Genomic DNA, 141,489 nt, shown 5'->3' on the forward strand with positions numbered 1-141,489 from the left:
GCGCTGTTTCCTTGCACCGGGGGTGGCTGGCGAGGCTCCCACCTCGCCACGCTCCCGCCTGTGTCTTCCCGGCCCCCCGCCGTGCCGATCCAGCTGAACACAGCTGGGCTGCAAAGTGCACTGCTGGTCTGCTCTGACTTAAAAGCCGTGTTCTGGAAAAGCCTGCTGGGCTTCTTACAGCCACAGCATGCCAGGGATCACATATGGCTCAGCACACAAATGCTGCAGGCTCAGGGCTGGACTCGGTGGATGTGGAGCTGATGCACATCCACCTTTGCCTGGAGGTTCTCAAGAGGGTGCCTTCTACCCCGTGTTTGGGTCAGGGATATTTTCTGTATAATTAGCCTCCTCCAGCCCCACCACTGCCAAACTCAAGGTATTTTCATGTATGGACCCAGGCTCCACAGCTTGCGGGATCTCCCCATGCTCTGCAAGCACACAAGCACCATGGCTCCAGCACAGAGACAGCAGCCTCAGGCAGCAGCACAAGTGGGATCTTATTAAATAAATAACTCATCTCTCACTGCCAACACCTCCCACCTCACAGGGAAAGGATGACAGCTGAGAGACGCTCCTTCTCCTCTCTGGAGCGCAGCAGTGACTGCGCATTTATTTCTGGTTCTCTGAGGGATGCAGGCTCAGCTGTATGTCCCTCTGCCTGGAGCCGCTATATCATGTCAAAGACACTGGCTGTCATGCTGAAGCGGGACTGCCGCGCCATGGCCAGCAGACCGCAAATTCGTGGTCCAGTGAACCTTAGAGCATCTCTAAGAGAAGGGCATAAGGCAGCTCCCAGTCTCCGGCTGGTGACTGCAGTGGCAGATATAGGTCCAAGCCCTGCAAACAACTCGGAGATGCTCCCACTGCCTGTTCCCTGCTGCAGCACCTGCCAGCACGCAGCCCTCGCTGCCAGGGGAGGACCAGGCTGGAGCTGGCACTCTGGAAGGGCACAAGGGGGAAACCTGGGGCTGCACCATCTCATGCCCATTGGCACATACTGCTGCTCCAGCCCAACCAGCAATCTCTGAAGTAACGCCGTGGGTATCAGGGCAGGAAGGGAATTCCCATCCATATGGGTGGCATTTCACAGCTGCCAGAATGCCCTCCCCGCCAGCAACCCCACAGCATTTCCTTGGTTCAGCAGGATAGGAGCCTGCCAAAAGGAATCAGCTTAGCAAGAGATCCAGGTATCCTGGCTTTTGTCCCAGAGCCCTCTTCAGTGCAGAGCTGTGCTACAGCCTGTGCTGGGATAGGGAGATGAAAACGGTTTTTCAATGCCTGTCTTTAGTGACGCCGGAGTTTCTCAGAGTGGAGCTTTTCTACTCCAGCAAAGCTTTGGCCGCTTCATCCCACAGCTTCCCACGCCATTCCTGGGATGGCTGCCTGATAGTGTGGGCACCAGAAGGAAGGTTACCAGTTCCTGGAGCCCACAGATGCCCTCCCGGTGCAGGGAGTGTCATCACAGAACGGCCAGAGCTCCCCCGCACCCGGGCTGACTCACACAGTAAGGACTAAAAATGAGCAAACGCTTCAGCCTCTCTTCTGCAGCGGCAGCTCAAAGAGCCCAGCTCCGGCACAGCACATCCTTGCCAGGGGAGCAGCTACCACGCGAGCCCCCCGAGGCTCATCTGCCAGTGCTGGCATCCTGGGTCCCAGCAGGCCCTTGGGAAATGGGTCCCCAGTGGAAAGGAGAGCACAGGATCTGCCATAAAACAGGGCTGCCATCCTACACAGCAAGCTGCTCCTGACATCAGGAGGGCTGGGCAGTGACACTGCTGCACGAAAGCTGCCCTTTTTACCACGAGGACCGTGTGTGTAGGCAAGCAAGGTCCATGAAAGCTTTCCTTCATCTAGGGAGCTTTGTCAGGACCTCAGTTTGAAAGTGACCTTGTCCCAAAGATCTGCCAAATGTTTATGGAGAGGAAACAAACCCTGAAACCTGCGCCCAAAGTTTCTGAGATCACAGTTCCCAGGGGAGCTGGCTGGGTACGGATTGCACAACAGCTTCTGGGATGGGAATCACGAGTGGAGGCATGTGTGCGGGGCTGCTCAGAGGAGACATCTGTGCCAGGGACATGTCCCTGAGACGCAGTACTTGTTTTCCAGCCTTCAGGGTGGTGACGGCTTTGAGCTGCAGCCAGGCTAGGTTTACAGTCCGTGACCCAGAGAGGAAAAGCTTCATGTGCCGTTCCTGGGCTCTACTTGTACCCCAGCTCCTACAAGCAACTTGGTTTATATTTTCTGTATTCAGGATCCTGCAGGCTTTGGAAATAAATGATTTTGGATCATTGGAAGAACATTTTTCTCATCTTGGCTGCTTGCTAAAGGACCCAAGAGCAAGCACAGCCAGCCCTGCCACCTCCTTGCCTCCCGCATACCACACCAGTGGCAGCATCCTATTTTATTCCACCTTCCCACCCCTGGGTCTGTGCCTAGAACTGGTCTAAATTTTCTTGCCAACACATTTTTCCTCCAAGATGTTCTGCCAGTCAGTAATGTCCTAACGCACTGTCCAAAGGTTCTTCCCAAATCTGTTTTGGCCAATTCCCAATTTGTAAGCCAAGATGACCGCCCAAGCAAAGATAAAACCATTGCCAGAGGACTGTGGAATAAGTGGCATGCCAGTCTGTAGGGCAGCCCCTTAATTTGGGGCTTCAATCCCTTGACTGAACCCTCTGAAACCTTGACACCTCTTCCACAAGAAAAGGTAGGGCTGGAGAAGCCCAGAGGATCTGTTCCAGACCCCTCAGCGTTACAACCCTCTTCAGCACCTCCTTCCAGCCTCAGCTTCTCAGAGACATCCTTCCATGCAAATCCTCCCCTTCCTCTCCTGATCCCCAGGGAATTTGCACATATGTGTGCTTCCTCTTGAGGACCACAACCTTCACATGTGTAAGAAGGAGATGTGGAGCAGGGACGCAAGTATCACTGCCTCCCCCATACCCCAGGCAGCACTCAAGCCTGTGGATCCAAGAAGCCTACACAGAAGCGGGTGCTTTTGGAGGCCCAGTGCCCCACAGCTGGGCTCCTCGCACACCCCAAAAGTGAAACCCTCCCCACGGGCTCTGCAGCAGGCAGGGCCTGGGCTGTGGCAGGGTGGGAGAGCAGGCAAGGGCAGCTGCTGCCCGGCACTGCCCGAGTCCCGGATATTGCTAGTGCTGGCAAACCCCAGATTGCAGCCTGTTCTCGCTGCCTGCCCTGAGCTCACCCCCCAGAGGCACTGACTTGTTGCCAGCAATTAGTTAGCAGCTCCCCGGTGACCATAAACTGCAGCCTGTTCTCCCTCCCGAGCGGGAGGGCTGGGCTGCAGAGCTCCGCGCTTCCTGAGCCCTTTGCGAAGCCCTGCAGGAGGGAAAACACCAACTCAGTAATAGAGATTACCTTCTTTCTTATTTTTCTTTCTTTTCACCCCCAAATACATAAATAGCAGGATTAGGAAAAAAAAAATCAGAAGCTCTGGAGAGCTTCTTAGGCTCTCCCGAAATGTGTTGCAGTTTTCATGCTAATATGTTGTCTCTGATAAAGGTGGCTGCAAAAAAGGCATTTTGGTAGTGCCTTCCCAGCGCAGGCTCGATCTTCTCCTCACTCGAATTTGTCCGGCTGTCTAGCTAATTGAAGCTTACGTCAAATATTGCTCATCTGAAGTTAGATCTCTCATGCTGAAGGCTGCTCTTTGTTTTTAAATCAAAGGGGTTGTGGCTCCATCAGGGAGCAGAAAGCAAGCCTGCGTTTGTACTCTGCTGCCGTTTCAAACACGACACTCTCCCTGTTACTTGTTTTCCTTCCTCGGGCTCCGCGGGCTCAGCAGGCACGGCTCCGCGGGGATGGGGGCTTTGCGCCGGTGAGATCCGCAAACATGTCCCTCCTTTCTTGAACTTTGCTTTTCTCACGGTCTCTGAAAAGGCGAGATCGGGTGATACGTGTGGGATCGGCCCCGTACAGGTGCAGATCAGGTACGGGACTGGAGGAGGTGGAAAAACATCGCTGTGTGTACTCAAAGGAGGAAAAAAAAAGAGAGAGAAAAGAAAAGAGAGACGGAAAGAGCGAGGGAGCACATTTCTGAATAGGCCAGGTCTAGCTCTTGGCAGGATGACTCAGGCTTAGCTGGCAGGCTCTGGGAACAGGAGTGTGAGAAAGCCAGTCAGGCGGAGGGGGAAAGAGATTCGAGTCCCCAGGCAAAACACTTTTTCTTTCTTTCGTTTTTCCCGTTCTCCGCTCGCAGGTCACCACGACCTGTCCGGGCCGCCCGCCACGGACCCGCGGTTTCGCCTCTGCCCGCTGCCCTGAACGCACCCGAGCCACAACGCGTGCGAGCGCCGGGACGCATCGCCCGCAGCGGCTGCCCTGGCAGCCCCGCCCGCCCCGCAGGCCGTGCCCGGCCTGGGTGGCACCTGCGTGCGGGCAGGGGCAGGCGGCGGCCGCGGCAAGCCCCGCACACGGCAGCCGGGCCCGTCCCCGCAGGCAGCCCGCGGCCCCCCACGGCGCAGGCAGCGCGGGCAGCGGGAGGGGCGGCCCCCGCCCCGGGCGCCAATTAACCCCGCGATTAGCGCGCCGCCCCCCCCCCCCTACCCCCGCCCCGCCCCCCCCTACCCCCGCCCCGCCCCCCCCTACCCCCGCCCCGCCCCCCCCTACCCCCGCCCCGCCCCGCCCCGCCCTGCCCGCGGGCGGCGCCCGAGGGGTTAACCGCGGCCTCCCGCCCGCCCCGCGCCATTGGCCGGCGGCCGCCGTGCGGCTCCCGGCCAATGGGCGGGCGCCGTCCACGAGCGGGGCCGCGTGCGGGCGGCGCCCATTGGCTGGGCGCGAGTGTGGGAACGGCGGCGGGGGACGTTTCACACGAGCCGCGCGCGTGCGGCGCGCGCTATAAGTAGGGGCGGCCAAGGGCGCGCGGCACCCGCGCCCCGCCGGCCCGCAGGCAGCGCGCGCACGGCCGCTCCCGGGGCTCCCCGGTCAGACGCACGGCCCCCACCCCCCACCCCCCCCTCCCCCCCGCCCCGGTGCGGCGGCGGGCGCGCAGGATGCCGGCCGACCTGATGGAGAAGAGCAGCGCCTCGCCGGTGGCCGCCACCCCCGCCAGCGTCAACGCGACGCCCGACAAGCCGAAGACGGCGGCGGAGCACAGGAAGGTAAGGGCGGCCCGACCGCGTTGCGCCGGGGCAGGGCCAGGGCAGCGCCGCGCCGCACGGAGCAGCGCCGGGCGCTCACCGGCGCCTCTCTTGCAGTCCTCTAAGCCCATCATGGAGAAGCGGCGGCGGGCGCGCATCAATGAGAGCCTGGGGCAGCTGAAGACGCTCATCCTGGATGCGCTGAAGAAGGATGTAAGCGCGGGGGGGGGGGGCGCCGGGACCGGGGCGGGGGCCGCGGGGAGGGCCGGTGCCGCCGGACCGGTCTGAGCCCTGCCTGTACCTGCAGAGCTCGCGGCACTCCAAGCTGGAGAAGGCCGACATTCTGGAGATGACTGTCAAGCACCTGAGGAGCCTCCAGCGAGCCCAGATGACCGGTGAGTCCCAGATGACCAGAGGGAAGAGGGCTGGGGGTTTCCGCCTGCATCCCGGGGGCTGGGGCATCGTGCTCCCTGCCTGCATGCTCAGTACGGAGAGTACCTGGCTCAACACCCGCATCCCTGGTGATGAGGGTGCTGTGCTGTGCCTGTATCTCTGGTACAGAGGGAGTCCCCACCTGCATCCCCAGTACGGGGAGGTGATATGGGGCACTCTGCTGTGTACTTGTATCCCCAATACAAGGTGGTTGGTGGGGGGGCATTGTGCTCTGTGTCTGCATGTGTACTGGGGGACACTGCAAGAGGCTGCAGTCCTCGCTTGGGCCCTCTCTACCAACAGAGCTGTGTTCCCCACCTGGGTCTGTTTTGGTGGGGTGGGAGGCATAAGACCCAGAGGGGAGCTGTACACCCAACCTGGATTCTCAGTACCTGGGGACATAGGAGACTCTTTGGGATAGTCTGTACCCCACGTGGGACCCTGATGCTGGCGGACTTGGTAGCAGAGGGGCCGTGCTCTCCATCTGGATCCTTGGCACCCAGGAACACAAGACACCCTACCAGAAGGGCTGGACTCCCTTCTTGGATTCCTGGCTCAGAGGGGCTCCAGGATACACCACCAGTGGGCTGCGCACCCCCATTCCCTGAGGACCCTGCTGACTGCTGTGCTCCTCTCTTCCTTCTGCAGCTGCTCTGAGCACAGACCCCACAGTGCTGGGCAAGTATCGTGCTGGCTTCAGCGAGTGCATGAATGAGGTGACACGGTTCCTCTCCACCTGTGAGGGTGTCAACACTGAGGTGCGCACCCGGCTCCTGGGCCACCTGGCCAGCTGCATGACCCAGATCAACGCCATGAACTACCCTGCGCCCCCACCACCGCCACCGCTGCCACCAGCTGCAGCCTTTGGGCCACCCCTGGTGCCACCGGGCAGTGCTGCAGGGCCGCTCCCGGGCATGCCTTGCAAGCCAGGTGCTGATGCAGCCAAGGTGTACAGTGGCTTCCAGATGCTGCCAGCCTCCGATGGGCAATTCGCCTTCCTCATCCCCAGCGCTGCCTTTGCTCCCGGCGGAGCTGTGCTGCCCCTGTATGGTGGCCCACCCTCAGCTGCCACTGCTGCCTCGCCACCTGGCCCGCCACCCGGCACAGCCGACTCGGTCTGGAGACCCTGGTGAGGGTGGTGGGCACTGGACTGGACTGAGCACTGCACCCTGTGCTGCTGGCACGGCTGTACATAGGTTATATGTTCATATTGGATTGTGCCTTTGTACCATAGCACTCCTTTGACAGTGTTTCGTGTTTTACACGAGATCTTTTTTCTCCCTTCCCTCCCCTTCCTCCTGTGACACCAAAGATTGGGGGTTTGTTTTTTGCTTGATTTTTTTTTTTGTTGTTGTTGTTTGTTTTTTCTGTGGGTTTTTTGTTTTGTTTTTTTTTGGGTGGGTTTTTTGGGGGTTGTTTTTTTTTTTTTTTGAATGCTTTTAAAATAAAAGTGTCTCTTCCATTTCGGAAGGCCTTTGGAGATAAATTGGAGTGCTGGCATGTGTGCATAGGAGGGAGCCCTGCTCCTGGCTGCCTGTGGATCATGCTGTTCCAGGTCTGCCTTGTGCGGCTCTCCAGGCTGGAGCTGTCAGTCAGACCCTCTGTCCCCTCTATGTTCTTGTGAAATTACCTGGCCCCTCTCCCTGCCCCGGGGCAGATGTAATTACTGCTTCCTTGGGAGCAGTGCAACTCATCGGACTTGTTAAAAAGAGCTTATGTTTGCAGAGCTGGTGAACGCGCTGAGGGAGGCACCTCTGCTCTGTTCCTGGCTACTTGGGCTGGCGGAGTGGAGTAGCCCAGGCAAAGAGAGGCAGATTCTGGCTCCCAGCCCAAGCTGCCCGGGTGAGCCTCCTGCCCCGGACCCGGAGGGGCCCGCTCCCGGGCCGTGGTGTAAGTTGCGAATGACTGCGGTCAGTTGATGTGGAGAGCAGCTCCTGCCAGCTTCTCGAGTTACAAACCCAGTGGCTCTCTGCAGGACCTGACACCAGCGCTCCTGTCTCCGGGCTGACAGGCTGCAGCAGGCGCTGGGCACCACCTCCACCTGGACTTAAAAGCACAGAGCTGTTCCCGGCCCTGAGCACCAGCCAGGCTCTGCGTGGTGATTAATGCTCTGCATATGTTTCTGATAGAGTTGGGCATTTCCTCTGCTGTTATATGGAAAACACGTGTCTTGGGGGAGTGATGTGGGGCTGTGTGGACTATATAACTGTGAGTGGCAACTGACCCCTTTGACTTGGGGATGCCCCATTTCCAGGCAAGATGCAAGCCCTAGATAAAGTGAGCAGCAGTCTCGGGTTACAGCTCGCGTTGCCCTTCTTAACAAGTCCTAACTCAGAGCGGACAGCTTTAAAACGTGCCAGGATACACTGGGGATTCCTTCCAAATCCTGTTGCAAAAGCCTGTTGGATTTTTGTCTGGATCAGCCAGGTGCTTGACTGTATCCAGGTGCTGGGAAATGAAAGTTGGGGAGAGTGCGAGACCGGACAGATTAAACCTGCTGCGGTATGAATCCCTCCTGTTCTCCCTGTATACAGACATCCTCCTGATCTGAAAAATACTTCTTGGGATGGATTTGTGGGGGCAAGTTGTGGTGGGTATCTTTATGAGGGGTGCACTGATGAGCTTGGAGCTCCCTTTCAAAAAGGGTTTGCAGGGGCTGATCTCCACAGGTGATGCAAAAGAGCTTCCCCTCTGTCTCAAACAGCTTGCTGACCTGCCTGCATTGCCACCCTCATGGTGACATCTTGTAGCTGGGTTTTGTGTGCCAGGCTTGGGAATATTGGCTTTGCTGTCCCTAGGCAGGTGTGTGGCCAAGCAGGCTGAGCCTGCTTTTCCCTTCCACCAGCCATAGCGTCACCCTTCTGTGCTGGAGATACCGAGGGCAGGACTGAGCCCAAGTTGTGTTCAGAGGAGTGCACACAGGACCTGTCTGGGAATCGCATCAGACCAACTCCTGCTGGTTTGTAGCCTGTGTGGAGCTGATGCAGAGCAGTAACACATCACCTGTAAGAGCTGAGGCTGTTCCAGTTTAGCAGAGTCTTCCTTTTCTGCTGAAGCAGTTGGTTTGGGAAGTGCGTTAGAGAGAAGAAAAAATAAAAATGCTTTGCTGTAGGCTAAGGGGGAAGTAGATGCAGGAGGAAAAGACAAGATGAACCTATTTGCTAATGCAGTTTAAATAGCCTAGTATAAAGCAGACATACCATGCTTGGACCACTTTTCTCTAAAGCTTTCTGTGTTTACTATATCCCACAGCCTGTTGACATGAGAGATCTGCTTGAGTTTGTGAGCTTTGAAGGGATCAGAGCAATTCCCAGGAGCTGTGCTCTTGATGTCAATTCACTGAGCCCGTGACAAATTGGGATGACAAATGCAGGCTGTGGTCTGTGGACCATGATGTGCAGGAGTTGCCCTTCAGGTACAGCAAGTGCCTTCAAACTGGTGCCGTGGGATGAGCAGCCAAGGGTAAGGGAGGGGTGGGGAGGGACACGGAAGGGACAAGGCTGAGCTGCTGGATGGCGCCTCTCGTTTGGCCATGACCCCTGTGCAGCGTTGTGCAAGACAGGTATGAAGAGGGACTGGACTCAGTGCTGCTGGATGGGATGCAGCTCCTGTTGGTGTCCCTGGACACCGTGGTGAGCCCTGTCCCTCAGCAGAGACATTACCCGGAGGAGGGCTGCAGCCGGGTCTGCTACCCCTCTTGGGTCTGTAAGCAGTTTGCCGCAGTTCGGTGCGTGCATTTGCAGCTCAGAGAGCGCTGAGCTGGAGGGAGCAGCGCTCCATCCCTTCCTGCCGCACACCTGCACGGGGGTCCAGCGGCAGGAGGCTTTGCCTGCCTCCCCCAGCACCCTGCCATGTCCCCCACCCACCGCGGGCCTGACACCCCCGGCTGCTCTTCGCATCCCTGCAGCTCCTGCCATCGGCCGCTGCTGCCGGCCCTGGAAACCTGTCATTAAAGACAATTAACTTTTCCCACACTCCTCGGGAGCGGTGCAAAAACCCCTCCTCGCTTCCTCCTTGGCTCTTAAGTGCTACCATATGGCACAGGCCCCCGCGCCCCCCCACACCCGCCCTGCCTTTGATTCCAGCCAGACAGCCGGAGCTTTATGATTTAAGCCGGGAGAGCCCTCGTACCAAGCCCTGGGCCGCTCTGCGGCCAAGGTGGTTTTTTTAGCAGGCAGGGCTGTTTTCTGGCAGGAAATGAATAGCTCCCAGATGAGCTCAGGAACCTGAGAGGTCGTGAGAAAGGAGCGAACCCCCGGCGCGGTGGCTGGCTGCCAGGCGGCGCGGGGAGGGAGGGAAGGAGGCAGGAGGGAGGCAGGAGGGAGGGGAGCGCGCTGCCGCCGGCACACGAGCCGGCCCCGGCCCCCGCTGGCAGGCGGCGAGGCCGACCGCCGGCAGCCCGCCGCCGCACGCCGCCCGCACGCCCCGGACCAGACCCGGCGGCACGGCCCCCCGGCCGGCTGTCCCAAACCACCGGCCTGGCTCGTGCCACGGGCCCGCGGCCGCCCGCCGACCTCGGGCTGGGATCCAGGCATCCGGCCTGCGGGGAGCGCGGGGACGGTGCGAAAGAGCCCGGCAGCCGGGCTGCGATCTGGGGGCAGCGAGGCAGGTCCCCTGGGGGTGCCAGGACCCCCCCCCCCCCCCCCCAAGACCAGCAGCGCGCACCTCCCTGGGGACTGCATGCCGCGGGTGTGCGGGCAGCTGGGGGCGAGCTGTCTGCTGCGGGAACCGGGATGCGGCAACCCCACGGCTCCTTGCCCCACGGTGGGGCCAGATCCCGGCCAGACCCAGGCACCCCGTGTCTCAGGCGTGCATCAACGCCCTGAGGCCAGCGCTCGCCTTTGCTCTGCTGCTCCCCCCAGGGCAGGGAAGGGGACCTGTGATTTACAGGGGTGACATGTGTTTTGCTTAAAAGAAGTCAAACAAAAGGCCGGTTTGTTTTGTGGAGCACCGACTTCCTGGGGGGGGGGGGTCAGCCCAGACAAATGACTCCACTCCCGTTCATTAAACATTCGCGGCCATCCCATCAGCTGACGCTGGAGACAGCTTTCCGGGCTCAGCTGGGACAAACTTCTTCCTTTCCTAGCCTCTGCAGGAGGAGAGATTTCCAATGTCCCCTGCGCCTGCAGAGCCGTGCCCCAGGGGTACCAGCTCCAGTTACTGTGACTTGCAAGTGTCCGAGGACAGTGATTTGACGGACGCAGGCTGTGGTCCGCTGCTCTTGCGTGCAGCAGTGGCACAGCCCTGCGCCGGCGCCAGCGGTTAGCACTGGGAAGAGGGCTGAACATGTCCTTCGTGCCAGCGCCACAGCGAGGGTGGCACAGGGGCTGTGCAGCGCTGGAGGGGGGCTGCCCCCAAGGTTTTTGCCAGTGTGGACAGCAGGCAGTGCAGGGCAGGGCAGGGCAAAGGTGCTGAAGGACATCCGTGGAGGTAGGGCTACCTGCAATCTGTAGTGATTAGGAAGCTTTTTCCAGCCAGGGTTTGTTACCAATAAAGGCTAGCTCAGCACAACTGCTGGGGCATTAACTCTTATCTGCCTGGGGCGATAAGAGCCACGGGTTTCGCCTTGGGGCCCGAGGAGAGCAAACACCTGCGGCAGGGCATGGCACAGCCTGCACCGTGCCCTGTCTCCCTGGGGACACAGCCGGTGTCCTGCATGGGTGGGACACGGTCCGGAACGTGCTCCCAAAGCCCCTGGTCCCAGCTCCTTTTGCCGGCTGCCCACCACGCGGGCGGAAGCATCGGGAGCCCGGCCACAGGGGTGAAGGCTCCGTACCCGAACTCCTGAGGGGTTCAGCTGTACAAAGCAGTACAAACCCGCTTAATTAAAAGCAGACCCGCCGTAACGAGCCTGCCAGCACACCAGCGTGACTCGGGCGGCTCTGCTAGAGCAGAGGACAGGACTCAGCTTCACTGCAGGGCTGGGACAAGGGGTGGCCCAGGGGCTGGGAGCCAGGGCTGTGACTCCCCTGCAAAGCCACATCTCCCTTTTGTCCTCCCAGCCCACCAAGGAAACACAGCCTGCCTCCAAGCCAGCCTGCTGCTGCTTAAGACCTCACCAAAAGTCACTGTCATCCCTAAAACTGCCCCTGGAGCAGGGTCTCCACTGAATCCTTCCCTCCAAGCGGACTCCCACACCATCTCCAGGCTGTCAGCTCCCATCACACCGCCCAGCCAGCTGCCACTGGGACTGCCAGTGAACATTCCTCTCCTGCAAGGGAGACATCTATGGAGGCAGCACTGGGAGGAGGCTGCTCTCCGCTTTGGGTCCTCGGGAACAGCATATACCACCCTGCATGTGGGCACACCGGGGTGCCTTGCAAGAGCCTTTCCAAAGGTGCCTTGCATTTTGTTGGGTTTTTTTCTGGCTGCTGAGGATGCCAGGGCTGTCAGCAATGACTGGAGGCTGCCACGGATCTTCCTGCTGCAGAAGATGGGCTACAGTTCTGTTTTCTGGAAAACATTATGAGTTCTTGAAGCTGTAAAACAATCTGGCTGGTGTTTCTCCCTCTGACGTTGGAAATCTGGACAGTGTTTGTACCAAGAGAGGGAGCAGGATGTAGAGACACATGCTGAACCTCACAGTTACGTATCTTGCCTGGCTCTCACTTCCAGAGCCCTGCTGCAGGCCAGGCACAGATAAACCCCCATCTCTTCTGGCAGCACCAACACGCGTAGGACATCTGCCAAACAGGGGAAAGAGTTCTGGGCCTGAGCCCACCACAACATCCTCACTGAGAGTAACAACTGGTACAAAGCAGGACAAACACAGGCTCGTCCTGCCGGCCTCAGGAAACGTTTGGCTTTGTTTGCAGCTCCAGTACCAGGCTGAGCCCCATCCCTGCCTCATTCAGCAGCAGGCTCCCCTCCGGACCTGCTGCCCTCAGGGGCTCAACTGCAACATGCAAATGCAGAGAAATACCAGAACTCTCCTGGGTACGGAGGAGAAAGCAGGACACCCTTCAGGGCTGTGTAGTGGTAGGTGCTGGAGGAGATGAAGGGTCTGGAAGGGGATAGGGGAGCTTTGGGATGACGATGCACTGGGACAAATCCTTCCACTAGGCCGTGTTCCCAGCTGAACCAGTCCCACATATGGTGAGTGGACAGGTAAACTGGAGCTCTCATTCCCAGCTCTGCATCTGCGAGGGCTCCATCTGGTCAGCAGCAGCACAAGGTTCTCATGTTGAGGACCTTGGTGGGCCCAACGGATGCTTTCTTTCTCCCTGCAGCCAAGCCTCCCTCCTCGCTGTGGTGTCAGCACTGACTAGTCCCACAGCTCAGAGCTCCGCACTTCGCTTCCCACGGGGTGGCTTGCTTTCAGCCATCCTTTGGCTTTCTTTGTGCTCTGAAACAGAGGGGCTGGCAGCTGGACAGCCTGGGCTGGTGTTTCTGAGAGGGCTCCAAGCAGCTGTTTGTGCTCGCAGACAGTGCTGGCGTTTGCTGCCTTCCCTGCTGGGCTCAGCTGCGTGCGGGCAGGCTGCAGGCAGAGGCTGTGGGCAGCCCCTGCCCCTGGTGCTGCCTGTTTGGGCCAGCTCTCCACGGACGATTGAGAGCAGGTTTGGTGCTGGGCACTGGATAATGGGGTCAGGTCTCCCCAAGGGGAGCTGGAGCTCCGTGGACACCCACTGCTGCACAGACGAGGGTAGTGGGAAAGAGGCAAAGAGGCAAAGAGCCAAGAGGCATGGCCATGAGCTGCATTGTGCTTGCTCAGCCAGTGTTACGGTGAGCGTGAGGGTCATAAGGCGCCTCTTGGGAACTCCTGCTGCACCGGGGCAGCCCAGGGCACAGCCAATGCTCCCCACTCCTACCCTCAGCCCCGTGGCAGACCTCGCACGGGGTGAGGGCTCTCTTATCGCCCAGTGTTTTTCTGAGCACGCTGCAGACAGGGCGGGTTAACCATCACCCATAGGAAATGGAACAGGAAAAGGTCTGATGGGACTCGCTGTCCACGGGCCCCATCCTCCATGGGGGGAGGCTCAGACCTCAGCTGCCCCTGCGCTCTTGCTGGTGGCTGCGTGCTGCTCCAGGGATGGCTCCAGTGTCAGCCACATTTCACAGTTCAGAGCTGTCCCTCCTGCATTAAAGCCCTCTAGGGTCCCCCTCCCAAAGTAAACAGGAGCCAGTTTATTGCTTACTGGCGTTGTTTCCCAGGAGGTCAGAAGGGCTCTCCTTGAGGCTTGTGACAGCCTGCTAAGCTCGGCTGAGCCAAGGTGTTATGAGAGCACCATGTGCTAGGAAGAGCAGCATTTAGCCGTGGGGATGCCTGCAGCCTGCTCTAAACCTTGGGACAAAGTCCTGTTTATCTTCCCTTGCTCTTCAGGGTGCTCTGCTCTGGGCTCCCCCCCTGCTTGCTTGTTTATGGCACTGATGCAGAAAATTGCAATGGCTGTAATTGCCAGCGGTTTGCTGCACATCCAGTTTGTCAGCCCGGAGACAAAAGTCCTAAATCCCTTTTCCAAGGTTTGAAACCATGTCATCCGGACAGACAAGAAGGGGAAAGGATTTACTTATGCATTTGCTTAGAGTGCCTGGACGTAAAGTTAGAATGGTGCACCTCAGGGCAGGAGCAATGGCAGCATCCCTGGGGACTGCCCTGTAACACCGGCTCACTGCACCCGCGTCCCTCCCTGCGCCAGAGAGGCAGCTGGGCACCCCTGCACCCCCTCTGGGCTTCATGTGCAGGAAGCCAACCCCCCTGCAGGTTCTTCTTCTGGCACCGATCACAGAACCATCGAACGGTTAGGGTAGGAAAGGACCTTAACATCACCCAGTTCCGGTCCCTTTCCAGCTCGGGCAAATTGGCAGAAAGCTTTCCCTGGGGGCCGAGCCAGCCCAGCATCCCGGGGGAGCGCTCCTGGCAGGGTTCCTGCCTCCAGCCGGATGCTGCCGGGAGGGTCTGCAGGCTCCTGAGGGGAGGGGAGCCGCACCCTGCTTGCGAGACCCCAGCGGGAGCTGGGAGCAGCTGCAGCGGGGCTGCGCAGAGCGATGCAAGCTGTGCGCGGACCGACAGCGACCGGCAGGAGCGGAGCTGCCCGCCTCGGGGCTCTGCGGGGCGGGAGGGACCACACAGGCGCTGCGCCGTCCGGCCCTTCCTGGCCGCGGGCTGGGTGGAACGAGCAGCACAAAGTTTCCATCCTCCCCGGGCTGGGTGCCCCCTCCAGGGCTGCTCCATGGCCCCCCACAAGCGGCAGGGTGGCTGAGGATGGTGTAGGGGGCTGTGCTTGTGCTGCTGGGTGCTGGCGCAGGCCAGACATCGGTGCGGGACTGAGGGGAGTCACTGTGGCGGAGGGAGCTTCGCATGGGACCCTGGGGGGGACGGAATGAGGATTTTCGCTGAACAGAGCCCCCGAGGGCAGCCTGGGGAGAAGGGCAGCACAGGGACAGGCACAGGGACACCCCAAGTGCATCACGCAGCTGCAGCCTTGCACTGTGCAAGCTGGGGAGCAGCAGCAGCTTGCCTGCAGCTCTGCCAAACCCGTAGGGAAGAACGCTGTGCGCAGCCACACTGGAGCGCGTTTGCACAGAAAGGGTAAAACTTCAGACACTGGGTGTTGTTTCAACCCCGGAGCCTCCTCAATGGAGAGCTGGCCTCCGGAGACCTTCCGTCCGGCCGCAGAATGGAAGTAGCAGCCTCAGCACTTTGGCAGGAGCAGCAAGCTTTCTGCCTCCCAGCCCTGCTGAATAGCAGCAGAATGCATTATAGCCCCATTTCACTTCTCCCTCCAATTATCCCCCCGGACAAAGGGCTGGGGCTGCGGCGTAAGGTCCCTTTCAGGAGGTGCTGGTGGCAGGACATGCTGCTGGGGATCAGCCGAGAGCCCCTTTGCTGGAGGGCAGTGACCTGAGTCCTGCTAATGCCCCTTTTTTGGCCCGGGGCAGTGAGAATGCACAGGGCAGCAAGGCTGGCCTAGCACTAAGGACCAGGGGATGCAGGGTGGGAAGCACTTGTTAACAAGAGTTAGTCCCAGTCAGCGAAACACCTGCGATGTGGGCGTATTTGAGTCAAAATGATGATTAATTAAGTACTGGAGTGTCATTTTATCTTTACAAACGCAACGTTGTTTTAGCCCATGTTGCACTTCTCTCTGCACACTGACTTTGGAGCAAGCAGACCACTGTGGCTCTGATTGAAGGGACTGGGCTTCTTCTGCAGGTGACATCTTGTGTCCAGGGACCCAAACGTCTTCGCTGCTGAGCTGTGGCCACCCAGATCACCACTGTCCAGCCAGCCATGTCTACTCCAGCCCCCTTATCATCTTTGTGGCCTCTTCTGGACTTGCTTGAACAGTTCCATGTCCTTTTTATATTGAGGACACCAGAACTGCACACAATACTCCAAGTGAGGTCTCATGAGAGCAGAGGGGCAGGATCACCTCCTTCGACCTGCTGGTCACGCTCCTTTTGATGCAGCCCAGGACAGGGGTGGTTTCTGGGCTGCGAGCGCACACTGAAGCTGGCTCATGTTCAGTTTCTCATCGACCAACACCCCCAGGTCCTTCTCCACAGGGCTGCTCTGAATCTCTTCTCTGCCCAATCTGTAGCTGTGCCTGGGATTGCTCCAACCCAGGTGTAGGACCTTGCACTTGGCATGGTTCAGCTCTGTAAGGTTGGCATCAGCCCACCTCACAAGCATGTCAAGGTCCCTCTGGATGGCATCCCTTCCCTCCAGCATATCAGCCGGACCACACAGCTTGGTGTCATCGGCAAACTTGCTGAGGGCGCACTCAATCCCACTGTCCATGTCACCAACAAAGACGTTGAACAAGACTGGTCCCAACACTGACCCCTGAGAGGCACTGCTGGTTACCAGTCTCCACTTGGACATTGCGCTGTTGACCACAGCTCTCTGGGTGCAGCCATCCAGCCAATTCTTTATCCACCAAGTGGTCTATCCATCACATTTATGTCTCTCCAGTTTAGAGACAAGGATGTGTGAGAGACAGTAGCATCCTGCAGGCAGTGAGAGCCTGGAGGTTTGTGCAGCCACCCTGTCCCTTCCACCACTGGCTTTGCAAGAAGTAGGGGCTGTTTTGGAGGAACTTTACCCTAGCAGGTCCAACCCTGTCACGCTCAAGGCCATGCACATTGCCTAAGCAGGCTGTGCCCCAAGCTGGGGAGCCTGCTGAGAAAGCCTGGGAGAGCAGGACAAGGGCTGAGGACATTTCTGATGGAGGCAGACAAGACACTCAGCCTACTTAGTTTATCAGGAAGAAGATCAAGAGGCGGCTTGATTACAGTCACAAGGACCTTGGTGTAAGTACCTTGGCAGAAATAACAAGCCAGGTACTTATAAGCTCTTTAATCTAGCAGGGAAAAGCAAAACAAGGGCCAATTGCTCCACATTTCTAACAGTCCTGGGTGATTAACTCCATAAGGAGAGGCAGGACCCCAGGCTGCCTTCTCTGGGGCTGCTGCAGGGCAGTCTGGGGGCTCCCATCCCAGTATCACCCAGTGTGGCAGTGTGTTTTACCTTAACGCAAGGTACAAGAAACGGAGAGGCTGCGGGGCTGGGGCAGCGTGAGGTGACCCATTAAATGCTTTGGCTGCAGAGGGCACACCTTCTCAGCAGGCAAGGTGGCCACTGCTGGTCTATGGAATAACGGCGGGTAGAGGCAGCATGGCCTGGGAGCAGTGAGTAGCATGGCATGAAGTGAGTGGCTCTGGCCAGGGAATCTGCAAAATGGCATTTATGTTGAGATTGCTACCAAAACCTCTTTGTGTCAGAGGGATCCCCAGCTGCTGAGGTTTGAGCTCCTGAGCAGACGGACAACTGATCCCCTCTTTGCAAGCTCACAGACCTGACCAAAAGCTCCCAAGGCCACAGAGAACCTGGATCCCCAGCAGCCAGCAGTACCCGGGGCTGATCCCGGTAATGTGCCTCTTGGATCTTCTGCTGGACACAGTTAACATGTACCAGTCAGCTGTGTCTCCGTCGTGCCAAAAGCATGATGAGCACTTCTCATGGTTTCTATTTAAATCCCATTTCCCCCTTCATTTTTACAGTTTTCTGGCTAAAAACCAACAGCGGGGCCAGGGCCCTGTTGCAGAGCATCGACAAGAGCCCTGGCCTGGGGGTGCTGGCGCAGGGCCCCCCCCATGCAGCCTTGATGCCCAGCGTGCTGCCGGTGGGGCTAACAAAAGGCCAGCAGCAGGGCCAGCCTGTGCTGGGAGCACCATGGTGCCGCTGCTGAATAGCTCTTCCTGCACAGAGGAAGGCATGAAGAGGCGTAATCAAATAAGGGTATCAGCATGGTGCTCCTTGAACGGCGCTCCCAGCGTGAGCCGGCGGCGGGGCCGGGTGGAGGTGACAGGTATCTTTATCCCGCCACGCAGGAGAGCTCCAACGTCCTGCTGGCAGGAATTTGTCTGCAAATTTTCCCCATTGAAAGGAGCAAGGGGGCCAGCGAGACGCAGGCTGAGATGATCGCTTGATTAAGGCTGGGGCAGGCGAGGTGGAGAGAAGGGGCAGCTCCCAGGGAGCCGTGCTCCCAGCCCTTAACCTCTCCTCGGGAGACCGCAAATTATATCTGTTATTATATCAGCCCCCTGGTATCCTACAAATAAGTCGTCTGGCTAAGTGCGTGTCAGACGTTCACAGGAGGAGTTGTTACCTTTTCATCACTTAATCATTTTCATCATCATTTAATTTATCTTGCAGTAAACTTTAACCCGCTGAGTCCCGGGGAAGGCAGGTAGAGAGGCTTACCAGCCCAGCTGGACTGTAAACATGAGCAGGAAGCGCTGGCTGCAAAAGGGGTTTGAAGAGCAGAGGGAAACGGTTTTCCCACTTCCCTCATGGAAATGGGAAACCCTCTGCCATGGAGACGGGAGTATTCCCAGCCCCGCTTCCCATCCCAATCCCCTGCCAGCCGGGGACGGGGGTGTGTGCAGCGCTGGGGTTCCCCTCCTCCGGGGAGCGGGAGCAGCCGGAGGGAGCATGCTCCCGCAGTGCAATGGGGCTGGCGAGGGGAGCACGTCCCGCACTTCCCCTGGGTGCCAGCAGTGATTTACACAGTGCACCCGAGAGCAGAGTCAATTAAGGTCACATTTCTGTGTTGCTAAACAACAGGCGGCCCCGGGTTCAGGCCCGCTGAAAAGAAAACAAAAGCCACCCCTTGAAACGGGGGCTTTGACAGGGTTCAAAGGAGCACGAAACAAAAGGCAGGCTTTGTGGGCTGCCCTCGCCCGCGCCTTCCCGGGCCCTTCCGCCACCAGAGACACCGTTAATGTGGCAAGGGGGAGTTTTTAATTGTCCGGCACAAACAATGCTGGCATATTTAGGCCGGCCTCATTACAGAGCCATCCGAAATGCTTGAGAAGCATTCCCACCGCTTAGCATAAATAGCAGAAACGTTCTTTCACGAGCAGAGCAGGTCCCATCTGCTCCCAGCCCGTCCTCACCTTGACTTGCAATGGCGAGCCTGCGGGGCCGGCCCCTCCATCCCGCTGCTCCCAAACCCCAGCACGGGAACTTGCCTCCCAGCCCTCAGCTCGCCCTGCCATAAAGTGCTCCATGAATCCCATGGGAGCAGAGGGCAGGACCCCTGAGGGTTTGCAGCCAGGGGTGCTGGATGGGATTGGCCAGTGGGGCAGCCCTGGTTGGGGTTTGCCTGCCTGGTTCCAGCGGCTTGGCCATGGTTGCCGGGGGTCTTGAGGGGCATCATTCATGGCTCCTGAAAGGTCAAGGCAGTTTGCACATTGGCCTGCTGGGTGCTGGCTGACGTACCTCATGGGGAATGAGATTGAGAAGGTCCTGGGGACCTTCACCAGCTGGGCTGTATCTGAACTGGGAATAACACCGACATAGAATCATAGAATCATAGACTAGTTAGGGTTGTAAAGGACCTCAAGATCATCTAGTTCCAACCCCCCTGCCATGGACAGGGACACCTCACACTAAACCATCCCACGCAAGGCTTCATCCAACCTGGCCTTGAACAGGGCCAGGGATGGAGCACTCACAACCTCCCTGGGCAACCCATTCCAGTGTCTCACCACCCTAACAGGAAAGAATTTCCTCCTTATATCCAATCTAAACTTCCCCTGTTTAAGTTTTAACCCGTTACCCCTTGTCCTGTCACTACAGTCCCTGACGAAGAGTCCCTCCCCAGCATCCCTATAGGCCCCCTTCAGATACTGGAAGGCTGCTATGAGGTCTCCACGCAGCCTTCTCTTCTCCAGGCTGAACAGCCCCAACTTCCTCATCCTATCTTCATACAGGAGGTGCTCCAGTCCCCTGATCATCCTTGGTGGCCCTCCTCTGGACTTGTTCCAGCAGTTCCATGTCCTTTTTATGTTGAGGACACCAGAACTGCACACAATACATTTCCTAGTGAGACCCAAACCCAACTGGGAATTGGGGTCTGGGCTCTTCATGGCTGCGGCTGTTTCATGTTTACACCTCACTGCACTTACCAGAACCCCCTACCAGCTTCCCAGCTGGTGCATGGGTGCCCCAGCCCCCGGCAGAGAGTCCCACCAGCCCCTCGCAGCGAGCCACGCTGGCAGGCCATCCCCCGGGCCGGGCAGAGGGACACTGGGAGGGGGCAGCCCTGGCAGGGACATGGTCCTCCGGGCTGGGGAATGGCATGGCTGCGGACACCGCTGGGTCAGCCATGTGCCCGGCATTTCCCAGGCAAGCAGTACTGACAGGTTGCAGCCCTGCAGCCAAGGTGAGAGCAGAGCTGTGCTGAGCGGGGTGGCACTGCAGGGCTAGAGAGCCAGCACCATGGCACAGAGACAGAGCAGCCCCAATTCTCCGGGAAGTGGGTCCCTGCAGGGACCGAGCTCTCCTCCTGCACCAAGGTGCCTGGGACTGGTAAAGGCACTGCGGGCATCCAACCTGTGTCCTCCACATGTTCAGGAGAGCAGGGATCACTTTGCAGCTTGATCAGCTTCTGTGCACCCTGCCCTGCCTGGCTGCCCAGTGCAGGGCAGCCAGGGCAGTGAGCCTGTTTACACCCCATGGGTCCTGGCAAAGAGCCTGGTCAGCGCACAGGGATCAAAGCAAGCAGCGTTTCCCAACCGATACCTGATCCCGGAGCTGGAAGGAATCCGTGAGGCTGCTGAGCGCCTCCCGCACCGCTCCCACTACCATGCAGCGCCGAGCGTGCCGAGGGCCCCGTGCTGCCGGGCTGTGTTTTATGGCACTGCAGCTCCTGCCAGCTCCCTCTTCCCCCGCTTCACCTCCCCCTTCTCGGAGGCAACCAGCTCCGCGTACCCCACAGTTTATTAAAAATCCCGGGTACCTTGGAAGAGACAACACAATAGTGGACTTGTTACAGCTGCCTTGTATTAATGGACTGCCCCTTTTGATTTTAGAGTGGAACTTTTGGCAGAAAACCAGCATCCGAAAGGGAAAATGGCTGTAAAACTTGGCAAAAAGGGAAAAAACATAAAACCGCCCCCAGCTTTGATCAGAAAGGTCTGAAGATGAATCGCAGTGATGCCCAGGCAGATTTGCTAGCAGTGATGTTCAGGGCAGGAGTGGAGAGGCTGGCTGTGGCAGCAATGGGGCTGGGTGGAAAGCAGCCACAGCAGCCAGAGGTTCAAAGGCCTCTGCAGCGAGGAGCAGAATTGGAGGATTATTCACTTTCTGTATTTTCACTCCTGCAGCACACATGGGAATCTAATTGGCCAGGATGAGAAATACGCCAGACAGCTTACAAGTGGGCTCGAGAAGACAGAAAAATATTTGCAGCTGCAAGCCATTAAAGGCAAACCCAGCCTCGCTCTTACACTTTAATTACCCTCCTGTACGTTCTCCTCCGCGTACCAGAGCTCATGTCAGTTCAAAACCCTTCCTGATCTTAAAAGGCCAAGCGCAGTGTCTGGCTGCACCGGCATGGCAGCGCTCCGGCGCAGTGAGGGCTGCTGCACGCCTTGCAGGGCCTCCAAGCATCAGCTCTTCCCCCATTGCCCCACCACAGACCCAAACACCACTCCTGCGTGTCTGACAGCAGCTCTGAGCCCCCTCAAGGGGTTAGCTTGGCTATTCATGTGGTCAGTGTTTTCCCATGCAGCCCATGCTCTACAGGGTCCAGCCAAGCTGATCCCAGCATCTCCCTGCAGTGACAGTGTGTGGCAAAGGCCTTTGTGGGGCGATGCATCCAGATGCATCCTCTCACAGGCTCCCAGATGTACATTGCTGCTCCTGCATTGCAGCTGAGCCACTTATTCCTCAGGATCCAAAACGCTTGCTGAGTGGATTTCTTTCTTCTCGGTGCCTCCATCCACCCTCATCCACCCTAAAGGCTGGAGGCAAAGGGTGACAGAGGGACTCCATCTCCCCATCTCCACCTCGGCAGCCACACATCGCAGGTCACTCTTACCAGTGCTGCGGGCACTGCAGGCTGCTCGGGGCACCGCACTGCCCATGGCTGCAGTGCAGCTACCCTGGGGTGCTGGAGGGAGGCTCTGGATTCACAGAAGGATGGCGGGGCAGCAATCACAGCCCAACCCGCCCAGCCACCACCATGCTGCTCCCGGCTCCTTGACTCCTCATTTCCTTTTCCGCTCCTGCTGTGACACCAAAAATGTTATTGCAGGTGCCGGCCCCAGCCACGCTCGCTCCCCCACATGGTTCACCCACTTCTCCTGAAACCTGAGGAGAACCGAACTCATTTTATGCCATTCTATTTCAATGCTCTGAGGGTTAACCTTGTGGCAGGCATTTTTAATCCGGCCATAAACACGGGAGATGAGAGGAGCTGCAACTTTCCTTAATGGGGGAATTTTTTATTATTCCAAAGCTTTGATGGAATCTCCTTCCAAATGCATGAGCTAGGGGTGGAGGAAGATGGTGTTTGAGTCTAGATTAATTTAAATTGAGCTTAAAGTTGCTTGGGAGCACCAAAGGGACATTGCAGGAGGTAGGCAAGGACCCCAAAGGATGGGAAAGACCCTTAAGTGGAAGATCTAAAATGAGCATAAGGTGTTTGCCCTAGTTTGAGATGTTAAACCCAGGTGCTTGCATGGGACAAGGGGAAGACCTGACTGGAAATGTTAGTGCTTGCACTGTGCACCACTATGTAGGCAGGCAGGTTTTGAGGTCTTGTGGTCCTGAGCCCTTGCAGTGCTGGTCCTGGGGTGCTGAGAGAGCTGCCCTGTTTCTGAGGGAGATGCTTCTCAGAGAGAAGTGAAGACCAGCAAGGAACTGCAGGGATAAACAGGCCTGGGGCTCCAGCACTGCCTGGAGACTTCTCTGCTGGAGCCAGCCTGCTAGGGGAGCGAGGGTGCAACAGTGGCATCAGTGGCACTGCCTGGGAGCTGATGGGTAGAGCACAGCAAAGCCTCGCAGGCAGGATGGCACAGGGGCAGCGATGTCGCACTGCCAGCAGCCCTGGCAGGCCTCTGCATACAGAGCGCAGTAAACAGGGCCTTTCTCCCTCCTGCCCCAAGCACTGCCAACCTGGCAGGAGTTGGCAGGGAGGGCACAGGGAGTACCACGTCCCAGGAGCCCACCTGTGTCCAAGGACGGGAAGGAGGAGGCCATGGCCCTGGCCAACAGCTGGGGAGTGTGAAATGAAGGCTAAATAAGGATGCCGGTTGCTCCTGGCTGCCATCCCAGGGCTGCCCCCACAAATCACCCAGTGGCAGATGAAAATCAAACCCCGATGGGAAGACGATGCCCGGGGCTGGGCTAAGCGCCAAGGGAGTGATGTTAGCTCCTCCAAAGGTCACGCGCCAGCAAGGATCATTGCAGGCATCATGTCCCCAGCAGGAATTTACCATGAGACAGTCTCATCCCTTAGGGGATACTCCCTGGGGTGAAGGTTCCCTGTGCTCCCGGGAGAGGACAGGCGGGAGGACACATCTTAGGGTCGGGAACCCAGGCAGCTGCCGTGTGCCCCGGCCACTGTCCGGGCTGCTCCCGGCTCTGCCCCACTCGGCTGCTCCCGGCCCCTGCTGAGCCCCGGGGGGCAGCGCGGGGGGAACGGGGGCTCCAGATTGGAACCACATGGAAACACATTTGCAACGAATTAGGCCGGGAGCCAGCAGCTCTTGCTTGGCCGGGTGTGCAGCCAATCTTTGGGGATTGTCAGCTCCTCCCAGGTTTCCACAGCGGATGTTCCCCGGCCAGAGCACAGCTGGGCTCTGTGCGAAGCCGCGGCCAAGGCAGCGCAGAAGGAGCTGAGCACACGCGCGGTCAGGGACCCCCACCCGCACGCACAGCTCTGCCGGGTTGAGCGGGCCCCACGCACTCCCTGCCTCTGCCAGGGATGCTTTTGAGGGGTGAGGATGCCCCAGTGCTCCGGGGAGAGGAGGCAGTGCACGGGAGAGGTTATTCCAGTGCTTCCCAGCCTGGCAGCCCTGGGGCAAGGTGGGCAGCTACAGCGGGCATCGTGTGTCCCTGCCTGCCCCGGGACCAACCCCTCGAGCTGCACTCAAAGTTCAGCAGCTGGGGAGCCCTGGCTCAGGCGCCGGTGTGAAATCACATCTCCCCATGCTACCTGAGAAAAGGGCTAACCCAGGAGGTGAGGAAGAAAAGCTCTTCCTGGCGGTGCTCACGGGAGGTGAGAGGGTTAAGTCAGTGGTACAAAAAGGCTTTGAGTGTTCATGTCAAAGAATGACACTAACAACTCATGTGACGACCTGCCAGGAAAACTTTTCAGATCATAATTCGCATAGCATTTGTATCATGTTCCCTTCCTGTTTAAAAAGGCAATATGGAAACTGTGCGAGGGGTTATTTGCTGGTCAGGCTGGTTTTCTGGTTACGCTCCCTGTCACGCGCATCCCTTTAGGAAGTGATGCCACCACGACAGACATCATTACTAAAAATAATGCCATCCTATACGTTAGTCTCCAGTGCCATTTTTTAAAATGATTTATACCCAGTTAAAGAATAATGGCTAATGATTAGTGGTGGGTACATACAAATGCCCTGGCAGAGCAAGAAATGACGCTGCCTCCCCACAAACCACACAACCATCTTCCCCAGTGGCATGTTGTACGGACAGCAGAGGACAGAGAGGGGATGCTGCTTTCCTCCGCCCAGACGTTTCAGCCCTCAGAAACCTGTCAGCAGTATTTCACCAATCCTGCCCCATTCCTAAGGGGCAAATCCCAGAGTCACCCAGCGCTCCCATGCAGGCGCAGAACCACAGCGCGGGTGCTCAGCTGGATGCATGGGGGACTCAGCAGCCCTGCTGCTCTCTGATAAGGCCACGCCTGCTGCAAAGCAGCCTCTTGCTCTGTGAGTAAGGATATTTATGAAATGACAGGCTGCAGTGCTAATCTATGGCTGGCGAGCGAGCATGGCAGCAGCACGGCAGCCGGGCACAGCCTACGAAAGCCTTTTGCCACAGCCCTGGACAGGGAAGCGCTTGGGGAGGTGCTGGAAGCCAGCCCAGCTGCTGGTGTGTTTCACCTCCATCACTTTACATGGCCCCTGCTCCCCGACACCCACGCTGCTGGTGCCCAGCTCCCGGCACGGAGGGGCTGGGGCACATGCCATGTGCGGGAGCTGACCTGTGAGCCCCCTGCACGCTCCTGCTGGCAGCCCTGCAGCAGCAGCGGCCCAAACATGACTCCCCCTCGGGTTTTTATCACCCACATCGTGCTGGTGAAGGAAGAGAGGCCACCACCAGGGAACATCTGGGCTCCATTGCTCATTGTCTGGCAATTAATGTCAGAGCTGAAGACAGAAGGGACGTCAGATATTAAATAAACACAACCGCACTCTGCAGACCAGAACAGTCCCCGCGGGGAAGGCACACATGCACCCTCACCCGCACTCCTCCCCCCGGCATGGCCCCGGCCGGGGTGCAGGACACGGCGGCTTGCCGCACACATGTGTGAGCACAGCCACACATGCTCGCAGGCTCCCACGCAGCTTGGGTTTCACGTCAGCCAAGGCAGGGCAGGGAAGAAAACAGAGCTCCTTTTCCTTTTTCGTTTTCCAGCTGGCAGACTGCATCTGCAAGTGCAGGAACCGCGGAAAACCCTACCCCACGGAACAGGGCGGTGCAGGGAAGGTGGCCAGAGCCCCTGGGGTCTGGGCTGGCCGATACCCCACAGCCAAAGCTGCTGCCCAGGGTCTCAGCACTGGCTGGACACATGCTTCCAGCCACGTGTGGGTCCTGGTGTGTGTGCGCACTTCACACACTGTGCTCTGCCTTTACCGGCCCTCCCAGCCCCTCCTGCGGCCCCCACAGGCCCAGCACCGCCTGCCGTGTTGGGGGGCTGATGGCAGATTAGCACAGGGCCCTGCCCTATGGGTTTCTGTGCATCCCACTGGCCAAACAGCAGGGATGGACAGTGCCATCCTCTCGCCAGCCTGGTTTAAAGACTGCTTCCCCCCACCGTGACCTTGGTGAGCACCAAAAGCCTTTTTTTCCCTGCCCTTTCCCTGCCTGTGCTCATAGGCAGAGCAAGCATAAGAGTAGCTGGATCCCCAGAGAGCGGGGAGGCTGCCCAGCTCCTGCACAATGGCAGACACACGCCTCAGTGCCGCACACCCCGCGCTGAGAGAGCTGGGGCACTGTTTAGTTCACAGGCTGGGGCAGTTGTTCCCCATGGGCTGCCTCGTGCTAGGCAGAGCATGCGGAGTAGGGCCTCTGGCACAGCCCCAGCTCGCAGGGCAGGATGGCCGGGTCACAGGACCACAGCGGGGCTCAGCATTACCCTTGTGCAGGCGGTGGTGCCAAGCTCAGATTGGGTTCGCACTGCTGCATGGATCGCTGCTCTGATGTGTAAGAGCCACACCGCAGCACAGGCGCATGGCATGGACTGGAGCTTGCCATGCAGGTGTGCGGGGTGTTCCTGACCTCTGCTCACTGCTGCTGCTGGAACAGATTCCTGCATCCTAGCATCTTCCATCAAACAGGAGTTGCTTCAGCAAGGCACATTCACCCTGTTCAAGTGAAACAAAGCACAGCAGGCTGGTAGATGCCCAGGCTCAGCCTGGGTGGTCCCCCATCCCTTCTGGCCTTAAACTTGTGGGTCCTGTAAAGGGCAGCAAGGAAAGGGCCAGGCAGTGAAACGTGCCCTGTTGACACAGGAGAGGATGCTGCACCAGCCAAGGGCAGCGCACAGGGTTTTCTGCTCCTGTGTGCAGCAGGGACTCATTAGCTCAGGGCTGGCTGTGCCTACTTTATTCTCTGGAAGCTTTTGTTCCCTTACAGAAATTTAGTCTCTCTCTCCCTCGCTCTTAGCCCCTTTTAATATTAAGGTCAATAGGTTGATGATTAAGCAGGAAAAGGGCATGAAGAATCAACCAAATTAAATCTTGTGTGCAAACAGGTGGGTGTGAAATTTCAATCAATGGCTGGTGTTAGCAGGGACCTCCGGGATCCCGATTTCCCAGGGGAAGACTGGGCAGCCCCAGGGGGATTTGGGTACAAAAACTCCAGACATGGGAGAATAGAAAAAAAGTCTTCTCAAAAACCAATATTGACAAGGTCCCTGTGTTTGCACCCCGGCTTTCCCCGGCAGCACAAAGGGAGATGATTATCCCGGGTCCGGTGGGGAGGGGATGACGGGAGCTCAAAGGTGAGCCGGCCCCCCCTCGGCTCCCCTGGCCCCAGCCCCTCTGCTTAATCCCCTTCTCGCCCAAGCTTTGAAGTCGCCAGAGGTTGAATATGGGATGTAAATCACGTTAGCCGCAGTGTGTGATCACAACGCCCCTGCGAGACAATGCCGTGCTTCCCCAGCACCTGGGCATCCCGCCGAGCCCCGGCCAGCACCGTGCTATAAACAGCCCCAAGCTGTGGAGGAAAGCAGGGGCCGAGGGTGGGCTGCAGCGGGGGGCACCCATTGCGGGCGGGAGAGAGCCTTGTGCTCTGCCACAGAGCCGGGAGCCGCGGTGGGCACTGCTCACCCCAGCGGCCGCGGCGCTGCCGAGAGCAGGAGGCTCATCCCTGGGATTCATTAGCAAAGGCTGCGGGTGCAGAGCAATGTAAAACACGAGCTGGGGCGTTGGCTACCAGGGCTGTCCCGCAGCGTTGCACATCTTGTAAGCATTAGCATCACGTAAGAGGAGCCTGCACAGAAGGACGTGGGGTTTATTGGGTTGTAAACTGCGTTGTTCCCATTACAGTAACGACATTGCTGGTGAAGAAATGTGCCCTTCGCACACGAGGCTTGGGAACCAGGTGTGCTGGAAGGAAACACAGCAGGGCTGTTTGGAGGCCCTGCTGTCACCATTGGGATAACAGAGAGAGAGAAACAAAGCAGGCGTGGGAGAAACCAGGGGGAGGCACCAAGAAGATACTAGCACTATCCCCAGGGCTGCTGTACCTTTCAGCCCTTTGCATTTATCTTCCCCAGACCGAGCTCGCTGGTGCTCAGCTCCCCTGCACCCAACACGGGACTGCACACTGTGCCTGCTGCCTTAGGAGTTCAGTGCTGGGGTGTCAGGGGTGTCAGGGAGACAGCAAGTATCTGCCAGCTCCTCGGCAATGTTTTGATGGCCTCTGCTCTGCCTTGCTCCAGCACTTGCACTGCCTTTCGTGGCACCTGGGAAGATGTGACACATGGGGTTTGCTGCCAAGCATAGAACAAGGGCACTGCTGCCCAAGAGAGCATCCCTGAGCACCAAGGAAAAATCTCCTGTGCTTAATTTTCCTTTAGCCAAGGAAGCAGCCTCCAAAAAACCATGATGCTTGACCCAAATGATCAACCAGTTTCCCTTTTTCCCACTACCAGAAATGCATTGCTTCTCTGCAGTCAGCAAGTTGGCTGGTTTGATTAGTTTGATTCTTTTTTTTATCATGTCACACACAAACCTTGACTGATTGTCCAAGACCAGCACCAGAGCTTATCAGCCACAGTCATCCTGCTGCACAGATCTGGATGAACTGTGTTACACGTGTGTCTCCACCAGCTTGGCTCTAAATGCTGCCGGGTTCACCCCGGCGCTGCCACCTGCCTTGGTGGCCCCAGCAGACCTTCCCAATCAGTGCCTGGTAGGAAATGCAGGACCTGTCATCCCCGCCCTGTGACGAATGGCGGAGAGGAGCTCGGTGATGCCATGGATCTGAACCACATGTCATCGATGTGACCCCATCTACCCACTAACAGGAGCCAGGTGCGGGTACCAGCCCAGCTCACCCTCAGGCTCCCTTTTGTTCCTCTGCAGCTGGAGGGGCTGCTCCATCGCTGCCCACTGCTGCAGTGCCTGATCACAGGGCACTGGTGGTCAGAAAATAGCCGCTTTCAAAGCTTTTTCTCTTGATTCTTAATTGGGAGACCAGATGATTTTTTTACTTCCCCCCTCCCCCCCAACAAAATATGTTGTTATTGTGGAAAATATCTGCTCTCCCCAGAAAATGCCTTGCGTTCACTGTACACATTGTGGGCCATACCAGAAAACATCTGATGTGCTTCCAAAACCACCGGGGCATTTCTTTTCCTATTAGAGTGCAATTTTTCTTCAGGAAACAAGTTTTACCTAGTTTGCACTGACATTTGCTGCAGCAGAAAGCAAGCAGCCCTGTCGCCATATCACCCCCACATCTTTGGGAGGTGGCATCATAGGGGCACCCTGGCATGACCAAGCACCCAAACCTGCAGCACAAAGCCTGGCTTCAGCCCAAGCTTTGACCCAAGCCCCATGGGCCACAAAGCACCAACAGCCAGCATCCACCCATGCTGCCCCAGGAGTAAACCATGGCTTCTCAGGCGAGATGATACCTGTTTGAGAAACACAAATACACCATTTTAGCCCTGTCAACAGCTCCCCAGTGCCATGCATGAGCCCACCAGCCTCGCAGGGTCATGCTGGCTCAAGGACAGTTATGGAGATGCCCTTTGCTGCCCCACCTCATGAGCTGCCCAATACTGCAGCACTGCTCTTTGTCCCAGGTTGGAAGAAAGGTGTGAAATTTAGCGTGGAATAGCAATGTCTGACTGTTAAATCTGGAAAAGTGACCTGATATTATCACCTCATCTTCTGCCGCTATTGCTGGTATTTCACAGTGCTGGTATTTCAACACTACCCAAGACAAACATCTAATACATTGAACATTAGCCAGTACAGCTGTACAGCATCAACACTAAACTGGAAGTTTAAAAAGCTAAGTCAAAACCAAACACTGCATTTAGCAGTGTTAGCAATTTAGCATCTTCTATGATTACTATATTAAAGACAATTAAAAAACAAACACAAAAAACCAAACCAACCAAACCACAAACCGAAAACCCTGCAAAATTTCACTTGTATCTTTAAAATTCATTTGTGATTAGCATACATGTCAGGATGGTGATTGCAGCAACTGCACCCATCGGTTTTCCTGTTGTGACCATGGGACAAGGTAGGAAGCACCTGAGATGACTTGTCACGGTCCCTCCACAACAGCTCTGGCTGGGCCTGTTCTTTAACGCTGGGGACTGTTCCTTAACGCTGTTCCTGCAGCAAAGCCTCTGGGGACAGTAAATACAATCATGTGCGTGCCTCCCCTCCTGAAGCACGCCTTGTTTACTAACTCATCAGGTGTCCATAGGTTCAAACCCAAGGTGGCTCGCCTCTCACACTGTAGAGCACAGAGGCTCATTGGGCGAGGGCTGGCTTCATGGGCAGCAGCGGCGGTGGAGATGCTGCGGTGCGGGGCGGCTCGGCTGGCCGGGAACAGCCATATTCTCTATTTCTTCCTCTTTTTTTTTCCAAGCAGACTTCTGAGAAAACATCTGCTGTGCCCCAAGCCCGCACCGGAGCTGAGGATCAAAATAAAGGACTTTTGTCTTTTTATTAAGCATTTTAGCAAACGTGACTATTACATTCATATTATATTTCCCTGTTTTGTACAAACATGTTTAAGTCAGCACTAAGAGGATTACCTTTATGGCACACCAATCTCTGCTCAAATGGGCTGACTAAAGAAACTCTTGTTAAACAGTATTTTCTCTAATGCCTGTTGCTTTTCTTCCTTGCTTTAGTGCTCAGACATCTATCCAGGCTCCCTAAATCCACCCTCCTCATAAGCTTTCAGATCAAGACTCTTCCCCCCTCAACCCCCCTCCGCACCCTTTAATACAGCTGAAGATGAACATTAGTGCTTGGTTCAACTGCACTGGAAAGGGAAAGGGCAGATTCATCAAAATCTTTATACCTCCATAGAAAAATGTAGCCTTTTGCCTTTCCTCGAGTGAATGCCTTTTCTAGAGGGTATTCATTAGGGGTTTGGTCTGTTTTTGCAGACAGCTCCACAGATGTTGACATTTTTTTTCTTCGCTGGGTTAAGACGCCTTCTATAGGCTTTCAGTCTTCATTTGTTACTTCTTTATTATCCAAGAGGGGTTTTTCTTTCTCCCTTTTTTTTTTTTCTTCTTTTTTTTTTTTTTTTTTTCTCTTTTTTCCCTTTCTTCCCAAGGAGTTGACTCGGTTCTCTGAAGAGAGCAGTGGTAGTCAGCCTCATTATTATCTTGGGCTCTTTTTCATCGCCCCGGCAGGCCGGCCGGGGCCGCGGGGCCATTGTGGCGGAGCAGCAGGTAGCTGTGGCACGGCGGGGTCAGCGCTCCGGCCGGCACAGCGCCTTTGTGCGCCTGCCTCGTGCTGCCGGCTCCGTTTGTCCGGCGGTGGGAAAGGTCAGGAGCATGCTGATGCTCCGTACCTGAGGTTTTGTCTCCGGCCGCTGCTGAGAGCTTATGGAAATAAGCTGTTGGAAAGCAATCGCTGCACCCAGAGTGGAAGCAGAGCGAAGGGGTGGAGGTGTGCCGGCGTTAGTGGAGCTGCCTAGTCCATCATACGTGCTGTGTTTTTTCCAGAGCTGCTGCATGCTGCTTGGGAAGCCACAGGCTTGCCGTGGTCCTAAAGCCTCTCTACCATCACCTTTACAGATTGATATAGCTGATTTCCCACAGCAAACTTTGCAAAGAGAGCAATTTGGCTCGGCATGAAGGACGAAAGCACAATACAGGCAGCACCCCATGCTGATGTTCCCATCTCTGACACCAAACGCACCACACTTTGCCCAGGACCCATCACTCATGCCTGCAGACATACGCCAACCAAATAGTCAATCCTAGTGTCCAATATTCCATCCAGCTGTCCAAATACCTCTACCTCAGCTCCTACAGAAAGTTTACTGTGGATCTTGAGATTTTTCCCCAAAAAATGTTGCTGGGACAGACATGGACACTGGCAGAGGCATCGTGACTCAAGTGGTGCTTCAGGACCTGCCACAACAGGTATGGGTTCCAGCCTATTCACAGCTGGGCTCATTGTGTCACCACGAATTATCCTGGGCAAAAGGAAAGCCCTCCTTCTCCTCCCAGGAGCCCTCCTGGCCTGTTCCCACACCGCCCGGTGTCACCAGCCTAACAGCCAGCATGGGGCTCCCCAGCCACAGTGTGAGCAGACAGGTATCTTTATCCCATCAACCAGGAGAGTTCCAGCATCCCGCTGGCAGGAATTTGTCTGCAAATTTTTCCCCATTGAAAGCAGCTGAGGTGGTCATTTGATTATGGCTGGGGCACTGAGGTGGAGAGACAGAGCTCCTAGAGAGCTGTGCTCCCAGCCCTTAACCTCTCCTCCCCAGCCTGATGATTTAATGCCTTAGTGGGGCACGTCGGCTCCAGCTATACGGCAGTGGGTGGGCATTAAGGGTGATGTGATCGTGACCCCCATTATCACTTGCAATCTAAACAGGGCTGGCTGTGGTTGGGAAGGAAGGAACCTGGCCAGCAGGCACAGGTCCCTCACAGATGCCACTGTCCAGCTGAAGGTGGACCAGGAGGAGAGCAGCTCACCCCTGTCAGCTGTAGCCCTGTGTCCCAGCCTGGGACACTGAGCTCACTGGCTGGAGTCTAGATGGGAATATTGATGGGGACACTGAAAGCCATCACATTCAGCCCCCATCAGAATGCTAAAAGCTCCTGCCATTTTCCCTTTTATATCACAGCTTTAGCAGGAGAGCTCACATTAGCTTTACACATCGTCCTTGGGGAAGTAGCACTGATGGATGTGTGAGATCAGGCATGTGGATTTTCTTTTCATCACTTATGCTGGAGAGGCCTTCCACTCCTAAAAGCATGAGAATGAGCCAGCTCTCGCAGCCTGCTAGTGGGTCAGAGCTGGATTTCACACACCTTGCCTGGGGCAGGGCAGGATGTGGCCCAGAACAGCACTGACTCAGCAGCACTTTCCTCGGGGTTGTACTCCCCATTCCCCCCTGCACAGGGATGGGTCCTCTCCCAGCACATTCCCAGCACAACCACAGGCCGAAAGCCGCTTTCCCATAGAAGTTAAGAGACTCGCTGTGCCTGTCCTTTATTACTCCGGTCTGTTTGTGTCGGCCATTGTGGCCCCTGAGCGTTCCGCACACTGGGTTGTGCAGTCTGGCTGGCACTCACATCAGCATCAGGGATGTGAAGGAGCTCCAGGCGCGGGATCCGCAGCAGCCTTCACATAGACACTTGTGAGCGCTGAGGTTTATAACCCAGAAAACGCGGGCTCTGAAGGGCTCTATCTGGCGGGGCAGGAGGCGTGCCGCCCTGCCCAGAGCCACTTTTATGCCATTGTGCCTTTTCAGCACTGCATTAAGGCAGCCAAAGAAGGGGGATTTTTAATGGTTCCAGGGGAACAAAGCGGGAACATTAGGCCCAACTTCATTACAGAATCATCTGAAACGCTTGAGGAACGTTTCCCACTAATTATCATAAATAGCCGAAAAAAATCTTTCCCTCCCAAAGCAGGTCCCAGCTGCCCCTCTGTGTTTTTTCACCTCCACTTCCAATAGCCTGACCCTGCCCCCACACAAAGGGGAGACCCCATCTCTGCCCCCCCCCCCCCCCAAGGGCTCTAAAGAAATACAAACAGGCAGCAGATTAATAGCACTTGTTTGCACCTTAAACAAACAGGCAACTTCCGCCCCTCTGGGCTCTCCCCGTGCCCAAGGAAGGATGCACCAGCTGGTTTTTCTTGCCCTTGCTCTCATGCCCTGCCCATATCCTGGATAAAAGTATGGGCAGCACCAGGCATGAGGCAGGCAGACCAAGGATGAGAATGCTGGGAGTACCAGCCCTGCACCCCTTTGAGCTCTATCCCCTCTGCCCGCTGCCCTCTTGTTGCCCCAGCTGCCCTGCAGGAGGTCAGGCCCCTGCCCCAGTGGGACATGGCTGCAGCCCTTTTGCAGGAGGGTTGGGAGATGCCAAGGCCAAAGTAGATGAATGAATGTTTCAGTTCAGCTCCTTCCCTGTGAGGCTCGCAGGGTTTCACAGCAAGGAGCAGCCTCACACAGCTGTGAGGATACCATGAGTGGGCATGGGAGGGATGATGTGGGTGAAGGATGGAGAGGGAGAGAGACCACCCAGAGGACACACAGAGGAGTGGTGCTGGTGTTCAAAATCATCACCAGCATTGAGAGGGCACAGCAGCAACACTGAGCAAAGGCTGCCAGGCCATGGTCATCTCTGTCAAGCACAATATGAGATGGATGAATGGACGTACGCTGGACATACCATAGCTACTTGGCTGGTCCTTAGGCTGATACGGATCCTAGCAGATACAGCTGCTTCTGCCAGGGACTGACCCAGCTTGGGTCCTCACCCTGCAGGTCCTGCGTGGCACATCCCACCTCTCCAGGCAGCACTGCTCCTATGGCAGCTGGTGCCAAATCAGTCCTACCTGACCCTCCCCACAGCACACAGAGCAGCCAGCCCCCAGCCCCAAACCCCGCTGGGGCACGCAGTCACAGGAGACATGGGGGCTCAAAACACACCAGCAGCCGGTGAGATGCTGCTCCTGGCACAGGCATGGCATGGCACGTGTTTGGGGTCGGCACAGGAGGCAGGCACCCGGGAGGAAGTTGTGGCAGCATGGCTGTGGGCTGGGGCAGGTTCCCAGCAGCAAGCCGGCAGTGGGACCTGCCCATCAGAGGCCCAGGTTTGCTCTCTGCATGGGTTATTGTGCAGATCCCCACATGCAGGTGTTCATTGCCCCCCTTCCCATCAGCCACAAGAAAGTGCTGTAGCTCACGAGCCCCCTTCCTGCCCATGGGGCTCTCAGGGGCAGGAAGTGGAACCAGAGGCAGGTGGCAGGGACAGGGGCTCCCAGCAGGGCCGATGGCCTGTGGGGTTACCCATCAGTACTGCAGCATGAGTGACAGGGCTGTGGGAACCACATCTCCTCTGCACAGAGCAGGAAGAGAGCCAGCGGCAGCCATGCAGTGCTGGAAACCCCGAGTCCTGGCACCACCACACAAGGACAACACACACATGGTGTCTTGTCCCTGCTTCTAGCTGGCTGTCACCTGAAGCTAACTATGAGGACCACAGGCAGTCACTGCAACTGGGAAGAGGTTTAGCGTCCCAAGCAGCCTGGAGACACTACACAGGATGCTCATCTTTTGTTTTCCAATGCAAGAACCAGTAGCATCCTGTTCAAGGAGCAGCAAGCAGAGGGAGAGCAAAGTGATGTGCTGCCTTATTCAGTGCATGGGCTATCCTGGGTACTCCTCACCACAGGGTGCTGCGGATGTTAAAATCTTACCTGAGTTCAGAGAAACCAGATAAATTCCCAGATTTAAAGCCATCGAGCGCTGCTGAGTGCAATAGCTGGCCTGCAGGGCTGCCCAGGCTGCCTGCAGCATAGCAGGGACAGTGTGCTGGGCTGTGCACTCCTGGACACCTCTCCTGGCCGTGTACCTCTCCGCTGTGAGGAAGGCCTCCTCCCCTTGGTATTGCAGAAGCTGCAGCTCCGAAGCAGCAAACCTGTGCCCCGGACTCCCCGATACAGATCCCCCATGCTCTGCCCCATCCCTGCGTGCTCTCTGGCTGCTCTTGCTCAGCGATGAGGAAACCCAAGCATGTTTCTCCTGAGGCTGCCCAGGGACATCACCCCCAGGACACCCGGCATCCCGCCTGCTTCTCAGCCTTTCCCTCCCACGGCGAGCTAATGGGAAGAGCTGCTAATTCCTTCCAGCACAGCCGTGGCCCTCCAGGGATCAGCCCCACAGCAATGAAAGGAGATGACTCCTGCCTGTGAGCCCAGCCTGGCTCTGGGAACATGGGCGGCCGTATTTTCATTGCAAATTAGGAATCAATCATAGCAGGAAATTCCCGTGCTGAGAACACTCTGGCTATTATTATTTTACAGCACTCGGCAGTGTTCTGGGCACTTAGAAAGGCATGGCGCTAGGGGGGTATTATGGGGCAAATTAGGTTTAAAAGTGGCTGTAGGAATTTTGGCCATTTGGCTTCTGGAGCGGGGTGGGCACAGGTGAAGGCTGCAGGGGCTTTGTGCTGCTGCTTTCAGACACAGCACCACTCTGCAAAGAGGGAACCAGCACGCTCAGGAGGGAACACCTCTAGCCTGACCCCAGCTTTATTAATAACAAGTAATTAATATGAGAGCGGACGTGCTTTGTGTCTCTGAAGACCTTTTAAGATGTGATTATGTTGTGCTAATCTCACCCCGAAGTACTTCCCTGTTTAGACTGCGCTGGGCCATTAAATATCTGAAAAGCCAGCAGAGACCCCCCCTCACTGCCCCGGGAAGTGCTCGGGATCTGTTCCCCAGCAGCCAGGCCCCACTTTCAAACCTTCTAAATCAAGTATAAAGCCGAGCCCATCTGGACTACCAGGAAAACACTGCCTCCCCCCATCTGCCTCTCATTACCCGCCGTGCCAGCCCGGCCCCGCTCCATCCCGCCCAGATGTGCTGCCCCGCGCTCGCCTCCCGTATTTCACAGCCGTCAGCAGGACTTCAAGGAGCAGCCGAAGGGCCTGTAACACTGCACAGGCTCTTAGCAAAGACATATATCCAGCCCCTTAACGCGTAGCTGCAGGCGCATACCCTAACGAAAAGCACCTTTCCCCTTCCCTTGGTCTTGCACCAGGCAGAGAGCTGGGGCACTTGGAACTTACACGCCAGGGGGTTTCTGAGCCATTTCCTCTTTGCCTAGCACATGTCCAGGCTATTGATTTTCAGAGGTTCTCCTCCCTGAGACCCTCTAAAGCCAGGTAGCCTCTATGTTCCGCACCAAAGTCAAGGGCAGGAAGGAGCAGGCGCCAGCAGCAAAGGCGAGGAGCTGGAGATAGACAGACACCTGCACCCCTGTAGTGACCAGGGTGATTAAATTTGGGAGCAGCTTGCCTGGCACAGGGAAAAGTCGACACTGAGCCTAGAGCAAAATAACATATGCAGAGACCCAAACTAAGGAACAACCCCTGTGTTCATTGGCTCAAAAGATCTCCTGCGCTAAAGCTTTCCTGTGACAGTTTCAGCACTTTCTGTGATGGCAGAAAACCCAAAGAAACAGAAAACCCAAAGAAACAGACACTTTTGTTGAAGTTTGGCACCTTCCTAGCTCTGGCGGCAGCCCAGGACTGTGGAGGTGAAGGCACACATCTGCCCTTCAGTTATGAAGGGCATTAGCCCCTTCATCCCAAGATTCCTGTGCCAGTTGGTGCCACGCCTGCAGCTGGGGCTCAGCATCAGGTGAAGTTATGGTATAAGAACCCCGTAGTCAGCCACGCGCAAACATTACTCTCCCAGAGAGGCCAGGGCAGGCAGCATTACAAACAGATTTCAGGGGTATGAGATTTGAGAGGTGAAAGAACAGCAAGTCTATTGTATCATTATGCCACTGCCTGCAGCAGGGCACGCAAACCTGGTCCTACACAAGTCCCTGATGGCCAACACTGACTGGGGACCCCACACTCCATCAAGCAACAGGAATCTTCCATTGCAGGTCACGGCAAGAAAAGCCCCAAGATGAAAATACTCTCCTTGGTAGCCCTTCAGTGCACAGCAGAGGTGCAGGGGAGGCTTTTAATATCAGTGAGAAGGAAAGAGAGAAGACAAAGGAAGAGGTCAGAGTGTTGTGATGGACATACAGGCACTGACACATCCGTGATGTGGGGAAGAAGGCAAGGCGTAGGGCGGGAAGCCTTGGGATGTCCTTCCCCAGGGACCACTTGCACCCTGCAGACACCTGTCAGGGATGGAGAGGAGATGCAGGCAGGAGCCCCAAGGCTTCTACGAGGAGGTCTAGCGATGTCTCCAGATGGCAGGGTCCGGGGTCTCCAGCATTTTGGTGTGGTACCTCCAGGGCCACAGGTCACCCTGCCCGCTGTGCTGCCGGTGGCCCTGGGCAGGCGGTGGCAGCCACTGCTTGTGTCGTGATGCCATCTAGTGTCGCTTGGCAGAAGGACCCGTGAGACAGACACGGCGCGCAGCATCTGCAGGGACTCACCCCAAAACAGCCTGGGTGCTGGGACACTCACCCTGGTGACGGTCCGCACTCTATGTCATGCACACGCAGTGGCTCCAGACCGCAAAGGAGCACGATGGGCATTGCCCAGGTTATGCAGGGGCAGCGAAGCTCAAAGCGGTGCCCAGGCTTGCTCGGGGGATCCTGGGGCGGCCAGGGCTTGGAGTCTCAGCAGCCTCACCGGTGGCGCTGAGCGGCCCCGGCGGGTGGTGGCCTGTTGGAGGAGAAAGGCGAGCATCCCCCAGAGCAGCGTGCAGCCTGCCTGCAGCACCAGTGCCGCCAGGCCCAGCGCCAGGGACACCCGGCACTGCTGTGGCCTGGACAGCACAGACAAGCCCCAGGAGTGATGGCTGCTGGGGACCCGGGAGGGTGGCCAGGGGCTCGTATGGTCTGGCACCGGGGGGACGGAAGGCACTGGGCACGGGATGGTGCCTGCGGTGGTGGGAGCGTTTTGAGGGGCAGAGGACAAGCCCTTCATGGTGGCATGGTCTTGCTCCCTGTCTGGTACAGGAGCATGGTGGGTCAGGGTGTATGACGCTGTTGGGACCGTGCCTGATGCAGCAGCCCTGGGCGATGGCGAGAGTGCTGTAGGGAGCACTGAGATGAGGGAGATGTTGGGTGTCCCCCATGGGATGGTGGCTGGCCTCTCTGTGGACACCAGAACAGGAGGCATGTGTCTGGTGGTGGCTGTCAGTGGGCTGGTTGGTGCTGGTGTGGTAGCATAAGCTAGAGTGGACAATGCAGGCTCTGAGCTGGTGGTCCCAGGAGGCTGTAGGCTTACGATGGCTGGAGTTGGACACAGGCTGAAGGCCTCCTCTGGCACAGCTGGTGACGGCATGGTGACAGAAGTCTTGTGCGGCATGGTTGATGACAGGGTGGCGATGGAGACCTTTGACAACACAGCTGGTGATGATGTGGTGATGGAGGTCTCAGGCAGCACAGTTGATGGTGTGGTGATGGAGGTCTTGGGCACATTTGTTGATGATGGTGTGGTGAAGGAGGCCTTGGGCAGCACAGCTGGTGATGATGTGGTGATGAAGGCCTTGGATGGCATAGCTGGAGATGGAGTGGTGAAGTGTTGCTGTCCATCTGTTGGCATGGATGGCAACATGGCAGGGGTGGTGACAGGTGACAGCATGGTTGGCAGTGTCATGACAGGAGATGCTGCCAATGAAAGCGTGGTTGGTGCTGCAGTGGGCAGCAAGGTTGACATCTCTTGCGATGACATGGAGGTGGATGGCAAAGATGGGGTAAAAGAAGATGAAAGAGGCTGAGTAGCTGGGCAAATTAAATGTTCACCCCTCAGTGATGCCACTGCTTGCCCTGCCAGCTGGGGTGGACTCTTGCATGACACTTGGGTGGACAATTTGACCTTCTCACTGTTGTTTAGGATCCAGCTGTGCAGGTAGCAGAGGTTGCAATCACATCTCCATGGGTTCCCACTTAGATACACTGAGCTGAGCTTCTTCAAGGGGCCCAGAAGCCCTGGAGGAACACTCTCCAGCTGGTTCTTCCGAAGGTTGAGGGTTTTCAGATTTGGGAGAGAAGCAAAGACCTCATCATCCAGAGCAGAGAGATGATTTGTGTCCAGCTGGAGGTCTGAGAGCTTGCTGAGCCCAGTGAAAGCTCCTCCTGGCAGGGCTGCTAGCTGGTTGTGGGACAAGATGAGTTTGCCAAGAGATGTGAGGTTGACGAAGATGCTGTCTGGAAGCGTGGCCAAACTGTTCCTGCCCAGGTCCAGCTCCCGCAGGTCTGCCATGACATCAAAAAGGCAGCAGGGGAGCTCCGTAATGCAGTTCGAACCCAGAGTCAGAAGCTTCAGCTTGTTTAAGCCAAAGAAGCCCTGAGGTGGGAGAACCCGGATGAGGTTGTTGTCCAAGAGGAGTTTCTCCAGGTGAGGCAGACTCCTCAGAAGCATGGGTGGCAGCGCCCTGAGCCTGTTGCTCTGCAGGTTGAGCTCCAGCAGCCCTGTCTGCCTGTCCAGCAGCCCCTCCGGGAGGTCCTGCAACTCATTCTCATAGAGCCGGAGGACTTGCAGCTGTGCAAGTTTGCTGAAGGCATCCCCAGGAAGAGTCGTGATCCTGTTTCTGGCCAGGTCCAAAAATGTTAGATTGACAAGAGGATCAAAAATGCCTTCTGGAAGAGAAGGGATGGCATTGATGTGCAGGGAGAGCTCCCCCAAACTTCCCAGCCCATCGAACAGTCCTTTGGGGATGTATCTGAGGTGGCTGTCTCTCAGCTCCAGCCTCTGCAAGCTTGGGAGGTTTTGGAAAGTTCCCACAGCTAGTTCTTCTAGCAAGGCACCAGAGATGTCCAGGTCCCTCAGGTTGTCCAAATTATCAAAAGCTCCAGGTTCAATTGTCTTGATCTTGTTGCCAATAAACAAAATCTTGACCAGGTTGGGCATGTACCTGAAGGCACCTTTCCGTATAGCAGTGATGCTGGTTTGCACAAAGATCATCTCAGAAACAAAGGGCTTTGCAATCTTTGGGATCTCTTTGACATCATTTTTTGCCCCTCTGTAGATCTCCTGGTAGTCTTTGGGCATTTCATATGGATCTTCACCCAGGGTTTGATCTTGGCATTTATGGAGATGGAAGCAAAGGAAGAAAAGGAAAAGGAAACGCTGGCACATTGTCCTGAAAGAGGGGTTGCAAAAACCAGTTATGAAGAAGAAAAAAATCTCTTTCTACAGCTCATGAACTGTGGCACTGCACAGCTGCTCAGCTCCCGGGACCCTTCACACATCGTAACTCCTGAGAAAAAGAGACACCATACAAGCCAATATACACTGCATTTACAGAAGTTTGTATCCAGGTTGGTATCCAGGGACAGAGAGGAAGGGAGAGCAAGCCAGCTCGTGGCTTGGCCCTGGAGGCACTCCAGGAGGAACAAGGGCTGGACTGTCTGTTCCCTGTCCTTCCTTCTCCCACGTCTGGGCTGTAGCTCAGCATCTGTTCGTGTGAAGAAGGCACAGTGCTGCTGCCCATTAGCACTGCCCCAGTGGGCCTGGTTACTCAAGCAGGGCAACAGCCCATTCATGCAACGACAGAATCAGACAGCCCCGTGCTTGTTAATGAGGGATCAGCAAGCGTCCCGGGAGCCAGCCAACACCAGATGACCTTGTTTACTTGGAATTCCCACACTGTGCTGGATGCACTTGCTATTTCATTGCTACTTTTCTCAGTCCAGGGGTCATTTAAAATACAGCTTCTAAGCATCTCCTTTTCACGATTCGTGCTAATTGCATTCTATTTTAGCCTTGGTTATGCAGCTCTGTCAGATAAAAAATGGTTAACTTGTGAGCAGCAACCAAGTTTTAGAGCAAGGCTCATTAAAACATTAATGTGAGTCCACAGATGAAGTCTTTAATACCCAAGATTTAGGGCTCTGACCTGCAGTTAGGAAGTGAAGTCACAGATGCACACCCACCAGTCATGTAAAGCCCATCACTTCCATCCAGTCATTTGGAAACACTCAGCTAACACATTAGCTGGAGTTTAATTGCCATGAACATCATACTGGGACTGTAGTTTCCAGCTTCAGAGCCCTGGGTGGGAGCAAGGGAAGGGCTGTGGGTTGCTTCTTGGGTGTCCATCAAAGCTGACCATGAAAAAAAACTTGTGCTGGGAGGGTAGATTTGCTATGAAAAGCTTTTTTTCTTTTTTCTAAAAATGCTGAGAGGTCAGCAAATACAGGAGGCTGAAAGCCACCGGGTTCAAAGAGAAACCCATGGGAAGTGATGTATGTGCCAGCTGCCCCATGGGGTTCCCCAGGCAGAAGACGCTGCTGATCCCTGCCCATCCTCTTCCCACAGAGACTCGGGTGCAGGAGCCGGGTCTGCGGGTGCCTAAGTGCCTGCCTCACTTCAGCTGCAGGAGCAGTGCCATAGGCTAAATGCGTAGGTGGGGATGGCTGGGCTGAGTGCATGGGCATGAAAATAAGCAGTTTGGAAGTGCAAAGCTCTCAAAGCCCTCTCGCACCCCGCCTGGCCGCAGTGGGCCTCAGTGTGGTCCTGTACTTGTGCCACCCTGGGGACACTGAGGGACAGCCCCAGCTCACAGTGCTCAAGCCTCTCCTGCTCCATGCTTCAAGGAAGCCATCAACAGCCCCCCCAAAGCAGCCCCTTCCAGCACAATTTAAACAGCAAAACACAGTGGTTTGCATCACTTACTTGGCTGAGCGCTTGCAAACGAGTCCAGCTGCCGGAGCGACGAGTGAGGCCACCAGACAGGGGTCCATCACCTGGCCAGCTCTTTATCCACAGCCCAGGCGCAGGGCTTGGTTTCATGTGAGGTCAGGGCTGAGGTCTGGGTGGGGAGATAAGGGATGGCTGTGGAGCAGGCAGTGGAGCTGTGCCCCCTGTGCAGGAGGCTGCTGCTGAAACCCCTCAGACAGGATGCAGGCACGTACTCACTAGGTGTTATCTGCTGACGCCACTTGACTCATCACAGCCAGGGAAACCTGAAGATCTCCAGGCCAGTCTGTTTTGTAGCCAATGGCCTCTGCAGCCCAGTATATCCACCGGGATAACCCACCAGCTTCACCAGCACCACCCCCACTAACACAACAGAAAGGAGATTTCCTATTTGAAGCTCTTATTAAAAATATTCTGCTGCTTCCTCCCTCAGGAATTAGCTTACATAGCTAAAGGTGCTTCTCTGAAGCCATTTGTTTAAGCTTGGAGCAGGGATGACTTTTGTGGCAGGACAGGTACACTGACACCCAGATCCTCGGCTCAGCGCTGCACCTTCACACCTCACTGGCCTCAGGTCTGGAGCTATGTTGTGCTTTCCTCCACCCTAGCACAACCCAAAGACACCCAAGCCACACTGACACCCAAGGCCCCTGGCTGGTGCAGGGCATCTTATGGAAAGAAGCCTTGTTTGTTGCAAAGACTTAAAATGACATTGCTTCTCAATGGATAATTGCACTAATTGCATTCAAACATTTCTTCATTGGTTTCCACCTGCTCTTATTAAGGCTCAGCTGGTGCTTGCTGGGCTTCGCTATACCTTTCCTGGCAGATTCAAAACCTCTCAAACTCCTGCACATTTTCAGCAGCCTTACCCCTTTCCAGCATCAAAGCCATGTGTGTCCAGGTCCCCACTCACTTGGTGGCAGGTTACTCCAGAGGCTGCAGAGTGGTGAGAGCCAAGGGTGGATGAGAAAGCCCATAGTAGGAGTTTCATCAGCCTCCCCATACCTCAGCGTGGCAGCTGTGCCAGAATCTGTGAAACTGCAGCCAGCCACAACATCCCTGGTCCAGCCTGAGGTGGCCATTCAGTATCAGCTGGGAGATGGCAGCGGAACAGTGGCAGTCCCCTGTGCGGACAGGCAGCAGGGTGGCCGTGCAGGACCGTGTCTGGGGGTGCAGCATCGCCCACCTTCCTCCCAGGAGCAAGGGGCCAGCAGTCCAGAGCACAGTCGGGATCGCAGCCCGCTGCCGGAGCAGGTCGGGCTGGCAGGACACGGACTCTCCGGGAAAAGGGCTGGCAGGGACGCACAGCTCCAGGCAAGGACCCCGGCTGCCCTGTCGGGGCAGGGCCGGCAGTGCTGGCTCACAGGAGGGTGCGTGGCCGGGGCTGGTCGGGCTCTCCCGGCGCTGCGTGGTCCCGGGGCGAGCCGTGTCCCAGCGGCCGCAAGATGGTGCAGCAGCCTCGGGCGTGCGCCTCGCACACACGCACACGTCAATGCACCCACAACACGCTCCTGCTCCCCTAGGGGAGCACCCCCCTTACCTGCCACCCCTGCTCGGGCAGCGCCGCAGGGACTCTGCCCCATCTCCATGGTCCCCGAGCCTCCCTGGGGCAGCGTCCAGGGCTGCGGGCCCAGCCCTGCCGGGAGCGGATGTGACACCTGGTGGTGCGCAGACCTGGGCTGGAGCCCCCCTGCAGCCAGGCAGCCCGTGCCCCTCTCTGGGCAGCACCTGGACTCTCCCTTGGACACCCCAAACCCCTGCATGCCAGGGGGTTAGTGCCAGGCTGCAGCTGGGTCTCTGATGGAAAGGCGGGCAGGAGATGGGCCTGGAGAGCTGCAGTAGGCAGGGATGGGCATGCCAGAAAGTGGCACCTGCACCCTGCCACACCACGCACAGCCCCAGGCAAGTCCCTATTACACCACGGCAACCTTCACCATGTCCTTCAGATACGTAGACAGAGGTAGAAGAACAAAATGTTTCCTCTCTCTGCCATGGTAACTGGTTACACAGAAATAATATATATATTTTAATTATATTTGAAATATACAGGAAGCACACAGCTGGAAGAATAAATACCACTGGCCCAGCTTTTGTGGAGAGATCGGTGACAGCTGATGACCATGGTAGGGGTAGCAGAGCAAGACCAGGTGCTGTTTCCCAGACTGGTTCAGAGGTTTCCAGTGCAAGAGCAGAACAGAATCAGGTGCCTGCCCGAGCTCTAGGGCTCAGTGGGAAGACCTGGAGATGTGGCCTCATCCCCACTCTGTGCGGTGACCAGCACATTGACCTGCAGTGTGCCACAGCGGGAGTGCAGCACCCAGGCACCCTGGTACACCGGGCCCAGCCCCGCTGCCTGCCTGGGAGGAGGGAGGAGAAGGCTGAGCTGCTTGCAGCTCGTGGCATCACAGGCCATGCTTACGGTGCCCTCGGGGTTCCGGTAGGTGCACTGCCCCGGACCATGCTCCCCGTCCCAGCCCTCCTCCGGGGGGACACCCGGTGCTCCCGGGCACTGCAGCTGCCTGTGGGGGACCTCCAGCAGGGACCGTCCCTGGAGAGCGGCTGGGCTGGCACAGGAGGCCTGCGCATGGGTGAGGGGCTCGGCAAAGCTCTGGAGCCAGCTCAGGAGATAGGCAAGGTGGCAGTCACAGGCCCAGGGATTGCTGCCCAGCCCCACTCGCACCAGCTCCTCGTTGGCATCAAAGAGCCCTGGAGGCAGGCGGGACAGGCGGTTGTGGTCCAGCACCAGGGCAGTGAGGAGGGGCAGCCCGCTGAGCAGCCCAGCCGGCAGGCTGGAGAGGTTGTTGTGGCTCAGATGCAGCGTTGCCAGCTCCGCCAGACCCTGGAAAACGCCGGCGGGAAGGTGGTCCATGGAGTTGTATGACAACGTCAGGGTCTGCAGCACAGACAGGTTGGCAAAGAGTCCCTGGGGCAGCATCTCCAGCTCATTGCGAGCCAGGGAAAGGTGGAGGAGGCGAGGGGTGCCGGCGAAGAGGGTGGCAGGCAGGGTGGCCAGGCGGTTGCCCTCCAAGCTGAGGACGGTGAGGTTGGGGAGATGAGCGAAGATGTCAGGGGGCAGGGTGCCCAGAGCGTTGTGCTGCAGCTGCAGCCGCCGCAGCGCGCCCAGCCCCTCAAAGGCGCTGGCTGGCAGCTCCTCCAGCCGGTTCCCATCCAGGTGGAGCTCGGCCAGCCGGCCCAGCGCCCCAAAAGCGCCGTGGGGCAGCCGCGCCAGCAGGTTGTCACTGAGCCTGAGGAGGCGGAGGGCGGTGAGGGGAGCCAGCAGCCCTGCCGGCAGCTCGGTCAGGACGTTCTGCGAGAGATCCAGGGTCTGCAGGTGCCGGAGCGGGCGGAAGATGCCGGAGGGCAGTGCCTCGATCCTGTTCCCCGGCAAGCGCAGGTCCTGCAGGCAGCAGGCAGCAGCGAAGAGCCCTGGCTGCAGGGAGCGGAGGGCATTGGCACCCAGGGAGAGCTTGCTGAGGCTGGGCAGACCCGCCAGCACCCTGGGGCTGACTGCCGGCAAGGGGTTGCCTGACACCTCCAGCTCGGTGAGGCCGGGCAGCCCCTGAAAGGCACCGTCCTCCAGGTCCTGGATGTTGTTGTTGAGGAAGACCAACTTGGTGAGGGTGGTGCTGGAGCCCAGAGCGCCACTGCGGACACTTCTGAGGGCCGTCTCCACAAAGAAGAGCTGGGTGGCGTTCCCTGGCAGGCCCGCTGGGATCTCCCGCATCCTCTCCTCCGAGCAGAAGACTTTGGAGGTGTCATAGCACTGGCAGCTGGAGGGGCAGGGTAGGGGCAGTCCCCTCACGGGCAGGAACCCCAGTCCCAGCAGCATGTAGACCACCAGCCTGCACTGGAGAAGGAGCCGAGCCTCATCCCCTGCCTGAGCGAGGCAGAAATCTGTACCAGCAGGCAGGCACTGCTGAGGAAGTGGCTTCCACGGCCAAAAATGCAGCAGGAGCAATCTCTGGGGCACTGCCGGAGTGGGCAGCTGCCTGGCCATGGGGGCAGCCCTCCAGCCCCAGCTGCCTGCACCGCTCAGTGCTCCCCTTGCGGGAATGGAGAGTTCTCCCCTCACAGACCTCCCCCTGCCTGCTCCATAGGGAGCAGGCTCTTACCCTGAATCCCAGTCCCACTCTAGCCCACCCTGTCACAACAAAGGTGGTGCCACCCTCACCAAAGGTCCTCACATCCTTTGGGAGGAAGCATGTGAAGCACAGGGTTTGCTGCACACACTGGCTGATGGGGACAACGCTGAAGGGCTGCCCTGCACTCAGCGACAAAAGAAGCAGGCTCCACCAGCTCTGTTTCTAACTGCCCATCAAGTACTTCATCAAACCTGCCTGAGGGACATTGAGTTTGACCAAATGCCTGTTCCCAGTCCATGGGATTCACTCTTTGAGGCAGTGGCCTCCAGATCTCTGCCAGTCCATCCCTACTTGGGATATATTGCCACTGCTGCTGCATGACAGGGGATGCTGCCCACCCCCAGCAATGCCCACATGCAGACAACACTCACAAGTGGGGCTATCCTGGACTTAGTTGGTGCTCAACAGCAGTGTTGGGCTTGGCTTTTCCTTTCCACTTTCCACCATCCCACTTGTTTTCACCAGAGCCAGCAGTGATTTCCACCTATCCCAGGCCCCCCACACTAGCAGAGTGGCACGGCCACCACTTACCGAGTGTAGCATCGTGGAGACTACCACGGAGCCCGCAGCGGGTTTGCAGGGAGGCTGCTCCCCAAGATGGAACAATGTTTTCTGAGGCAGATGGGAAACCTGCAGGGAGCTGTTCCTGCTGGGGCGGAGCTGCCCCTCGCTGCTTATCGGCAACAGCAACCGGCGTCCTTGGAGCGCTTCAAAAAATAACCCAGCCACAGAGGGATGGGAGGCGAGGCCAGAGTCAGCTGCCGGTGAGCATCCTGGCAGGGAAGCGGGGTCCCGGCCCCGGACATCCCCTGGCCTGGGGATGGTGGCAGGGTGCTGCTGTCACAGTTGGCACTAGTCCCACACCAAGGTCAGCACGCTTGATTCCCCCTGAGATTTCCCCTAGACATTATGAAATCTCACTGGGAAATAGTGCTAGCACATATCTCTTGCATGAGAAAGGGGACCAGGCACAGCTTAACAAGGCAAGGCAATGCCATGGGGAGGGGACCACCCTGGACCATCACTTTGAGATGCATCATGTGTTTTGCATCCCGTGAAGTGCACCAGCTTACCATGGGATGGCCAGAGGGGCCTGTGGACCAGCTGGATTCCCTGGGAGCTTGCAATCTGCTTAGGAGAGCAGCATACACCACCGTGAGGGCTGCCTTGCAGGGGCCTCTACTGGAACAGGCTGGGGTGGCAGCTGCCAGGGGGGCACCCAGAGGGGTAGGAGGAGGGACACTTAGGTGTATTCAGCCAAGCTGATGGAGCACACAGTGAGCACAGAGAAACGCAGCTGATGCAAGCCCATGGCAGCCAGCTCTGAAGGGAGCCATGTGAGCTCCCCACCACCCTGGGGTGGCACTGGGTAAAGTGTGCAGTAGGCAGTCAATGTCTCCGTCAAGAAGCTTGCTGAGGTCTCAGCTCACTCTTCAAAAGCTATTCCCCTGCTGTTGGATGGCTGAGCCTTCCTTGGTCCTGCACCACAGGCTGGAGTCGAGGGACCAGCATAAGCTGTGCAACCACAGCCCACTAACCCTCTCCAAGCCCCGCCAGGCTGTATGGACTTTTCCTCAATATGAAAGAAAAATCTCTTAGGAGTGAAGATCAGGCACATCTCCTGTTCCTGCTGGGTCATTGGGTCATTCCCCAGCTGTGCACCGTGGAGGAGCAAACAAACTTGGCACTGGGGATGGACAACTGCACTTTAATGGAGAGGTCACAGAGAAGCACCCGACAGCCCCGCGGCAGTCCCGTGTCTCCCACTGCCATGCAGGTCCCAGCCCAGAGGAGCATCCCATCATGTACACAAGTGTGGGGCTATGTATGATTGCGCTGGCTCCTGGGGCGCTCATCCCATGGCAGTAACCCCCAGGCAGCCCAACACCACCACACCACGTGCAGAAGTGAGCTGGAACCCTCCGTGGCTGTGCTACATCTGGAGCAGGCAGGGTGGGCGCTGGGTGCAGCTGCTGCAGGGGCACGGTGTGGCACCCACCTGTGAACTGCAGAGCAGCAGAGCTTGCTGACCCTCTGCTGTGCACTGCCAGCATCCCCACTGCCCGAGGGGTGTGCAGGCGGCAGGGCTGGGCAGGCAGCAGGGCTGGGCACATAGAGGGGGATAGTCGAGGGAGGAAGAGGAAGGAGCATTGGCAGGCAGAGCAGGGCCAGGTTGTTCACTAGCTGGTGGAGGATGCATAGGGTATTGAGGCAGCGAGGACTAGAGATGGGGTGCAGCAGGAGCCGCCCCGGCACGCTCCTGCTGCCTTCGGGCATAAGGATGCAGCCCCTGCAGATACTTCACCCGCACCCGGTAATTCCCCCGCACGCAGCAGCGGCCGGTGCCTCCGGACGCCGCGGGACACAGGAGGGGCAGCAGGAGGGGGCAGGAGGCTGCGCGGGCCAGGGAAGGTGCTGGCTGCCTGCGGGCAGGGCGGCAGCGTGGAGCGGGGCGGGTGTGCCAGCCCGGCAGCAGCGCCCAGCCCGGCAGCAGCGCCCAGCCCGCCGGCGAGGGCACGGCAGCACCGGGTGTGCGGCTCCTGCCCGGGCGGGGGCAGAGGCTGGGGCATGGAGGGAGCAGCGGGCAGCAGGCGGTGCAAGGACAGGCAGCACCAGAGGGGACAAAGCAACGTGAGGACAAGGGAGTCCTGTTGTTTGAGTAAAGCACCATCATGACCAGGCTGTGGCTCTCTGCTTGAGGGGTCCCCTCTCGGCATCCCAGCTCCTGGCCCCGGGCAGGGGATGAGCACAGAGGCAGGAGGGGCTGGGAACAGGGCAGCCATGGGCGGTCACCCAGGTGGACACCCTACTGCAGAACAAAGACAGGGCAAAGCAGAGAGGGACAGGGGACATGCAGCACACCCAGTGACTGTGGCCCATCCCAATCAGCAAGGGCAGCTGATGCAGAGCCACTGTCATGTCCCTTGGCCCCGTGGGGAGGGAATGCCCCACCAGTACCGTTACCCCAGGGTCTGCTGGGTGCTCATGCTTCATTGGGGGCCTTCATCCTCATAAGCACAACGTGGCTCTTCTTCCTGCAGCCGTAGACCACCAGCGCCACAAGAGCGGCAAGCAGGGCCGCACACACCAGCACAATGACCGCCACCACCACCCCACTCTGTGTGCTTGTCAGCCCCCACTGCCCCCTCTCCTCTTCCTCCTCCTTCTCCTCCTCCTCCTGTGGGGAGACTGGCAGCCCCATGGGGGGCTCCGTCCAGGCACCCTCCGGCAATGCCACCTCAGAGGGGCCAGCAGGGAGCGGGGTGCTGGGATGGGGGGAGGCAGTGGAGGGCAGGGGGACGAGGAGCTGGTCCTGCGGCAGCCCAGCGATGGGGGTGCCCCTCAGGGAAGGGGGCTGGGCACAGAGGGGGGGTGTCTCGCCCACCTTGTGGGGGTTGTCCTCCAGCCAGCCCCGCAGGGGCAGGATGCCCTCATCACAGCGCCAGGAGTTGTTGTGCAGCTTCACCTCTCGCAGGGCAGCCAGAGGGGAGAAGATGCCGGCGGGTAGGTACTCCAGGGCGTTGGAGTGCAGCTGCAGGTGCCGCAGCCCTGGGGTGGTGCTGAAGAGACCCCGCGGCAGCATCTGCAGCTGGTTGTGGTGCAGGGAGATGTTCTGCAGCTTGGGCATCCCCTCCAGTGCCTGGGCATCCAGGCGGCGCAGGGCGTTGGAGTGCAGGGACAGCTCCAGCAGCTCTCCCAAGCCCTGGAAAGCACCGCGTGCCACGGAGCGCAGCCGGTTCTTGCTGAGTACCAGGAGCTGCAGCTGGGTGAGGTTGCCAAAGACAGCGGTGGGGAGGGTAGAAAGCTCATTATCGTAGAGCCACAGCTCCCGCAGGTCGGGCATGGGCCCGAAGGCACCGGGGGAGATGTCCCGCAGGCGGTTGACGTGCAGGGTGATCTTAGCGAGGGCACGCAAGGGCACGAAGACCCCGCTTGGTAGGGTGGCGAGGAGGTTGTTGGACAGGTAGAGCTTCTGCAGGTTTCCATTGTGCACAAAGAGCTCCGGGGACAGCGTCTCCAGCTGGTTCTGGTGCAGCCCCAGCTCCTGCAGCTCGGGCAGCCCATCAAAGGTGCCCACCGGGATCTGCCGGAGCCGGTTCTCATAGAGCCGCAGCACCTGCAGCCGCGCCAGCCGTTCGAAGGCCCGGCGCGGCAGGTGGTCGATGTTGTTCCTGGCCAGGTTGAGCTTGGTAAGGCTGGTGAGCTGGTCAAACACCCCCTCCTTCAGCTCCTGCAGGTTGTTCCCGTGCAGCTGCAGCTCCTTCAGGTTGCTCAGGTGGGAGAAGTGGGAAGGCTCGACCTGGAGGATCTGGTTGCTGGAGAGAAGGAGAGACTCCAGCTTGCCCAGGGGCTCAAAGACCTGCACGGGGAGCTCCTGCAGCTTGTTGCTGGACAGGCTGAGGTAGCGCAGGTCGGGCAGGTGCTGGAAGGCCCTGGGGCTGATGCGCGACAGGTTGTTCTTCTCGATGCGCAGCCCAATCAGTAGGGAGGCGTTGCCAAAGGACGCGTCGCCCAGCTCAGTGATGAGAGTGTTGATGATCTGCAGGGTCATGGCGTTCTCAGGAATGGGGCTGGGGACTGCAGTGATGCCAGCACCGGAGCACTCCACCTGGGCAGTGCGGACGCACTGGCACTGCTCTGGGCACTGGCCACTGGCCACCTGGATGCCCACCAGCAGCAGCAGCCACCGCTGCCAAAATCCCAGCTCCATTAGGCCTGCAGGAAAAACAAAGCAGGGGGGCTCAGCAGTTTCCCAGCTCTCTGGGCCTCCACCGGGGATGGGTGCTGTTCCCTCCATGGGAAAGGCCACCAAGGCTGTGGCCATCCTGCCCCCAGAATGGCAGCAAGGCAGAAGAGGGTGGGCAAGAAAGGCTGGGGGCAGGCATCCAGGCAGGAGTGCAGGGCAGGACAGAGCTGGGGGCTGTGGTGCCTGGCTGCCATACCACAGCTATTAGTGGCATCGCTGGCGTCTCCCTCGCTCAGCTCCTGCAGAGGCCAGGAGTGTGGTTTCCTGTTTTGTAGTGAGTACGGTGAGCGGCTACCAGCGGTACTGGCCTGGCATCACCGAGCAGCCCAGACCTTCACCAGAGCTGGCCTGCAGCACCCTCAGCAGGGTGGGTCCTGGGCATGCTGCGTAGGGCCGGGAAGAAAGGCGCTCCCCAGCACACTAAAGCACCCTCCTGGCTCTAAGCTCCTGTTGTGGAGCCAAAAGCAGCCCTGGCACCCGCTGCCAGGGCATGCTTTAGCTCCAGTCCTACAGGAGCCTGAGTCAGTGGGACCCTCTGCCAGCTTCCCAGCCCAGGCGGGATACAGGGGTGGCCCTCTCTGCACCTGATCCCCAGCAAAAGGTCTCAGCCCTGGCCAATTTTGGCTGTGAGAGTGGGTGTCTGGTGTGCAGGCTGGTCCCAGAGGTAGTGCCCAAAGAAACCTTAAAGCCTAGGAAGAGTGAGGGCTTTGCAGTGAGGCCCTCCATCATTCTATAAAAAGCATGGACACTATGGAGATCCTCTCCTCCCTCCTCTGGCCTGGGAGCTTTCTCCCTCCCTAGATTAAAGCATCAGCCTTGTGCCAGGCTGGCATGGAGCAGTCCCTGCTAACAGCTTCAAGTGGCACAAGGGATGGAGAAAACCTGTGTCCCCCCATCCCTGAGCACAGCTCAGCCAAACGGGCAAGTCCAGCAGCACAGGGGTCAAGGCACGGTGCCCCAGCTGGCACAGCACCCCGGGGTGCTGGGGCAGAGCCCCTGCCCTATGCTCTGGGCTCCTTCCAGGGAACACACTTACTCTCCGGCAGGGAGGGAGGAACCCTTCACAAGCCAGCACAGTTTATGTTTCCCATATGGAAACAATCTGCATCCAAGAACAGCTTTGTTTATAGCAAGCCACTTCTAAACTTCCCCAAACACTCTGCACATCAAAGCCCAGCTCATGTCACTCCCTGGTAAGGCGGCTCAGAGAGCATCCATGCTGGAGCGTCCTTCAGGAAAGACAGCTGAAAACAATTTGTCTCGTCTTTTCTTCTAGGGACAAAAAGCAGCTTACAGACCAAGGGGCTGAATATCCCTTACCACTCAGCCCCTCAGCATCCCACTGCTCCTAATTTCAGCCCCCCATAATCTTACTTTGCCCCTCTTAATTTTCTCTATAGGTTATCATTTAAGATACGTTGCCTATATAACTAATTCAGCTCCCACAATGTCATCTCCCTTTGTCGGAGAGCCCTTGCAAGACAACCCTCTCTATCAGATCAAACGATGCTGAACATGCAGATCCCACCACCCCTCGGACCTGTCCCAGGAGTCCCCCTGGCCCAGGGCCACTCACAGCAGCAGTAGCGGAGAGGAGACTTACCCGAGTGTCCTGCAGCCGCGAGCGCCGAGTGAGCACAGCTCTGAGCTGACAAGAGAGCCAAGTGTGGTTCATGCTTCCCCTCCCAGTATATAACCCGTCCAAATCAATGAATCAGCACAGGGGCAGCGGCGGGGTTAGGGAAAGCGCTGGAGCAGAGCTGCTTCCAACTCCTGTTTCCTCAGCAAATAGACCAAGAGTCTTGAGAATGGAGTTTTGGGTTTCCCTCTCCTGAACCCCAGTGCTCTTGTTTGAAGACAAGCAGATGGCCTCACAAACATGGGGGGCTCATATCAGCCAGTGCCCAGATAGCAGCTCGGCCTTGGGAGCCCCTCTTGGTCTCTGGTGGGAAAGGGGTGGGTGCCCCCATCCACGGCGGAAGGCAAGACAAAGCCAGGTCCCACGGCACAATCCTGCCCTTCCTAGCACGCATTCACACTGCTCTGCTCCATGGCATCACCTCGGCACATGCACAGTCCTTGCCTCCCCAGCTATGGCTCCTGCCAGTATCAGGACCTCTGGCCATACCCCAGCCAGGGCCAGCAGTGCAGGCAGCTCCCCCCAGCACACTGACCCTGCCAGGGTTCACCATCCCAAATACGAACAGGCCAGGAGCTCAAGCACCCACCCCAGGGCTCGGTCCCACAGACACCTTGCCCAGCGCAGCCAGCGAGTGGTCACCAAACAGGGGTCGGTAGCACTGCTGGTGCCAGCCAGAGGCCAGGCTGCTCCAGAGAGCCCTTGGCAAGCCAGATCACCTCCCACTGCCACCACCATGCCCGTGGGCACTGAGAGACCCCTCAGCATCAACTGCAGGCAGCCTTTCACCCCCAAAGTGGTACGTGCTGCCACCTCCAGGGGCTGCCATGGCTACAGCGCGTCCTGCTCTTCATCCTCAGCAGCCCTGATGCATGGGTGACAGATCCCACCACCCAGGGGTGCTCAGGAAGCAGGGTACAAGCCCGACCCATCCGCTTGTTCAGGGGTACCTGCTGCCACCCATGTCCTGTCCCCTCCAGCCCACATGGTCTCAAAGGGGTGCCTTGGGTCCCCACCACCTAGCCCACGTCACTACGCCGTCACCCACCTTTCCCAGGCAGCCCCTGTCCAGCAGCTGCCAGGAACGGATATTGGGGCGGAAGCAGCTAAGGAAAGCCAGTGTGCGTGAATGTTTTGGGCTTCCCGGAGCCAGAGCAGCCCCGTGCTAACCACGGGGCAGCTGGAATGTCCCTGACCATGCCTAATCCCGTCTCAGCCCACCCATGTTTCCGCTGGCTGCAGCAGCCCCTGCTCATGTCCCAGCCAGCGCTAACGAGCTGCTCGTGATGGGAACAACACGGGGCTGCCGCAGAGGGGGCAGGACGCTGCCTCCATCCCCATGCAGCCCCATGTCCTGCCATGCTGCGAGGGGTGGGAGGGCACAGGGCAGCGCAGGGGATCAAGCATCCTGCTCAAGAAGGGGACCAGACCAGGATGAACAGCAGGCAAGGGATGGAGACGGGAGTTTCCAGCCAGGCTCAGAGGAAGGCGACAGGGATCGTGGGAAGAGGGTAGGGAGTGGGACCTCCGCTGGAAACAACCACTGCTGATGTGGTAGATTGCATAGGGAGTCTAGCTGCCATGGGACATGCCAGATGGCCATGGATGCCTTCCTGGATGGGGAGTCAGCACCAAGGCTGGGGCTGCCCTCAGCCATGCTCCCTGCCTGCTCCTGGGGCAAAGCCCAGGCATTTGGGCACAGAGAAGGGGCATTTTGGAAACACCACCCACAAGTGCTTTAGCTCACGCTCTGTTGACACAGCAGATTTTCCCAGCAATGCGGTTCCCAAAATAACCTTCCCGCTTCCTTGACAGCGGTGCAGCTGGAGGTCAGGCGGCGGACTTGGGAGCTGCCCGCTCCCTGCAGCCCTGGCACAAGAGCAGGGCTCTCATGGCCTTATCACATCCTTATCACTGCCTCTGTCTGCCCACTGCCACCGCTGCCGGGTTCCTGCCGGCTCTGACTCATCCCAGAAGCGCAAAGCTTTTCAGCAAGGCAACACAGGAATTAAACCCCAGCACTTCCGAAAAAACACCACCCGAAGCCAGTCCGACAGAGGAATGTTGGACTCAGCTTCTTCCAAGCAGCATGGCCTGAGAGGGACAGGGATGCGGTGGTGGGTACCCTCGAACACCCTGCCCCCAGGAAAGGGGTGATCAGGCCAGGTTCCAATGGCCACACAGTGCCCAAAGCTTCAGAGGAGCCCTGCCAAAATCCCAGTTGCCTCTACCCAGGCCTCGAGAGCCTGGCTCCAGCTCCTGGCTGGGAAGGACAAGTCTGATTTCAAGACATCCCTAAAAATAAAGCAAGGCTGAGTAACAGCACAATCCCGTGCACCGCACCCACAGTGCGGAGGGAGGGAGCCGCTCCCAGAGGCGAGCACACAGGAACTTGCCCCAGGCTATGAGCAGGGGAGGGGAGCAGAAGGTGTGAGAGCCTGGGACAGCCGCACAGACACGCTCTGCACATCTGGAGGGCAGAGGCAGCTCCCCGAGACACACGTGGATGTGATTGAGGGTGACATAAGTGTTCTGAGGGGGAGGCTGCTCCACATGGCTGGGAGCTCGCACGGCGCTGGATGGAGCAAAGCAAGCCTTGTGCTGCAGAAGCCCCAGGGTTCCAGCAGTGCTCTGGGAACCTTCCCCACCTCCAGCCACACCAGACGGAGGAATGCTGAGCCCCCCCAGACCCCCTCTCTGAGCTCAGGACAATGTGGAGTCACTGCCATGTCCCTGCACCCCTAAAGGGATGGTGGAGCTCAAGCGTGGGCTCCTGTGCCCCAATGAGATCGGGCCAGCAGCAAAACCTGCGGTCAGAGCTGGCCTGGGGAGCGGCTCCTTCCCCCCGAGCCCCCAGCCCTCCTTGCCCGCACACACACAGTGTTCTGATGCTGCTCCTGCGTCCATGGAAGAGCGGGAGAGCCCCTAGAACCCCCCACAGGTATTTCTCTGCGTGCAGCTGAGCCCTCGGGAGCGCTGGAGATCCTGCGGCAAAGCAGTCCCAGCCAGAGTTACCCCCTTGTGCTTCGACATAACCCTGCCTGGGGCTTCTGGAGGCTGCCAGGGCCGGGAGCTGGCAACGCCTGGCTACGCTCTCCAAGTCACTTGTACTCCCAGGACTGGGTTCTCAGCCCCTCCAGGGCTCCCGTCTGTCCTACCACCATTGCACAAGCACTGGTGCTGCCCCGTGCCGAGCTCAGCCCCAAAACGCCACCACGGGAAGGTTTCAGGAGCCCCCGAGCAGCAGCATCCCTTATTGCCGGGGAGGTCCGCCTCGCTCCCACACGGCAGGACAGCCCGGGGTCCCTCCGTGCTGGCGCAGCTCCGGCGCATCCCCGCAGCAAAGCCGGGCGGCTCTGACTCACCGGGGACTCGCGGCTGCTTGGAAAAACTCATGTAATCGCTAAAATTAGCAGCCCGTGGGCTGGGCCGGGAGCCCGCAGCGCCCATCTGCCAGACAGCTGAGCACGCTCACCCAGGCCCCCGCTCCCCCTCCAGCTCCCGGCAGAACCGGCACCCCTGTGCGGGACGGGGTGGCCCGAGGCCCCGCAGCGCTGGAGCCCCCATTGCTTTGCGCGGCTGCAGAGCCCTCGCCCCACCATGAGGAACCCCCTCGGTGGCCCCTGGTGCTCACAGCGAGCGGCTGGCCCAGGGCACCCGGCCAGGCTCTGCTCTGCCGAAGGGAGGAGCAGGGTGTTGGCTGGGCGGGGGGCCAGGGAGGGGGTCCCTGCCGTGCTCTGGTGTGGGCAGCACCTCCTGGCCGGGCCGTGCAGCAGGACACAGGCTCAGGCACAGCCGAGAGGGGAAGGAAGGAGCATTAGTCAGACCGTCAGGGACCAGCTGGGGCCCGCAGCACCCATAGAGAGGCGGCAGCAGCAGCCCCTTCCCCACCACACACCCATCCTAAACCTCTAAGGAGCCGAAACCTGGGGGCTCCTCCACAGGGGCAGGGGCAAGCCCCTACATCATTTTCAGCACCCTGCTTGAGGAACACTGCTCACAGCTACACGATGCCCCATCTCCATCTGCCCCAAGGGATGGGGGCATGCCCTGCCTTCCCTGGGGAAATAAGTGCATGGGCAAGGTAAGAGCTTTTCGGAAGGAGGAGCAGTCCTGGAGCCTCCAGGATGGACAGGAAGGTTAGCCTGTACTCAAGCACCAGCACAAGACCCGCCACAACTCTCTTGGAGCACAAGGAAAATGACATTTAGGATCTCGAGCTGCAGTGGAGTTTGCCTGGCCAGCAGAACCGTGTCCTCCAGGCTCGGCCCTGGCCCCAGCGATAGCAGGAGCACGCCGGGCTTGGCGCAGGCTCAGGGCAGCGCTAGGCTGGAAGGAATGCAGGGCCTGTGGCCAAGTCCGCCTGGAGAGATAATCCGAAGCGGAAAGAGCTTGTCAGATGGGCGCTGTTGAGAGGGAGGAAGGACCGGCTGGAGCAGGAGGCGATGGTGGGGGGCTGTTCCTGCTCATGCAGTGCTGTGTGTTTGCTGGATCAGCTTCACACAGTTCTCCATCTCTGTAAAGCCATCCCTGACATCCTTGTTCCCCGGGGACCCCCTCCTAAGACCCAAGGGGGAAGGGGCCCCATGGCTCCTAAGTGCCCAGGAAAAGCAGGCAGAGGAGTGCACAGCAGCGCAGGGAGCCGCTGCGAGCCATCGCTGGCTCCCTGCCCTGGGCTGTTTTCATCTAGAGGAAAAAAAAAGCACAGCTGGAAGCCTGGCATCTCCCAGAGAAACACAACAGCCCTGAAGCAGTGATTGCACAAGAGGGGCTGGGCCCGGTGGCAGCACGTCCTGCTGCTGGAGCAGCAGCCCCATACCCTGCAATGAAGTGGGACTCATTCACCATGGACCAAGCAAGAGCCTTTGCCAGGGCTTAGCCACCCATAGACACCCAGGAGGAAAGGGGATGGGAACCCAGACTTTGGCTAGGAAAACGGGGCAGAACGCCTCCATACCTCCATCTCTGGCTGGAGCAGGGGCAAAACAGAAGCTTCAGGCCCCCTGATCACTGTGAGAGCCTATAAACACTCACAAGCCCAGCCTTGTCCCATGGGTACGTGCCGTTGGCTGCATCTTTTCCCAGCTATTCTGTCATCCTTCAGAAATGCCGTGCTGATACTGTGGCTGCTGCATCAGCATCCCCAGGCGAGATGTGCTGGTTGGAAGCTTGGATGAGACATAGCCAAATCTCCATAACGTCAGGCAGAGACACAGCAGGGACACAAGCATAGGACAGGGGTGCTGATGGCCTTGAAGGGTCCTGCATCAGCTGGGAACCAGGCAGAAAGTTGCTGGCACTTACAGCAGTGGTTAGTTCCCTCCTTGCCATGCTGCTCTTCAGGGACACTGTACATTCAAGTCCCAACAAGCAAAGGAGAATGGCACCTGCAGTGACATCAGGCTGGAAACATGGAGCATACTCCCATGGTCTGACATGGGGGATCAGAGCTCCCACTGCTCAGGGATTTCCTAAAGCAGGAACAACTGCCACAGAAACGAGTGTTTGAGGCAACTGAGCACGTTATGAAGACCTTTGGCTAGGCTGCATTAGTGACGTACCCCAAGCACTACCGACTAGGATGTGGCCCCAGAGGCAGCTCCTGGACTCATGTTTATCATGATTCTTTATCCCATGCAGAAGCCAAGAGTGTGCAGCCAATCCCCTCAGCCACTGAGTGCAGATGTGCTTTGCATCCACCCTTTCTCCAACAGCAGGGACGCCCCGGACCAGATATTACATAGCTCCAATCTTTTCCAGCCCACTGTCCCAAGCCCAGCCCGGTGGTGAAGGTTGGGCAGTAGATCTTGGAGGTGTGGGCTGCAGGGACTGGGAAATACCTTGCCAATACGCTGGCGATGGCAAGCCATCGGAGCCTTGAGGCAGCTGCAAGGCAGCGCTGCCCAGAGAGGGGCTGCACTTTCCCCAAGGTGCCTCCCTGTTGCCTTCCTGCCCACCACAGCCACTGTCATGCTGACCTGGAAGACATCCTGTCTCCAGGCAAATCAGAGATGGGATATAAACAAGCATATCCTCGGATTTCCCAGGCCAAGGAGTTTTGCAGGGAAGGCTGAGCTCTGCTGGACAAGCAGCAGTGAATCAGAGGCAGCTCAGAACATGACACCTCAGAGGAAGAGTTAGTAAGAGACCCCTTATTGCTCCAGCCTTTTGTTGTCTGCTGACTTCACTTCCTCGTCTGGCTCAAGTGTGGGGGAAGCCCGATGACAGCACGCAGAGAGGAATCATCCTCCTCTGAGCACTTGACTGCATGCAGCCGTGTGCCAGAGCCACCACGTGCCAGAGCTCAGCGGCTGCGCAACAGGAGTCCGAGGAGCAGCGCAGAGACCCAGCTGGCCCCACTGCGGAGCTGGAGCGGCCAAAGGAGAGTTCAGGAGGATGGCAACTGCTGCTATCCCACTGCTCTTCCAGGGGCTGGCATCAGGGGGCTATACACCCCTATGACAACCAAAGTGATGTCTTTCTTAGAAATTGGACAGTGTGCATCCAAGGGCCCATAGCCATGAGCACACTTCTTCAGCGTCTCACCGAGGCAAACAGTGACCAGCACGGTTTGTCTAACAGGCTCCTCGGTAGCTCAGATTATACTTATCTCCTGCCTGCTGCGAGCAGATGCTTGCGTGGCACCAGCACGACAGCGCTGGAGCAGGCACAACACTAAGTGGTCATTACAGTTGTCCAACCAAAAGCCTAAATTTGTAACAACTGCCTCCTTCTGGGCACCAGCATGCAACCCCCCGGAAAGCTGCATGTTGGGTTTGTGCTTCTCTCTTAAATATATTGCAGTAAATATTCTGGAGGTTGTGTTTATGAATCCAGTCCCGGTTTGCTTTGCTCCAGCTGTAGTGACTTCTATTCCTGTTTCTTTAGAGACAGCTTCCATTTAGCCAGGCTTGCTAAATTTTATTAAACCTCACACCAGCAAGACAACAGTTACTTAACACCACAGAAGCATAGTTTCCTTTCACAGCCTAGAAGAGGAATTCAAGTCCATTAGCAGAGCACCCTGAAACAAAGCAGTCTGTAGAACAACGGCACAGCCCAGAGTAGCACACAACAGGGAACAAGCCACAGACCTGCAGCAAGTGCAGGCTCCCTTCATCTCAGGCTTGTAATGTGCCGTTTCAAGGCCATCCAGGAAAGACCTCAATAGTCAGAAAGTCAGTAAGGCTACAAAAGGACTCCTGGAGTATAGTGTCTCCTGCCCAGAGAGCCACAAATCCACATCCCGAGGCTTTTAAGTACAACATCCGAGTTCTTAAGAACAAGCCAAGTAACTTTACAAAGTTTATGAACAAACAAAATACATCAAGTTTCTATTTCCTAGCCCAGCACCTTACTTACCTTCCTCTGTTTAAGCTAGAGGAAAGCACTATTAGCTTTAAATGGTACCCCTTACTTCTGCCACGTCCTGGAAAGGGTCTGAGGACATAAAGCAAAAACTAAGACACTTGCACTATACCATTCAGCCCCCCCCCCCCTATTTTTAAATGGTCTTTTCCAGCATCTTTTCCCCAAGATACCCTTTGCTTTCCCAATAAACAGACAAAACATTGCAGGTAATATAAGGAACATTTGGAGTATTACAGATAACCTTTAAAGCATGGTTAAAGCCATGTTCCTATGTGGACTTCCCTACATTGATGCCATGTCCATGTGAGCAGCGTGAGCACGAGAGCAGGCGACGGGGCCTGGCAGGGACAGGGCTGCAGTCCAATGCAGGTAACTCGTAGTACACACGTAGAGGTGACCACAGATCTTCTTTCACTCTCCCTCTGGGTTCACACAACAAGTGCTGTAGCAATAGATGGTCTTTACAACCACTTTCAGCAAACGCTAAGGTACATAAAAGCACGTTTTCATTATGCTGTAAAAACAAGGTCTTTTTGGTTCTTTGCATGAAGATTTGTAAGCCATACGTGAATCAAGTGTCAACTACCTAAATGCTCAAATGCATCCAAAATAATGCTTCTAATCCTCTCTTCAGCTGGTATTCTCTATCATCTTCTCAAAAATTTTATCAGAACTACAGGCTGAGTAGGAGTATTTCTGGAGTGCAAGAGCTGCCTGGTCTTACCCATCACATACAGACTGAGCACAATGGTTACAGTCTGGAGTGTTAAAATCAAACTGTAAAGGCACACAAACAACTGACAATATGCAACTCTGGTATTAAAATAGGGTTTAGCACTTCTGTGGGCTGGTATCTCATCCAACCAGGCAAGAGTAGTTAAATCTGTTCCTCTGACGCTGTTGGTTTGTACAATGACACTGGGTGAAGTTTGGATTGGAACTTCTGACAAATGAAACCTAGGCTGTCCAACGTCTTCAAGATGTGAGTCGGTAAAACCTGGGGTTGCAAGAGGAATTGATGTGGGTGTGCTGGTATCCATGTTGGGCACTGCAGTCTCCCAGGATTTTAAGTGCTCCATCACAAGAGAAGTCAAAGTCTGGGAATAAGCTGAGCTGAATGTCTGGTATGTAATGGCTGTGGTTGGCGGGCAGTTCAGGTGCTCACCTGTTAGAGCCACAAGAGAAGTACTCTGTAGTGCCAGCGGGCTCTGACACGTTAGAGATGGCACATTTTTAACTATCTCCATGCTCTTGAGGAGCCACTCTCTGAAACCAAGAATTTGGCAATCGCATCTCCAAGGGTTGTCGTCAAGGAAGACTTCTTGCAGCTCAGGTAAAGCAGTAAAGAAGTCTCCAGGAAGAGACTGCAGCTTAGTGCTGTTCAGGTAAACTTTCTGAAGGTGCTTGAGATTATGGAAGAGGTTTCTAGGAAGAATCTCAAGCCTCTTATCAAAAAGAGAAATGTTCTGCAGCTTCTGAAGGCTCAGGAAGATGCCCTCCGGCAAACTGGAAATATTATTTGTATGCAGAGAAAGGCCCCGCAGTTCATTCAGGCCACTGAATACATTCTTAGGAAGAAAACTAAGCTCTGGATTAAAACTAAGCACAAGAAGCTCTAAATTTGTCAAGTTACTGAACACAAAATCTGGTATTGTTGAGAGCTTTGTGTGATACAGCCACAGGCCACCAAGATGCCTCATTTCTCCAAACAATACTTCTGGAAGAGACTTCAGTGGGTTCCTGTACAAGGTTAATTTAGACAGGTCATGCAAATGCAGAAAGAGCCCAGAGGGCAAAACCTCAAGCTTGTTCCTGGAAAGCGTTAGGGTTTTCAGTTTATGAAGACAACAAAATGCATCAGGGGCAATGGACTGGATGTTATTGGAATGCAGGAAGAGCTCCATCAGCTCTTTCAGGCTATCAAACATACCAGACTCTATTGAAGACAGCCTGTTAAAGTACAGCATCAGCTTCTCGAGCCTGGTTAATGCACTAAATATATTTCTAGGCAGTGCTGCCAAATAATTTCTTGACAAGTTCAGTACTTTGAGTTTGGCAAGTTTCTTCAGCACGCCACTGGGAAGTGCTGTTAGTTGGTTTTTGTTCAAGTAAAGCTCCTCCAAACTAGCTAGTTTGTCAAACAGGTTTTCTTCGATGGCTTTCAACCTGTTATTTTCAATGATCAATTGCTGAAGCTGTACCATGTCATCAAACACTTCTGCGGGAAGTTCGACCAGCTTATTCTCTAGCAGTTTGAGGGCTTTTAGCCTTCTCAGGCCTTTAAAAGCCACTGGTGAAATCAGAGAGATGTTGTTTGAAGACAAGATGAGATGCTGCAGTTCCACCATCCTAGAAAAAACATCCTGCAAGTATGTTACATTAGTGCCCGTTATGTGAATTTCTGTCATATTGCAAGGCAGATTTAAGGATTCCAGGTCTTTGATGTGGGGACCAGAGCAATGAATTGCATTTTTTGACGAGCAGTTGCACTTCTGAGGACAAATAGATGCATCCAACTGGAAGAAAAGCTTGATCATCACTGACAAGCAGAACACCAACATCGTTGTTGAAGTGCCAGAAACATTAGCTGTTACAAGAGACAAGAGAGAGTCAGGATTTGATCACAGACAGTAACTTAGCAGCACTTGCATGAATATATCATAAAACCTGCAAATGTGTGCAAAATTTCTCTTGGCTTGAAAGAAAACTTCAAAATCTCTATTACTGTTCACTGCAAATATTCCTAAGGTGGTCAGCTTACACTGAGAAGTACAGATACAACTCTTTTGTTTATATTTGTACTAGTCAAGTATAAAAAACCATATGAAAATCGTGATGAATCCCTAAGCAGTCATAAGGCACGTGTTTATTTGAACAGAAAAGCAACTCTAAGGTACACATAAAAATTATCAAAAGGTCCCGTACCCACTGTTTTTTATTGTAGGTTACCCAAGGTTTAAAAATAAAGTTTAGCCTGCAAAAATAGATAACGGAGGTAAAACGGTGTCCTGTATTTCAAGCGGCCCATATTAAAAGCAAAGCAGCACAAAGCTCTGTTAAATCATTTCCCAGTATTTGCAAATATTCACTTCTTGGAACAGCTCAACACCACACAAAAAGCAACAGGCTATTTTTGACATAGTCTGAAATGACACACAAGAACTCATAGCGCACAGGACAGGAGTGAGCCTCTAATAACCAACGAGTCTCATTTCAACAGCTTAACACAATGCTAAGTTATCAGTGGTATTAAAAATATAATGGAACGAGAGGAAAGTGCCATGAAGTTAGCTGGAAAGCTGTAGCAATAAAGGTAGGTCAGCACAAAACACCATAAAGTTGGGAAGTTGGATAGATTTCCAAACAAAAAAAAAAAGGAACAGGAAAGCACTCCTGGCTATAATGCTAATATTTAAAAGAGCATGTCAAACAGAAATCCACAGTTTAGAAATACTTCCTTAGTGAAATCAACAAGTCTAAGTGTACCAGAAACCTGGAAGTCAAGCACCTGGCTGATGAGGAGGAGAAGCAACAGCTGGGACTGCAGGAATAGCTGCACAAGTTCTACAGACACAGCTGGCACAGCTGATGCCGTGTCAGTCTTCAGCATTGAGAATCCTGGGGAAGAGGAGGGCTCCATCCCAACATACCCTTTTTCCAGGGGAAAGGGTGAAGCTCTCCGCCATCAACATCAGCATCAACAGACACAGGTACAAACCCTACCACTGAGATAGCAGAGCTTCTTACATGCCTGAACTGCTGGCAAGAACCATGGATCAAAACCAGCTGCCGCATCAAAAAAAAAAGGGCAAAAGGGAGTAGCTTAAACATAATAAATAAAAAGATTCTTGGTTAGGTTCAGAGTACTGCAGATTGGCAAAATCTGCATCCCTTCCTTGGGCAGGTAAGGACGTGGCATCTAGTGGTATCAACTACCAGTGACATGGTGTTGCAAAGCAAGCTCTTACTGGGCTTTCTGGAACTTTCTGAATGAGACTGTAAGCCACCAAAACCAAGCGGTAAGATTTCACCCTTCCAAAGGACTTTTCCATGTCAGAGTATCCTGTCTTCCTAGTAGTACCTCCCACCCCCAAACCGACCATCTCTCATGAACCTTCACCTCAAAACGCAAGAACTGTCCTGTCCCTGAACCCACTTATCCCCACCTTGGTATGCTGATGAGCACATGCCTGTCCACATGGGCACCTCAGCCCACAGCACGGCGAGCAGGCAGCTGGTGAACTGCTTCCTGGTGGTGCATGGGCACAACCCTCCACATGCAGCAGAAACACACCAAGAAATTTCCTTTTCAAACCCTAACTGGCATCTCAGCCTTTCCCAACTCAGCCCAAGACCACAGCAGGACTGCAGGATTCAGTGAGATGGAGAAATGAAGATCTAGAGAACAAGAGGGGTAAAAAAGCCCAAACTAAATAGTTATGTTAAGAGACTGTAAATGCAGGTCCCTCAGAGGGCATGTCTGCAGACCACAGTCTGTAAAATAAGAAACAGGCTCACACTAGACTAGACTGGGGATGTCCATTTTTCTGGTCTTATAATAAAAGAGTGTATGCAACAAGACAATGTTAGACACTCAGAAGTGCTTGAAGACATTTTCACCAACAACAAAATGGTAGAAAGTCTTGCAAGAGCCTAAGACCACAAGCATACAACTGGCACAGGAACTGGATAATCCCATGGATCTCAAACATCTACAGCTGCAAATGGTATTTTTAAAAGAAATATTTGATCTTCTATAATGGAAGTCACAGTAAGATCCATATAATAATTATACACTCCTTTGCATTAATATCTCCTCAAACTCTTCTGTGAGACACCTGGCACTCCTGAAAGGACACCAGCCTGGCTGGTCATTTACCATGTCCTGGTCCTCTTTCCCTTTCTACCACCCCCTTAATATTTCTCAAGACTAAAAAAGGATGCCAGAAGCAATGCATCAATAGTGTTGCTATATTAAAAGTCACAGATCAGTTTTGAACTTAATTTCATAGAATACTGAGCACACATACAATTTACCATGGTACTTAACTTTTTTACTTTCTTGCAAGTTTCTAAACTCATGTGAGCATGAGAAAGGAATTTTAAATTGTACCTTATAAACTTATCTGCCTTTCAGATGAACTTACTAGGAACATAGCAGGCAATCGGGCTTCACCATGATTCTGCACTTTAAATGGGAAGTAAAACAGCAAAACACATCCTCCAGATAACACTTTCACCCCTATTTGCGTAACTACTGTGGAAAGGCCAAAGAGTATTTTAAGCCTCAGAGCAGATTTTGCCTATATTTAGTTGTGTAAGCAGCCAGCTTCCACAGGTTGTATGCAACTCCAAAATTAGATTCTGAGACCACTGACAGAACAGGAGAAAGTTTGAAGTCACACATGCAACAGCACAGCACACACTTGCAGCTTCTTTGACAGCAATACTGGGGCATGTGCTTCAGCCAACCCAGTGCAAATCTGGGTGAAGTCAGAAGTACACATTTCAATACGAATTACCATCAGAAATTACAAATTCATTACACAGATTCACTGTGGTCTGCCACACATTATGTTTTGAAGGGCTGGACACACCTACTTTAAACAACCAAGTGATTGATCTGTACCTTTAGAAGGCTGCTCTGACTTACTTTCTTGCAGGACTGGAGTCAAAGCAATTTGAGTAAAGAATGGAGAGTTTTTTATTTAATGCTTTGGCTAAGCAATCCAGAGTTGGCCTATTTGGCTTCTGTTTTTCCTCCAAGTCTTCTGGCCAACAAAGCCTAAATCCAGAAAGATTCTGAAGAGAAAAAAGCTTTAAGTTACCAAAATATTAGCTGGAAATCGAAAGATTAAGTTTTTCTAATTAAGTAACCAGGTATTATAAGTATCTTATCTTCAAATTTAAAATCATGTGCTCTGCCAATGAACATTTAAATGGTGGGTGAGCCACAGGATGGAAAAGGTGTCTTCACTTCTGTGTGATTCTTCTGAGGTGACTGCGGCAAAGTGACAGCTCACAACCAGGAACGTTTGCCCTAGAGTCTTTTCAAGATAACGCCTCCCACGTGTCAAAGAGCAGAAGGAACATGTGGATAACAGGAAGCGGAAACAAGCTGCTATCACATGGACAAGGTCTGGCTTTGCAATGGCTCTCATGAGCCAGCAGGTAAAAGTACGGTCAGTACTATCCCACTGCAGAACTGCAGTGCGCCTGTACCACGGCTAACAAACAGCATGCATACTTCTCCACCCAGTCTTCAAAAACACACAGGCACTGAACAAGATACCCATGACATCAGGGAATAAGTCTGTATTCTTCAACAAGCTTTTGATCTAATTCTATGAAGAATAATTAAAAACCATTTCATGAAACTAATGAGAAGAGTTAAAATATCTGTTCATTTTAATTTTATTTTCAAAGAGCTTCAGTCACAAAAATGACTTACAAGTCTATTTACAATTCTATTGTACAGTTAATTATGTATGCCTCTTGACAACAGGGTACCATTCTAGAGCAGCAATACATACTTTAAATACAAAGATGTAGTATCATTTCAGATCTAAAAATAAAAAGGAAGCTGAGCTTCTAGAGAGTGCTGTAATGATGAACCTTTTAATCTGTGTTAGGCTTGAGGAATTCATGACAAACTGAGTAGTTTCTGGTTCACATAATTATCAAACAAGCTGCAGTTTGTTGAAAATAGCTTTAAAAACCTGAAGCTTTACTGTATAAAATCAACATATTCAAGACTCTAAAAACTGTCAAAACCCCACAGCTTTCCCTCAGACATACAAAAACCTAAGTTTACAAGTCAGAATTCCATGGGAGAAATCCTACAGAACTTTAGCTCTCTCATTTTGCGAGGCCCAACACAAGCATTAAAAATTTGCAGCATAAAAAGGACTCCACATCTGCTTAATATTATACTGTATATACATATACAGTACAGGATTATTTACCCAATTTGTGATGACTGTTCAGCACAACCTTCATGAAGAAAGACAAAAATAAATAGAATTAAAAATCCAGTAACTCTTAAAAAGTGCAACAGTAAGAGTTTCCAATTGAAGTTACAATGAATACGGACAGCCAGTGCTGTGGGTGTTTTAGCTGCTTCTACTCAAGCATTACTCACAGCATTTTTTTGTTGTTTTTACAGTAGATTTTGTTCTATAGTACATGAAACTACAGGTTCTGCTAATCGAATCTGAAGGGAAGAGGAAAAACCCTTTAAAAATAACCCTGAGGGATATACAATTTAATGATCTTGCAATTTATTTCTAAAAAGTAACATTTATTATTTAGCAATTGCTTGTCTGGATAGACCAGTCCTTTAGGTATGTGCATAAATAATATTTAAAAATCAGTAATATTTACAAATCCTAATACATCAAAGTAAAATACGTACAGATTAAAGTCTGCATACACAAATAATTTAATAATAAATCAAACTCCTCAACGTAAGGCCAAAATATACAGCAGGAAGAAAATGTCTACCAAGTGTCTAGTGGAGCTCACTAAATCGAGTCTGTTCACCTGAATTTAGACTTCCAAGATGAACATTAGAAGAGATTCTTTTCACTACAAACTGAATTTCATTTTACTTCAAAGCAGAAACTGAATACACTAGTGCAGATATAGTTTGCTGCATTTCTGAAAACCAGAAAAACTAAACTGCTCAAGATGAGAAAAATTATAGGTGGCTAAACTCAGCTCTTGGGCAGGAAGGCATAAATCCCAATAACTGCAGAAGATGCGAAGGCTTATTTTGTGGCTGAACTTGCAACAACAAAAAGGATTCTTAGAAAAGCTGATTTGTTATTTTTGACTAAGCGTCAGAAGCAAATAGGTCAGAGCTCAAGCATGCAACCTCAAGGACATTTACCAACTCTGAACGCATACCTTGAGGAAACCAGCTCCCATTTGCAAAATATTCAAGTTTAATAGGCTCATGACCCATGAGTCACTCAATCAAGTGGAGACACTCGGCAACTGAGTTCCCTAAAACGCTCTCCGAAGTCAAGCCTACCTTAAAAAGCTGTTTCTTCCTTACTTTCTAGGTAAGTCTAATTAATCAGAATCAGACTGAAAGTCTATCTTCAGGAACCAAATATGCCAAGAGAAATTATCAGTTTAGAGAAAGTATTAAGCAAAAGTATTTAAAAGGGAAAGACAAATATATTCTTCACTTCTGATGGAACAGTCAAGCTATAATGGTCAATGAAACGGAAAGCAAAAGCATTTAAGCGTAAGTCACAGCTCCCAGGTCCAAGATGCATAGCTTCACAACATTTTTTCAACTAAAATATTGTGGGGTTTTTAAAATTTGAATACTACTTACGCAGCTAAGAATTATTCTTCATCAGTTATTCCATGCTACAAAGATTTTGTAAAATCAACACTGACAGAAATCAGCCAACTGACTCAAGTTCATGATTAATAAATTTATCCAAGTCCACAGTTGCAGACCCCTTAAAAGCTACTAATGTTGTTCTACGTTTACGGCCTTAAGAAGCCAGGACTTTAACACTGCTCTGTTGAATGAATGCTAAGAAAACTGCTTCCCCCTTCCTCCTGCTCCACCCCTTAAAAACAAGCAACAATAAAAAAAGTAATCAGGAAGAGAGATGACAGCTGGACCGGAGGATAGGACACCATATGCATACTATTTATGAGGAGCAAGTGCTAATAACTTAAGTTCTAGGAAAAAGTCTTCCAAACCATTTAGCACGACTTTTAAATTCCTCATTGGCACAGTAAATGCTGCAGAACCCATAACCTCAGCAGCGGGGGACACCGTCCATACTGACTTACAGAACAGCACAAGGGAATTAGGTTCGACCTGAAAATTTCCCCATATTAAAACAATGCAGGAATGGAGTTGTTTCCACAGGAATTAAAACAAAAACAAATCCCAACCAACAAAAAAAACAAAGCCCATAGAACAAACAATGAATACCACCCAACCTCAAATTCCATCATCAGAATACACACACTTCAAAATGATCCCAGCCAGCGAGGGAATTTGGGGCCCTCCTTCTACAACTCCTCTAAAGGACGCGACTTGCTTCTCTGAAGGTTCTCTAGAGAACTGCGACTTCTCCAGATCCCTCCCAAAGCTTGGAGGTGTCTGAACCAGTCAGCTGCATCTGGTTAAAACAGACTGATCAAGAGTCCTTATTTTGTCATCTTCCTAAGGACACCAAACCCGACTTTTCTAGCAGTTTAACAAGTTGAAGATGGTTTGGACAGAAGTAATTTGTGGTCTCAAAAAAATAAAAAAGACGATTTAAACTCTGCATGTGAAGACGATGCCTGCTTCTACATCTTTGCAGACCTGTTTTTCTAGTGGTCTTGTATTCGACACCACCTAACGGCAAAACAATGTATCGCTACCCCAAGTGCTTAAGCAGCATTACTGGTGATGAAAGGTTTTCTTTTTTCTTTTTTTTTCTTTTTTTTTAAATAAATAAAATACACATAAGCCTTATAGTTCTGCAGCAAGACAGAATTTAGCTCATCTATTTTCACTTAGTTGTGTTTCATACAGCTACATATAGTGCTTAAGACACTGGCAGTCTCTTTGAAATGCTTATGTTCTTAACATGCACAAATCCCAAAGCATGGGCATGTGAAAATATTCTTCCCTCCCACCCCCATTTCCCTTGCAGCAGTAACTCTGGCCTTACTACTTCAAGGTATATAGGAAAATTGTCTTAAGATTTACAAATAAAACATGGTCCACAAAGGGATAATCGAATCCTTCTGCTGGAAAAAACAAGGTGTGTGAAGAAATGCATAGCTAAATGTAATAAAACATGACACAGAAGAAAGTGTTTAGATTCTCCAGCCTTCCTTCTCCAAAAACTTTATAGAGTGTAGCCAAATGCCTCCTCCTCTGGAGGCCACTTAAGCCCTTCCTTGGGGTTAGCTACAAAAGAAGCCAAGAACCCACTTGAAAGCAATGTGCTTTCTTCTTAAGGACAGAGCATAATGTTTCTATAGCATTCCCAATTCCTGCTGTGGCAGACTAAAGAATTAAATTTAAAACCCAAACATTACACCTGGAAACAGTCCTTAATAGTGGGGACAAAATTCGTGGTACACACACTGAAACTTCAGAACCGTTCTGAGGCACAAAGCTTTTCAACAGCTGAGTATGAAAAAAGGGAAAGAAAAGAAAAGCATGGTAAGACTATTATGTGCCTCTAATACATTGATGTCATTGCATCATAGGGTTTACATGAACACGTGCCCTGGTAAGCAGGTTAGCACAACAATTAAGATACTCCAGGCAAATATAATGAACCTGTTTTCACTGCCCTGCAGTTTAAACCTTCAAATACGTCTCATTTAAGAATAATGAAATTCGAACGAAGGTGGAAGGAAACAATCATTTTTGTTCTGCCTAAGGGAACCTACATTTTTAAAATGTATAGCCATAACATGTCTGGCTCTGAACTTTGTATTCAGGGAGACAAAACAGTTGGACATATCTGCATTAGAATTTGACATTTAGTATACTGCAATTTCAAATAAAGCCTTAAAATTACATTCTTACGAATACTACTAAAGACACATGCCACCAAGATCCACTGTTATGTTACAGTGATGATTTGATATGAACCATTTTCTTGGGATGGTGCTTTTGCTTCTGTTGTTGTTCTGGGTTTTGGTGGCCATTCTGGATCAACCAGCAGTTCCTGAGCTAGGTGCATATACTTGGCTTTTGGTGTCTTCTCTCTGCAACCCAACAGGGAAGAAAGGAAAGAGACTCCACAGCGATCCACAGCCTCCTGCAGAAGCAAACAGATTTGAAAGTTGGATTACCGTCACAAAAAAATTAACTGAGAACACACTAAAATGATGAAACATCTATTATTTTAGTTTCTATTTTACTATTTTGTCATATTGGTTCTAGAATGAATACCACAGAAACTCTTCTGTTGTGTCATTACTTCTACGCTACGGTGGCAATGACATTTAAAAAATATTAAGAAAACCCAAGTATTCTGCATTATTGCAACATCGAAGGTCACCAACAGCTTTTATGCATATTTTATAATAGTTTCCATAAACAAGGGTGTAACAGGCACAGTTAAATGATGTTACTGTTGAAGAATAAAAGCCTGGTCTAGAAAAAGAGGTCAAATTCCCAGAGTCTCAGAATACTTTTAAGCAATGAATTGTTTAACTGAAGGTAGCCAGGCAAAAGTGGCAGAATTCACCTTGCTGATACTGTGAAACCTAAGTCCTGCAGGTATCAATAGTTATCAAAACAAACACAAATTACTGAATTTAGGTCTTCCTTCCTGTTTTTCCTCTCCCAGTCCTAAATGCACATAACTAGCTGGAGAAGAGAAACACTATTCCTGATTCTCAAGACTGGATCCATCTCACGTCTCAGAGAACACCTATAGCCTACATGGCTGACATTTAAATGAAGATATATTCTATGGTTTTCTTCATGCTCTGAATTTCTTTCAGTTGGTGAACTGAACCAAACATGAGCCTTAAGCACAACTTCCATTCTTCAGTGAACACAAGGCAATTTGTTCTTAAACAGCCTCAAAAGGACAAATGTAAGCTGAAGTGAATACATTTAATAAAAATTAGTGCTGAGAAATAAACCATTGTAATTCTAGCAAGAACAGACGTACAACCAACTGAAAGTAATAAGCCAACAGGCCTAAAGAAAAAGCTAGTTTTTATGGGATTCACATAGATTTCCTTCATGTATCATGACCAACATTTTTGGTGACCTGAAAAACCAGGAGCTATATCCGAACGTCTTCTAATGGCCTAAACCCTCTGAAGTTAGTAACATACTTTCATTTACCGTTTTGTTTAATTTCATTTATACATGCTATAAATTACTGCTCTCAGACAATGATCTAAAACTCCCAACCATATCAATTTAATAAAGAACTGGATTAGACCCAGCATCAGCAATTCTGATTCCAAGCACATCAAGCCTTTCCCAGTCCTAGCATGCTAACTTGTGAAAAAGCAAGTAAAATTTGCTAGTGTGCAAAATGAAGATAAAGTGAGAAAAGTCTTAAAAGCAATCCTCTGGGTGTGCTTCACAGCTCTTCTATACAGAGGTAATTTCTTTGATAGTCAACAAGGAGAAAAACATATAATCAGAAGCCTTTTTTTTTAATATTCTAGTAACAGAAATCTGATTTAAGTAGCTTAAGCTTAAGACAAGGCAACAGACACTTATAGATCATAAAAAGATAACACTGAATTAATCCGCATGCACTCAAATGATGACAGCAAAATACTAGTCTCCAACCTGAGGAGGCTGGGCCATGGTGAGGCGATATTCTCCTTGTTTGTCTCGATTGAACACAACCTTCCAAAGGATCATATCAAGGAGGACATTCTGTGAGACATTATAGTGAGCAGGAAGAGTTAAAGAAACTAATGATCATTTGTTGTTAGTATGCACATTACAAATAAAAACCTGAAATAGTGTTAGGCATAACTAACTGAGTGCCAAAACAGAGAGTTTACATTACTTGTCAGTACTTAAGTGATTAACATTTTCATTCTTAAAGTGCTCACACGAGATTTAAGAATACAAACATGTACTTTAAATCAACTGCAACAGTGACCACCAACTGCATCCACCAACATGGGTAAAAATCATAAATACAAATTCTTAAGGTGTTTCAATACTGTAAAAGAAACTATGAAGTACTGAAAACATCAGTGCTTAAAGCACTTTCCCCTCAAACCATCTTTAATATTATAGTGAATTTCATGCTGGAGCTATGCTTTGTTCATAGCTTGTTTTAAACCAGTCACATTCCCAGAAAAGCTTTAGTGGGGTGGCAATGCAAGGCCACCAGCAGGAAGTCTGAAGGAATTCTGCAGGAGCCATTCCAGATTGCAGAACGGGCAGAAGTTGAACAATATGTTCAGTACATCTGGTTACTCTCATACTGCTGTGTAGGAGGACTCAAGAGCCTTGACAAATCCGGCAACACAGGTGTGAACATGTATCTTCCATGGCCTTGAGCCTACTACTCTGATCTCTGGACAGATTCCATTTTTAACTTCTGACTAACCCCTGCCATTGAGAAAGGGGAGCTAATTAGCCAGACTTTTATAATAGATTTTATAATGCTTATGATTTTATAATATACCAGAATTTTATAGCGCTTTTATAAACCATTTGCAAACAAATCTTCAGATTACTAGATGCTCGTTTTTAAAGCCTGTCTGTCCCAGGCTGTAAGGAGGTGAAAAGAAACATCTGCTAGGATCTGCCTTTGTTGTGCAATATATGTCTATCATCTGGTAGAAAGAATATGCATGCTTTGTGAGCCTAGTCTGGGACCCACATGGAAGCAAAAGCTTTACAGAGCATTTCAGAAAACATGCCTGGGGCAGCCACAGTCAGAAACCATTCCTGTTATAGAAGCCATGAAGAAACTACATAGGATCACAGCATGACACAAAAGGTTCAAATTGGCAAGCGTGACAAAAGATGATAAATCCCTTATTTATCTCATCACCATCAGATTCTTAAAAGATGCAATTACTGAGGGATTAGTCTCAGCAGAACAAACTCTAGGTGATATACATACAGATTACCTTGTTAAAAGAAGTAAGGAGATGCCACCAGCAGCTTTTCCTAGATACTCAGAGTATGAACCTAACTGTTGCTCAGTAACTCACACCCAGAAACTCTGTAGTGTGAAGTATAGTGAGCAGAAAATCCAGCCAGACACACAAGGACAGAAAGGCAATGAGCTGTACTGGAAGTGAAGGAATGAAATAGCCTGGAATTTCTACATGACACATTGGACCCAGTGAGCTGCCACTACATGAAAAAGCTTCAGAGCCTAAAATAGTATTGCTGGACTTGGACACATTTCAAAAGGTATCATAAAACAAGGTTTGGGATTTGAGGATCACAAGACAATGCTTCTGTTGGTCACTTACTGTAAGACAACTTATGTCTTAACAAAGCATTCAACTAATAGTGAAAGCGGAAGAAATAGGTTTCAAGTCAATGCAGAACATCCCAAAGAATTAATGTCAAGAAAACTGAATTGTATAGGTACTTCTATTCCACTGCTAAAGTATGTGCAACAAAATAAATAGGTAAGTCAGTCTGAAAGGAATGCAACAAATCATCCTACCAGTTTTGGGAATGACAGTTAAGTGATTAAAGTGTCAAAAGATGATAAATCAAACCAGCATAGGAGAAAGAGTGGGGTGGGACTTGAAATACTGGGTGAGAGCAAACATTGTACAGTAATTATATTGCTATGGGTACGTTTAGTAGAATTTCACAACTTTACAGATTGGCGTGGCAACCAACAAGGCCCAGGAGTGGAATATTATGAACTTTTAAGTCAGAGGAGAACCATTTGTCTACGAGAGGCACATGCTGATACATGGACTGACGCTGTACAGACTGTCTACTGGAGCTCTTCAACAACAGAAATATCACCAGCTTGTATAAAAGTTAGAAAGATCACCTGCAAGAACAAAGTAATTCTTCAGCAGAAGGTAAGTTTCTTTCTCTTAGTGACATATATCACAGGACTGAAAACTGTAACCAGCACCTATTTAGACTTCATGTATCAACACAAAGCTCAATTCCAAGGAATAATCTAAGTATTTTAAAAAAGCTGATTACCCAGAGATGGTAATAAAAATGTTTAAATTAATTGGAAGACAAAAAAAGCCACAGTTCTGCAACTTCAGAATGCCTGTTTTGTTTCAGTAGTAAAGACAGCAATATACATAAAATTTAACTTAACAAATAAAAAAGGAGGCAAAAAACCCCAAACTACTAAGAGTTTAGTAATACAAAACCACGTAAGAATTAAAAGGCATAAAGGAAAACACCATAAGCAAGGTTAAGAGTAAATATAGGACAATGTAAGAAAGGGTCTTTAGGAGAGGATAAACTTGTTAACCACAAGGCAAAGGCCAAAATAATTAGTAGCTACTGCCGTATTTTGGAAAAGACAAGTTACCACCTATCATGTGAACCACTTGAATACATGTTCCAATAGGCAGTGACATAATAGCATATATTGCAGATTCTATTTGGAAGACATTTGGAACACAAAGCCTTTTCAATCAAATTATGCAGAAACCCTCTTTGGTTGATTTATTTTTACTAAGTCATGAATAACAGGGAAAAAACTAGTCAACTGGAAAGAACAGTAATACTATAGCAATCTTCAAAGGCCAAACTGGCATGATCCAAACAAACATTATGCTGGTTACCTTGATAGCAGTCCCTCACATAGTAATGGAAATACTGACTACAAGCTGACAAAAACATTGTACAGTAAAAAGAGATAATTGTAGTGTGCAAGTGCTAGATAATGTTGAAAGGTTTTTCATCCTCCAGGAAAAAAAGTGACTAATAGCTGCAACCAAAACCCAAATGTATTTAAGTTGGAAATAAGGCATCAATTTAACAAGAAGAACTAACCACAGGAATAAATGACTGACTTTGAATCCAGACTCTTCCTGGAAGATATATCTGTCAAACTTCAACTCTTGGAAACAACATAGGTGTAACTGAAGGAAAAGTAGGGCATGTTTCTGCCCACATTAACTCTGGAATTACAGCAGAAGAGGTCAATATCCAGAGGGACTGACCTTGGTCAAGCTCAGGGCTGGAAAAAGCAGATCTGAATGAACATCTCTACTTCTGGACTTGCATCAGATGAAATGAGCAAGTTATATAGGCCTGCATTATTCTGAACAATAAGCTATGCACATGAATCAAACTCAATAAAGATGTGCTCACCTAATGATTTTATATAGTTCTCTACTATTTTAATTTATTCTGAACTGAATTAACTTAGGAAATTAATATGGAGAGTACTGTCCCATAAAACAGTTAAAATAATTTAGAAGCCCTTCCACTTCTCTCCCCTCCCCCCCACCTTACAAACACCTACCCTAGCAAAAAGCTCACTTAAAACATTCTTTCCATTTGAATTTCTTACCTCCATCAGCACGGATACAACTGCATTGAGAATAACAATGATGAGAATTCTTAGGCGCCACTCATATGGCACACACACGAGCTGTGTGAAAAAGTTGCCAGAGGTTAGCAACACACATATGAAACAAACACATACTCCAAGCAGGCTCAGAGTCATTGAATTCTCACTTCCCCCTCCCAGAGATGCTAAGTTAAAGCTCTACAATGGTTCAAGCTTGCCCAAAAGGCAGCCAATCAGCTATCCTAGGAAGTACAGATGCAGGCTGTAACTGGTGAATCTTACCTCAAGAAATGCGTCAATAGATTCAACAGGATGCAACATGATGAAAAATATGAAGACATACAGAACTATCACAGATGTAACAAACAGAACTGTAAAACAAGAAAAAATACTTTAATCAGATCATCGCACAGAGTTTTGGACAGTTTTCCCATGTATCATGGGTTCATTACTCCCTGGAAAGAACCTCTTTTCTCCCTCTAAACCCTTTCCTGGTGGATTTTGGCAATACAAGTTGTGCTGATAGCCACAAAGAGACAGAAGGCCAGACTCAGTTTCTCACTGGCTCACTTGTGATGCTGAAACATACATACACATATGCTTCTACAAACAAAGCAACTATTACCATAAATTTCTTCATACAGTTTAATACTTCCCTATTTTTATCTGATTATCAGAGGATATTTGTAGTGTGTTCCTCCAGCAACACTATTATTGCTGAAGTGGCACAAGACAATTGTAAGCAAGCCATGGATAAACGAGTGAACAGTCACTTGGAGTTTCACTTGGAACTGTATACAGTAAGAAAGCACTTACAATTTTTGTAGCATGGTTGTCTAAAGGGCTTTCCTTTAGAAAAGACAATTGCCACTATGAGGTACTGAAAGCTGGATATAAAAAACAAAGTTGTGTTTTCGTAATTTTTAATGTAATGTTCATCGTGAAGAGTCTCATTCCCATGGTGTGCAGAGCTGGTGTTTGTGGCATCCAATACATTACATTCACTACAACATAAAAAAACCCAATAATTATCACCATGTTATGGAGAAGATGCAAACCAACCAGGCAATGACAGAACTGCTACAGTAGTAAAAAAGCTTGTCCTTGAAAATCTATTACAGTAAGAAATAAAACTATGGCAGGGAGGTAGCAATTCTTGTGAATTCTGAACTTTGAGTTCTTTTCTGCTTACAGGTTTTAAGTTTACTACATGAACTCTTTAGAAACTATCATTGTAGATACACTTTGAAGACAAATAAGAAAATATTGCGATCTAAAAAAAGGTTGAAACATGTCTGTTTTCTGAAATAGCAACTTGATTTACTGTAACTCTAACAGGAAAATCATAGAATCATAGAACAGTTAGGGTTGGAAAGGACCTTGAGGTCATCTAGTTCCAACCCCCCTGCCATGGGAAGGGACACCTCACACTAAACCATGCCACCCAAGGCTCTGTCCAACCCGGCCTTGGACACCGCCAGGGACTGAGCATTCACAACAGAAGGGTTAAAAATAGGTCTGAACCATTAATTTACAATTTTGATCTCAACTGTCCCAAAGTTGAGGAGTCTTCAGACCCTGCAGTGTGGCTCTGACCCAATTTTGCATTTCAGCCATTGGGTAACTCCTATGTACTGGTATGTTTTTCACAAAAGTTTTAGCAGACTACCTGCCATACAGAAGCTTTACATCTCAAGTACCCAAAGAGGGTCAATAAAGAGAGCAATTATTACTTATAGTTTTCCAATCATTACTGTATTCTGTATGGAACCACTGAAATACTTACTCAAATTCTGCACTCCAAGGCTTATACCAGGACTGCTGTTTGACCCAAAAAAACCCGAAGACTTGGAAAGCAAAGCAGATGATGATCTGAGACAAAACAGAACACAGAAGTGGACCTGAGATAAGACCTGATGGAGGCCTTCGAGCAACAAGCTCCTTCCAAGCAGGGTTTAGACTCACTGCAAAGAGAACAAAAACCAAATTACATATTCCATCATTATGGTTTCCAAAGGTTACTCTGTTCACATTCTGTGAAATTAGAATGGCTTGCTCATGACATCACTTTAAAAATCAGTCCAGAACTGCAAGTGTGAAACCACCTTGAAAAGATTCTACTGCTCTAGAATAATGCCACAGTGCCTTCTACAGGCTAGTTACCCCCAGCAACACAGGACAGCAGGGGACAGTAATCGAAACCATGAGACTTAAGGAATTAGTAGCGTCTGGCCAAATTCCTTTTGTCTTGCATAAGGACTTACAGCTCGTCAGTTTTGGTTTGCCATTCAAAGAAGCATTTTCTATTAAACTGAAAAACAGTATTCTACCATTAGCCAGTAAACTGAATGCCTGATTCCTATGTGGAATCTAATACTTCACTAGATAATAGCTTGGAGTACAACATTTTGTATGCAGAATTTCAACCAAAAATGCAAGAAAAATCAAAACATTTGAGAAAGATTATATTGTAACAACTTCTGTTTTGATTCCAAAACCAGTTTCCTTATGTCAGTAGAGATTTATGACTTCCTGTACCGTGAACAATTACTGTTCAAAGATCATGCCCACAACCTGCTTTTTGTATGAGGACATTTCACAAACTTCAGATGAATCTAACTTGGTACACAGTGGTTTGGGTTTTTAATGCATAAACTATAGTAGTTGCAACATCTAAATTGTACATCATGGTGCTTACTTCAAACAATATGGAATCAAAAATACATAAATAAATAAAATTGACCAAGCAAAAACTGCTTTATAGAAGCCAGCAGTACAGCACAATACTTACTTGTGAAGACAACCACCAAAATGATTGCCAAATCAATGAAGAGAAACTGGAAATCTCCCAAATTGCTCAGGATCTAGACAGAAATCACAACTGAAATATTGGTAATTTCTTCACACCAGGAAATATCTTACAGTGACACTCCTACAGCATTAATTCTTTAGATTTCACCCTACTGACAAGACAGTGCCTTGTCAAACTGGTTTATTTTTTTCTGTAGAAGTCTTAAGTACTCCACAATTCACAGATCAATTGCTGAAGTATCAAGGCATGAGACAATTTCAGTTTTAAAATGCACAGGCTATTTGTAATTGAAATTTATAATCAAGCTTGTATTACTGAATCTTAAATACCAATGAAGTAATAGCCTAGGCTCACAATTCTCAAAACACCATAAGTTAGGATGTAGTCATACAGTTGTCAAAATTTCCACCTCAAAGGTCCTTTAATGCTTTACATGTTTAACTTACTCAGAATGCAAATTAAAATCCAGGATTTCTACCACGTGCCATATTGTGAATCCAGTCATGTTAACAGGAAACACTCTGCCTTGCTCCCCTCCCCAATACTTGCAAGCTGCTCTCTTTCAATCCTTACATAAAAGGAATGCTTTGCCCTTTAAATAGTTAGGCTATTTAAAATTGCTGAGAGTTTTTAAATAATTGAAAATCTTACTTTTGCTCAATTTTTATGCTTATTTGGTCTTCCCACTGTAGTGACTTTATATACACAGGCATTAGTTACTGCCTTTTTAAAATAGACACTACCATGTTTTTCATACCGTTAACATTAAACAAGACAAAAATACAAACAATACCTTTAGTCCAAAGGCAGTTTTTAGAATGCTGGTGTTGTGTACTCAAAAATAGACTTGCAACAATTTATATGAATTATCTATCAAATTTTAAATCTCTGGATTAGGTTGACACTGCTTAAGCATTTACAGAATACTTACAGAATATAGCAGAGTAACACTGATGTACTGGATAATGCTGTATAATGCCATGAACTTAAACACACAGAAGGAAGTTATTAAAGCAGCACGGCCTTCCCTGTCAAAACAAATGCAATCATATAACTAGTAAGTTTTCTGTGCAAACAGTTATATTCTGCTTAGCAAAATGTTAGCTGCACTTAAACATGCCAGCAAACCCTTTTGAGGGACATTATGTTGAAGACATACAGAGAAAAAGGGGTCAGAATGGTACACTTTTAAGTATATTAAAGTTGTGAGCATGCCTTCTGAACCGAGCCACCACCTTACTCTGGCATTCTTTAGACTTTATAAGGTTTTCCAACAGAGGTTTTAAAATGAAGGCCTGCTTGCAAAAATACCTATGAAGCACTAGTTTACTCCATGGATTCAATGAGCATGCAGTCAACCACAGAGTTGCTGACCAGAAATCTTTCTGATTACACATTACTTCATTAGTTCCACACAGACTTAAGGAGATTCTTCTCTGGTTGACATTTATCCAAAATTATTACCTAACTTCCGATTCTAGAATAAAACTGTCAAGCCCTATTTAGAAAACCTGTTTTCTACTTTGTGTGGTACCAAGCAGTTACCTGAAGGATTTTGCCATTTGCAATTAAACACAACCTTTATGGAAACCAGCACAGTCACTAAGACATCAAATTAAATACTAACATGTAGAAATTCATTCAGGCTTTGAAAAATGAACTTTACCTGGACAAAAGGGTTTATAACAAAATACTAAATCATGCCTTTGATTAGAGTAGCCTTTGCTCAGAGTAACTTCAGTAAAAAACCAGAACTACTAAAAATGTATGTCTTTTTCTTTAATTCAAGCTGGCCTTCTACAGCATCAAACATATATTAATATAGCGTAGGCAAAAAGAGTTACACAGGCGCATTTAAGTTCACAGTAAGTCGCATTACCTGATCAGCTTTGGCACGCAGGAAATACTAGGTGTTCTGGAAGTGAATGGTGATGCCACAGAAGCCTCAAGTTCAGACAAAGATATACCACCATGTGCCCTCTTTAGTGCCTGCCAGTTAACATTGAAGTAGAGAACATTTTAAAACTGTCTTTCAGCTGTAAAATTTAACTGAACCGCACTGTATGGGAAATAAAAACATACTTACTCCACAGTCATTTGCTCCATCTCCACACATGCCCACATAGTAACTATAAAAACCAAACACATGTCAGCATTCTGGATCATTCCCTAATTGCTGTCCATTTAGCTTATTTCATTAAATAAAGTTAATTTGACTTATCCAGGGTTTGCATAATGACTGATCATTAATGCTGAAAGCAATTACTGTTGCTATTATACATATAAGGAAGTAGACAGAAAAGTAGTATGATGTAGACAGGTCAACCAAACCAGTAATGATTATCAAAGCCCTCTATCATTCCAACATGGTCTAAAGCATCTTTGCCCTAGGAAAAGAGACTTTTGGAGTATTTTGTATAGCTGCAAGGCCTGAAACTAACAGACAGTAGTATACTGATTGTACGTGAATGGGAAGTCATCCCACTAATACTTTTGTAATACAGAGAAGACATTTGATGGATTCTTTTATTAATCCAAGCAACCAGACTTATAAACTATGTTAGTCAGTTTAGCTATTCATCATTTGTAACTTCATGAAAAGCCTGAAACTTTCACAACCAGCCAGCAGATGGTACTACTCTCATTCCTGCTCAGCTAACAGGCTTATTTACCAACTCAAGGAAGTTTTATTAGCCAAACTAATATATATATAAAAAATATGTAATTACATATATCATATGTATGTAATTATATATATACACAATATATATAATTAGCCCAGCTTTTTTCATTTGGAAGAACAGTTAGCAGCATACATAATTTTTTCCTCCTATCACACCAAACAGTCTGTCAACCCTCCCACTTGCTGTGCTTGAGCAAATACTTACTCTACATTTTGTAAAGCTTCCACCAGCTGAGTTTTCTGATCTGGTGCCATGCGAGCAAACACAGTGCCATGTAACACAAGCTGGAAGACAGAAGATTTCTTAATGCTCACAGGGTAAAATCTGTTCACCAACAGAAGTGTTCATACTCAAATGAAATGCTCACCTTGGGTACCAGGTCCTGAAAATGCTCCAAAATCACGGCAAATGACTTCCCATTCATTGCAAAATGGTACTTGGTCATCTGGAGATCCTCAAGGCTTTCATGGACCAATTTAACTGGAATATCCTAGCAAAAGTAGTTCAATACTCTGGTAGTGTAATCTAGTGTATTTACACAGATATTTGTAATTTCAAGCTAATACTCAAGAGGGGTATTCCTTAAGATCCCACACTAGATGGGAGGTTTTTAAGAAAGTTACTTGAAAGGAAACCTCATATAATGAAAGCACTTATTTAGTAACAAGAAAACACAGTGTAATATTTCAACTACAAACAGCTAGAGCAGTCTTAACAGACTGAAATGGGGAAAAAATCCTGTCTCCTGCAGAACTAAAATATCAAATGTCGTATCACCATTGAAAAGCTAGCTCCCCCAGCTGTTTTGTTACTCTCTGGTACTTTAAAATCTGAAAGTTAACTAGTACATCAGTTTTTATTTGACACTTAACAGGAGATTTGCTATTTGATGGAATAAGATAAAAAGAAACTCAACCGTAAAACTAATTGCTTACACTGTAAGGGCATCATAATGCTCACGTTACCTCTGAGTTTATGGCTGGTGATGAACTAGTGCATTTTGCGAGGGTATCTGCATAATGCCAGTTGATCCTGGCAGCCTGCCCATCCTTTGGAGGTAGTGCTTCAGCAATAATGACCTTGTCCTGAGGTAGAATCATTCCACAGTCTCTGGCCACAGAGATAGCAGTTAGCATGTTATCCCCTGTTAAAACAATTGCATTTAAAAAAGTTTCAGTCAGTTTCACTGATACTCTACATTAACAGAAAAGCTAACAAAGACAGTTTTAAACTAGGAAAAGGACTGCCTGACATACCAGTGACAACCTCGGGGCAAACCAAGCCTTCAGACAAAATTCAAAACCTAGCCTGTTGAACCCTTCCTCTGCGCTAACATCACTAAAATGCTTCTTTCAGCCATAAAGATATCCTATTGGCCAAACCTTAGGATATACTGAAAATCTGGCAGAAAGCATGTGGTCATTAAAAATAGCACTTTTTAAACACAGCCACAGAACATGCAAACACTGAGTTGTATTGCCAGCCTATCACAACATTATTCCAAAGCTGCAATACCTGTGATTTAAAAAGCAAACACATCTATTGCATGAAAACACTGAGTAGAGATACCTAGCCTGCTTAACAGGGACATAAGTCATTCTTAAAAAAAAAACAAACACAAAAACACCACCAAAAAGTGACTTATTATAATACAATTCAAAATGGTAGGGACCCTCAGGAGGTCATCTAGTCCAACCCCTTACTCAAAGGAGGGTTAGCCATAAGATCAGACCAGGACTTTCACCTAGTCTGATTTGGAAGACCGCTAAGGTTTTTCATCCTTCAATTCAGTATAAGTAACTTGTGCATGGAGCTAGGGAGAGGACTCATCCTTACACTGGCTTCCGATCTCTGACTTACCAAAGCAACTTTCATTCAAAAAGAAACAGCAGACTGGTGTCTGAATATTCTTGTAGTTTCTAAACTTTCCTCTTACCATATATACAGTGCAATCCCAGCCTATTGACACTACAATCTGATTTCATACACTATACTTAAAATAAGACCAAATTAAGATGGATTTTTGAGTATGAATGTTTACGTGCTAACCTGTAACCATGACAGTGCGAATGTTGGCTTTATGCAAATCTTCAAGTACAGCAGGGGTTTCTTGCTTTAACTTGTTTTGCATTATAATTAACCCCATAAAATCCATGTTGCTTTCAATAGCATCTCTGTAGAAAAGAAGGCAAGGAAGAGAACATTACAAGAATTACAATTATTACATGTAGCTTAAAGAGCCTGATTTTTTGTTTATCAAAGGGAAATGCATATTTTGAATCATGAAAAGTGAAGAATTTGCTTTATAAAAAGGTCACCTGCGAGCTATCACCTTTCGCAATCATTTATACTTACTTCCCTTGTTTTAGTTCAAAACCAGTATGAGAAAATGTTTTCCTCAAGTTCCATTTTTAGTTTCTTCCACAAAAAAATCTTTCTGAAAGAGATTACATTCTCAAAAGAGATATCCCTAGAAAAAAAATGCTACAAGGCTAACTGCATTCGCAGCCAAATTTTAAGATTTGTTTAGAATCACATCTCCAATTTCCAAATTAGCTGACCCTTAACATACAAGCCACCAAATAATGTTACCAAGGCTAGTAAGATTAATAGATATTAGCTAATTGAAGCAACTAATTAACTTTGGTTTACATGAAAGTTAATATTTACAGGTTTTGGGTATTTTACTGTTACAGTAGATTTTCACACCTGAAACTGGAAAATCCATTTGTCTGCTTTGTATTGCTTTGCAGTCATCTTGCACACAGAGCTGACACAAAAGAATACAAAGTTGGCATTTTCATGTCAATGCTACACTTTCTGAACACTATAGAAAAGACAGACAGCATTACCCACAAAACTAGGACCAGCTGAAAAATAATTAAGAGGAAATACTACTCTTTGAAGGAAGAAACCTTTCTACCTTCTAAACCTTCCTGACAAGCTCTGCAATAACGACATGTTGCCCATAGCAGATGAAGAAACTACAAACGCACAGAGGAGAGTTTCCACTATGTGTCATTCCATTATCTTTAATAGACACAGATGATGTAAGTATTATCAATTAACAAAGAAATCAGATGAGGTTTTCTGCACATTAATATAAATCAAACACTATAAAAATATTACAGTTCATTTCAAGCTTAAAGATGTTCCACGTTATTGCTGAAAAACTTCCTTATCTTAAATTTCTATGTATTGTACGGGGTACAAATAAAAAAATGCACAGAACTATACTTGTCAAGAAAGAACAGTAGTAATAGATTTAAACAAAAATCAACATTACAAAATTAATCCAAAGCATGCAGCTTTTAAAGCCTATAACTGCTTATTAAGAAAGTGAAGTCACTCTTACCTATTAATAGTCTGGACTTTGTGCCATGTAAGCTTAGACTCCAGTTTTCTGTGAGCAAGAGCAATAACTCGGAAGCCCTGCTTAGTGTATTCTTCGAGGACACACTCAAAGTCAACAGGAACTTAAAAAAGTTCAAGTTTAGAGTTATTAAAATTATCCATATTGCAGCTGAGCTACACAAGAAATGAAAATACAGTTTGTTCTTTTACCTGTTTCCTGCTTACACAAGCTTGCGATCACTTCAGGGGCACCTTTCATGTAAGCATCCATTCTCTTCTCCCCTAGAACTCTTGCTATTACACACATACGTTGCAAAACTGAAGAAAATGGAAACTGGCGCACAATTCCAATTTCATAACTGGTCTGTGTCATACAGGAAGGAAGAAAAGGGTCACATCCACATACATTCTAAGAAAAGAGGTGCATGCCTAATTGAAAAGCATACTCACCGAAAGCTCAAACAATTCCTAAAAAAAACAAAAACAAACCACATTTACTGTAAATACTAAGTATTTTTTTCAGCTACAAAGTCTTTCAACAAAAAAATAAGTAAATGAACCTACACAGCACTCTCAGCATAAAGCCACACTGTATTTGCAATGGATTCGTTACAGAAGAATATGAATCTATTAAATCTGTTCAGTATCCTTTAAGTGAGACAGAACTTTAGAGCTTGATTCCTTGATTAGAATTTGCAAGACCTTTCAGAGTCCAATCTGTGTTTATTTAGCCTATGTAAATGATTAAAGTATTATGGATTTTAGACTAAGGCCATGATGATGAAGTATGCCCCCCAAAAAATCATGTAATAAGTTTCAAGAATGTTCGTGACAACTACTGCACGGTAATTACTGCTGTGCATGTACGCAATGGTGGCAAGAATTCTGCACCATAGAGTGATATTAACAAATGACTGTTTTAACTATAACTGCAAAGGGAGCATACCTAAGCACTTCATTAGCACAAAAAGGATTTGGTAATGATACTAATATTAAAACGTGTAATGATACTAATATTAAAAGGTGTAAGTTCAAAAAGCATTACAGCACTTTACAGCTAGTTCACAAGGGTAATGATGCTGACAGTCTGCTCACACTAAAAGTGGCATATACTGAAGGACTACCTTAAACAACAATTTAGGCATGTTTTCCCTATCTTTGTCATCAGAAACCATACAGTTTTGAACCAATTTAAATTATATCAGCCAGAACCACAGCATATGGTACAACGTATTTGTTTAACATGAAGGATTACTTCAACTCAAGTAATTGCTTTGATTTTTCTTACCATTTCTTGATCTGTTCCTTGCTTGGATTCTGGGTAAAGTTGTTTTGAAGGTCGAACCACTGTTGGCATGATTCGATTATGAAGGGCTGTTTCCTCTTCAGTTGCTTCTTCCAAAATCTGTATTAAAAATAATCAACTACTTTATACATTCATTAACTTTGATTTTCTCATAATGTAATTTTCAGGAAAAAAAAAAAAAAAACCAACCAAAAAACCAAAACCAAAACCAAACCAACCAAACAAGAAAACAATACCCAAAAAAACCCAACAGGCTTGAAGTATGTCCAGGGTGCCATGGCCTTTCTAACCAAGATTTCCTGTCAGAATTAAGTGTCTTAATTTAGCAGCTAACATAAAGATTCACTTAGCTATTTTATATGTTTATCGTGTGTACTGATACTTTGCCACAAACAACATCAGAAAGAAGTAAATTAGCTTTTCAGATTCTTTCAGTTCTATTAATGAAAAACACCTTTCAGAAACATTTTCATATTAAGACTTCCTTTGACACACAAGCATTGTCAAAAGCCCACCATTTTACAGTTACAGCTTAAAACACTGTATAATGGTTTATCTTGTATGTAGCAGGATCAGAAATTTCAGATTACTAATCTTGAAAATGCTGCGTCTCCTAAAACAAGCAGACACTTACCCATCCTATTGCTTCAAACATCTTCAAATCAAGTGGATCCCCAGAAAGCACCCCTTCAATTTTTGTAAGGGAATGACAAGTTGCCATGCAAGCAACAAACTCAGACTTCAGCAAGCTCTCACTGCAAGCCCTCTCTTCCGGCAAAAGGAAACTAAAACAATGAAGTAATAATATACTTAGCACTATAATTATTTATTATGAGCCAATTCAAAAGGTTTGTTTATATTAACAGAAGAAAATTGACTGCACAAGTCTCTTCACTTGTATTTTCACACATCACAGAAAATAGATCAAGATTCTGGGCTAGAATCTTCCAAAACAGTCACTACTTCCATCTCCTTATAAAACTGCATTAATTCACTTTGTAGTTTGATTCCTCATACGGAGACACTTATCACTTTGTACTTAACTAAATTAGTTAAGCTAATTGATTTTAGCAGCCCAAAATGTCATCACCTGGGAGGACAGGATTAAGAAAACATGCTATACTTTAATTGCATCATTTGTGCAGTATGAACCTAACAAGATCTCAGATTTTAATAAATTAAATTTCACTTCAGCCTCATAAGAGACCTATAACTTTCATTACACACAAACTATATTTCCAGTTGCATTCTTACCGCTCATTACAGAAATGCAAACATGTATGAGATAACTTGGAATTTTCTATTCTATTTTGCAGCAGCTGCTAAAGCACAACTAGGTATCACATACGCTACCAGCTGCGAGCTTATCCTTACCGAGCGTTTTCCACCCGTTGAATTCCCCAAAGATCCAAGCCATCCTCAGTAAGTGTGCCAGTCTGCAAAATAAACCAAAGGACATGGCAAGAAGAAAAAAGCCTTCAGAAACAAATTTTCCTCAGGTAAAGCAAAAATTAGCTACTAATTAACCAAATTACACCTCCACAATGCATTTTATTTTACTTTCATAAAAAAAAACAAAAAAATACATATAAAAATATAAGCAGGACTTCAGGACAGGAAATACAGTATCTCCCTTGCTTTTGGACAGTAACTGAAGTTCCAACTCTGTTAAATAACTTAAAAAAAAACAAAACCAAAAAACATTCAAAGCCATGCCCCTCCCTGGAGACATGAAAAGAGAAACAGACCCTTAAATTTCAAAGATAATAGCTCAACATCTCTATATTCAGGGCTTGGGGGCAACAGAAAATGGGCACTAAGCCCTTAGGACTACTTTCTTACATAGCTAAAACAGTAACTGGAAAACCTTTACAAGGGAAATAATAAATCCAGTCTGGATATTTAAGACTTTAGCTAAAAATCTAAAGAGGAAAATAAATTCTATCTAAGGCATAGTGACAAGCAAAGGATTCTGGCTACTGGCATTACTGTCTTTCACTTGTGTTTCTGTTAAGGAGTAATAATAAAATATGCTGGTCTGGCTTTTCACTGAAATAAATAAAACTAAGAAACAAGTCTGACCTCACACTTCCATCTTCCAGAAGATGTCTACTAAATAAAACCAGTAAAACAAACCCCAGCTATCACATTTCTGGGGTGCCAATAGTAAGTTAGGACTTGGGAGACTTGAGATAAGAAAGCAGCTCTCTATTACATAAAGAGCTTTTTAGAGCAAACTAAATTAAGTGAGTTAACAGGTGATAAACACTGAACACCTGGAAGCTAACAGGACAAAAAATTATTTGATTTATACGTAAGTAATGAATTTTCCTGTAGTTGCCCGTCTATACAAATTCTCTTTTATATAATGCCCCTCCAGGTGGCAACACAAAGTTTCAAAATTCACCTAACCTTATCAAAACACACAAGATTCAGCTGGCCACAAATATTTATCCTTTGTGGACTGATGCAGAAGATGCCAATTTTTTTCAGCCTTCTTTGTGCATAAACAATGCCAGCAGTCATGGCAGCAGGGAGAGCTGGAGGCACCGTGATAGTGATAATGTCAAGAGACTCGATGATGATGGTATGAGTTGGAACCTGTAATAAAGGTCAGAGTGGATGAACAAGAACTAGCTATTTAAAGATTTACTATCTCACTGAAGCATTACATCACTGCTACCAAAAGCAAAATCCACATATTGCTTTCCCCAGTACAGCACATCCTGGATTGCCCAGAAACCTAGCAATCTTAACCCACTGTAAGCAACCATGATAATCCAGTCCTAAATTATCCACAACTCACTCATTACTTAAAATTTTTACTTTTTCCCCAGCAAATACATTACTTAAACACAATTACATTACAAAACAGTAACTAAGTAATGCAAAAATTTTGGAGAGACAAAAGTTACCGTTATCTGTTATCAATTTCTTGGTAAGAATGTTTTGCCTGCAGCATGCTTTAGATATGCTCTATCCTATTTCTTCCAAGTGAATTATCAGTTGGATAGAAATCTTATATATAATAAAGATAAAAGTGTAGTAATTGTGTCAGTAAAAATAGAGGTAAACTCAAATTTCACTGTAATATATTGAAGTCCTGCTTCTAAGCTGAATTTTGTTCTCAATAAGCTTGTCTTTCTCATTCCATGGATATAAAATAAAGCAAAGAAATTTTGACTTCAAATTCCTTTGTTTCTCATTATCTGAAGTGATTGTAATCATCAGCCCCTTTCTAAAATAAGGCAGTTCTTGACTAGAAATGAAAACATACCTCATTTAAGATGCTGTTGACAACTGTGTAAAGAAACCCAATGCCTGCCACCACAACCAAAGACAGAAGAAACAAATAGGCATCTCTGTAGAGTTTAAAATCAGTTGGCTTTGGATATAGTATGGAACGAACAAGCTGTCCTTTAGCAGTACTAAAGCCTAGAAATAAAAATAAGTTATTGAAAGTACAAACAAGAGCAAAGCTATTCAAATATATTAAAAATCCCAATGAAACCCTTACACTACTAATTTCTTTAGACTGTTTCTCAATATACAGTAAAAGATATTTTGCATTAATTTAGTTAAGGTTCCTCAAAAATACATGCACACCATAGTAAGTGCTTCTCTACAATGGCAAGGACATACAGCTGATGCCAACAAACCCCTCTTCTACAGCAGCAGTAAAGCCTCAAGTGGTTTGGCCTGGAAGAGTTTGTTGTACTGCATTTTGTCCCTTACAGTGCAAAGCTAGTGGGTATATTTATTAGTTATCCAATTAAGCCAGTGCTTGCAAAAAGAAAATGAAGTTATCCATACAGTCCAAACTTAAGTACTTAAGTGACAAGTCTCTGTAAGTTCACAATGACGTATGCACTAACATACCCATGAACTGCGTTTCAGGAGAAAAAAAAAAACCCACAACATTAAGTTCATCAGTATATTATATATATTTCGGCTCGAACACCAAACATTTTGTGTTAAAGGCTTAACTCTGAAGAGAGCTGTAAGCACAGTTCCAATAGATCAATCTTACATCTCCATTTACAAGATCAAGACAACACGTCTTTGCACACAACCATATGTAGTCCAGCTCTCCCAGAATTCGAGGACTAAATTATCTAGTATCTTCAATTTTTTGCATCCTTCTCCCTCAGATAAAGGGATTTTTACTTATACATCACTAGGTAAGAATTACTTCAGTTCTTACTATCAGACACCTTAGGAGCGAGACACCACCAAGTGCTGCGATGTCTGTCCAGTTCTGTGGAGTGGGAAATGCCCTACTTGACTAAAAGTTGTTCCTGTAAACCAGATAGGAGAATAGAGAACTTTTATACCCCTTTGCTCCTCTCTCTCTATGTAGTCATAGCAGGAAAAGTGTACTTGTCCACACGTAAAATCTGAACATGGTCCACAGAGCTAAATTCATCCCATTTACTGTTGTAAACAAGTGCTAACTCTGACCTGTCATGGGCAAAGAACAGATTAAAAAGATAACTCTAGATGTGAGGGCAGTAAGACTCCATGTGTTGAGTCTTTCTGCAGAATAGAAAAAAGTAAGTCTTCTGCTGTTCATTTCTGTTGCTGTTTTGGATGGCCTACATATAGGGAGATGTGTTCAAGGGAAAGGAAATACTTTTCGCTGATAAAAAAAATAGACTAATAAAAGCTTCTAGAAACACAACAGATTTAATTAAAAAAATTATCAGAATATTTACTGCTAAAACAGACTAAAAGAAGGTAAAGACACCAGAGAAAGAAGAAGAGGCTAATCAGGATGAAGTTATTAGAAAACTTGCTTTAAGTAGTATTCTAGTGAATGTAGTCAAGTTTATTCTATCCAGTTTTAGTGTAAGTTGGTTATAGCTTACATTCCTCTATTTTGTGGTGGTTCTCTTAAGATCATCTTTGTAAAGCAGAATCCTACAACTACACCAGTCTCTGCAATTTTCTGCAATTGAATATCTGTGTTATCTAAAACCAAACCTTTAACATATTAGTATGAAGAGGCACCTCTGTAGAAAGAGATCAAATGCAGTTTCTAAGCAAATGTTATGTTCTTTGACAAAATCGTGGGCAAAGAAAACCATCTGAGATTGCCACTGATTCCAGTAAAATAAGCCATTCCCCACTACCCACCCAATCCAATCATATGGCAAACCTTTTCAAAGAGGCTCATGTAGTTCAACCAACACACTGCACAGAAGACACCTAAGGGACTTCAAAACACATTCAGGGAAGTTTTAAACTGATGCTAAATACTGACTTACTTTCTTGCTTGCCAGCTGATACTCTCCAGACCATTATCTAGTTCTATTACTGTTGTAGACATTTATCAAATTATTTGGGCTATACTCATTTATCCAAGCTTAGCAACGTTCAATACAATACTCCAAAGTATAAGTTAACAAGTGATAAACTCAACAATCATTACCTGTTCTCACTACTAGAGCTTTGACCAATTCTCCAGTATAAAAACGGGTTTGAATTACATTGGTTCCACAGAACAAAGTATGCCGTTTATGCACTTCTGGACTGTATATTTCATCTCCCATTGCTTTCGGATATTCCGAAGGATTTGGTAGATTAATCTTTGTGACAGGAACACTTTCACCTTAAATGGAGAAAGAATGTTTAAGCAAGATCAAATAACAGTATACATTTTCCCGCTTCACAACTTCCAGTAGAGCAATATAAATCTCACTTCATCAGCACAAAAGCAGACTTATGGAGAAAGTATCTTCCTTTCAGCATGTTACTAGGCAGTCTCACCTATTAGTCTCAGCTCACCAGATTCCTTATAAAATCCTATTTAACTCTACTTGTTATTCACCAATACAGGCTTTGTACCTCTTACTTCAAATCACACTGGTGTAAAATACAACTTACTGAAAGAAAACAGGATTAAACATCCTTATGCTGCTGCAAGGCATCACCCCATCTTTACTCAGAGAAACTAGAGAACAAATTTCATCAGCTCCAGCTCCTTGGGTAACTGAGTACTCTCAAGCTTGGGCTGCAATCAATTTATCTGTTGCTAGTAGCAGCAAGAGGTTTAAGTATATTTAAAGAATTTAACATGATAAAACACACAAATATGCAGGCACAACTTGAAATAATAATTAATGGCTTTAAATACAGCAGAACACTCACTACCTGCATTCATGGAAGCTGCTAAAAAGTTTGGGCAAAAGAAGTATGAAGGAACATACTGCAGAGCTCAATTTGCACTCAGAACATCAAATCAAGAAGCAGGGAGACAAGCTATCAAGAAAGCTTTTCAACAAGAAACCATCATTCATTTTTGGAGCTGCCAAGCAGCACCAGGTAGCTGTTGCAGATAAGCAGAACACAAGTACATAAGTAGTTAGGAGCATATGTAAATTTGAGAACGTACACATTTCACACAAAACAAGCATATCCACTTCTGCTAGAACATACTGCAACTTAAGCATGCACACAGGTATAAATTAATACATTTAGCCAAACAAAACTGTATCAAGTTTACTTTACCTGTTAACATACTTTCATTTACAATGCAAGTACCACTGAGAAGTACTGCATCACAGGGCATAATTGTCCCATTAGATGGAATCAACATGGTATCTCCAGGCACAAGGTCGGTGGAAAGGATTTCTTCTATTTCTGAGTGTTAAAACACAAACAAGTTTACCTGAAAATAGCCACCATCTACAAAACCCCATAAAGATCCCCACAGCCAAGATCCACGTGGTGACAACTGAGATTATACTCTGTTCTCTTGATGGCATTATGAAAGGCTTTTTAAAACAGAAAAAGCCACTGATAAACTCAATTCCACTGCAGATTAAACTGTAGATCACCTGGATATAGTTCATCATAACAAATGAAAGGAAACAAGGTTGTACAAAAGGTATTAACAATCAGCTACAGTAAAACGTCTGTATAAAGATACAAGTCAAATACAAATGCATGTCTTACAAAACAGTATCACACTACAACCTAACCATCTTCAATTGCTGTGGTATCCAAATAAGCAAAAGTCCAGAAATCAATTTGCAGTCCCTGCTGAGTAACAAATTGTAATGGAAACCCAACGCATGCACATCTTTAAGCTGAGAAAGAAACTACAGTGACAGTTACATATGATAGATACGTAGTACATGTGGTAGATAATGAGAAACAAGAATAGGACGAACACCTAATCTAGAACAAACCCGATACTTGCTAAGAGTACCATCTACAAGTGTAATACTGAACATATTATTATCCTATCTAAATTCCCCTTGGCAATTTCTCCTTCTCCCCATACAATTTTGCTAAGAAATCAAGCATTTCAAGATGATCAAAGAAAGAACAGATGCACATCAACTTTACACTCACTGCTAATGGACAATTTAAACCCAGCTTTCCAAATAGCCTGTGAAATTTACCTTGGTTTCCTCTGCAGACAGAAACCCTTACAATGCTGTGAGCTGCTACCATGTCATGTAACATAACATATTGCTGCAAAGGGGAGAAAACAGTTTATTATTTAAAAGCACAGCTTGCCTTCTTCTATGTGCACGTTCTATTTCTACAAACCAAAGTGATGAGATTCTTCACCAACATTCTTTTACAACAAAATGTTACTCAAAACATTATCTTGAACATAGTTTAGGAAACTCATGGTTAAATAGTTTGAGTGCATCTATCTGTACAGGTTCCTACTTTTACCAGCATTCTGGAAGCAAACATACACTGCCAGGCAAAATGTTATAAACATTTGGTCATTAACATACGTAAGTAAAAACTGCAGTAGTTGTATGACCCCGGATTAAGGTAAGAGGGTTTTTTTTGTCTCTGGTTTGAATTCAGATTGCAATTTAAGGATAATTGGTACTTTGATTACCACCAGCTACAGCTAAGTCTACAAAATGAATGCACCACCAATTTAACGATTCACACATCTGGCTGGTGCTTAATTGTGTTAGACTTTTTCAAACACAGGAAAACAATGCAAGATGGAATCACTACTGTAAATATGACTTACTATAAACTTGTGTCTGGGTTTTATTTAAGTGAGGTAGCATTTATGTTATCTGAGATCAGCCTACTGATTCAACAGCATGGAAAGTGAGCAGAGACAGGTCTTGAGGAAAAATGCAAGTCCGAATTCTTCCAGCTCAAAAAGGGAAACCCTGTAACAACATTCTACCTGTATACCTCTAAAAAATTCTTCAAGATTTGTAGGCAATTTAATATCAAAATACACCAATCACTAAAAAGCTGAAATGATGCATCCGTTTTCTTTGAACTTACCTTTCTAATGGTGTAGAGTGAGCTAACAATGGATATTACAGACATGATCACAATTGCTAATGCATAGTAGTGATATTCATCAGTGATCCACAATATCACACTGAACAACTGAAAAATGTAAAAAGGGTTCAGAACCTAGAAGAGTGACAGAATATTAGTTACACCACAGGGTCACATGCATTCTCCATCAGAACAGAGTCAAAATCATTCTCCTCCTCTAAGAAGGAGATAAAAAAAAAAATCATGTGTGAAGAACTGAGAGGTTGGCCGGTTTTGCCAAACTATCCCTCTTTTTTATTACTTCCTCAACCCCTCAAAAGCACAGTTCTTACTAGAATACGCAAATATGTACTTTTAAATACACCTCAAAGCAAAATAGTAGGTACATCTGATGCACCTTAAGTTGCAATTCTTAAGTTGGATCTTATTATCTACTTCTTACTAATAAATGCACTCTGTTACTTCAAGGTTGGAGAGTTTCTTTGTTCAAAAGTTTCTATCATGAATTATTATACCGCATGGATAACAAATCAATTATGCAAATCCACCTTATACACAGAAAAAAGAAATAAAATCAAACAATCCAACAAAAGTTTATGCAAGAGCATGTTTGATTTGTTGCGTATGTTGTCACGTATAATCCGTGGGTTGATCATGGAGAACATAATTAGTCACTTTATATTTGAAATTAACAATAGAAAACAAATAAGATGCATACCCTCTGAAAGAATTCTGACACCTTTTCCTAACATCTTTGCTATGCACCAAGTTGTGAACTCTGAAGAGCTTACAGCTAAGGCCTCTTAAGTTTGGAGAGCTCCAAGATAAAGGTCAGTATCATTTTTTTTTTTACAGTGCTGGGCTCTGGAGGAAGGCTTCTGGTTTATATTATTATTTGAAGACCATCAAAAGTCATTGCATTTAAAGTAATAATTAATGATACACTTTTTTTTTAATAATTTGTTAAAGATCTTACCTCCTTAATCAGAAGCTTAAAAATGGAAGGCACTTTCACAGCAATTTCATTTACTCCATAGAATGCTTTTCTGCATTACAAAAGAAAAATATCAAAAAACAGTTGAAATTTTTATTAGAAATCTTATTGACTTCAAAGCAATTCCATTAATATGAGAAAGAACAAAATATTACTTTATCTGCGGCCCCTTTTATTTATCATTGTTTCAAAACACGTTTATCTGAAAACATCTACTCAGTGAGATGTCCAAATACATGGATAATTATTTTATACTTTGATTTACACTGTGACTTAATTTTTAGGTTCTTTCATAACATAATTTCCCTGCAAACTGCATATAGGTGCGATGTCAAACATGCCAGCATGGGGTTCGCATTAACTTATGCTCAAACAAGTGTTAACTTTTATCCTGCAGTAAGACACCATTTTTATGGTTCTGTATCTTATTCTTAGCATGAAGAAAGGCAAATCATAGAGCAGGGGGAAGGAGACAAGAAACAATCCTCTGATGGGACCTGAGATAGTTAAATTACATTGACATGAAGAAGCCCTTACCGGATGTTCTTAAGGAAAAGGCTTTTATTGTAGGAAAAGACACAAATTGACAGAAAACGGAATGATGAGCAAGCAGATGCTTCCATATTTTAAACTGAAATAAGGTCTCAACTGCAAAAAAAGGAAACTGAACAAAAAACCCCACCAACAACACCCCAAAAAAAACACTCAAAAAAACCAGCCAGGAATGCTACAGATGCCAAACTATTCTAGTTCAGGTAGTTTTTCAATAAATTAAAACACCAATTAAGTACATATCTACGTTTTCCAGCTTGCTGTTTCCATTTGAGGACTAAGAAATCCCTGAACTATGTATCATTAAAGTTACATTTTAAAGTGGTTTTTTTCTAGACTAAGTTCTTCTCTCTCTATGCACTTGAGCTGTGTCCCTTGACAGGCATATTTACGCTGTTAGTTTAAAATTGCATGTTAAAAAATAGGTTTTCCCCTGTTATTTCTTGCCAACCAAAATTAAAAGTGGGGAATGCATTTATCCCCAACCAACCAGAGACAGATGCAGGTCCATATGGGACACACTTGTGATACTGAAGTTTTAAAATTAAAGCCAAAGTTTTGAGACCTGGGAAGTTTCAGCCTCATCTTCCTAAAATAAGAAATTAGTTACAGTTTAGGCCAAGTTTGCTGCATCTAATATTCCTTACTAGATATCAAGCACACTATCCCCTCTCACAATCACCGCTAGCCAAGAACAGGAAAGAAAACAAGTAGCAAAGTAAGCTCCATTAGCATTCCCTTCATTCAAACCTTCAACAATCTGCAGCTTGAGACAAATGAGCATCTTTCCAGATAAAGAACTTTAGATAGGTTTTTTCACTGGGAATCAGTCTCTGTCTCTCAACCCATATACACCCTTCAACAATGACAGTATGTTATGAAAATAGTTATGCCACTTGAGGGTGAGTTATGTGGAAAAAACTATGATTTTCTTTTCATCAACCACCAAATTTCACCATATACCTGTGATGTGGAAAACATAACTGCTTGCTGTTCTTTTTGTACACTCATTTTATTTCAAAATGTTAATTAGTAAACACAAATTTACAAATATATTCTGAATTACTTTAAGCAATAGTTCCAATTCCCATAGTCAGTGTAGTTTGAAAAAACTAAGTCAACACATTACCTGAATTTATTTCCTACTCAGTGTATAGGTAAGAAACACAACAATTTCATACATCTAACAGCCTTTAAACAAAGCATAACACCTGTCTGTAAACACTAATCACTCAATTGTCTTCTACTTTTGTTAACACTTTGAGCACAGGTAATGGAATTAAAACAATTATTCCCTCAAATATTGTAATATTACCTGTAATCATGCATTCCCTTTGTCAGTCCTGTGCTGTATTCATTATGAATTGAAGAACATAACGTAGATTCATCTAGACCTCTAAGTAAAGGAAAAAGTCAATGAATTAAGAAATGTGACATTTAAAAGTAACTCAAAAGGGCTGGGTCTTTGCTAAGAGTTACACTGTATTATAAAAAAACCAAAGTCTATTGACTCATGTTTTTCCTAGCTATTTTTGTCACAACTGCAGATACCAATGAGGTGTTAAAAGCAGTCCTCTTGCTATCATGTCTTACTCTTCCTCTGTCTTATTAATCAATTTATCAAATAAATCTATACTGAGACTATATTGCAGCATCCTACTATCAAAATTTTATCCATGACTAGGTAAAGTATGGTCTAACATTTTAAGTGCTTCTTTATCACTGGAAGACGTACCTCCATAGGACTTCTCTACATGCTGTGGAAGCAAATACTGTAATTAAGTAGATCTGCAGATAAGCAAGCACACCTGAAACATCATTATGTTTACAACTATGGGGTCATTTCAACTACCAAACTCAGTAAATAAGACATATCATGACCAATATCCAGAGATTTCTAGTGGACACACTTTGAACGCACAGGAAAATACCATTACCTTCCCAAAGGCCTTCCAAGATAGCAAAACCAGCACTATGGAATACAAGTCTTTTTTATACTGGATATGTAATAGGTTATCTACTAAAAAGATTCTGGTGTGTCCCAGTGAAGAAAAACCTCTTTAGAGTACATATGTAGTAACAATTGTTTCCATTTGCTAGAAGAGAGGGAAAGTTTTAAACATCTCACTAGTGCAAAGGCTAGGACCATGTTCTGTTACCAGAAGTTGACAGAAACAGGTGAAAATGTCAATGTGTTAATTTGGCCATAGGTTTATGGGGTTTCACTAAAAATTTTCAAGTTCAAAGATTTTTAAATCACGATTTTTCAATGAAGAAATATTCAATTCTCTGTTAAGAAGTGTGCCTTTCCTGCCATTCTATGCCATTTTTTTTCCCCTGCATAAAAGGAATGTAACAGTGGGTTTAAGAAGGGTCCCTAAAACTAAGTGCTTCATATGTAGATATGCATATCTATGTGCATAATGTCCATGTAAATACAAAGCTTCTAGCAGGATGTTACTTGCTTATTAGAGTACTGCTACAGCACCGAATTCCCAGGGCATTTGAAAAAAACCTGTGCACACACAGTTTATTACATAAAACTCTCATCAACTCTGAGATTCAGTTGACACTAGCTAAAACAAAACAGACATACAAGGTCAAAGTTGCATCCTCTTTGGCTATGTGACCAAGTCTGATTTAGTTTAAGAACAATTACACTTGTATTTCCTGTGTTTAACACAGTGATCTTAATATTACATTACTACAAAGAGAACAGTGATCTGAAACTCAAGCTCTTGTAACAGAATTAGTTACCCAAGAAATCTTAATTAGCCTCTCTTGTATTATTCCAAGTCTTTAATTATGCGATCAAACTGTTCTGTCTCTGGATACTTGCATAATTAACTGCACAGAGTGACTCTATCTTCATGATGCAGTATTGTGCTTAGGTCACAGCTGTATCTGTGTTACTCGCCTAACAGATACTACTATGAAGCCTTCCAGCCTCATATACAGCATCTTTACAAATCTTGATTCTCTAAGATGTTATTAAGCAATACCAATTCCTTGGTTTTACATAAACTGAAGAGCATCGAGAAAAAGTATCTCGATGAAGGACAAATTTTTCAGACTTCTTTTCAAAATATTTATCATTCATAAGTTCAGTTACTATTTTTCCAAACTTATGATCATCATACCCAATTCACTTTAGAGAAAATTTATGGCTAACTCTTTATTTGACCTTGTGCAAAACTGACTTTGTACTCTGCCAGTATCGGGTATGCCTCAGATCCAGCTGTTTCTACTCCTTATTGTCCAATTGCTAAATAATGCCATCCAGCTCAGCTACAGTACCTGACTAAACAAGTGGTCTGGCTCGGTTGTTGCTAACACATCAAACAAATGAAAGTTTGGCATATCAGCAAGAATGTGATTGAATAAATGGTCACATAACTTCACAGGCATATCTGAGATTTTTCCAGAGCTTATGAATTGGCTGGGTTATCATAAGAACATCAAAAGGCACAGTCCAAGAGCCAGCAAATGCCAAGTTTCAAGCCACTGTTTTAATACTAAGGAACAACATTTTTCCTAAACACATGGAGCTGTATGATTTTTTCCCCATACCTGTTCTTAGCATAAAAAAACCCCAAACCCTCAAAACAGTACTTGTAATCTCATCTGTGGGAAGCATTCTCTTTGAACAGTTTAAATTAGCAACACTATAGGCATGGAAACAGGACCCAGTAATGCAAAGTGAAAAGTGCCCCTACCTGCACCACTGTAATTCATGGCAGGCTTGACATAAAAAATGTGTACAAAGCTTTTAATTATTTACACATGAACTGAGACATTTCCACCCATTTCCCCCTGCCATCCAGGGGACTGCCCAATTTTGTAACTGCTTGTATTATGATGATTTCTTTAAATTGTTGCCATTGCTGATAACTTTCCATACTATTTGTACATGCTTTTTTGAAAACATAGAAACAGCTGCAAATTATCATTCTTCTTACAGAAGTTCTGGTTATTTTTTTTTTTTTCCTTCAGTCACCGGTCATTATTTTTTTCTATATGTAGTGTTTGGACTTTTCCATATGATGGTTCAATGTAGTGGACACTGATTTAAGTTGAACAGGTTATATTATTGATCTAAACATCTTATTTTAACAAGCAGTTGTGAAAACCAGAGAAACCGGTGCTCATTTAACTTGTTAGCACTGAGAAGGTCTCATCAGTAGTATTAGAGAAAAGAACTTTCTTCTTCAACCCTAACACAATGCAACGGTGCTGCTGGATAAAAGAAAATACAGCGCACCACATTCAGTAAGCACAGCTACTACTGCCCACCAAAAGACATTTTCTATCAATGCAAGAGACCTGGTTTTGCTACCAAAGAATAAAAAAGAGGGATCAAATTCAGTTCAACCGTACTAAAATGTAAAAGCAGATGTACAGAAAGGTGACCAACAAAGTATAAGGTGAACTCCCCTCTTCCTAAATACTCCCTTAAGGCCTAGCTCAGCAGCAATGCAAAAAATAGGATTTATTCCATCAGAAGCAAAGTTTTTAAGAGTTTATAGAAGAACTACTATCTATCAACAGGTGCTTTGATTCTCAAATAACAATCCAAGAACAGGCAAAAGCCTGCACAGGCATGCAGCCCGTCACCCTAAACGAGTCATGCTCAATAAAGGTAGATTAAACAAATACCCTTCTTCAAACAAAGACTCTGAGCTAAACCAGCTGGTCAGAATACAATACCAATTTTCACCATCTTCTTACGCTTGCGATAGTACTTTTAAAAAAAGCAGTTTCACGAACAACACAAAAGGAAAAGGTATTCTTACCGTATAACATCAAAACTTTGAACTGAATCATTCCAGAAATACTTCATGCTGTGATGGGTGAAATAACGAATCTGCAGGGCAACAGACATAGCTATTAAACCAGCAACACTTAACATTTCTCACTGACTTTATTCTGAACAGTGATACAAAGTGAATTTAGAAAAACTCCACTGAAAAATAAACACTTTTCTTTCAAAATAATCTTTCAAGCATTCCACAATATCCAGTAAAAGGTTATTGAGGAAAAGATTTGTGCTCCACCCAAAGAATGAGTTAGCCTTTTAGACAAAAGCAGCAGCTCACACATACTGTATTATGTATGTTTACTCTAGATACTATTTGAGATACTTTGAAAATTACCAAGTGTAGCATTGCAGGTTTACTTACAGGCAAACACTTTTTTAAATCATTTTTATTCTCTTCTGCATCAGATTCACAGAAATGAACTGCATGGCCGTTTGAAACCTTGTGTACAATAGGGTTGGGATTCTGTAAAGGACTGGCTCCCAAAGAAGGCATAACGCGAACCTTTGCACAAAACCATATCTTGAATTCATCCTTAAAAAGAGGGGGGGAGAAATGAGCAGGTTCAAACAGCATTTAAACAGCATTTTACTACAATAGATTTAGCAAAACATGTCAACAACAGATGACAGATTAGCAGAGCCCACACATAACTACAAAAGATAGCCCCAAGTTAATATCAACTACCTTACATTTCCTTTCCACAATTCTAAAAGCATATTTTTTGTATTGGAAGATATATATATATTTTTTATTTTTTTTAAACAATGAGTCTTGGTACTTGAATTTTTACATCTTTGGCCCTTCACAGTTTAGCATAGTTGTTCTGTGGTAGGAGGAACTATGGGATTCCTACGCATTCAGCTGCGCCCACCCAGCAACTTCAAATAGCTGAGGACTTAACACAAGGGACTGCACACAGCAATTGTGCAGGAAGAAAATAGTTTGAAGTCAAACCATATTTGGAGCCACAGTTACACTTTAATTCAATAAACATATCTTTGCTGAACAGGGAGGGAAAACCTGATAACCACATTATCAGGTTATATGAACAAGGTATCTGTTCTGTAACTTTTGATGACAACAGCATTCATGTATTTCTTAAAATCCAAAAGCAAACACTTTCCTTTTGCTATGTCCTTTGCAAACAGCTGTCAGTCTTCCCACACAGGCAGCAAAGCTATATACAGCACCAAGGAGCACAATTCTGCAGTGCTGTAAAACGAAATCGTGTCTACTCTGCAGAGAAGGGTTCGTGCATTTCAGCAAGCAAGACGGATGCAAACCAGATGCACACTGGGAGAAGCACACCCTCCTTTGACTTACAGTTGTTCTCAGCAGAACCACTTCACAGTCTTTAAGGGTAGTCCTTTTACACGTTGCTTTCACACGCCACTCAGGCATCCAGTAGAGGAGGAGGAGGAAAAAGCCACCAGAACAGATCACTCCTATAGCAACTAGCACCAACTTCCAGTGACACAGATCATAGCCATAGATCTCCTGCATGGAAACAGAGAAACAAATAACAAACAGCGATGCTCTTAATTACTCTGGCATGGGAAGACAACATTCATTTTTCATAACATGTGGTATTTTAAGTGAATCAAATTTCAAAGCCATTTTCTCATTTTTCTTCTCTGGGGGAAGGAAAGATTTTAAAAAATTAGTACATGACAGAGTGGCAACAAAAAGGAACAGTTTTGATCCATCAGAAATATAAACATTAATAAAAGCCTGACAAAGGCAGAATATCCTTTCTCCTCTCTGCACTGCTCCTTAAGTACTGAAGTTGCAACACAACCTGTCTTAACTCTCAGTGAACAACAAAATTTTTGACCATGGCACAGCACAAGTCAGCTAAGCATTTAAGAGCAAAAGCATATGTGGTTTTGTCAAATGTTGATTTTACCACATTAAAGCATTTGATTAGCTAGCATACATAGTGCTGAATTACTGGTGCTAGCTGAATTTCATACTTTCTAAACAAGCCTGTGAATATATTTATCAAACACTACTTTTCAGCAGAGAACGGAATTACTCTGCCTGCCATTTAACAAGAAATGCTATCGTGAAACATCAGCAACTGCAAGCCGCACTGTCAAAGGTTCTGTAACTTGCACCAGCTGGAAAAATCCTCTTCTCCCATTAAAAAAAATCCACAATTTATTAAGTGTGCCTTGGTCAAAGGCATGTACCAACTTAACCTGATGACAGCCAGGAAGAGAAAATAATTCAGTGACTTAGTAGATGCTGTGTTACATTCCTGAGTTTCACATTACATCATTAGATTATATTTCCTGCTACAAAAGGGTAATGAAGTTTCCCATTCGGTCCCACCCACATTGTTCATATTGACAACATTTTTTGCGGGGTTTTTTTTGTTCTTTTTGTTAAATAGTACTAGAAATTGTTTAAACTCCTGTCATGGTTTAAACTCCTGTCGTGTCCTGGCTGAACTAAGGACAACTGCTTTCTTAAGAAAAGGCTTTTTAAAAAGTTTGTTTTGCAGCCTTCTCAGCTGACAAAAAGCAGAGACAAAACCCATTCCCTGTTATTTTCTAAACACTGTAGGCAGTATTCACTCCTTACCAATAAAAACAGGTGGGTAAAAGATAGTGGGAGAGGTTGATGCTTCTTTTGGGCAAAACAAATTATTTCCTCTAAAAAGCATTTATTTTTAGTGATCAGACCATAAGCATCTCAGTTTCAATTTTTGTTGTATGATGTATTTGCATACTCCCCATGCTAGAGCTGTTCTAGTGAAGAGCTTATTTTCCTAGCAGCATGCACAAATACAGAATAAGAACTTCAATTTACAGGAATCTACCATGTTTTAAAACAAAAATCCCTACATACCCCAAATAGTTTCTGCTGTCTCTAGAATAGCCTGGAAGTTTAAAGATCAGCTGCCCCTATCTCCCTGTCAAAGCTAACTGCTGCATCTCCCATGACAAACATTTGTAACATACCCCATTGAGAGAGAAAACCAGGAAAATGTGGTGTTTTTCACTGTATAAAAATAGATGAACAGAATTTATTACCATCTCATCTTCCTCTGCTTTATTGACAAACTTCTTTTCTTCTTTCTCCATGTTTAGGATGATATGGAACTCCTCTACTTAAGATATGGAAGACCTTTAACAACAAAAGAATTAAAAATTGGAGCAATGTTACTGGGCTTATATGACAACATATTAATACAGATCTTAAAATTGCACTGTTACTAGTTTCTGGTAGTAACAACCTGTAGAGCTCTAGTAAAGCTTTAAAACTGAATACTGGATGAGTACAAGTGAAATACTGCAGAAACAGCAGGCTTTGAATGAAGGAAAAGAGCTTGTACCAATACAACTTGGTTATATTCTACATGCAGCAAACAATTCCTCGTACATTCTACAAACATCATGAGGGAAATGTAAATTAAACCTGTTAAAAAGGCTTAAAAGTACATAAGGATTACACATTTCTATCATTCTACATGTAATAGCTCAGATCAGATGCTTTCAGAAGCCAGGCTATCCTTCAAGAGGCACTGTACCCAAGACGTGCATGTCTCATCTGAAAAAAATCAGAAAAATAAGTACATGCTGAATAGTCTAGCCCCCAGTATTTCTAAGTCAAGGCGTGCTTAATGGTCAGTTAGTCTTCTCGCTTCTTTCCAATAATTTTACCATTCAATTTGTATCAATTGGTGTTCAGGGTTCACTTATGGTCACCAGACTCCAGGTCAGATCCTCTCAATGCCAGCCTCTGAATCCATGCATTTATACTGAACAGCAATGACAACTTCAGAAGGTCCTTCCTCCCAACTCCTGCAGCTTAACATCATCACACCCTCATATGCCTTCTGCAAGCTACCAATTAAAGCCAACAAATGAAGCAGGCACCCAACAGAACAGGTTTCTCTTGCTACTCAAATCTGTTCCCCTGAGAAACCTATTCCCACTACTGAATAAAGTCTTAGTGGAAGAAATACACACTCGAAGCAAAGAACTGCATCACAACAAAGGGCTGTCACAGGTGAAAAACTACTCAGCACTTCATAAATTGAGTGCTTGACATTCTCAATTTGTATGCTTTGTATGGAAGGAAGCTAATTTGGTAACAACTCTCTCCTTTAACAGAAACACCAGTTCACATGCTCCTTGCTTTAAGCTGAACATTTTTTGTTACTAGCCAGTACTGAACTATAAATACCTTTCTTCCTGCAAATTGATTTGGAGATTAAGCCAGAAGGTATGTACCACTGATAGTTCCTTATCTGTTACACAAGTCATACAAGTTCTAGAACACATTTTTGTTTAAACTGACACTTTTCCTCACTAGACAATTTTTTATCCTGGGAAAGATATATATACAAGGAACTAGTTAAAATCTGCCCTAAACCTACACAGGATTGCTGAGAAAGCTCCTGAGAACAGTCTTTGAATTAATAACATCAAGCAACTTTATGTACACCATACATACCACATTTTCAATCAAGAAGTCATGCAGCCAGAGAAAGTTTTTGTATTTACAGAATTATACTTCTAGCACAGTTCACAGCTCCATGACAGAATTGTTAGATTTATCATACTTGAACTAGTCTGCTCTTAAACAAACATGCATTTCCTCACTAAAGCGTACCACACCACTAAAAACAGTGCCTACAGGCAAAACTCCAATCTTGATGAACATACCTAGCAACAACTGTATTGATACAGTCAAGCACCAGGTGGCAAAATAAATGCAAACAACTTCAAGATCAATAAAACTCAACTGAGATTTCCATGTGGCAAACATGCCAGAACAGGCACTCTGTGGGACACAGCAGCAGCACGAGAGAGAAGTACAGCTGCCTTCATTTAGGGCTGTTCCACAGCTAGGAAGGAACGTTACGTTTTCAGTCTAAAGCAGCACAAAGGGAAATCTGAGAGCACCAGCAATAATTCCTGTGATTCAATGTGTACTTTGAAGAGCTGGGTAGAATCACACAGGGAATACACAAGCAGCATCAGGAAGCTATTTCTGACTCACATCATTAACTGCATCTGCATTATTTTATACAGACTCATTTACTGAGCAACCTTCAATTAACACACACATTCTCAATATTTCACATACTGCTTGTTATTTTCCATTTTAAACTCAACTGTCTAAATTTAGAAAAGAGATCTTTTCTTAGCTGATAGGTCATGAAAATCATTACTATTCAGCAACAAAGAACAGCAATCTTTCTCCAATCTTACCCCTTTTGACACATCATCACCCCAAACTCATCATCAAGAGTTCAAATGCATCATGGGTTTGTTTCTCACTGTCCTGTTTCTCAACTGTCAGTTGTGGTTAAACACCACCACCACAGGCTCTACAGGGTTGCCCTCTTTGGAGGTGACTTCAGGCTGCTGAGTCAGACTGAAAAGATAAGTAGTAGCATCCAACCAATTCAGAAAAGACTTCAGCCATCTGCATTTGATCTTTACGTCCTTCTTTCTATAATACGGTGTGGAATTAAACATGACAATACTTAAAATACCTAATCAAATATTAAAATTTAATTAAATTGTTAAGTATTTAAATATAAGCCTTGGACTTTTCAGACTACAAGGGAGTATAGCATTTTACTAGTACCCTAAGTGGGGTTGAAAGCCACTCAGAAGAAGCAATGTGGTCTCAGGAATATTCAAGTACCAAAAGAGCTGCCACTCACCTCTCTCAAGCACAAGTTCCCAGAAGTGAACAGCTGGAGAAGTCCTTCCCCCTTTAACAAACTGAAAATATCAACCAGAAAGCACTATTTAGTCATTTTAAAGAGAGGGGCCAAACCCAATGGAAGTGGTGAAAGTTACTGTCACTCCACTTACGTAATTTTTTCTCACTGAGCTACTATTGCATAGCTAAGAGTTTTCTAGAGTCAGAAAAGTAGGAAGTATCAAAAAGGTCTGTAAAAGAAATGCTGTTTGCCACTGAAACTAAGGGAACAACTTAGGTATAAATTTAATGAATGGTACAGTAATCAGCTGAACAGTGTCTGAACTGAAGTACTTGAAAGAACATATATGTGAATCACAAGCTTCAACAGTGAATCTGCCATTTGGCAAAAAAAAGTATACTAAAATTAAGTGCAACTGCATTTGCTATTTACCTGTGTCTAGAAGAGTATGTAGCTACCAGCAGGACAGAACCTGCAATTCCAGATTTATGCTGATATTATTTTGGAGCTAAAGTCCATCACAAATTGCATCACTGGAGAAATTACAGCAGTGTACACACCCTAAAACTAGATGCATCCTGCACAATGAAGAGAGTGTTGCACCTCTTACTCCACCAATATCTATTTATTGATCTATCCTGACTAAACCACCAGGATACCAAGCAGTTCTATCAAAATATTTACAGGCAATAAACATTTGCAGCAACATTATAAAATGTGCAAGTGAACTCCTGGCATATTTATTGAGGAAAATGTTGTAAAAGAGCTACAGTAAGTCTCAATCAGTATGCCTGAGGAGTTCTGCAAGCCACGCTTCCAAAGGACTATCTGATCTGAAGTCAGTTTTCTAATAGTTGGCATAATTAGCAAACTACTTTAGTGCAAATTTTACCCTTCAAGTTTGATTTGAGGGGTAAGAAGCAAAGAGATCTTCCCTCTGTTCTCCTCAATATTTGTCCCAAGACCATAATCCTTAAAAACTAATTCTGCTTTAGCATAAACACATTGTTGCCATCAGTTTATTCTTCCAGTTTTCCAACTTAACTGGAAATTTCATCATTTCAAGAGAAAAATCCCAAGGTCTGGAAAAATTACTGCTATGAAAGAAAAAAAATTCGGTATCTCCTGCAGTCACCATGTAATTTAAATACCAAGTTTCTCAGATGAAATTAAGACTTTTGACAGCTCAAGTCTTTCATAAAATCCATGTACTATACATTCAAAAAATCATCAAGCTGTTACTTCTGCTTACGCTCTGTCACTGTTTGCCTGCATAAAATATGCAACTAAATAAACTTATAAACTTGTATGTTAAACATCCCCCATTTTATTACTTTCAGATATTTGTAAAAATCCTGAGATAACAAAAAGAGTTTCTCTTACCAACAAGCAGTCCAGCAGCTGTCCTCTGCACTTGCTTTTGTTATCATGAGTTAACGAGGCAGTTCTTAATAACTGAGACCCTATCTACAAGGGAAGTCCTGACAAATGAACTATTTTGTCTAAAATCTAAAAAAAGTCTCCAAGGGCTTTTCAAACTGTTATCAAAAGATTAACATATCAAAGAAAATTTGGCACTGCTTGGAATGCCTTTTTTTTTTTTCCCCCTCTTCCCTCCAGGGTGGCTGAACAATTGCAAGACTGTGGCCAGGCTGCTGCAGAGGCTGCGCTTCCAGGCATCAGCTGCCCAGTCCAGCTCCTTCTATTCTAACCACAAATGCCTCACCAGGAGCGTGCAGTTGCAGGTCTATGCACGAGTCCTGATACTATCTGTCCAGCTAAAAGCATGTATGCTTCTGACCAAACCCTTCCACGTATTTACAGCTGTTGTGAGTGAAGACAACATTCATTTTGAGGAGCTAACCAATGCGACAGGCGGCAGTTAATACGCACATTTCTCATCTCAGCATTTTACAATTTATCACAGAGCATAATAAAACAATCACACCAAATTAGACGACCTTTAGAGCTCAAGCGCTACAAAGCTAAAAAAGGGAACTTGGTCACTACCCAAATGTCACAGAAACAAGTTTCTTTTCTATACAAGACAAAGATCAACCAGCACTGCGTTGGTAAGAACATGAAGGGCAGACAAAAAGATCTAGCAAATCAGACAGGAGAAGCAAGAGACATCCATGAGAGACAACAAATTCAAAAACCACCTATGTGCAAGGATTAATACAAGTAATTCCTCCCATATCATTTAATGATAGTGATTCCTATGTAATCACTATCATTAAATAAACCAAGCAGCAACTTCTACAGCAAGAGAATTAACACCAAAATACCAGACTGACCTGTCTAAAAAAAAGATCATGGTATAGCTCAAATGTGAATCATATCCCTGAAAAACTCTTCTAGTGCCTAAATGACCTGTTTGGCTCTCCTTGGTCCAAAAGGGAACATTGTTACTTTAAAGCACTACTGAAAGACTGGAAAACCTTTTCTAGAACTTATTTACAACAAGCACAGGCTTCATTAAGAGATGCTTCACGGAGCTTCGGAGTTGAGAATAAAAGTTTCTAAATAGCTTGATGTCATTAGAAGTCTTTTAGATTTCTGAATTAAAAAATATCTTGAGCAGTCTTAACTGCAGATTATTGCACAGCAGGCAAACATCATCTTCAACTGTATCCTCACTAGCTGTCAAAACACAGAAAAAAAACCTGCTTTGTTTTGAAGCTAGAAAGCCAAACATTTTTTCTGTCATTCAGAAATTAAACATTTCTGCATTTACGAGCCATACTTCCACCCCTTTATCACAAGAAGGAATCAACCTTGCAAGGTAACTGACCTTAGAATGGCAACTTTTACCACCAGAGTTTATTCTCATTCCAGTAACATGTGATTCCCACGCATCAAGAGCAGTTACCAAACAGTCAATTTTTTTCAGGCATTATGGTAAAGCTTTCCAGCATTCACGCTATGGACATGCAGGAGGTAAGCAATTCCTTTACATACACAGAACAGAAACTAATGCTCCATCTCTGCCACGCTGGCAGTTCCAAAATTAAAAACTGAAGTACTCACAACAGAAGAGCAGTAACAGGCCAGTAAGCAATGGGAATGTATCTTCTGAGAATACATTCAGTTTCAAAATACGCCCAATTTCTTAGGGAAGATGAAAACACAGCTGACCATTAGCAGAACGGTCAGTTAATTTTACAAAGCAACTGACAGGAAAAGTGTATTCCTTTGCCCTGCCACAGAAGCCAGCTTTCCACATCACCCTACAAAGGCTGTGTATCACGTGCTGCACAGGAGCACTTGGCACATCCAAGGACATGGTAATTTGAAAGACGGTTCTGCACTTGTACCACAAGTCAAATGCCAAAAGATGCTCTGAATATTAAGTGTATTTCGAAATTTTAATGTTATAATATGCCTGTAGGCATATAAAAATACTTCTTATTTAACTACCAGCAGCAAAACCCAATGAAAATGCTTTTTCAGAATTATTACAGAAAGACTAAAGACTTTTTTTCCCCACCACCACAGAGCCATTTCTCAGGAGAAAACACCTAAAACAAGCAAACTAGCAAAAACCACCCACAAACGAAACAAAAAACCACCCCCATTCTTGACCTAAGATGATCTCCTTTGCCATCCTGCTAATGAGACCTCCTGGTCTGCATAACACTGGGCAGCAATGATCACGCAAAGCTGCATTCAATACATCACTTTCAATGCGCGTATAATATGCGCATTCTGACCTGATGTCAGAATTGCCAGCAGTCGAGGATAGACATTCTAGGTATAGCGTAAGAGGCCATGCTCTAGAAAAAGCACTTTTAAATGGTGCTATAAAAATAGAAGGAAAAGTCTTATCAGCTATTACTACTTGAGCTTGCAGCTCCTGCCCATGCCAACTGCCAACAAGTTCCACATACAATACCTGAAAAGCTAACTCTACAACACTTAATTTAAAACGTGTTATACCAATAAATAAGTGGGCAAGGATACAAGGCTAAAATGATGCAAGGATAAAAAAAAAAAAGAAAAAAGAAAGAAAAAATAGAACACATTCTTCTCAAACAGCACCACATAACATGCTGCACACATTAAAAATCGCAAAATAAAGCAAACTTGAACAGAACATTTCAAACTTTTAAGAGCTGAAACCAAAGCTTCTACCCACAGTGTCTTGGACTTGAGTATTGTGTTTATTGCCCAGTTCTTGTCTTTTATGTAAGAGATCCTGCTTCAGCATTTATAAAAATAATATATTGTTCCTTATGATTTCTCCACTGGCTGCTTTCAAAATGTACTGACAGAACACGCAGCCACTCAAAATTAAAAAAGGACCATTTTTAAGTAGACTTGCAGTTAAAAAACTAGTAATATTTTAAGGGTTCTAAGAATGCCCTGCTAAATTCCACATTATGACATCTTGCCTCCAAACAGTCTGTTACCAGGATTCATCATCCCTCCCTCATTACTCTCAGTACCTTCTCAAAGGAAAGAGTTTCCAAAGTTCCTTCTCAGCATTTTTGCTTCTCTGATGTGCATCACTTGCAGAGACAACTTCCACTTAAGTATCTAAGAATACAGGCACAGCTTCTGGCAGACGGGATTACGTTACACCCCGGTCTCAGAGGGATTCCACACATCTGAGCTGCAGCACAACGCTAGAGACTTCTCACACTACCTGGCAAGCCTAACACCATGTGCAAGAGCAGGTCTTTACCTGCTCCCAAAACATAAAAGCCATGTCACTCAAAGACCACTTCAAGACCGAAACAGATCACTTCACACCTGATATACAACTTAGCCAAAAGTCTTGAGATATCACGTTTTATGACCATGAAAACCAACGGTTATCACATTCTACTTCAACATACACTATGAGCTTACACTTGTAGGTTAAACTTATTTGTGTAACGAGCTTACACTTTGTGTAATATAGACTAATATATTATAGGTTAAACTTATTTGAAAGCTCAATCTAAGAAATGCACCTTACATGGATGTAATTTATAGTTCTTAAATAGGTTGAGGGCAAACCCTTGAATACAAAATTATCCACATTATGTACAATAAATGTTTGGGTAAGACATGCAAGCTAAAAGAACTATGGAAGAACAAAACTCCTCCAGCTATATTTTGAAAGGAGTTAAGGTTATAATTTGTACTACAAACAAAGCTTAACACTTAAGTCAAGTAACCAAGCTCCAACAATAAGAATGACATAATAGTTTAATGAATACATGGAAATTTTACAAGTACACGAGCTAAATTTTAACAAAGCCCTCCACTCAATACCCATTTTATCACTTCCCATCTTGGGCTTTCTGTTATAATACAAGCTTTTGTTTCTGTGTTTAGGCCTAAGGAAGACCATTGTATCCAACAATCACCAAACCAAAATTGTATTTACATTTGTAGAGTGTATTCTTTGTAAAGTATACTTTTTGCAGGCTGTAATAGCAATTGCAATGTTTATAGCAGAATACATGCTACAGTAAGGAAAGATAATTCTACATCTAACAATAAACTCCGTATCGCAGTTCATCATGATAACAAAGTACTACAGCCAACACTATACTCAGAACTTAATTTCTAACTGTTCTTCAGATCATTATGTTCAGACTTCTCAAAAGTTTGTTATTAATATGACAGCACCTGGACAGTTGAAGATGTACCGGAAGAGAATTTAAGAAAGCCAGTGGTCATATCAAGGAGAACTAGTCAAGCACTTCACCACCTAAATTTCCCAGCATCTCACTTATCTTACCTTTGAGCAGAAGCTATTTATGTTAATGAAAATTTTCAACTGATAAATCAAGCACCAAAAGTCAAAATTGCCCAAAGCTTCTTCCTACTCTCAGGCACACAGAAATACAGTCTCTCCTTGCTTCTCTTTTATTTTTCTGGGTGTCCTACCTGGCTGCTATGAAGGAAAGATGACGGGTCCCACAGTCAGGGAATCCAACAAAGCATACATTTATTTTAGATGCTTACTGTTTCTCTCATCTCTTGAAGAGGATACCAGACATTTGGGTTAGAATTCACAGACTTTGACAACAGGGACAGTGAAACATTTTATTTATTCTTGGAAGAGAAAGTTAAAACTCTTTCAAATACATTCAGTATTTGAAAAAGAATGGCACCATTAAACCCAGAGTGAGTTTTCAATAGCTGAGTTCTGAAGCTATTTCAAAAAAGATGTTCCTTTCTCACATGGGGTGTGAACTCTACCCAGTCCTTCTATTTTATTAAATAACTGAGACTATTATGGTTAGATAATGGAGATGGCAAAGGTGCCCCATTCCAGCACCAAGAGAACCACAAATATTCCAGTGGAGAATTGGGAGTCTGCAGACCCAGATCCAGTAACAATGGGTCCTTTCAAGGAAGCATTTCCCCTCAGGGGCTATGCCAAGAGCCCAACCTTTCCTGTGTGGCTGCTGCCTTATTGTGAGATGTAGAGTATCTGCTTCCTGGGATATATTTGCTTTAGTAGTATGGATGCTCAGTAAAAGGAGGTAATGACTTTTTTTCCTCTTCCTCTAAATTCTTGGAAAATATTTTTTAGGTTAACATAAGAACATTTGAATCAAATTTCTGTTTGCCTACAAGGAAATCGTCAAGCACAACCAGAGCAATCATAAGAGATGAACTTTCCTCTGAAGTTTAGACATTTAACTTTTGTCTCCTCAAAAGTACACATGGTTGGCATACAGTTATGAGTACAGCACAGTTCCAGAACCAGTCATACTCTACATAAGCAATCTGCTTTAGTGTCTCTTTTCTTTCCCATCCTAAGTATGACTTAGTACCTTTCATTACCTTCAGCCAAGCACTGAGACAAAACCTGCAGTATTTCTTCACACTTTCCTGAAGACATGATGTAAAACTTAAAAGTTCAAGTATATGACTACTAAATGCACACACATAGAGCATCTTCCAGATTAACAGAAAGAGCACCAAACTGTACTCAATTCTAAAACTTTACTTTGTAAGAAGTCCTATCATTGCAAATAGGTTAAACTTCAGCACTTAAACCTGGGGTTTCTAAAGCTTACAGAAAGTACAATTTTTTAAAAACAGTTGCAATAAATTGATACAAATTGGCACATTCCCATAGAAACACTTCAAGGAAAGAACTCTCTTCAGGTGTGCAACCAGCCCACCAATCAATAGAAACACTGTGCATGACAGAAATTGCTAAAATTCTAAATATATAACAACCCTGAAAATTACAAATTAAAAGGTTGTATCAAATAATTTAACACAATTTAAGATGTCAAGCAATTTATCTGCCTTGATGAAATTCTAACTGAATATTTGCAGATTTTTCTGTTGCTTAAATTTCATTCAGAGACCAGACTGCTGTAGAAGATTTTCTTATGCACAGGAAATTAAGCAACCTGAGAGATTAGCTCCTGAAAATGATTAATTTACTCTCAGAACTACCATAAGAGGCTAAGATGAGAAAAAAGAAGGGGAAAAATTTCACTCTATGTCCATGAACAGAAGTTTGACAAAGACAAGAGGAGAACAGATGTATAGGACTGTAACATTTAACTCAATTTTTCCATGCCTGTAATGTAAACTTTGGCCGACATCCATCTAGCTATTATGCCCCAGACATTCAGAGCAGTCCTACAAACCCAGAAGAGCTTTATCAATTTAGTAAACAGTTATCCCTCAGAGAACGACTTCTACAATCCATGACATTAAATGAACTCACAGCAGCCTGCTACAATACATTTCATCATTGCCTTAAATAGCTCAGTCTAAATGACACTTTGCAGCGCTTGTGTACCTCTTGAGAATCATTTCCACAGCATCAGCAGTGGGAGACATCTTCTGTAAAATAAAAACAGACTGCAATAATCTGACATGTCACCCCCTTTCAACTGCTGCAATCTTCTCAGTAGTGATGACAGTCAGTAAATGTCTTCAGTCTTGCTTCTCTCAGTGAATAGCTTTTAGTTACCAATCCATTTATAGTTAACTTTTATCTTATGCACTTACATAAAAGAAAAAATTCTCCTTCAACATTTAATGTCTAGAGCTATATTTCTGTCTGTGTTTCAGCTACCTTTTTTAGCTTTTTTTTTTTTTTTTTTTTTGCCTTCTTTAGCCTATAAACCTTTTTATAATAGTACTAAGAGATGTAACTATATCCATCTTCTCTAAGGAGAAAAGAAAGTTTTCTTAAAACCAAGAGTGAAATGATGTAAGCAAGTACATTAAAGGTACAATAAAAGAACAGTCTTTCCTCAAGCACTAACTGAAATATCACCACTGTCTAGCCAAATATTCAGAAGTAGCCTCTTTTCAGACACCTCTGGTCTAGACACTCTAACTCAGATTTCCCCCACCAGCCTTGCTTTTTCACAAATGTTAGGTGAAAACAGGTCAGTTTTCTAAAGCACTGTTAAGGACTGCCACTATCCTTCACATACATTAAAAGAGGAAGTTGTTTTTACTCTACCCTTCAAATGAAACTAACAGAAGAATAGAAAGCCTGGCTGAAAGCTAACAGAGCAAGAAAATAACAGTCCTCAAAAGGTCAGATTAAATGTGCACTTAGCCCAGCATCCTGAAGAGCAACAGCCATGGAGGTGAAGTTGTATAATGATACTTCCCAGTAGACACTCTCCAATCCCAGTGACTTGCAGTTCGAGAGCTTTGTAAGCCAAATACGATATCTTATTTCACACTAAGTGGATTTTGCCCTCATCTTTTCAATTATTCTAGGGCACATTTTAAGCTTGCCACCATCCTGCAAACAAAATTCGAGTTTGTGGGGAAGAATTTTAGCTGTGCATCTACTAGTCTCAGCTGAATCCTCCTACTTCTTGTATTTGAAGGGGCAGTAAAGACATGTCTTACTCCCCCCTGCCGCCTGTGATTCTTATATAAACTGGTTTATCCCATGTCCTTCAGTGCTCTCCTCTCCATGCAGAAACAACAGCTTCCCTTACAGAGGTAATTCTGTATTTCTGGTCATCCTTGTCAGCATCTTTTACAGTTCTGTTATGTATCTTTCTTACAATGTCTCATTCCCCGTAAGAATTTGCACTTGGCAAATAACACACTAATGCCACAAATAAATTAGAAAATAGTACACTATGCAAATAGCTAATTAAGATTAGGGGGAAAAACCAAACAAATACAACTCCACCAAAAAAAAAAAAAAAAGACAAAAAACAACCCACCCCACAAAAAAAAACCAAACACCCCCCCAAACATTTTTCAAATAGTAGAAGTGTGCGTTTTCTGTCATACATACTCTACTCTTTACTCATACACTGACTCTTTACAGGTACGTGGAAGACAACCTTCAGAGGTCTCTTCCAACCTCAACCATCCTACGAGTCTGTGATTCCACTTGTACCCAGTACATTTTCATAAAAGAACCGTGGTGGCTCACAAGATGAGAGATTTAAGCCAAACATGTAATGAGTTTTCATAAGTCATCAAGGAATTAAACTGGCAGTTACATAAATACTAAATTCCTCCTCATCAAGTCCTGGATCCCTGAGATCTCTCTAGAAAACGCTAAGTTCCCATCAGGACTATTCCTAAATGCCATTCCTGATGAGCACAAGTCTTTCTGGACTTCTGGTTTACAGGATGAAGTCAATGCTTCTATTCCACATGGTGCCACTGCACCCAAATCCCTACGTGCATCTTACACTTTGAACCCCACAGTAAAGAGATCAAGGGCCGATCAGAGGATATATCTGAAAACACTTCAAACACAAAGTAAGCAATTTTTCAACCTAGCTTTCTACACAAAGAAAGCGGGAGCGGACATTCATAGTTTACGTAAGTGACCACAGGGCACCTCTGTCAAAGTTGACACTTCACCCTGAAGCTTCAACTGAATCATAAGACTTAAGCATACACTGAACCCCTTGTAGAGGCTCTGCAGAGTCCTCAAATTCGTATACTCCTTACAGAAACTACAGCAGCGTAGCCCAATTCCAGATGCAGTAGGCTTTACCCAGGATACCTTAGCAAACCAGTGTGATCAATACAGTTAGAAATCAACACATGCAATTTTCCAACAGATGTTAACTCCCATCTCACCTGCAAACATATTGAATATGTTCATTTATCAAGGTAGAACAAAAGAAGACCCAACTTAAACACTATCAATCACAACTCACTGTATGAATATACACTTGGAATTCTCCTTGGCCACAGCACTCAGGAAAGCAAATTCACAAGCAATTTACCTGAATGAAAACAAAACAATCAAAAAGGTTTTGAAAAAGACTGAAGCTCTGAACATTACCTTATTTCTAAGGAACATTAGGAAGGGAATTGGCCACAAGTTACTGTATCTGTACTACCTTTCAAGCTGATGTAATAGGTATCAAGCCAACTTTCTTAGCTGTATTTAATAAGATACACTATCACACTTTCAAAATTAAAGAGATATTAACTTCACTAAAATCAAAACTAGCATCTAAGGAATGACGATGTTCCCTGATGAAGGCATAAATATAAAAAACAAACTTCAGGAATCCAGCAAAGGTAAGATGGGAGGACACAGTAAAACACCAAGCAGATGATTCACCACAAAATACCATCTCATAAACTTAGCAAACTCAACTGCCTAGATAGAGCTCAATGTTCACAATACAAAGTTACAGTCTCCAAGAAAAATGAGTTTTACCAAAAGTAAACTACTTCAATTTAGCAATAAGTCATCAGAAAGCATTTTCCCAGGGTGCACACCAAAATAATCTCAACCTGATGGAGATTCTGTTGACAGCAGCTAACCAACCAGTACAATCACTGTCTGACTACAGACAGTGTAAGTTCTCCTATCACATCCATCAATGTTACACATAACAAGTGTTACCTGACTTCAGCTGGACAGGCAATTATGGCATTTAATGTATTACTGCTTCCCAGACATGCCATCAGAAGATGACTGCTATCAAAAGAAACCGAGGCACTCTAGCTCTGTTCCACATGTAAGACGCAGACTACAGAAATTAAAAATACTTTGCACTGAAACCTGAGCAAAACACTCCTATGATCCATTCTTCCTGTGTGGACCAGCCATTGCCAGCAAAGAGACAGCAGCAATCTAACACACCAGATGATCACTACTGAAATGACCACAGCCTAAAAACTGGTGTTACAAATGCTACTAGCATACCAATACCAGCTTAAGGTAGAGAAGTCCTTCATAACACATGTTCAGAATGCAATTATGCCAACAGTCTTGCTACTGGCAAATGCTGTCTCTCTAGGGAAAAAGATGTTGCTGGATAAAGGCTGGCACAGGGAAGAACAGTATGAGGATACCTACGTTTGCATGCCATAGAGTAAGGACTGGCAAGCTGACAAGACTGTAAGTTACTTTGCATTGTGCTTTCCCCTTACAAAAGGTATACAGTTTGTGTGGTGAAAGAGTATGTGTGTTCCTACATTTTTGCCTGTTTATTACTAAAGTAAAGCTATTTCTGTTCGAAAAAGACATAGTTATAAGAAAACACAATTTATATTGCAAACAAAAAAATAAAGTTTGCAGATGAATTTACAAAGTCAGGAGCCCAAGTACACTTTCAACCAACAGAGACTGTACAGTGGTGGTTTTCCAAGTGCTTCTGTTTGCTCACACATTACATCTGTCTCTGCTCCAAACACATACCCTTCACCATGGGTTGATCACATGTTTTATCCAAGCACTAGTTAACAGTTGAAGCAGTACAACTGTACAGAACAACAAACAGGCAGAAACTGTGTTTCATCCTTATACTGTTGGCATTTAAAGCCTGACTGTCCAAAATGGAGTCAACATGATTACTCCTTCTTACACCACAAGTCTACAGTATTGCCAGTATTAAGGCTCAGGAGACTGCCTCCAGCAATAAAGCATGGCTATGATGCAAAATAAACCAACAATCTCAAGACCCTCTCCTGAAAGACAATTTAACTTTTCTGTGGCCCTTGACAAATGGACTGACTAAAGATAGGGTTAATCCAAAGAACACTCTCTGCAAGACTGCACATTTGACAGCTCTTTTATGTTCCTGTTTGAATTAGCAGTTGGTCTGAAAAGAACTTTTTGCTGGCTTGTCAGATCTGGAGTACTGCTATAGTGACAGAAGCACCAGTTTCAGACAGCAGCACCCTCAGCCAAAGGCTGCTCAAGCCAATGGAACAGCTTTTGAATTCACTGGGCTTTGGATCAAGCCTTCACAACTTAGTGACAACTTAGTGGCAGATATGTTAAGATCCTTCACTCCTCTAAGATAAAAACAGTTCCCCTTTTGAGAAACATATGTAAAACTATCCCTCTGCTCAGAGAACATATCCTCTAGCAATTCAGCAGTAGTAGGAAGTTCAGGAAATTAATCTGTACCCAAAAGTTATGCAGCTCAATAAATTACTTGGTGAAGGTAAAGTCAGGCAGGTAATGCAACGTAACTGCCAACACACCACACAATCTCCACACTGGAGGCCAACCCATATCTACATCAGTGAACTTTCAGCTTCTGCTATCTACTACTGCATTAAACGGATCCTCCAGAAGATAAGCTCTTGCTATTGTTGATGTTAAATGCGTAGCACATCTAAAGGCCAGAGTTCACAAGGGTTAACTGTTCTTTTCTTCATTGATTCGGAGACGTGGCATGATAGCAAAATTCACAGGATTAATTTAAATGCTTCCAGACATTCCAGTTATCTTACAAATCAATCACTGAAATCAAAGGAACAGTTGGATCAGTTTTCTGTCATGCAATGTATTGCAGGCTATCAAAAGCAATTATAAAAGTGCATGAAAATAATGACACATAAAATAGCATGGCTATCCTCACAGTTGGACTTTCAACTTCAAAATCTGTCTGTCCTCACTCTGGCTCCCTGTACTGCTGAATATACCAAAATATACATTCTTCAAAAGATCTTCAAAGCCAAAGGAGGACCTTTTTAAGCATGGATCAAGGACATAAGGATTACCACCTGAAGCTACTAACACTACTAAAATTATCGAAAATTCCTCATTGTTCTGTTACACTGAAGCTACACCACGTTGCCCACGTCGATGTATGGATGTTCCATAGTACCTCCATTGCGGAGGTTTAGAACATCCTGACAGCATAAGCGAACTCACTCCATTCACAAAAGGTAGCATCCCAGCGAAGAGAAACACCCAGAACACCGTGTGTTTCCAAGCCCACATAAGCACCACAGTCTAGTCATTGCAACCTGTGCAACATCTGAACTGGCATGATATGACCAAGTGATGGACAAAAACCATCCAGTGTATTCCCTCTCCTTGGCCCAAACTTGACTTAAACTAAAACAAGAATCCTACCAGATTCAGAGATGAAAGAGACATCAATAGAGAGTTTAATCTATTCTCCAACCTAAACCAACTATACCAGTCTTTCTCAATACACAAACTTGCTCTTCATGGCCACCAATAAAAGACTTCTTAAAGTACTATTCTTACTGTGAGGAAGTTGAAAGCTTAATTGGCGTTTTCCTTGATGAAACTGAATCTCATTTCAACCTGCCCTTCATGGTCACTGAAAGTAGCATTTCCTTCTTACAAATCTTTCAAATACTTGAAATCTCTTACATTCCACTTAACCTCCTCATCGCTTGCCAAAATAACTCAGATTTTCTTCCATCTTTATGAAGTTGTTTCTTCAAACTGATCACTTGCATTTCTCTCTTCTGAACTCTTTCCAGCTGGTCCAAATTCTTCTTGAATTTTGGCACCCAAAAGAGATGCTGTCTTCTGAGAGTATACCAACAGCAAATAAAGGCGACAGATTTAAACTTTACATCTCTCAGACAACATTCCCATTCAAACATCCCAGTAAGATATTTGCCTTTTCTGCAAACAGCATGACACTGACTCATGTTCAACTTGTGATCCAGTACACCCCCAGGTCCTTTTTCTAGTACCTAACCAGCTATTCTTCACCCTGCATTTGCACAGCTGATAATGCCTGCCTAAGTGCAGTACTCTGCATTACTCTTTATTGCATGTCATCCTATTTTCCAGGTCATTTTGAACTCTCATCATGTCCTACAACACATTGTCCCCAAGAATTTAATAAGCACTTTTAATCAGCCAGTTGTCTCATGTTTTCACTAAAGGCAACCTGACCCGGGACAGAGCCCTTAACGTAACCTTTCGTTTCAGCACTGAATCATTAACTACCATTCTCTGAATGGAGCCATCTACCCAGTTTTGCACGTTTCCTAGACTGCTTTCCCCAGATCAGTCTCCATTCACTTATGAGGCTATTAAAATGTGGAAGATTTATTCAATCAATCAGTAGACCAGATTTCCACTGCTTCTGCCATGGCCACAAAACCTTCTACTCTGCAGTAAAAAGGTATTAGACTTGGGATGCAGTTTTCCCACAAATCTGTTCATGATGTTGCTCTTTTTGTAGTTATCTTCCAAGCACTTGAAAACCGAATGTTTGCTTATTAGTCTCAACTGATGGAAAAAACTGAAATAAAGTGAACTGTCAGACTTCAACTCAGCTCTCTCCCACAATTCCCTGAAGACACCCTTTGTCAGTCTTCTAGTACTTCTGAGTATTTTTAGGTAATATTTTTGCATGTTTTGAGCTGTTCTGACAACTGTACAGTGAAGCTTATCAGGACCAGCTGACGCAGGAACATCTAGTGGAAATACACTCCAGTGCAAAATACAACCTCACACAAGTATTTATAAGATTAAGCACCTGCACGACACCTGTTAGAGAAAACAAGCAAAAGAAGCACCAACGACTTTAAATGTTCAGATACATATATTCTCCGCTAAATCTAGAGAGACATTTCCCAATCTTCCTGCTGCTATTAATGCACTTCTACAGGAACCTTGCTAGCTTTTATGCTTCTTCCTAGTTGCAATTCCATGTGCACTTCAGCTTTTCCAGTATCTGCCCCTACTATAATACATGTTCTTCATAACATGACTTAATTTCAAGCACTACATATTTTCTTGCATCCAAAGTAAAGCTCATAATCCAAGTTGATCCTACCACTTTCTCTATTTCTCAAGAGCATTCCCGTTTTGCTGTTCTGTCTCCTACCCTTTATAAATACCATAAGCTTTGATTTCATAGCTGTTGCCATGTATCACCTCTCATTTTGACATCCTCTAGCTAGAATCAAATCTAAGAGTTGCCACTTTTCTAGCTGCAGGCACCTTATAAATAGAAAATGTCACCATCACATAACTTTGACAAAGGTCAAAAAAGAAAGTTAAGTATTTTGATTTTTAAAGATGGTCTTTTGATCTTAAATACAACATAAAATATCAATCAAACTAAGTAGAAATGGACATGCTACCATTTCCAGTAACTAGTCCTCTTTCAAAGAGCTGGTTTAAGATGAACAATGTAAAGCCACAATTCTAATAAACCAGAAGCATGAAAAAAGGGGCTTTCAAATGAAAAATACACAATGAAAGAATAAAAATATAGACTGAATGCAAAATGCCACTAATTCTGGTAAGACTGATAGGATTCTGAACATGATGAACAATGCACCACTTCAGAGCAAGCAGCTAGACCCCATGGCCATGAAGACCCCTTCCCAACCCAAGCACAGCACTCCATTCAGATGGTGCTGAAGTTATATATTTTAAAAAAGGAGTAGCAAGATACAACACATCAAAGTTTCCTGTGGATCACGTCCAAAACTCCTGAAAAGTAACTCTGAATCACCCATCCTTCTTTTATTTAAATCTGCCTTTCAGCTACCAAAGATTAATCTTTTTTCCATCAGAAATAAAGGTGTCAGACTTGAGGCTATAATACAACTACAGTTTACTACAAACTAAAGTTTTGTTCTCCGCTAAGCAGATTACTTAACAAAGGAAATAGCTTTTTTTATGAATGAAAACTATTTTCAGCTCATTGTCTAACAGTGAAAGGGAAACACTTTGGCATTACTGTTATTTTAAAATATTTTTTAAAATGTCTAATTGGGAAATTAGGATCTTTGGAACTCTGAACTCTGAGTTTGTACAAACATCCCCATGTTAGACATAACCAGATCCAAGCATTAGTCAGAATGCTGGAGTTGTTTTCGCTACTGAAAGAACACAAAACCTACTAATCTGCAAAATACTGTGCCTACGACCCAAAGCAAGCTTGGCCATACTAGATGACATGCTGCAGAGACTGGTAATCCCTGCCCAAAGAAGCATACATTTAAATACACACTCCATTCTCCAGTGCAAGTGTTTAAGCTGTTCAAAAAGTGAGTCTAACCATAGACTGCAGGTACATTTCTACACCACACTGATACTGTTTGAGCATTAAGAAAATTAAATTTAAGGAAGCCCTTTAGTTAATTCTCCCAAAACTCTGAGTTTTGGAAATTAGACAAAATGACTTTGCTTCACAAAGTATTAAAGGAATGAAACCACTTAGCTCCATGCCAGCTACCGTCAGGATCATACCAGACAGACATTGAATAAGAAAAGTGTTAGAACAGTTCTCCCTGGCCTGCTGCTAGAAGATGCTTAAGTGTACCACTCAACTCAGACATTTTTCATACCAGAAGTAGTAATTCCAACAACAGACCTTGGAGAAACTAAGTCAAAGTAATCCACTCTTGGTACTTTACCGAAATAATGCGAACAGTACCTGAAGGTTTCCAGAAAAAAAGAACAAGAGTGCAATGTTTAAGATGCTTAACAAAAAACTGTCCTTTCCATGTCAGTTTCCAGTTCTAGTACAGATTTCCTCCATGACCTGGGCAACCCACTCGGGCCTGGCTTTAACAATGAAAAGGTATTTTACTCCCACAGAAGAAATGGAATTTGCCTCTATACCACTGAAAATTTGTGTCTTGCTGACTGTTTTATACTCCACACAGAAGACAGTGAGGAACTACCTCTTTGAAGCAAAAGAGCAAATTCAGTCCAAGGGCTCCACGTAAATAGAGACTTTTTTCTTTCTTTTTAAAAATAATTTATTAGGACCCCAGCAAAACAGCTTGTCGGATGCATCAGACTTCTCACATTGCACACTACCAGAGGAAGACTGAATTACAAAGTTTCTCAGTCATACTCAGCCATCATGATGCAACTTCCCTCCCTGCTACACAGCCCCCATGCTCCCTTGCCAACACTGAAAATTGCCTCACCAGGCAGCTAGAACCTTTCATCCCTCTCTCTCTTCAGATTAGAAATGAATCAGTGCCTGCCCGAATCGTTGAGTCTTCCCTAAAGAAGGGGATGAATGAAAAAGATATACATGAATACCAAGAAGACACTTCATTCTAGAAGACAAGTAACAAAAAAATTAAAGGGTGAGAGCATGCTGAGCTCAAAGTCTAGAGAGGACTATTGGAAGCCATGAAAACCAGCACCACTGCTCCAGGGAGGTATTCAGGAAGGCAGAAGCTGCTGTCCAGCACCTCTGCCAGAGACAATGTCTGCAGAATTGCTCAGATCCCTTTCACTGCTTTCTCCTCCTTGTGGCAGGGACAGACAGCTTCGGCCACATCCAAAGTTAACAAGGTCCCTCTTACCCAGTTTCTGAAGCCCTTTAAAAGACAGCTTTGGAGAACAACAGTTTTTCCTAGCTGACCTAGGCACTCACACTGGAACACCTCATGCTGCCAGAAGCCAGTGTTCTTCCTCACAGGTGACTACACCAACAATTCACATGTTTATTTCACCAAGCCATCTTAACCATAAGCTTCTCAGAAGTCAGAAGAGTAAAGTCAGTCCCAGTAAATTTCCTAGTCAGTTCTACAGGTCAAAGTTTTCACAGTACATCTTCTTTAAACTTTGTAAAATTGTTTTTGTAATTAGTCAATGAGAAAAAGCAGCTACAAACCCAGCAGTATGCAACCCCTACTGTCATGCTACGCACAACACAAATGCTTCCTTGGTATAAGTGCAGTCAAGATCTACTGCTGTCACCTATGACACTGCTACTTGGATACTAGGTTTATGAGGGCCTGACTTATAGTATAGAATATGTCTAAATAATGCCCCCACAAAAGATGCTTCTCCGCAGGTTCAAAAAAAACAGTATTCTACAGAAAATAACAGTGTTGTATACAAGTCAGCTTTTCTTTAATGAAAGGTAATAGTGACTCTTTCAGATATGATGGAAATGACAGCAGAAAAATACAGCTAACCTGTCTGAAGAGCCAGTGTGTGGACAAATCTCATACATACAATGGCTGAGTCACCTACAATAAAAAAAAAAATACAGTTAGAGGAATGAATAGACTAACTGAAACTTAATCTTAATTGCCCTGGCTAAGAAAATACCATACAGTTCTAGTGAATGTGGACAGCAAACAGAACATGTTAATGAATTACAAAACTGGAACAAAATTCTGAGCAAGCTCAGATGAAGTGGAAGCAGTCAGCATGACCAGACAACTATGAGCACTCACGTAAGAACAGTTTAGAGTTAACCACCTCCCGCTGCTGGGGGCTATGCTATCTTAGCTGAGCGAGACAACAGCTTCTTGAAGGGCTCCAAAAAAGCATCATCCAACCACAACACTTACAGGGATATGCAGCTTCAGGGAAGGAGGTAAGCCAGAGCACCAGTGGTAGCAACAAGCTTTAAAGCCTGTACTGCAGACAGTCAAGTTATTCATTGTCAGTACCAGTGCAGTTTTAAAATTGTCCTGTCAATCCTGTTTCAGTTCTCAGTGTTTAAGTCACTCGGTAGTTGTTTATCCCTGAAAAAGCATAAACAGGCCTCCCCTTTCGGATGATGCAGGGGTTGCCAGAGGTCCATTCAGTGTGAGATCACCATCTCCACAGCTCAGATGACAGAAACCCCTCTATAACCTCTGCCAACAGCAGCACAGCGCACCAACTCATCTGCTGAAAAACGGGTGAGTCGCGCTGAGCCCTCGTCTTGTACTCTACTGGGAAAGTTTCTCTCTGGTGCACGATCACGAACGCTTCCCACCGACCCCGACACTACGAAACACACGAACGCATTCCCGAGCAGCGAACGCTCTACGCGCGGCTGCGTGGCAACCAGAGCCCGCCGGCGGGACCGGGCGCAGGGCAGAGCGGACGGAAGAAGCGCGGTCGCTCTGTGGCCCAGGTGCTGAAGGGGCCGCCGTGAGCCCGCTGCTGGCGGGAAGCCGAGCGGCGGGAGGGGAGGGGGAACCACCGGGCTGCGGGAAGCGCCGCACGTGTCCGGACACCAGCGGCCGGGAGACCCCGGGCGGCCGCCACACGCTCGCAGCCACACGCCCGCCCGCTCCCGAGCGGCGGCGGCTGCTCCGGGGTCTGGACCCGCTCCAAGCCGATCGCGGCAGCAGCCCCGACACGACCTCTGCGCCCGAGCCGAGCCGGGCCGGGCCGCCCCGCGGGGGCCGCTGGGCACAGGGGAAAGGCCGGCGCGGCTGAAGGGCGCTGCGGGCGGGCGAGCGGCCGCGCCGAGCCCGAGGCGGCAGGAGCTGCCGGCGCCGCTGGAGGCCCGGCGCGGCCCACGGACCCTCCCTCACCTGCCGGGCCGGGCCCGCCGCCCCGCGGCCCCACTCACCGGAGGCGCCCTCAGCTGAGCCCCATGCCGGCGGGGCGGGCGCGGGACCGGGACCGGAGCGGGACCGGCTCTCCCCCGCCCCACCCCGCCCGCCCAGCGGCTCGCCCGCGGCTGCCTCGTGAGGCACGACCGGATCCGCCGCCAACCGGCTCCACGCGCCGGCCGCGCTGGGCGGGGGCAGGGAGGGGCGCGGAAGTGACGTCACCGCGGCACGCTCCCCTCTCCCCTCACCCCCAGCCCGATTGTCACGCGCCGGAAGAGCGGGGTGCCGCGCGACACCTAGGGGCGGGGCCTAGGGTGGGGAGGGGGCGGGGGGGGGCGCGTGTGGGTGCCCGGTTACGGGGCGGGACGCGGTTGTCATGGGGACGGGACATGGAGGGGCAGCGGCGCCTGGGCACAGGGATGTGGGTCCCAGTGGGGCAGGCCTGGGGCTCCCTGGGGACCCGACCGGTGGGGCAGTGCCGGGGGTCTCAGCCGGGAATGGCAGCGGGAGTCGGAGCAAAGGCTCCCCGTGTGCTGGCTGTGGGGTGTCCTGCAGGCAGTGCGGGGCTGGACGTCCCCCCTAAAAGCCACAGGGCAGACATCCCCATGGAGTCAGGGGCCTACACCTGAGTTACCCCCAGACCTCAGCTGCCATGCTGTGGCGAGCGGCACTGCAGGGGGGACCAAGCAAGACCTTCAACACCTCTGCTGGAGGAACCGACCCAGTCCACCACAGGCATTCACACCATGGCGGGCTTAACAGCCAACCACAGGGCCCAGAGGAGCAAGCCGCTACATACACGACCACCATGTGTGTTACACAGTGGTGAGAAGGTGGGGATCTGCTCAGGGAAACCTCCCTGTAAGAGAGGAGTGTTGCCTGGGGAGCACCACAGCAGAGGCACCACCTGCCAAAGAGCTCCCTCACGGACCCCATGCCAGTGGTGGGACACAGCCCAGCTCCCCCAGTTTAACAAAGCCAGGCGGTCACTGAGCTCCTCTTCCCCTCAGCCCAACAGGAGTGCCAAGCTGTTCAATATACACCTGTTTTTTAATAACCCATCTCTGTCAACTGCCTTTGCCATCTGGTAATGATATGCTTATCCGGAAATGCAATGTTGTCCAAGGAACATGCCCAGCGCCCAGCTGCCTGTTACTTGTCTCCTCTCCCATGTCACTGCTCTCCATGATGTGCTCAGCTGGGACTTGGGTGTGGACAGCTCTCGGTGCCTCTCAGAAACCTCTCTGTTACTGTCCCACCAACTTGGGCATCTCTCCAGGCACTAGATCACAAATTATTTCTACTACTTTCAGGTAACCTATAATCAGTATTGTAGAGGCAAGAAGTGCGTGACTTCACAAAACATACCTTCAGGTGGATGACAGGTATAGTGGTTTAAACCCATCTGGCAACTAAGTTCCATACAGCTGAAAGCAAGACACAGTTTAAGTTTCCAGATGCATCGGTTAAAAGCATTTGAAGAGCACTGCAAACCATTTAGGGGATCTGTAAACCACAATAGGGTCAATATTTGTTTTCACATAGTACTATTTTTTTCCCCAATAGTTCTCCACTACTGCAGATTAAGGGAGCCTTTGACCATTACATCTCATTGCATGCAACCCCAGCAGCAACTGAACAGGGACTACATCTGTCTGACATAGCAGCCTTGCTCTCGGCTTCCCACAGACACTCCTGTGGCTCCACAGCTCCGGGTGAGTCAGCCCAGCACGGGGATCCAGCAGGAAACTGCCAGGAATAAAAAGAAAAGGCACAGTTTTCTGTTGGCCCAGTGAGTTGAACCGATTCACAGGGCACGCATGTGACCACTATTTATGGGAATAAGAGGAAAAGGAGAAACAAAACTGCTCCTTTCGGCATCCATCCACAAATTAGGCATAATACTGACTCAAACCAGAATGGAGACCTTCCTCTCTCTCAAAAATAAAAATATAATTAAAACCATCTATTTGCTGTTAATGTGTTAACTCTTAAACTGTCACAGTTTGTGTTGACTGCACATTTAATCAACCCGCTTACCACTTTTGCCCAAGGCTGGCATCAGCCTAAGCCAGAATTCAGTTCCTATTTACCTGGGCTACATCAGTTACTGGTTTTTATATAATGATTCAGCAGTCACTTCCTCTGATTCTCTGGAAATTCAGTGATGCAGTATTTGCTAAGAAATGAGTACTAAGGGTTTGGTGATCTGAGGCAATTTTAAAAATAATTTTGTATGCAAGTTTTAAAGATAGATGGGTATTAACTGGTGGGTTTCATTCACTGTGGTTATACACGCTAGACAAAAATTAAATATGGGGACATTGGTCTGTCCATTTGCCAAATGAAGAACAGAAAAAAAATCACTAGTAATTTCAGGTTGGTTTTTTTTTTTTTTTTTCACTGAATTGTTATTGGTTTTGTCTAACATTCACCCTAAATCACTGTTAGAATTTTCTTTGTAACTATCTCAAGGAAACATTGCTTGGGCCCATACATTTTCACTGAGTTTTCCTAATTCATTACCCCTGTTTGCAAAGTGTTGATCTACCCATTGATATCAGCTTCAAATTTCCACCTACATAGTCTTTATTGTTGCCTATACCTCCGCTTTTGAGCGGGGTGTTTTGTTTCATCTTAAAACCAGAAAAGCCTCCTTTGACGACACTGAAATTGCCAGCATTTGAGTCATCTAATAACACATTGGTGAAGAACCCTTCCAGTTTCCATTTGGATCATGCTGAAGTATTTCCTCAGGCTTACTTTTGCTTGTAAGTGCTTTTAGCCTTGCAGACTTAGCAGGAGCATCCCCAGTACACTCATACCAAGGCAGGGAGATTGAAATGGGTACCATTCCTCCTGGATACTGTTGAAAAATAGAGAAACACAGGCAAAACACATAAGCAGAGGTAGCAGACACCCATACAAACCTAGAGACATGACTGTGATGAGAAACCAAGGAAATTTTTATTTTTTTTTTTACTAAGTGTTGGCTGGTAAAAAGAGCCTACCATATGACTCAAAGGAAACATGTTATTAAGTTATTAGTGCTATTAAACAGACACTTTTATACCGCTAATCTCTATTAGTAAAAAGACTTGTTTTAATACATACATTTCTTTGTTCTTCATCAAAATTCCTTTAGTCATTTTCAATTAAAGATTAATTTCTCATCACATCTTTCAAACCATTGCATTCATGTATAAAACATATTCTAATGTATTGTCTTTATCCCCATTAGAAGGTTTCTCTTAATACCTTGACATGGCTTAACCCAGCCATCAACTAAGTACCACACAGGTGCCCGCTCACTCCTCCCCTCCTTGGTGGGATGGGGAGGAGAATCAGAAAAAATTAAAACCCACAGGTTTTTATCTTACCAGAGACAAGAACAGTTTAATAATTGAAACAAAGTAAAATATAATAATAATAATAAAGGGGAAGAGAGAGAGAGGTATAAAATCCAAGAAACGCAAGTGATGCATAATACAATTGCTCACCACCCACTGACCAATGCCCATCCCATTCCTGAGCAGAGATTGGTGGTTCCTGGCCAACTCTCACCAGTTTAGGCTAGTTCGGGTCATCTGTGCTGGCTGTGCTGGCTCCTGGCTTCTTGTGCCCCTCCTCACTGGCAGAGCATGGGGAACTGAAGAGTCTTTCTTTGATTAAGAGTAAGCACGGCTTAGCAACAACTAAAACATCGGTGTGTTATTCTTTTACTAAATACAAACACAGCCCTGTACCAACTACTAAGAAAAAAAAATTAACTCTATCCCAGCCAAAGCCAGGACAGTAGCCACACCTTATTCCATACCCTTTACATCATGCCAGGTCACAGACTTTTCAATACACCATCACCTTTCCTGTCTTTTGATACATATACACAGATGTCATTCCCTTAGTCTATAGACCATCCCTATAAAAGTCCATTGAGCTCTCTCAGTCCATGACTTTGGGCTTCATCTGTCATAACAGTTTTTCAAGGCAGGAGAGATGGTGTGTGGTGTTGGACTGTTGCATGCTGAAGCCAGTTCGGATTCCATCAGCACTTTGCCTGCTTGGTTTCATCAAAGTTCATTCCTCATTAATGTGGTGCTCAAAAGAGAGTCTGGTTCAGATCCTCAAATCTGGAGCGGTGAAGACAGGCACCGTGAGGCACCTAGTGAGGTGACGGGTGTATACTTGCTATAGAAGCAATAATATACAGTGTTACATAGTTATTAACATCATACAGTTTAATTCATTGGCTATTGTCACCAAAAATAAAATCCCCTTGAGACACATATCAGATTTTCCCATCCTCCTGCATTACCCACCAAGGGCATCCAGGTCCTTGAACAGAAACAGTCCCACAAAGGAGTTTGCATTTATCTGAGGCAGGAACAACCTAGACTGTTTTTCCTAGCATATCCTTTATGTGTACTACAGGATCTTTTTCCTCTTCTACAGTACATAAAACTTTTAACTGGGCAGGGCCAGCCCAATTGGCAGAATCTGAATACTTTTCCCTACTGCAGTCCACTTGCCTGGGTGACATATAACATCTTCCTTGAAAAGATACCTTTCCTTCATGCTTGAAAGGAGTCGCCTCCAGAGGCTGAGGACTTCTATCCCTCTTGCAATCACCTTGTCAATGCCCCCTTCCCTAGCAAGTGATCCTAGCTGCTTGGCTTCCCCATCCTCTAATTCCAAACTACTAGCCCCGTTCTCCCAGCATCGGAGCAGCCAGGTGATAATGTCCTCACCTGGATGATGGCTGATATTGTTTTGCATATCTTGCAGCTCACTCAGGTATATGGACTGAGAGGTTACCTCTTGTTCTGCCTTCTCCTCCTGTTCTAGCAATGAACTTGCTTCATTCTCTTTCACCGAGATGTTTTGTGTCCATTTCTTCTCATGCGTAGGGGTGACTGATACCAACACAGGTTAGTCCTCTAGTTCCGTACCATCACCCCTCACCCGGGTCTGAGTGGTTGTAGTGCTTGTTGCTGGGGTTTGAGTAGCCACAATGCTTGTCTCAGGGATTAAAGTAGCCACAATACTTGTCACTGGATTTTGAATAGCTGCAGTGCTTGTCACAGGGATGGAAGCAGCCAAAACCAGGCCACATCTAATTGCTTTTCTTTTTCAGCTCCTGGCAAATCTGAACTAGTTTATTGCTTCACAAACCTCAAACCATGCAGGCTTTTTTAATCCAGAGATTAATTTTGTTGTTGGCACAGTCTTTCCACCCATCTCATTAAGCTGTTTCTCAGCAGCTTTCCAGCTCTCTTGGTGTCACTCTGGTTTGTACTGCTGGAAGTGCCTGGCGACCTCCGCTCTCCTGCCGCATCACTGGCTGCACCTTCTCTAGAGATGGGATGTGTCACAGGGCATCAAGAGTTATTGCTAGATATATACCTAGAAATCATCATGCTTGCTGCTTTTAAAACATCAAGTAGTTCAACCTGGTAGAAGCAAGAAAAAATAAATTAGAAGAGAAACAACAGGTTTTTAGTGTTTAGTTCACCTTAGTGAACTGATTAAGAGGAGGAAGTGAGCCAGAGCACACATTCTAGAAGTGTCACTGCTCCTGGAAATGTTACCACCATTCACAGCCAGTGTAATTCCTCACTTTGCTCAGTAATGCGGGAGTAGGCAAGCATCTGGGACCTTGAGGACAGGAGGAGAAGTAAGACCTGCAGCCTTTCTTAAACAAGCTTCCCATGGCTATTTTGATTTCATAGTTACATACATTCCACCTGAACTGAGTGTAGGTCCCGCAATAAAAGTTATTAACTCATTTACAACTTCCTGTGACTAGAACACTTCTCACGTGTGACATTTCTTAATTGCTCCCTCCCATCACCTCTTCCCCAGTGTCAAGGGCGTACCCTGTTTTCCATGTCCAGCTTTGCCCCACCAAGCCCTGCACTCTGCCAGGCGAGGCACAAATGTGCTGAATGATGCTCGTTAAGTGCATGGCATTTAGCAAGTCTCAGACTGACTAATCACATTTTATGTGCTTTTTCTCTCTGACTGTATCCACTGTTATCTCTTAAACTGTAAATCCTTCAGGGCAGAGACCAGCTTTGTTATCTGTTGCATATTACCTAGCTAATGGGGGTCAAGAATTTTACATGCTTCATCAGTAAACAGCATAAATATAATTTTGCTTTAAGAATATTTGCAAAGTTTTTCTCCTTTGCACATGATTTCTAAATCAGCCAGGACAAGAACCTATCTGGAGATCACATTTGTGTACAAAATCTATCTTGAGCCAAAACTAGGATATCCAAGTAGCAGAGAAAATAAATCCAAACCTACTGTTTATTTATTCAGTCTCTTTAATGTGTCTATATTGGCGTGTTCCACCCTGCTTTTTCTAGTAGGGCTGCATAAATACGTGCCTTAGCTCAGAGGAGGTTATAGGTCCACCTCCACAGTGCACAGGCACCTACCTGGCCACATCTGATGCCAGATGCTGCAAGCATACCTCTGCTACACCTGTGCCACCTAGCCCTCCCCTGGGACAGCTGTGGGACCTCCTGTGTGACATTTCTGGGCTTGTTTGCTTGACTTTCCTGGCAAAGGCGGCAAAGGATCCCTGCTATGCTTAGAGGGTGAAGTCCCCCTGGCCCGCTCTCTCTAATCCCCAAACACCCTTCAGCAAATAAAAAGAGCTCCATAAGAAAAGGAGCTGGGAGCGGATAAGACTCTATGCCTTCCCTGAGCCACAGAGGAGAAGGAATTGGCTGTGGGTGGACATGACATTACTCCTCCTCCCCTCATGTGTTTTCCCTGACCTCTGTTGCTCACAGGTTCTGCCAGTTGAGATGTTCAAGTTCAGCAGGCTGGCAACAGCAACGCTGTGCTGGCTCTCAGACACAGGCATTGTGTCCTATGGGATCTGCATAGGAACATCTAACTCTTGAATGGAGTGCCAGAGCTTATGAGCACACAGACAGGTATATGGTGACCCATGAAATAGTTGTTAGGAATCTGAAATTACAGTTTCACACTTCAAGAAGATGATTCATATGCAGTTGAAAGCCACAAGCCTTTAAAAGTCTCTTTTGAAAGCTCCTTAAACTGCTTTGACAAGCCTGAGTTGTTAAACAATTTGTTATCACTTCTCTGCCAGAAGAGCTTGGGAAACATCTTAAATTGTACAAAGTGCCCAAGATTGTCACAGAAGAAGCCTCTCTTTTCTTGTGCTACCCAATCCTCTTTCCCCCCTTTCCCCAGACATGCAGTTCTTCTTGGTTTAAAATAGCCTGCCTAGTTATTTTCATTACAACAGCAGCATATCTAATAAGTCACATGCCTTCAGCAACAGTCAGAGTGAAAGGGGAATTCATTGCTTCATTTATGCAAACCAGATCTTAGTCACTTTTTATAGTAGATGGAATAAATAATACGGTGCTTTCCCATTCCTCCTGCTAGCCGCACAACTGCCATGGGAAGGAGTAAAGGAGGTCAAGCCTGTCTCCAGGTTACTTCTCAGGCACTTTGAAGATTATTCCCTCCCCAGAAGTTACCATCCCCTCTCCTGTCCTGGCTCCCTGCTGCCACAAAGCCGTAACTGAATCACTGTGCAGCTCCTTGGCACATCCTTTTTGTTGGCATTTGTCCCTTTCCCCCTACCCTTTCTATTTTAAATAATACAGAAGTCTTTCAGTTAATAGGACTGTCAGTCTTTGTCTAGCCTGTATCATACCCAACGAAAAGTGGGATCTCGGTGTCTTTACCCACTTTCATGCCTCCACCATATTATTTCTGAATCCTGCCATGTATCACACACCCAAAAACTTGCTAATGGATTGTCTCCACTGAGGACACCAATCTCCTGATAGCTTACACAGGGCTTGCCACAGCTGAGTTGGGCTCAGATCCTTGGGCACCACATCAGCACTGGTGATGCTAACAGCAGAACAAAGGCTGCTGCACTATGAAGGAGGTTTGAATTTGGTAGCAGCTGTCCCAGCTAGAGGGAAAAGTTGGCATGGGGACACAGCAGATACCTGCAACTCTATTGACTTCACTGGAAGTATTCTATTAAATGGGGGAGCCCTCCACCCACACCAATGGACAGCATAAACACAATACTAGGTAACCTATTTACAGATAAACTACCTCAGGACTGCTAAAAATAATAATAATAAAGTAACTATCTAGAGAGAGATAAAAAGAAATAACATGCAGCCAAACCTCAAATACATGACTCTTGAGAAAACATCACTTTTACCTAGCAGAGTACAACTGGCAAAGGGCAAGTGCTTGTATATTTATTATTTGGCTGCAAGTAAGTAGACAGTGAAATGAACCTGCCTGTCACTGCCACCCAGAACAGAGGATAGATTCAAGCTCTTTGGCAACTTTCCTAGCTGGAAAAGGAGATATCCCCTCCAGCTAAAGAACACACACACATCACTAATGGACCTTGCCATCTAGCAGCACGATGTTTTGATTTCATATTAGAATTGCTTTAAAATAGGGCCTTTAATACCTCTATTGTTATACTTTTCTCCCTCAAAGTATGTTTAAAGGACTTAATCAAACTCATTTCCTTAATTTAAAGCATATCTCTGAACATGTGTTATCCCAGGCTGATGGCATCAAAGAGTAAATTAGGAATAAAGCCAAGTGAATAAAAACAAAGATATTTCCTTTCAGTTACTGTGCAGACTTCACAGGCTGCAGAGCATTAGGGCTGCTGAAATACCACTGGCACATTCTTCAAGATCTGTGAATATGCTTGCTTTGACACCCTTGGCAGAAAGTGAGGACATGATCCCCATTACACTTAGCCTGACAAGGGCTGTGCTGCGATGAGGAGATTTAGATTTATAACACTAGAAAGATTTCTTTGAGCCATTGTTGTTCACGTTCTCAGTTTCTGAGACGTATTTATCATAGCAAAGTTCCCCTATTAAAACAAATAAACAAAAATTGATTTGATTTTTATAGCATATGCAACACCCCTTTTCACCTTCTGTCCTTCAACATCAATTGCAGAGAAGCAGCAGATCTGGCAGTCATCCTGGGCCAGGCTGAAGTTTTGTGCAGACTACTGTCCTGACCATCTCTGACGGGAGCTGGCCCGGAGCAGTCAATCATGCAGTAAGGAGCTGAAGTGCACTGAAACCTAGGGTGAGCTCACACGCTTTCCCATCAGGATATCAAACACACATCCCCTTTTTACTGTCTGCCACTAGGGACTGTAACACAGGCAGGATAGGGGGTGTTTTGGCATCCACAGCTTCTCCAGGGGTTCATCAGAGACCTCAAACCAAGCTGCCCCTGTCCTACCAGGCTAAGGAAAGGCTCCTAACCCCTGCCATGCCTGGAGACAAGACAGTGTGGGCCAGGGCAGAACAGGAAGGGTTACTGCTGAAGTGACTTATGCAACCTTGTTCTCACAGCACCTCCTGGGAAACTGCCCAGCAGACGGGCAGTCGGTGCTATTACAACAAAGTGGAAGGCTGGGAAGCCTTTCTTCTGCTTTGTGCACTCCAGAGCAAGGCTAGGATGTGCTGGCTGACAGCACAGGAGCCAGAACCTGTGTGCATCTCGTCTCCTTGGCGCACTGCCTTGGGGAAGGAGGTAAGGCGGGTTATGCTGTCTGCTCATTTGGCCCACCATCAATCATCCTCATTGGTAGCTTTTTCATCTCTGTTATTTCAACTAAAAGGGCAAAGTCCACAAGCTTATTACGGTCTAAGAAGCTATGGTTCTGCAATGCCCTCTGCCGCCCTGGCGGCTCCCAGTTTACCCCACAGACCAGCAGCATCGCTGCCATCAAGGCCAGTGTGCCCTTTCTGCGTGGCCCAGCACCAGCTGGAACAGAGCGGGAACTGAATGTGCTGATGGGCAAAATTCATCTTGTGCAAGGGCCAGAGGAGCTCAACTCACCCACAAGACACTGAAAAGCAGTTTCTAGGGCAGGCAGAAAGCCTTGGGAACACAAGCAGCACAGTCTGGTAACTGCAGAGTGATGACGGAGAGGCAGCTCTGCACAAGTGATGCCTGTTGTAGGCATTTGGCTAGGGGTACCTATATCCTGGGCTGTTGGGCACAGCAGTATCTGAATGCTCCTGCTTGTGAAAGACTTGAAGAAACCCAGGGCTACCTATGATGAAGCCCAGGTCTTCCTGAGCTCACCAAGACAGGCAGTGGAGCATCACCAGCATGGGCGCCCAGTTCCCCCGTTGGAGAGGCTGGATTTGCTGGTGTGCAGCAGACAGAGCTGCACAGCCAGGGAGCCCCCACACTACAGCCAGCCCCACACACAAATGCACATGAAACAGCTTTACAAAAGACAAGGTAAGAACATGCTTAAGGGTCATTTTGCTTTTTTGAAACTCCAGGCTTCAGAAGTTACCTGCTCTTCCTTTGTCCCCTGCTTTGCAAGACACACTGCTCAGGCTCCCTCCACCTCTCCAGCCTTTCCTCAGCAACAGTCAGGCCTGCAGACAGTGCTGCAAAGAAAGCAGGAAGGACAGTCAGTTGCAGCTGACAGGAGCCGGGGTTTTTTATGCCCCGCCATGGTATCACCATGACAGAGCTCAGCCATGCTGCAGCCTGATAGAAATGGGCAGCTGGGGGCTTTCTTTTTCTCCCAGCCCATGCCAGAAGGCTTCCCCATGCTCTTCTTCCCACAGCTCAGCAGGATGTGAACTCCAAAGCAACCACATGTAAGCAACACCTAATGCTGAAGGAGAAACTACTGAATCCTTTCCACCATCCCTTACCCTCTGGGAGCCTTTCTTTTGCATCTGTAAGGTATTAGCATAAGAAATTACTAATTACTTTTGCAGCTCCACCCTAACGAAGCAAGCTCATCTGCCTCCTTAGGAGAGGTCATGCCCAGACAACCATCTGGCTGCTTGATTGCTTCAGACACCTCCTGGGGTTCTAAAGACAGTGTGGACTCTAGGGCATGAGGAGACAAGTGGTTGCTGAGTAGCTATGGGGTGAAGCAGCTTTCAACCCCCTGCCCTGGGCTGAGCAAGCAGCACCATGCTTTTGGTGGCTGGGAAAACTGAGGAACTGTGCAAGGAAGAGGGGTGCTTGTGTGATAGCACATCCCACCTACTCACACACACATGCAAAGGAATGCATCCGTGTGCACCACACTGGGGCTTCCTGCAGCCTTCCTGTGAGGCAGCACAGCACGCAGTGATGGGAACCTCCCCAAAGGGCTGCGTCCATGGAGAGGATGTTCTTGGGGCCTCTGAGGGCTTCATCCAAGACATCTGGCCATACTGCTCCAGCAGCTGGAGCAGCTGCACCCTCCTTCCCTCCTATCCACACCTACAAAACCAGCAGATTAATATCTTTCTTCAAGCCCAAAACCTCAAGTCATCCTGTGAAGCAGAAGACCCCCAGCAAACATACTGAAACCACTAGGTCTGCCCAAACCTGACGTGGTGCCATCCCTGTCCCTGGCCAGGCTGGTGAGCTAGGCTGAGCACAGCTCTCCGGAGGGGGAGCTGAGCAGACAGATGCAGCTCCAGCCCCTCAGGAAAAGCTTCCTCCAAAGCTGTGCCTGCTCAGAGCACTCCCACCCTGGCTATTGTTTTGGGAATGGCTGGAAAATATCAGCAGGGCGCTGGGTGCGGGTGGGGGGTCAGGAAAAAGGAAAGACGGATGATTAGATTTTTTTTTTTAAATCAGCCAATAAATTATATTAACTTTTCCATTGACCTTTTGTTGGGTCACATTATCAGACTGGTGAATGTGGCTCATGAAGATAGTATTATGCTCGGATTTCAAACTGTGAAGAAAATGCATCCCAAGCAATATGCCAAAATGGAAACTCCGGCTCTGCCAGAGGGGTGTGCTGCTCATTGCCCTCCTGAGGAAGGCCAGATCCAGCACCTTCCACTATAATACATCTTACCGAAAAGGTCTGTTTCCCAGGCAGGCTGGGGATTTCATTAGCTCTGGCTTTGTCAGTGGTGCTGTTTACTGCTTTTTCCTTGAGAACGTGGTGGCACTGGAGCTGCCTCCAAAGAGACTGGCTTGCACGAGGTAGCCAAGATCTTCCTGCCCGTGCTTGGCCAGCAAGCCACGCTGCAGACAGCTGAGAACAGGCAGCTTCCCTTGGCCAGCGCCTGAACACTGTCCTCGCATTACGGTGCAGGGCAATGTCCAAAGCATGGGAAGGAAGAGGGTGTGAGGGTCCAGGTACATGCACTGGGTGCCAGCAAGGGTAAGGGGGACCGCTGGCTATCAGGGCTACCCCAGCCTCAGGCTGAGTCTCTAGGTGCTGGCAGGGACTGCAGCAATGTGCTGCATTGTATTGGCTCTGTATCACAAAGCCAGTGGCAACAGCTCCTTCCACAGCCCCGGCATCTTCCAGGACCACTGGCAGGGAGTGTGCCAGCCCGTAGGAGACAGCGTGACCTTGCTGTTCCTGGGCTGTCCTGGTTCTCTAGGCTTAAAGAGCTGCTCTGCCCCTTGGCACAGACAGAAGCACCCTCTCACCTCCTGCCTGCCAGCAAGGCCAAAATTAGCCTCCCCTGCGTGTGTGCCGGGTAGAAGAGCCACAATTGTGTCTCAGAACAGCATTATTGTACTCCACAAGCCCTATCTTATCAGGGAAGGGAAAATGGGACTTTGACAAATTGCCTCTGTCGCAGCCGGGGTAAGCACATGATTTTTGGTAATCGCCCACCCTGGCCACAGCACTGCCCTGGCCACTATTGTTCATGGTCCCAGTGCTGCGCTGGGCAAGGATCCGGGCAGCCGCGACCCTCCCCAGGTCAAAAGAGCACAGGGGCCCCAGCCACACTCCCTGTGGCTGAGCCCCTACATTGTGTTTGCAGGTGGGGATGCAGCTGAAGCTAGATTGATCCCTTTATCAGGAGCCTTCAAGCACTGATAAGGTGACATCATTCACCAGGAGCAGGGACTTGAACTCTTTTGCAAGGGGAGATGGTTATCAGCAGGCTCTGGCAGGGTTCTTCAGCCCTGCAGCTGGAAGCAGAGCCACCCTCCGAGCCTCTGACACGATAGGAAGGGTTTGTTTTGCTCTGCACAATGGCTGCTCAGATCCTGTCCAACAGCAGTGCAGACAGCACTTCAAAGCCACTCAGCTTCACGCTGCCATGGCACGGGAGACTCAGCATGGCCAGTGGCCATCCTCCCCCTGGGACATGTAGACAGTTGAAACAGGAGATGCATTGTTCCCAGTCCTGGGGCAAAGAGCATCACTGCCTGAAGAGCTTATGTCATCTCCCTGGGAAGCCCAAAAGCAGCCCATGAGCCCCTCTCCACCTGCAGAGCATCCCTACAGGGAGGAGGGCAGGTCACTCCTGCCATCTCTCCATTCTTCACTGCTACAAGATCGCCTGGGGACCCTCAGGGCTGGGAGGGCCAAAAGAACCTCCTGAGGGATGCCAGGTACCCCACAAACCACACCCTCTGGCAGAGCAGGGAGCAGTGGGTTCTTGGCTCACCTTTGCTGCAAGCCATAGGGCAGGAGAAGATCCAAAAGGCAACTGTAATGGCATTCGAACAGCCAGAACAAGCCCACAATGATGTCCCATGGGGGAAGCTTGCCCAGCCCACTCAGTTCACCAAGTAACAGCAAAGGGACCATGCTGCGTGCATGCAGCCAGCCTCATCCTGTGACTGCTTGTGCAACGTGTGGCTGCAGCAGGACTGGCTGGGCAGCAATGCTGGGAACACTCCAGTGTGCTCTGCATTGTGAAGAGCTCTTCATGCCCCCACATGGCTGTGGTTGCCGTGGGGTGATCCCCATCAGAGGTGCTGGTGGCAGAGGTAGCTCCCCAAATAGCTCAGCAGAAGCAGCCAGTGAAGGCTACAGGGAGCGGGCAGAGAGGTTACAGCAAACCACACTGCACAGATGTGCAACACCTGCCCAATGTTACGGTGCTTTGTGCTGTGCTTTGCTCTGCTGCCAGGTCCTGCTTCCCTAGGCAGCACAAAGCGAAGCACTGCAAGTGTCATGATGACCCAACCAAAGCTGCTGCTGCTCTGACTCCTGCACCTCTCCCTGTGCCTACAACTCAGCCCCCCGCCTTTCCAGAGCCATCAGTGTGAAAACAAAGGGGAAGAAACCCAGGTGGACTGAGTACAAGCTCTGAAAGGGCTCAGACCACTGATCTCCCCTCACCGCACCCCAGGACAAAGAGCAAGTGCAGCCCCTGAAGAGCTGCAAACCACAATAATGTGTGATGCAGCCGAGTCCCAGCTCCCCCTGAACAGCTTCTCTTTTCACCTGGATCCCTGCAGCCTGCAACACCCCTTCTCACAGTCTGAACTAACACCATCACACCCCCTCACAGCTCCCATCATGGGACCCCAAGCTAGAAGGGAGCAGGGGACAGCACCTGTCCTGCTGTTGTCTGAAGTTTGGCTGTTAGTGACAGGACCCCAAAGCAGCAGAGGCTCACCTCTGAGCAGGGAGGCATAGGGTGACCTCCTGCAGCCAGTCCTGCCGCTCCCAGTGGCCACAGCCCTGGGTGCTTCCTGAGCCAGAGGGGCTGCCCTGGCCTGTCTCCCTGAACTCCTCTCATCATTCATCCCAGCCCTGCTGCCCGAAATAGCACACAATGATTTCCACAGTTAATTTAGGCCTCCTCTGAGCCTGCAGGCTGTAATCTGAACTTGTCTCTGCCAGCTTCATTTCAGAGCTCCCTGTGCTTGTGCTCTGAGATGCAGCAGAGGCACTTGTCCTTTCCTCTGCTGCCCTGATGGTACCCACCCTATTACATCCCCTCTTTGGAACAAGGCACATTCTCAGAGGCTCACCTCCATCCTTCCTCTGATACCATCTGTGCCACTTGCTCCTCTTATTGTGACCTATGTAGCTCCGGGTGTTTTGGGGGATGCCCGGCTCTGTACACACACCAGCATTGCACAGACTCACTTGCAGCCCTTGCCCTGGCAGTGTTGTGCTCCCAGGACCAGCCTCCTCTATGGCTGGAGCTAATCCTGCTTCCAGCCCTGCCATATGGACACACTCTCTGTCCCTCTCCCCACCATTCTGATATGTAATATAAGCTGTCACTCTGACCCCAGCCACTCAGCAGTGCTAGACCCTTTCAACACATTCCAGTACCAGCTTTGGGATGTTCCTGCACCCAACTATCATGTACCATTAGCAAATGGTGCAGCCTCACTTTTCTCTGTTCTTCCAGAGCATTTAAAGTAAGATTTCTCCCGTCAGTGTGTAAATGAAGGACATGTAGGATGGAGTACCCCAGGTTCCCTGTTGCAGAGAACCGCAGACACTGCTGCCACTGTGCACTGTGCAACAGGCGCACACACTGGCTGTGCCCTGCCAGCTCAGGAGATCCTGGCTCATGCCGACATCCTCCTGTGCTTTAGAAAGCAGCTAAGGTGCCCACCCCACCGTCTGCAGCGGGGACTTTTGTTTCACTTTGGGTTATCTTATCGCCATAGGAAAGGCAATACAGCAGAAGAATTTCCTTTCCTTTATGTTTCCAGCCTTTCCATTGTCTGGCGTCTGGATTTCTGAGCCTCGCCACTCAGCAATTCACTCGGACCCTTGGAAACATGAATGCAGGCACTTCTTATCAGCAGGAGCTCTGCAAAGGCTCCTTTTGCTGCTGCAGCCAGACCAGGCAGCGTCCAACCATCCCAGGGCCCCATCCTCACCCTGCTAAGCCTCACCCTGTTAAGGAGCTGTGCATTTTCCACTGCCTAAAGCAGGCTCCAGCTCAGCCATTCACCTGGAGGGATGGCAGTGCCAGGCAGCAGTGC

General features: G+C 47.6%; 6 protein-coding genes and 1 long non-coding RNA gene across 15 annotated transcripts; 1 reads left to right on the plus strand and 6 right to left on the minus strand.

Annotated features, from left to right (window-relative positions):
- Window positions 1–4,849: 4,849 nt before the first annotated feature.
- Window positions 4,850–8,975, plus strand: HES1 (hes family bHLH transcription factor 1). Of its 2 annotated transcripts, XM_065674848.1 has the most exons (4): window positions 4,856–5,123; window positions 5,220–5,315; window positions 5,410–5,497; window positions 6,183–6,964. In XM_065674848.1, exons 1-4 carry the CDS (start codon window positions 5,016–5,018, stop codon window positions 6,665–6,667), a joined length of 777 nt encoding a protein of 258 aa, XP_065530920.1. In that variant the 5' UTR covers window positions 4,856–5,015; the 3' UTR covers window positions 6,668–6,964. The 2 variants fall into 2 exon arrangements, with proteins under 2 accessions (XP_065530919.1, XP_065530920.1); XM_065674847.1 differs by having other exon boundaries at window positions 4,850–5,315; window positions 6,183–8,975.
- Window positions 8,976–35,641: 26,666 nt separating this feature from the next.
- Window positions 35,642–43,480, minus strand: LOC136012066 (carboxypeptidase N subunit 2-like). 3 transcript variants are annotated; one of them, XM_065674840.1, is made up of 3 exons: window positions 42,760–43,480; window positions 41,864–41,999; window positions 35,642–40,266 (listed from the first exon to the last, which is right to left on the minus strand). In XM_065674840.1, exon 3 carries the CDS (start codon window positions 40,235–40,237, stop codon window positions 37,802–37,804), a length of 2,436 nt encoding a protein of 811 aa, XP_065530912.1. In that variant the 5' UTR covers window positions 40,238–40,266; window positions 41,864–41,999; window positions 42,760–43,480; the 3' UTR covers window positions 35,642–37,801. The 3 variants fall into 3 exon arrangements, with proteins under 3 accessions (XP_065530912.1, XP_065530911.1, XP_065530910.1); XM_065674839.1 differs by having other exon boundaries at window positions 35,642–40,328; XM_065674838.1 differs by having other exon boundaries at window positions 35,642–40,328; window positions 42,107–43,480.
- A 423-nt stretch (window positions 43,481–43,903) lies between these two features.
- Window positions 43,904–47,019, minus strand: LOC136012069 (carboxypeptidase N subunit 2-like). 2 transcript variants are annotated; one of them, XM_065674844.1, is made up of 2 exons: window positions 46,564–47,019; window positions 43,904–45,767 (listed from the first exon to the last, which is right to left on the minus strand). In XM_065674844.1, exons 1-2 carry the CDS (start codon window positions 46,573–46,575, stop codon window positions 44,109–44,111), a joined length of 1,671 nt encoding a protein of 556 aa, XP_065530916.1. In that variant the 5' UTR covers window positions 46,576–47,019; the 3' UTR covers window positions 43,904–44,108. The 2 variants fall into 2 exon arrangements, with proteins under 2 accessions (XP_065530916.1, XP_065530917.1); XM_065674845.1 differs by having other exon boundaries at window positions 43,904–45,737; window positions 46,564–47,018.
- A 705-nt stretch (window positions 47,020–47,724) lies between these two features.
- Window positions 47,725–52,567, minus strand: LRRC15 (leucine rich repeat containing 15). Its single transcript, XM_065674843.1, has 2 exons — window positions 52,383–52,567; window positions 47,725–50,748 (listed from the first exon to the last, which is right to left on the minus strand). Exon 2 carries the CDS (start codon window positions 50,741–50,743, stop codon window positions 49,016–49,018), a length of 1,728 nt encoding a protein of 575 aa, XP_065530915.1. The 5' UTR covers window positions 50,744–50,748; window positions 52,383–52,567; the 3' UTR covers window positions 47,725–49,015.
- A 6,751-nt stretch (window positions 52,568–59,318) lies between these two features.
- On the minus strand, window positions 59,319–65,586 carry GP5 (glycoprotein V platelet). Of its 2 annotated transcripts, none has more exons than XM_065674841.1 (2): window positions 65,443–65,586; window positions 59,319–62,376 (listed from the first exon to the last, which is right to left on the minus strand). In XM_065674841.1, the coding sequence occupies exon 2, from the start codon at window positions 62,348–62,350 to the stop codon at window positions 60,437–60,439; it is 1,914 nt and encodes a 637-aa protein (XP_065530913.1). In that variant the 5' UTR covers window positions 62,351–62,376; window positions 65,443–65,586; the 3' UTR covers window positions 59,319–60,436. The 2 variants fall into 2 exon arrangements, with proteins under 2 accessions (XP_065530913.1, XP_065530914.1); XM_065674842.1 differs by having other exon boundaries at window positions 65,419–65,586.
- Window positions 65,587–66,179: 593 nt separating this feature from the next.
- ATP13A3 (ATPase 13A3) lies at window positions 66,180–103,711 on the minus strand. Its single transcript, XM_065674850.1, has 32 exons — window positions 103,625–103,711; window positions 101,910–102,083; window positions 100,947–101,117; window positions 100,560–100,630; window positions 97,082–97,162; window positions 95,197–95,266; window positions 94,221–94,355; window positions 93,353–93,425; window positions 92,454–92,585; window positions 91,375–91,554; window positions 89,221–89,378; window positions 88,356–88,544; window positions 87,318–87,379; window positions 86,578–86,728; window positions 85,926–86,042; window positions 85,088–85,105; window positions 84,848–85,001; window positions 84,639–84,759; window positions 83,333–83,457; window positions 82,249–82,427; window positions 81,651–81,773; window positions 81,488–81,567; window positions 80,686–80,728; window positions 80,479–80,588; window positions 79,531–79,627; window positions 78,579–78,651; window positions 77,574–77,751; window positions 76,604–76,791; window positions 76,070–76,158; window positions 75,788–75,868; window positions 72,094–72,183; window positions 66,180–70,591 (listed from the first exon to the last, which is right to left on the minus strand). The coding sequence occupies exons 1-32, from the start codon at window positions 103,673–103,675 to the stop codon at window positions 70,394–70,396; spliced, it is 3,762 nt and encodes a 1,253-aa protein (XP_065530922.1). The 5' UTR covers window positions 103,676–103,711; the 3' UTR covers window positions 66,180–70,393.
- Window positions 103,712–127,798: 24,087 nt separating this feature from the next.
- On the minus strand, window positions 127,799–136,507 carry LOC136012075 (uncharacterized). 4 transcript variants are annotated; one of them, XR_010611567.1, is made up of 3 exons: window positions 136,115–136,491; window positions 129,313–131,198; window positions 127,799–128,614 (listed from the first exon to the last, which is right to left on the minus strand). It is a non-coding gene; the product is annotated as an uncharacterized LOC136012075 (long non-coding RNA). The 4 variants fall into 4 exon arrangements; XR_010611568.1 differs by lacking the exon at window positions 127,799–128,614 and having other exon boundaries at window positions 128,697–131,198; window positions 136,115–136,211; window positions 136,485–136,507; XR_010611566.1 differs by lacking the exon at window positions 127,799–128,614 and having other exon boundaries at window positions 128,697–129,936; window positions 130,497–131,198.
- Between the last annotated feature and the right edge of the window lie 4,982 nt (window positions 136,508–141,489).

Source organism: Lathamus discolor, chromosome 3 (assembly GCF_037157495.1).
Source record: "Lathamus discolor isolate bLatDis1 chromosome 3, bLatDis1.hap1, whole genome shotgun sequence".
In the NCBI taxonomy this organism is placed as follows: domain Eukaryota; kingdom Metazoa; phylum Chordata; class Aves; order Psittaciformes; family Psittacidae; genus Lathamus; species Lathamus discolor.

Excerpts from the sequence above, each read along its gene's own strand:
- GP5 (XM_065674841.1), bottom strand. The coding sequence starts at position 62,350 with ATGTTGGTGTTCTGCTTGTCAGTGATGATCAAGCTTTTCTTCCAGTTG.
- HES1 (XM_065674847.1), top strand. The coding sequence starts at position 5,016 with ATGCCGGCCGACCTGATGGAGAAGAGCAGCGCCTCGCCGGTGGCCGCC. Across the intron at positions 5,316-5,409 it reads TGGATGCGCTGAAGAAGGAT|AGCTCGCGGCACTCCAAGCT; the intron begins GTAAGCGCGGGG and ends CTGTACCTGCAG. Across the intron at positions 5,498-6,182 it reads CCAGCGAGCCCAGATGACCG|CTGCTCTGAGCACAGACCCC; the intron begins GTGAGTCCCAGA and ends TTCCTTCTGCAG.
- ATP13A3 (XM_065674850.1), bottom strand. The coding sequence starts at position 103,675 with ATGGAGAAAGAAGAAAAGAAGTTTGTCAATAAAGCAGAGGAAGATGAG. Across the intron at positions 91,555-92,453 it reads AAATGAAAGTATGTTAACAG|GTGAAAGTGTTCCTGTCACA; the intron begins GTAAAGTAAACT and ends TCTCCATTTAAG. Across the intron at positions 89,379-91,374 it reads AGCTCTAGTAGTGAGAACAG|GCTTTAGTACTGCTAAAGGA; the intron begins GTAATGATTGTT and ends TTTTATTTCTAG.
- LRRC15 (XM_065674843.1), bottom strand. The coding sequence starts at position 50,743 with ATGGAGCTGGGATTTTGGCAGCGGTGGCTGCTGCTGCTGGTGGGCATC.
- LOC136012066 (XM_065674839.1), bottom strand. The coding sequence starts at position 41,931 with ATGGACCCCTGTCTGGTGGCCTCACTCGTCGCTCCGGCAGCTGGACTC. Across the intron at positions 40,329-41,863 it reads GTTTGCAAGCGCTCAGCCAA|GACAATGTGCCAGCGTTTCC; the intron begins GTAAGTGATGCA and ends CCCCTCTTTCAG.